General features: G+C 38.9%; 8 protein-coding genes across 13 annotated transcripts; 1 reads left to right on the forward strand and 7 right to left on the reverse strand.

Moving 5' to 3' along the window:
- Positions 1–63,799: 63,799 nt before the first annotated feature.
- On the reverse strand, positions 63,800–84,513 carry hoxd3a (homeobox D3a). 6 transcript variants are annotated; one of them, XM_084421100.1, is made up of 4 exons: positions 84,155–84,513; positions 68,361–68,423; positions 65,484–66,025; positions 63,800–65,333 (listed from the first exon to the last, which is right to left on the reverse strand). In XM_084421100.1, exons 3-4 carry the CDS (start codon positions 65,923–65,925, stop codon positions 64,591–64,593), a joined length of 1,185 nt encoding a protein of 394 aa, XP_084277226.1. In that variant the 5' UTR covers positions 65,926–66,025; positions 68,361–68,423; positions 84,155–84,513; the 3' UTR covers positions 63,800–64,590. The 6 variants fall into 6 exon arrangements, with proteins under 6 accessions (XP_084277226.1, XP_084277225.1, XP_084277229.1 ...); XM_084421099.1 differs by having other exon boundaries at positions 65,484–66,028; XM_084421103.1 differs by lacking the exon at positions 84,155–84,513 and adding an exon at positions 81,399–81,576.
- On the reverse strand, positions 75,843–77,287 carry hoxd4a (homeobox D4a). The gene is made up of 2 exons (XM_084420846.1): positions 76,879–77,287; positions 75,843–76,492 (listed from the first exon to the last, which is right to left on the reverse strand). Exons 1-2 carry the CDS (start codon positions 77,270–77,272, stop codon positions 76,191–76,193), a joined length of 696 nt encoding a protein of 231 aa, XP_084276972.1. The 5' UTR covers positions 77,273–77,287; the 3' UTR covers positions 75,843–76,190.
- Positions 84,514–88,913: 4,400 nt separating the features above from the next.
- Positions 88,914–90,152, reverse strand: hoxd9a (homeobox D9a). Its single transcript, XM_084420214.1, has 2 exons — positions 89,587–90,152; positions 88,914–89,252 (listed from the first exon to the last, which is right to left on the reverse strand). Exons 1-2 carry the CDS (start codon positions 90,122–90,124, stop codon positions 89,011–89,013), a joined length of 780 nt encoding a protein of 259 aa, XP_084276340.1. The 5' UTR covers positions 90,125–90,152; the 3' UTR covers positions 88,914–89,010.
- Positions 90,153–91,925: 1,773 nt separating this feature from the next.
- On the reverse strand, positions 91,926–94,397 carry hoxd10a (homeobox D10a). Its single transcript, XM_084420377.1, has 2 exons — positions 93,387–94,397; positions 91,926–92,699 (listed from the first exon to the last, which is right to left on the reverse strand). The coding sequence occupies exons 1-2, from the start codon at positions 94,279–94,281 to the stop codon at positions 92,425–92,427; spliced, it is 1,170 nt and encodes a 389-aa protein (XP_084276503.1). The 5' UTR covers positions 94,282–94,397; the 3' UTR covers positions 91,926–92,424.
- A 3,643-nt stretch (positions 94,398–98,040) lies between these two features.
- hoxd11a (homeobox D11a) lies at positions 98,041–100,218 on the reverse strand. The gene is made up of 2 exons (XM_084420383.1): positions 99,334–100,218; positions 98,041–98,636 (listed from the first exon to the last, which is right to left on the reverse strand). The coding sequence occupies exons 1-2, from the start codon at positions 99,926–99,928 to the stop codon at positions 98,404–98,406; spliced, it is 828 nt and encodes a 275-aa protein (XP_084276509.1). The 5' UTR covers positions 99,929–100,218; the 3' UTR covers positions 98,041–98,403.
- A 2,939-nt stretch (positions 100,219–103,157) lies between these two features.
- Positions 103,158–106,691, reverse strand: hoxd12a (homeobox D12a). Its single transcript, XM_084422464.1, has 3 exons — positions 106,678–106,691; positions 104,461–105,124; positions 103,158–103,865 (listed from the first exon to the last, which is right to left on the reverse strand). Exons 2-3 carry the CDS (start codon positions 104,978–104,980, stop codon positions 103,627–103,629), a joined length of 759 nt encoding a protein of 252 aa, XP_084278590.1. The 5' UTR covers positions 104,981–105,124; positions 106,678–106,691; the 3' UTR covers positions 103,158–103,626.
- Positions 106,692–108,796: 2,105 nt separating this feature from the next.
- Positions 108,797–109,719, reverse strand: hoxd13a (homeobox D13a; the record flags this gene model as incomplete). Its single annotated transcript, XM_084420354.1, has 2 exons — positions 109,473–109,719; positions 108,797–109,020 (listed from the first exon to the last, which is right to left on the reverse strand). Exons 1-2 carry the CDS (start codon positions 109,579–109,581, stop codon positions 108,797–108,799), a joined length of 333 nt encoding a protein of 110 aa, XP_084276480.1. The 5' UTR covers positions 109,582–109,719.
- A 30,251-nt stretch (positions 109,720–139,970) lies between these two features.
- evx2 (even-skipped homeobox 2) lies at positions 139,971–142,790 on the forward strand (the record flags this gene model as incomplete). The annotated part of the gene is made up of 3 exons (XM_084422396.1): positions 139,971–140,779; positions 141,462–141,697; positions 142,173–142,790. The coding sequence occupies exons 1-3, from the start codon at positions 140,383–140,385 to the stop codon at positions 142,788–142,790; spliced, it is 1,251 nt and encodes a 416-aa protein (XP_084278522.1). The 5' UTR covers positions 139,971–140,382.
- Between the last annotated feature and the right edge of the window lie 1,389 nt (positions 142,791–144,179).

Consider the following 144,179-nt stretch of genomic DNA (forward strand, 5'->3'; position numbering starts at 1 on the left):
AGAGAGAGAGAGAGAGAGAGAGAGAGCTTGTTTTAGGAAGAGAGGACTTTCTGACCCTGCCATGAACTTGCTCAGCAGAGCAGAGGTCATCTGACAGGTCAAAGTTCAGGAGTCATGCTGGCCTCAAACAGTGCACAGATTTTAGCGGAGTACAAAAGGAGAAGACAAATTCAGAGTCAAAATCAAACAAATGGAATCAAAGCATAGATAGTTACTACAGAATGCTGGATTGATTGATTGATAGACTTTATTAATCCCACACTGGGGAAATTTCTGTGTTACAGCAGCTCAAAAAAAAATAAAAAAAATAAATAAACACACACACACACACACACACACACACACACACACACACACACACACACACACACACACACACACACACACACACACACACACACACACACACACACACACACACACACACTTTTGTGCAGAATAGTGTCAATAAATAGTATATTATTTCCTAAAACTGCAATAGCATTTAATAACACACTTACATATACTATAACATATTACTGTTTAATAACACACTTACATATACTATAACATATTACTGTTTAATAACACACTTTAAAATCATAATTATTTATTAGTATTTAAGATAAGATATTTAAGACCCATAAATCTGAAATGTTTTTCTCACAGTAGATCACTCCCAGAAGGGATATGTTTTATAAAGATTACAACACAATATAAAATACAATACAATATGAAATAAAAAACATGGGAGTATATGTGAAATATGGAAGACAATGCAATTTAACATCACTATAGCTATAAATACAGCATACTTGGTCAAAATGAGAAATAATAAATCATAAATAGTCAAAATAGTCTCTCCAGAAGTGTTGCTCTGTCCAATAAACCCAACATTTAAAATGTAAGAAACTTTTTATCCCTTTTTAACAGATAATACTTTAACACTGGAGGCCTACATGAAAAGACATGACTTAAAGACACAAGAATCGTCAACTTAGATTTAATGGTGACTTTATGGAATATTGACGTATTTATTATAAATGATGTATCTGTACACATCATTATTGTTTTAAATTCATGTTCCATAATCTTGAATCAGAATAACTTCCCCTCCCTCTATCAGCTCATCTCATCTCTTCTCTTATGACGAGGGCGGGGCAATGACCTGTCACTCACATGAGATCCACCAATAGCAAACCACAACCATCCAAAGTCAAGCCCCGCCCAACATTTGTTCTTGTTTGTAAAGCCTATCACTCTTATATATGTCACAATAGGGAATAAAAGACTATTGCAACTTCCGTTTAATGCTGATTTTTAGGAAATAATAATAATGACATATGTATAAGACATGTTAGTCAGTCCAGCGTCTCTAAGAAACGTGCTTCAGCGTGTGTGTGTGTAGGAGTATAGTGACCCCATCTCATATAGCGTGAGTCCAGTGTTTGATCCCTGACATGAGAGAGAGATCTTCACTGCTGCTTATCTCTGCGAGCTCTGGATACGAGAGGGCAGAAGGGCAGGAGCTGTATCTCCAGCGTTGAAGGATCACAGGTGATGAAGGGAAGGATAGAGGGAACCTTGCACATTCACAAACCCTCTCCAGACGTCTGCGCCGAGGCCTGAAACACACTCAAGTACACCAGCACAAACACTTCTAGCAAATGCTGCTTTCCAAAAGTGTTTTCAGTGCTGCCGTCTTCTTCTATGTCCCCGTTATCTCTTTCGGGTCAACTATACTGTCGTTGTGGAGAATTGTCTGAAGAGAATCTGGTTGAAGTGATTGAAGTGATTAATGAGTTACTGAGGTTTGTTACCGTCCGCCGCTGTGGTCTCAACTTCAGACGTCACATTTCACAGACTCACATTCGAAGTCTGAAACTCAATGCACAAACTTTTTCTAGAAATATCAACAGATTCCAGCTTCTGTCTGCAAGTTGTTTTTACAAGCCGTTGGGATGAGAAAATGTGTAGTAAGTAAACAGGATGTCCATGAGTAGAACTGTAAATGTTGTTTCATGTTTTTCAGTGATGTGAAATAAAAATGCCAAAACAAACTGCGAAGTGGACCAGATTTATGCTGTTCCTCAAATAACAGAAGACCTCTACCACAGTAATGGACATTAAAGGCATAGTCCACCCAAAAATGAACATTCAGTCACACTTTATAGTTTAGGGTCCAATTCTCACTATTAACTAACTATTAACTATGACTTTTGCCTCAATAAACTCCTAATTACTGCTTATTAATAGTTATTAAGGTAGTTGTTAAGTTTAGGTATTGGGAATGATTAAGGGATGTAGAATAAGATATTAATATGTTCTTTATAAGTACTAATAAACAGCCAATATGCTAATAAGCAATAGTTAATAGTGAGAATTGGAGCCTGTTACCTAAAATTCTTTCTCATGTATGTTTCTTCTTTTATATGTGTTTTTTGTTCATACAATAGAAGTCTATGTTTACCAAAACTGTTTGGTTTCCAACATTCTTCAAAATATCTTCTTTTATGTGCCAAAGAGGAAAGTCCTACAGGTTTGTAACACTTACATTTGTTGGGTTCTTTAAGTTCTTGTATTGAAATGGTCAAGCATTTATGACTGTTTTGTGTACAGCATGTTTTTTTTTAAGCCGTTCCCTTTAAAAAAATGAACACTACATATAGAGCAATAGGAATGGACCCTTTTTACATTTCCGGGGTTCTCAGAAGCGAAGGAAGTCGTCATAGTTGAATAAACTTCTATAGCGATGAATGAGAAATGACAGCAAATTGTTGAATTCCCATTTACTCCAATAGCAAAAGAACAAATCAGTGACTGAGTTTCCACGACTTCCAAAAGAGGAGAACAATTTAGAGAGATTGATTACCTTGGTTAGAAGAGAGAGAAAAATGTCATAAAATATATCACATATAGCATAATAAATATGTATTACATTTTTTTTAAATTTGTAAAAAAAGAAGAAGAAATATTCCTGCTAAATTTGACTCTAATGTACTGTATCCTGCATGCTGTCTTTAACACAGACAAGGTTTGAGTGTCTGTAAAAAATGCAAAAAGCATTTACAGTAAATACACTTACGGTAAAAGTAACTTAAATTGTTCAGTAAAAACAAAATGTAAAGTTGTAAGGACCACCCGTCGGCCCAACGACGGAATCAAACAGTGTGTGCGAAGGTATAATGCGTGTATGTCTTTTCAGCGTTCTGTGAAGTTAACTTAATTCAATAGAATTTAGTTTAAATTTTACTTTAGCACCACGCTTAATCTGCCTCCAATTTCAAATTACAAATTTCAAATTCATAATTACAGTTTTTCTGAATTGCTAAAACACTAAACCCCATTCTCTGAACCAAATTCTCAATAGCCTAAACCAATTTGTTGAATAAATCACTCTTTCTGTAAAACATTAAACAATTTCAGGTATTTAAAACACTGATTGCAAATCTCATGTACTCTTTTTTCAAAACTCTAAACACTAAAATCATTAAAACACATTTCGCACTGAGATGCACTTATGTTTCAAAACACTAAACACAGGCAGGTGAAAGTTAAGCACAACTACAGCACAGTTGTCATCGTTTACACACAACGACTCAAAATTGTTCACACTTATTTCTAATGATGTGACCAACCCAACTGTACAAGTCAGTTCAGAGTCCCAAAATTGACTCAAAATGTTGCACTGAATGTTGAGACCAACAATGGATGTAAAAATATAAGAGGGAGAGGAGGAAGTGTGTAAAAGAGGTGGTGAACAAGGAGGAAGAGGAAAATGTGTATAGTGTTGTCAAGGCTGGATCTGCTTTGGGTTTTTCTCTTCTCCTGCAGAGATGACAGTGTCTGTGATGTGGACAAACTCCTCAGACTGACTCAACATGAAGACGTGATGCTGAAGCAGAATCAATCTCTCTCATTGACCTTGATTCTGCAGTTGCACAACTCCTCTGAATGTACTTTACAGTAACATGCTTTTCATTTAGAGTTTTTTACTGTAACCTTTTTGTCTTTTGCAGTTGGTTCACTGTATTTTCACAGTGTGCAAGAGCTGAATATACAGACATTCGATAGGCCTACTATACAATATTAAGTGCAATACTACACTTGCAGTGGATATTCACCTTACTACTGTAAGTTGTCATTACTATACTTTTTTACGCAATTGCAAAATTTGTTTACTTTGTTACAATATACTTTTTTTCTGTAACTGCATGCTTTGGATTCTGTGTTCTCCAATTTTTGATGTAGTGTAATGATCTGTAGTGTTTATAATACTGACTCTCTGTGTGTATGATCTGAGAGCATTGTTTGATTCTGAGCTCAGATAAAATGGGGCAATTGTTTGATTTTGCCAGAAGAGTCAGAGGTTCTGTGAATGTGGTTTGAAAATTTTGTTTTGTGTTTAAGGTTTTGAGAAAGTGAGTGATGGTTTCAAGGAATGTGTTTTAGCTATTCAGAAAAACTGTAATGTGGTTCAGATAACACAATGTTTTGAGTTTCTATTTATTAAACCAATCTCCTTTGTTGTATTAACTCAATTTTTTTTATTTCAGTTAACTAAAAAATTTAAGGCAACCAGGTAACTTATCTTTTTAAGTTAAACCAACAATTCTTTTTTTTTTTTTTTTACAGTGTGGTCATAATGATTTCAGGAGTGTCCAGACTAAATCAAATATATATATATTTTAAAAAAAAAATTGTCAGATAAAAATGTAGCATGCCAATTACACAAGTAAACAATTAGAAGACAATTCAGAAATAATAAATGCATAACATCAATTGCTCAAAGATGACTCTTAGAGTAAGAAATGCACCTGACAAAGACACACAGTGGTGTGTGTTACACTCGACAGAGACGCACAGTGGTGTGTGAGTTTTCTTACTGAAAGACTGGATTGGACTGGACTGGATATTTCTGGATACAGAATCCCAAATGGCTGCTCTGCCACCTTTCCTTAAATACCCAGACCTGAACAAAAGGGTTGTAAATATTTACTACACAAACACCTGGTTTTGGGGGTAAGGAGAGGATTCTTGGACATCTTGAAGAGACACCACCCAAAAAGGAGAACAGAATTCTCTTAAGTTTCCAATCTTTCTCATAATACCAATGACTGTAGTGAAATTGAGACCATTTTTGCACTGAGACATTTAAAATGATACTAAACATGAAAGGGGGAAAAACAACAGATTTACAAGATACATCATATGTGGTATTAGTATATAGACATTCTTAAAGAACTGTCCGTGACTTATATCGGGGAAAGGAAGGGAGTATAGAGAGCACAGATGCACAGATAAACAGGGAGATAAGTTTGGGCAAGACGGTTTCCTTCACTCTTTCTCTGAGATCTTCTCTCCAGATAAGTGCGTTTTATTGTTTTATTGCAGTGTTTGATCTCAGATTTTTTTCTTAGCAGGAAAACCAAGTCTTACAAAGTTGTCTAAATAGCTTTTTCACACTTAGTGCTGCATCAGCATTGTGGCAATGTGTCTATCATTTGTAACTCTGTCCACTAAGGGGGAAATCTGTGCTCAGATCAGTGTGTTTGTCCCATGTGTCCAGTCTGAAGGGCTTCTCTGGATGATGGAAAGCTCTCTTAATTGGCCAGTTTTCAAGGATATGTCATTATTGTAAATTGTGATTTTCAGTAATGTGTCCCCTGATCCATGACTGTACTGTTCTGCTGCTTAAACCCGACTGCAGGGAGAAACTTAACCTTTGCAACCTGCAGAACTTTGCATAATTTATAATCATTTTCAAACCAGGTTTAAGATGAAGTTCCTAGACCTAGACTGGTATAAAGGCCCAGGTTTAATCCCAGGTGTGGGTACCTGTGATTGAACCTCTACCCTTATATTAGGAAACAAGATCTGTGGTAGTTTAATGGAGCTAGGCTCTTTCACAACTTCTGCACCACACTTACAACAGTAACTGTTCCCTAAAACGCCCTTATTTTTAACCGCTGGCACTCATGTTGGTCAGTTTGGTCAGCCCTAACTGGGTTTATATGCTCCTTGTATTTGACATCTCAGGCTCTTAAGTATAAGGCTACATTGTCTATGCAATGTTGTGGAGAAACATGTGGTTAAAGGATTCTTCAACAGACAAGTTTGAAACAGCTGATTCTGTAATAAATGTGTTTATTTTACCCTGTCCTTTGTATCTCACCCTGTTTTGCCCAATCTAACGAGAGCGGCTGTTTTTCAGGCCACCTTAACCTCGTGCTGAACCCTGTAGTTAATACACTGTAGTTATGATTTTACCATCAATCAACAAGCAGGCACCTAACACACACACACATGCACAGCTCCCAGCTCTGCCCTACAATTTAATTGTGCCTGAACCCTCATCAGTTTCCAGAACAATCAATCCTACCCCGTCCCTCCGTCCCCAGCAGGGCTGTGCTCTTTTCATTACACAGTTCAGCCAGCTCTGCAGGTGGCCACGGTGCCTGGTCCAAATCCCCAACCCCAGACCCCCACCATTTGTCACCTATAGGAAAGACAAATCACAACTGAGATGTCGCAGTTGACAGCAAAGAGAGCAAATGGAGATTTTGCGTCTTCTGATTGTCTCACATGTGTCAAAAAAGATCTAAAGAATATCTCAAAGGCTCTGTTTACACCGGGTATTAAGATGCGTTTTGGTCGATCAGATCACAAGTAGACGAGGGAGACACATTCCCGTTCACACTTGGGGCCCTATTTAAACGATCTGAAACGCAAGTATCAAACGCGAAACGCAAGTAACTTTGTGGGCGGATTTTGGACTAAAATGGGTTGGTCTGAAGTAGCTTCATTATTCATAGGTGTGGTTTGGGCGTAACGTGAAATAAACCAATCAGAACATCATCTCACATTCCCTTTAAGAGCAGGCACGCTTGTTCCATGGCGGATTGCTATTATAACGGCGGATTTGCCAGGCACACGCCAGGAGCGGTTCACAGCCGAGGAGACTGTCGTTCTCGTCAGGGCCTTGTATGACAAGTGACATTGTATGGGGATGGGAGAAACCCACCCAAATTAGCTTCGGTTAAACAGGCGTATGCTAATTTGTGTAAATGTGTAAGCTAGATTTATGCCTATTTTTTCACATCTTCATGGACACAACAATGATTTCCCTCGTGTGTTAATATTTTTCCTTATAATAATGTAGCCTATGATTTGCAAAAATGAAAACTGATGCGTCTGTGTGTAGATGAGAGAATCAAAGTGTATGCACGTTGTGCACACGCTACATTATGGCCAAGCATGCGCCCTTAAAATAGCATCTGAATAGCATATGCGCAACGCGCCACTGACTTTAGACTAGGTTTTTCCTGGTCTGTGGCGGAATTGTTTTCTAAACCTGCAAAATAGCACCAGGGAACGTTTGCGCCGGAACACGCCTCCTCTTTGCGCTGAACCGCCCCCGGCAGGTTCTTTCCCTAATTTACAGACGTGCGTCTGTGGAGGGAAAAGTCCGCTGTGCGCTGGTGCAAAATAGGAATGATACATGCGTCGTTGTACAAAGTCAATTGCGCTGGGTGCAAGATAGGGCCCTTGGTGTTTTAATCCATCTCTTTACTTTCAACCACTTCTGTCTTGATTTCTTCGAGGGGAGGGTCTATGGCAGGGTAAATGTATGGGTTTTTTCAAATCTTTCGATCTAATGGACAAAATAACCTTGAGCAATTTACATATGAATGCGACTGAAGGCGGTGGAAAGCATCAGCTTTCATTTCTGCTCTGACAGATGTAAGATCACGCCGAACTCTGTGAGTGTGTGTTCGAAATTAGGAATGGTGAGAGAACATTTTGCTTGGTAGGTTTTTTGCCTTCAAACCAAACTTGGGTCTCCAGCCGACAGTTTAAACCCCGTCTGGCTAGAGCTCTTCCCATAATGTTACTCATGAGGTCAGTAGGCAGAGAGTAGACGGTCTTTTGTGGCTGTTTGAACACATTCAACCACATGAGCGTTTAGACTACAAAAACAATCCGTTTTAAACCGCATCAGGGAGTGGTTGAAAGTGGACAAGATCAAAAAGTTTTATGCACCTTTGACACCTGTATTTAGCGTTGTCTACTTGTGATCCAATCGACCAAAACGCATCTTAATACCAGGAGTAAACAGGGCCAGATTTATTGAATCTACAAGTCGCAGATGAACTCAAATATTTCTCATCAAATTCTTCCTGAGATGTTATCAACATACTCTTTATATTCTATTAGTGCTTCTGTCTAAAGTGAAATATAGCATAGATTTACACACCTCCCAGACTGCATTACTCAGATGAATAATATGAAGAAGACACAAAAAGAAGACTAAACTGCTCCATCAGAAAACTTCATTAACACAGTGACACAAAATAGTATTTGAAAAGTATGGATTTAGTTGCATTAGATAACAAAATATAAAACCAAGTGTTCAATATGAACACAAAAAAAGGTATTTGGATTCTTTCTGGCTGTCAAACATTTATGGATCATGTTATAGTTAATGTGATGATTAGATCTACACCTGTGGCATTTGCGATGAACTAACTGTTACATGTATGTTCAGTTTGCTTTTGTTTTCACTGTGTTCTGCCCCTGTTTTGCCTGTCTGTGCTCCCTAGTTAGTTGTTGATTAGTTCCATGCACATGTTTCTGTTCAGTTGATCACCCTCCCTGTGTATTTAAGTTCTCTGTTTCCTTTGTTTCATTGTCCGGTATCGTCTTTGCTTTATGTGGTTGCCCGTTAGTCTGCTCCTGTATGTAAATAAGTGTTTGTTTGGATTGTCCTGCATCAGGCATTTACTACAGCCACAGCGTGACAAAATACTGGACCTAAACTGAATAAAAATGGACTTCGCCGAGTATGTGGAATGAGTGCTGGTGAACTGTGGAGCTGTTGTCACCAGCCCCACTCCAGACTCAGCAAGCCAACTTCCCCACTCTGCTCGGAGCGAACACCAGAGCCCACCACTATTCCAAAGGCTGCCAGTCCGCAGGCCCTGCCTCCGCTGGTTCCCTTCAGCTCCTCGGCTCCTTCTTTGTTTACTCCACAATGCTGCATGGATGCACCTCAGATCACCAGCTCCGCCTTGGCAAGACAATTCCCTGGCTTTGCCTCTACATGCAGAGCCGATCACTCCACCTCGGCTCGTCGACCTGTCGGCTCAACCATGGCTCCTCCCTACCTTGGCTCCACCCGGGACCATCGTACTCAGACTCCACCGGGCTCCCTCATCCCTCCAGCTTCGCCTTGGTCATATGTCCCTCTGCCTGCGCCACAGACTTACGTGCCTTCAGCTGGCCTTCATCCCTGCACCCCTTCAGCTTCGTGGGATCCGCCTTCCTTCCGGTTTCGCCTTGGTCATCACTCACACCAGCTCCGCCTCAGTCCTCTGCCACCCTGGCTCCACCTCGGACGTTCCTAACCGCGGCTCCGCCTCGTTCTCCAGAGCCGTTGGTGTTGTGTCGTCCCATCATCTCTTCGTCTTCACCTGGGTCTCCACTTCCATTGGCTGTGTCTCCATCCATCGTCCCCCTGGTTTCGTCAGCCGTGTCCAACATTACTGCTCCCTCCCTCGACTTCGCCATGGGCCATCGTCCCGGCTGCGCTTTGGATCCCCTCATGGTTACTCCTGCTCCTGTCTCCTCCCACGGTCATCGCCACCTTGGTCTCTCCCGCCGTCATCTCCTCCAGATTCCTGCCATCCACCTGCTCCACGACCTCCTCCTCTGTTGGACTTGTTACGGCGAGGGGGCGCGCCTTCTGGGAGAGGAGTGTAATGTTAAGTGTTTCTTCAGTTTGGGTTTGTTTTCACTGTATTCTGTTCCTGTTTTGCCTGCTTGTTTTCCTGAGTTAGTTTCCCTGGTTGTTAATTAGTTCCACACACATGTTTCTGTTCAATTGATTAAAGGAGAACTCTGGTCAATTTTAACATTGAGCTCATTTTTTTGTACATTTGGAGTGCTGTCAGTACAGAGAACAACGACAAAAATCGGTGTTGCCTACACCGTGTTATCCTCGTTTTAAAATTTGCACCCTGTTGACTTCAATGGGGCAAGTTTTAAACCTGCTTTTAGCCTCTTAACATCCTTGATGTGTCATTACAAGTGCACAGGTCATGTGAGTGATTCAGTGATACACATGCTGAACCAGAAGTCCACAGTAGTCGATTGTCGAGTTCACGCGCGTGATCATAGGTACTAAACCTATGCGCGTGAACTCGACAATCGATTACTGTGGACTTCGACCGAAAACAGGATGTAAATACAGGTATGTGCGCTGGCTGAATAAACATAATTTTTATATATATTTCTTTCACATCTACTGCAGTCAGATTCACCCGCGTTCACTCCGAAGGAATCACTCACATGACCTGTGCACTTGTAATGACACATCAAGGATGTTAAGAGGCTAAAAGCAGGTTTAAAACTTGCCCCATTGAAGTCAACAGGGTGCAAATTTTAAAACGAGGATAACACGGTGTAGGCAACACCGATTTTTGTCGTTGTTCTCTGTACTGACAGCACTCCAAATGTACAAAAAAATGAGCTCAATGTTAAAATTGACCGGAGTTCTCCTTTAACCTCCATGTGTATTTAAGCCCTCCATTCCCTATATTTCATTGTCCGATATTGTCTATGCTTTATTTGTTTGTTTGTTAGTTTGCTCCTACAATCTCCTGTATGTTACTTTGTGAATTAATAAGGAAGTATTTGTTTGGATTCTCCTGCCTCATGCAATTACTTTTTCTTTTCTTTTTTTCTGCAACAACAAATTTTTTTCTGCAAATTTAATTCATACGATTTTGTACAATCTGCTCATGACCCACTGTGGGTTGAGTTTAAGGATCGAGTTCACTGTAAAAATGCTACGTAATTTCTATATTAATATTATTTCAGCTAATTAAATAAAAAAATGTTTTTACTGTAAATGTAATTAAGTAAAACTTAAAATGTTGCTACCATATTTTTTTCACGGTAAGGTTCTGGCAATTTTCTTACCGTAAATTTCACAGATTCTTTTTTTTTTTTTTTTTTTTTTTACAGTGTAGGGCTGTAGGTTCTTACAAAAATAGCTTTATAATTTAAATCTTACGTGACCGAATACCTTTTTTGGTGCCATTGGATTTTTCAGTAATTTTCCAGAGGTTAAATCCTTTGATTCACATTTGAATGTCTTACTCTAAACATTTATTTAGCGCACAGTGAAGCTCTCTTTATCTCTTCCTCCGTGTATGCATTCTGGTTCAGCATGTGTATCTGTTATTAAGACATATGGCTGCTTTATTGCTGCTAACAATACCAATCAATACTCATGAAGCATGCAGAACCGTCACCTACCACAAATCTCAGGACCTGAGCGGGAACTGACAGAGATCATCTCTCAAACACACTCTCACAAACATTTACTGTGCACGATAATTCTGCGCAAGTAGAGAGAGAAACACTACACACTACAGAAACTGAACAGCAAGATTCATTGTTGCTGGAACATTTTATACTTAATAAAGGAAATGGTACATGACTCAAGCTGTCTCCTTACAAAGAGAGTGTGAGTGTTTATGTGTGTGTGTGTGTTAAATCCATCATAATAGTGCAGCCCAGAACCGCCATTTTACCTTATGGGTCAGTTATTGTCCGTCAACTGTTGTGTGTGTGAGAGAGTAATGATGAAATCTCTCTGTAGTTCGAGATCAGAGGGTCAGAGTGATGATAGATGCTCACTTCCTGTTGCTCTCACTGCCAAAGGGCTGCACTTCCTTTTTCTCTTGGGCACGCATGCAATCATATTCACACACACATACTCATTCGCCTCTCACGCTCTCTACTCTCCCACACATCACACACCTCCTCTCAACCCCTTTGTTTATTTTGCCTTTGATGAAGAGCTTCATCTCTGGCACGTGTGTGTGAGTGAGTGTGTGTGTGTGTGTGTGTGTGTGTGTGTGTGTGTGTGTGTGTGTGTGTGTGTGTGTGTGTGTGTGTGTGTGTGTGTGTGTGTGTGTGTGTGTCTGACAAATGAATAAAAGCAAATGTAAATATGTGTCTGTGTGTGGTAGACAAATTATAAGACAAAAATACAACAGCTGTAACAAGTAATGTTCATATGTTCTAATTTAGGCTTCATTTTCAGGGTTCCCTTTTTCTCTCTGCATTATTAACTGAATAAAAACCGTTTTTAAAGAGAATAGAATAAACTATAAAATAATATAAAAGAACAAACAAATATAAAAGTAAAATAGTAAATTAGAAAATAATAAAATAAAATAATTGCCAATAATTTAAATAATCAACTAAAGTCACAAAGAAGAATAAATTACAAAAAAAAAAAAAAAAAGTATCAATTTTATTAAATGACAACACAATGTATTAAAAGACAAGCTGTAATTAAATATTGACTATAAATATTGAGAGACATACAGAGGCAAGCCTCTCTTTCTCTTATCTTTATTGCCATCAGAGTTGAGTTCTCTGGCTCTTCTGCTTTACATCATTGCCATTCCATTGTCCACATTCCTTCACTATCAGCTCACACACACATATATATATAATTGCTCTCACATACACAACATATAATTACACTTGCAGGAACACAATCTCAAAGACTGGCATGCTCTTGCCTTTACTTACATCAGAAGGTCAGTTTCTTAGATCTCTCTCTCTCTCTCTCTCTCTCTCTCTCTCTCTCTCTCTCTCTCTCTCTCTCTCTGTGTGTGTGTGTGTGTGTATGTATTTGTGTGTGCTGCAGTACCACTTGCGTCCAGTTGGGGGAGTCTGTCCTCATCTGTGAGTTCACTGTGACTGGGGTCCTGACGCATTTAAACGAAGCGATTCATTCGTTTAAATGAACCATTTCGTTTCAGCTATGTCGTGTGGCCTATACATTTTTTTGTCAATTACCGTTGTTTCACTTTTTATTGTCGATTGCACTATTTGTAGTGATGTTTATGGATTCAAGAGGTTAGATCACGTAGCCTAGGCCTATGCCTGAATGTAACACAGACTACTACAAAATACACATGTAATAGCTAATTCCCAAGCTCAACCTCGGATGATTTGTGTTCTGTAAAGTACGTTTGGCTCAAGGCAAATGACTGTCAAATATTTGCCTGGGAGAAAGTGAGTGTACATGTGCTGTAAAGCAGAATAATGATGAGGAAATGGTCTCTTAACCATCCCGTCTCTCTTCTACAAGACCAGGATATATGGAGTGCAGTATTCACAGTGAAGTTTGTGATTTCAGATTAAACGCTTCTCCTCAGTCAACACTCACTGGGAGACCAGAGGTTTTTACCTAATGTGTTTAATACGGTTCAGACTGTCTGCACTCGCCTCAGTAAACATCATGCAGTTTGAAGCGAGTCAAATGTTTGGATATAGTCAAATGGTAAAATGTAGCATGGCAGTACCATAGTTCAGTGTCTGTAATAGGCCTACCTATATATATAGGCCTAAATAAAATGAATTAAAAACTGCTAAAAAATAAAACATTAAGGGGCCCTTATTGATGAGCCTGACTTACTGCTTATGACATGTTGATAAGAAGTGTTTGGAAATGCTTGTGTATTGATGTACAGTAGATGGCTATTGAGCTGTAAGCAGAGACGAGCAGTGAGCGGCTGTTTTAGGAGTCCCTGTAGTGTACTTATCTGGCCTATTTGACAAAAGACAACAATAAGAGTCAGTTTGTTGTTTCAGTAAAGTCTATCCTGACCAATACAATATGACATTTCCTCACATCTCAACTCACTGCACAGTTCATAATTCCTGCTTAATCCTGCTGAGCCAAAATGTATGTCTCTAGTGTGTGTGTGTGTGTGTGTGTGCTTCTCTTGTCAGAGCAGACAAATTATGTGGAAGCAGAGTTTCTGTACACAGTGGCAGACACACTTTCCCAATCCAACACACACAGTCATGTCTGATTCACACTTTTCTCCTTTGATATGTACAGCTGTCTGCGCATCAAGTCTATCCCAAGCCATCATCATCATCATTACATATAGTCCTGCTCTTTTAAAAAGAAATGCTCCAAAAAGGGGTTTTCACAGTTAACGACGATTTTAGGTGAATATTTTGGTGAACAGGTTTTAAAAGAACCCTTTTCCCTCCTTAGTAAAATAGTTGAAAGACACTTTTTCAACTAAAACGAACCTTATCATGGAAATGTTACATGGATGTTTTCGTGAGAAAGAACCTTTATAAAGAACTGAACTGTACTGCATAAATTGTGACCATATTGTGGAACATCATAATGAACAGTGGAGATATTTGTCAGTTGATAAACTATAACTTATATGCTGCTCAACCAGTAGATGGTGCTAGCAATGCCAAGGTCATGGGTTTGATTCCCAGGGAATGTATGAACTAAACTAAATAAAATGTATACCTTGAATACAATGTTAGTCACTTTGGATATAAAAGCGCCTGCTAAATGTGTGAATGAATACGTTTGTCAGAGCTTGAATTTGCCACCAAACTGAAACTTTGTTCGCCTGAGGAGGAGAAACATGTTTTCTGTAAGGATCAGAATCAGGAACACATTAACAAAAGTATTATAAAATACACACTTGCACCGCGGTTCATCTCAAATCTGGCAATGCATAACGATCTATAATATGGTTTGTTGAAAATAACAGACTGAGTTTGGCTAATGTATGTTTCTGTCGATAGACACGTATTCTGGCTTCCCTTAAACTTTGCTCAATGCGAATGCTGTATGCTCTAATATGACCAGTTATATATGTACTCTGTCATCACCCAGGTGTTGATAGCGTGTGAGCACAGGTGAGACCTGATCAGCACAAGTGCTCTCTGTGTTTAAGATAAACTCATTTAGGCCTTAAACATTCAAGCGCAAGAAGACGCGACAGAGATCTCAAGAAGATTTGTGTGCGCACTCATCCGAAGCGCGCACGGAAATCCCAGCTCAGCTCAGATGTATTGAGTTCTCATTCAAGTCTTGCGTTAATTTACACAAAAATTAAGTCAACATGCCTGCGAGTATCTTAGCAAACATAGTAGGTTAGTCTTAAAGGCAGGGTAGGGAGGATTTTTCTAAAAAACTTTTTCCCAAATTTGTTTAAACTGTCTTTATATACCAATACATAATTAAAATGTAAGTACTCTGAAAAAGAGAGTATAAAAATCGAGTGTCTGTAGTCCTCTCAGGGTGCAATAAACACAGCTACTTATTCCATTCACTCCCACCCCCTCCCTTATGGGCTCCTTCCAAAGCCACGCCCCCAAAACACATGAACGCGCGATGCCGACCGACATCATGTCAGAATCACATGTAATAAAATACCTAACTTTATCATTATGAATATAAACAACTAACATGGCTGTTAGTACTCACTATCAAGCTAGCATATACTGGTAAAGTTTAAAATATATTGAGTTTGATTCGGTAACGAGCTAGTAACATAAGGCAAAGCTAAAAACAGGTTGCATTGATACACGTTTTCCCATTACCATCAGTTACACTGTGATGAAGGTGAATTTCGTGTAAGATTCATAACATATATGGTGTTTTGCATGTAAGAGCTTCCACGATGAAAGCACTGTTGGCTCTGATGAGGACTAACGTTACACTCCGCCCGGTGACAAGTAGCCTACCTTTCTACCTTACTAGTTCCTTTTTTTTGCCTTGTTTGCCTTCGCTGATTGTATATGCAGGTACTGGGAATTTTGACTGCTCTTTCTCTGCCATTATTGTGATTCTTCCTAGCTTCCGTGCCTCTCTCCGTGCCTCTTCCCCTCCTCGAGTCAAACGGGCGCGCGCATGTGGGCAGCTCCTGTAGCGGCAGGGGTGGTAGCCATGGTAGCGAGGGAGAGTGACAGTCGCCCAGCCAATCATTTCATTCGTTCCGAATGGAAATAAGTAGGTGTGTTTATTGCGCCCTGAGAGGACTACAGACACTCGATTTTTATAGTCTCTTTTTCAGAGTACTTACATTTTAATTATGTATTGGTATATAAAGAAAGTTTAAACCTGCCCTTAAGTGAACATAAACTGTTGAGTAAGACAACACGTGCCTCAGTGTACTGGATCCGTGCATTATGTCTTAAAGTGACAACAGCCTAATATTCCTGATTAATAATGATTCATCTTTATGTCATTTCTAAAGTGAAGATTGTATACAATTGTTTTACATTTAATTACTTTATTCAATTTCTGTATCTGAAATATCTCGGTTACGTATGTAACCCTCGTTCCCTGAAGGAGGTCGCGGAGACGTACGTCGAACGTGACCGACTGAAAGGGAACTACTGTTAGATATTTAAATAACCTTGAATAACCTTTATTTTATTTGTATCTTTTCTCCACTGTATTTATTTGAGCTTTTGCATGCAGTAATTACCGTGAGTTATTTGAACCGTTACACCCTTACTATGCAGTATGTGATTCTGGACGCAGTGATTTTCACTGATATATTATGTTGCATGTGGAGCAGACATGCTGTAACTGTTCTTGGGTTTCATGAGACAAAATATACCTATACAATTCCTATAAGTTACTCCTTTCTGAGTTACAATACACACGCAGACACACTCATGTGCATAGTCATTGTAACAAATGCATGCACACACAAAGACTGTAGAGGTAAATTATGTCATTTGTCTTCAAATGTCAAAATCTAGGTCAAATCACGCTCTACCCTGCACGATCATATACAGTCCGACACATTCGTCTGATCTCACCGCACTGTAATATGATACACTTCTCGCCCCACACCGATCCAAACACACATCCCCTGCAGGATGGGTATATTTAACCCTCGACGTCTCCTCGCATTACTGCAGCCATTATCTGTTAGTTAAAGTCTGGGATTGGTGTGTAGGGTTCTCTGCCTCCCTGACCAGCTGCTGAACTCTCACACACTCCTGGAAAACACGCAGCTCGTTTGTCACGCAGTTCACTGACAGTAAAAGGTCATCGCCGCCCATCGCTGCGAGCCAGAAACAGCGGCCTCCATATTACCCAGCACAACGCATTTGTTTAAGACTGGGACGACACACACACACGCATGCATGCACACACTCCGAGCTTTATCTAATCTAGGCCACCTGTCTGTGCTTCTGCCTCCCATGGTGGCGGAGGGACGTGAAGTGTAGATGACTCTGTGTAACAATGCTCAGGCTCTTACAGTCATCTGCACATAACACTGTCACTAAATGAGCACTGAGACCCTTATTCTGCTCGCCGGACACCTCAGAACGGACAGAGAGATGACACTTTCTCACTTTATGAATAGAGGCAGGTTCTATTCTCTCTCTCTGCAGTGGAAAAATCCAGGTTTTTTTGGACATTAACTAAGCAGAGTGAGGCCTGCTGGCACTGATCGCATCTCTCTAAATATGAATATGCACGCACGATTTCTAAACCGCAGAAAGCACGATTTTTCTTCCAGCCCCCTTAGTGTGCAATCTGAATGCAGTGCGCCTATATATAGCGTGAGAACAGAACAGAGCTGGTTTACCGTTATGACATGAGATTTTTTGGTTACACTTTATTTTAAGGTGACGTAGTTACACTGTAGCTCCTCAAATAAGTACTGAGAAATATTAAAGGTGCTCTAAGCGATGTCACACGTTCTTTGTCACATACAGCAAACATCTCCTCACTATCCGCTAGCCGCCTGTCCCCTGAACACACTGTAAAAAGACGCGGTGTCTGTAGACAGCCCAGGCTCCACAAACGGCAACAAAAACAAACTGGCCTAGGCCCAGCCTGGACCACGAAACATAACAAACAGTGTTCCAGCCAATAACCGACAACAATGATTTGGGGGTGGGGGGTTAGTGCGCGTGCATTAAGGGGGGTGTGGGGAGTGGAGGAGAGAGAAGCATGAAGAGGGAAGTTAGCTAGAGGAGAGATGTCCTAGACAACGACAAATGTTATAATTATATTCTCTTGAATTTTGATATGGCCGACACACGACCAAAGAGACGACGTTCTGATGAACAAATAGCAAAGAAGAGGGAAAGGGAAGGGTCGAGCTAGCCTCCGTTTTGTTTGACAATACTTCGAACGTCAACAAGAAGTGACGTCACCCAACATCGCTTAGAGCACCTTGACATGCACAGTTGTGAGTTACAGTTAGGGTTTGGGTTTGGTTTAGGGTTTGTTACTTGGAATTATGCATAATTTACTGTTAGTAGTATAGTAAGTACCTGTAGTAATGTGTAATGTTTGATGCTGCAAAAGAGACGAGAGGGTAATGGTTAAAGATATCTGTCTAGTGACACATTCTGCACCAGTTGAACAAAATTCGATAATACAGGCATTTGCGAACTGCACAACATATGAAAAGGGTTATATAAAGAATAACTGACTCACACCATCATGCATCATTTATGCAAAGATATGGCGCCCGGAAATATTGTCAATAAAGGCGCCTTCTAAAAAATATATTATACAGACAAATAAGGAAATATTGTATCAAAATTGTGATTAAAATCGAAATTGCATATTGATAAAAAAAAATGTGTCCATATTGCACAGCCTTAGTCTCACACATCATGCTTTCATTGTATGGAAAGGAACAGCAAAAACATTCTTCTAAATGTTCTTTTGGGTTTCATAATTTTCAAAAATGTCATTTTTTGGGACATTTTTCTCCGGGTTTACCAATTCTGAGGTGAGTGCAAACAACATGGACAAAACACATGGGCTATGTATGTATGTATGTATTTGTTTGTTTAGCTAGCTATCTGTTGCTTATGCTGGCTTGCAATGAATGCAGGTATTTCTGATTTTCTGTTTTGAAACAAAGACAGTAGCTAAAACAGTAACAAAAATGTTTCAAATATCTTGCTATATATAATAAAAATAGTCATGTAATTTCAGCTGAAGATTTAGCGTTGCATCGCATAAATTACATTTGAAAATATATTCAAATAGAAAACATATTTTTAAATCTGAATAATATTTCACAATACTTCTGTTTTCACTGTATTTTTGATCGAATAAAAGCAGGCTTGGTGAGCAGAAGAGACTTCTCTTAAGAGCATTTAAAGAATCTTTCCTCCCCGAACATGTGTGTGTTGTGGAGTTCATGTGTGTGTTTGCTGCACCAGAGGTGAAGTGAGTGTGTATCTGTCAGCCTGAAGGTGCATCTGACATCATCAGGTCATAACCTCTGACCTCTGACCTCTCTCTGGTCACACACACAAACACACGCCACCATGTCTGAACCCACTGGCTTCATCAACAATTGAACGATTCCCAGAGAACTGTTCAGTAACACCTTATTTTACAGTGTTTTTGTTACACGTTACGTACCATAACAGTAAATGATGCATAATTGCATGCAACTAATCTTAAACCAAACCCTAATCCTAACCATAAACCTATAGTTAGTACATGTTGTTAATTAAATTTACTCAGTACATAAATGTATAATTACATATAATTACGCTAATAAGGACACCTTAAAATAAAAAGTGTAACCAACTGATCACATAGAGACCTGGACGCTGATTTGATGGATTAATATCTGCTAACTCTTAATTTTAATGTAGACATTCTACTGACTATAAGTAACTTTACTTACTGTATCTATAAGAAGTCCATGCAGATACTGTATCTTGAGGAAATTAGGTAGTTTTTGGTGTGAGTATTGCATCCAAATAAAAGTTTTTGTATATATGTGTGTGTACTTTGTATAATTATTTTGTATATATAAATACACACACATGCATGTATATTTAAGAAAAATGTGTTATTTATATATAAAATATTTATAGTAAATAAATAAATAAATACATAAATATAGTATATACATGCAAATATTTCTTAAATATATTTATATATACAAAATAATTAAACACAATATACACAAACTTTTATTTTGGATGTGATTAATCGCAATTAATTGTTTCACAGCCCTAAAATGGTATATACAAATCTGCCATCAGGAAGGTGCTATACAATCTAAAACATGTTTAAGAGATCTTCTGTCCCTTTGTCAGTTGTTTTAGTGAATAAAAGTTGAAGTTTGGGATTGTATATGTGGATATGTGTTTATATGTGTAAGTTGTATTTAGTGGTTCAAACATGTGGGTGTCTACACAGACACAGACTGTTGAGTTTATCCTCTTCGGATATGCTGATGTGTAGTTTTGCAGATGTGTTAATGAGGTGAGTGCAGTTTTTGTGCAGTCAGCTCTCAGCTGACTGATGAATCTCTGGTGTTGATTGTAACATCATAAGAGCTGAACTGTAATGTTCGTGGTTATGGGTTGTGTGAGTCAAACCACTATATAACGCGGCTGGAGTGGCTTCAGTCAGACTAGTGCTGGATCAAGGTCACACACGCACACACACACACACACACACACACACACACACACACACACACACACACACACACACACACACACACACACACACACACACACACACACACACACACACACACACACACACACACACACACACACACACACACACACAGCATTGAGATGTGTGTATGATTCACTGCAGTTATGTGTGTGTTGACAGATGTTCTGTTATGACAGACTAATTGTAACTCAAGCCCAACCATTTAAGATGTTTTAGAAAGAAGAAAGAAAAACAATATTTTCTTGTAGAGAATTTATTGTAGAGTTTATAAATGGTATTAACATCTTAAACTAGTCATAACTTGTTTTTGTCTTTAAATATTTTCTTTTATTATTATCATTATAAAAGATGATACAGTACTTGTACTGCTGTTTGCAACATTTGCAGCAGATTTACAGTATGTGAGCATCTACACTAAAAATGTTTTACAGTTGTTTTCAATTACTTACACACTAAAATTATAACTTTCCCACAATTAGCAAAACCTTACACTCAAGGAGCAAAAGTGCGTGCAGAATTATTAGGCACATTGATTTTCTGATCATATTTTATTCCCAGGAACATTTTGCCAATTCCAAACCATATTAATCTTAATAACTACTATTAATTTTGTATTTAATCATTGATAAGTGATATATAATTGTTCATGAAGGCTGGAAATGAAAAACGCCTTTACGTAATTCAGGTGTGCAGAATTATTAGGCATGTTTTCTTTTACAGATAAAATAAGCCAAAAAAGAGATTTAACTAAGACTGAAAAGTCAAAAATTATTAAATGCCCATGAGAAGGATGCAATACTTATGCAATACTAGAGATCGCGGTTAAGGCATGACCATTAGAAAGTGAAATGCTCATTGGGTCAGAAGGGTCAGACAAATACAGGTGGAGAAGAAAAGAAACATTTTAACTGCAAAAGAATGAAGAATTAAGGTGAAGAATTAAGTGTGAAACCATCAGGAACCCTTTAGTCTCCAGCGCCACCATTTTCCAGAGCTGCAACCTACCTGGAGTCTCCAGAAGTGCAAGGTGTCAGGGTCTCACAATCACAAGCTGAAGTGTAGTAAAATACATGAAGACTGGTTTTTTGTAGGCTTTATAGACAGACAGATTGAGAGTGACTCTTGAAGGACCAGCACCACATCCTCTAAGTTTTGGGAGTTCATTTTTAGTCCATCTCTGCAAAACGAACTTCAGGGTAGGAGATGGACTAAAAATAAACTCCCAAAACTTATTAAAACATATTCTGGAAGATGAATTCTTCAAATAGTGGTGAGCACATTGTCAGCTTCACACTTTTTGCAAAACATTACACACAGTGATTTGCAAAACACTAAACACACCTGTATGCATTTGACACAGAAATTTATCATGATGTCATTTCCTTGCAATTTCAAAGCAAAGGCTTTCAAATGAACACACCCATGAACCAATTGGGAGAGGGAGAGGGAGAGGGAGAGGGAGAGGAAGAGGAAGAGGAAGAGGAAGAGGAAGAGGAAGAGGAAGAGGAAGAGGAAGAGGAAGAGGAAGAGGGAGAGGAAGAGGAAAAGGAAGTGGAAGAGGAAGAGGGAGAGGAAGAAGACGAGGGAGAGAAAGAGAACAAGGTGGAGGGAGAGGGAGAGGAAGAGGGAGACAACGAGGGAGAGGAAGAGGAAGAGGAAGAGGAAGAGGAAGAGGAAGAGGAAGAGGAAGAGGCCGAGGAAGAGGAAGAGGAAGAGGGAGAGGAAGAATAAGAGGGAGAGGGAGAGGGAGAGGGAGAGGGAGAGGGAGAGGGAGAGGAACAGGAAGAGGAAGAGGAAGAGGAAGAAGAAGAGGGAGAGGAAGAGAACAAGGTGGAGGAAGAGGAAGAGGAAGAGGAAGAGGAAGAGGGAGACAACGAGGGAGAGGGAGAGGAAGAGGGAGAGGAAGAGAACAATGTGGAGGAAGAGGGAGAGGAAGAGGAAGAGGGAGAGGGAGAATAAGGAGGGAGAGGGAGAGGGAGAAGAAGATGGAGATGGAGAGGGAGATAACAAGGTGGAGGGAGAGGGAGAGGGAGAGAACAAGGTGGAGGAGAGGGAGAGGGAGAGGGAGAGGAAAAGGGAGAGGAAGAGAACAATATGGAGGAAGAGGGAGAGGAAGAGGAAGAGGGAGAGGGAGAAGAAGAGGGAGATGGAGAGGGAGATAACAAGGTGGAGGGAGAGGGAGAGAACAATGTGGAGGAAGAGGGAGAGGAAGAGGAAGAGGAAGAGGAAGAGGGAGAAGACGAGGGATATGGCGAGGGAGATAACAAGGTGGAGGAAGATGGAGAGGAATAGGAAGAGGGAGAGGAAGAGTTAGAGGGAGATGAAGAAGGAGAGGGAGAGGGAGAGGAAGAGGAAGAGGAAGAGGAAGAGGAAGAGGAAGAGGAAGAGGAAGAGTGAGAGGAAGAGGGACAGGGAGAGGGAGAGGAAGAAGAAGAGTGAGAGAGAGAGAGGGAGAGGGAGAGGGAGAGGGAGAGGAAGAAGAAAAGTGAAAGGGAGAGGAAGAGGAAGAGGAAGAGGGAGAGGGTGAGGGAGAGGAAAAGTGAGAGGAAGAGGAAATGGAAGAGGGAGAGGGAGAGGGAGAGGAAATGGAAGAGGAAAAGTGAGAGGGAGAGGAAGAGGAAATGGAAGAGGGAGAGGAAGAGGAAAAGTGAGAAGGAGAGGAAGAGGAAATGGAAGCGGGAGAGGGAGAGGGAGAGGAAATGGAAGAGGGAGATGAAGAGGAAGAGGAAGAGGAAGAGGAAGAGGAAGAGGAAGAGGAAAAGGAAAAGGAAGAGGAAGATCTGGAGGAGGGGTAGGACATGCACAAAAAAGTAGACAACCAAATCTGTGTAACGAAATTCGTGGACCATGTAATAAACCACGGACTAACACTGAGGGAGGCTGGACTGAGAGAACCGCCTAACCTTAGTATCATTTTACAGTAAGCTACATGTATTTTGTTTGGCCAACATAGGATTGAACGTCGTGAACACCAAGGAGGGACGGGCCCCATATTCACACAGGAGCAAGAGAGAGATCATAAACATCGTTTTGGCCAATAATGCAATCAGACTTAGAGAAATTCAAGCCCATATTATCAATGATCACCCTATTTTCAATAATGTCCAACAGGTCTCTCTGTCAACAGTAGCCCGTATCCTTAAAAAACATCAAGTTCTGATGAAACAACTGTATAAAGTGCCATTTGAAAGAAATTCAGACAGGGCGAGAGTGAATATGTGGTTGCACGTTTCGTTCACTGACTGTAGTATTGTGTACTGCACACATAACTTTTTACTGTACATGTAATTTTACTGTATAGCAGACCTACAGTTTATTGATCTACACAATGTGATCTTTTGCTGTATTTCAGAGAGTTTTGCAAATGGATGCGGAGGAAGTCCTGCATGAGTTTATATACATTGATGAGGCTGGTGAGAAGAAGGGGAAGAAACATCATTGGCCACAGGGCTATTGTCAATGTACCAGGGCAACGTGAGGGTAACATCACCCTTTGTGTTGTCATTACACAGAACGGAGTCCTCCACCGACCATGCCAACTTGGGTCCTTACAACACTGACCTCATTCTTACATTTTTAGACAGATTACACAATATAATCACAGCACATGCAATACATTGTCGTCTGGGACAATGTAGCTTTCCATCGTTCTGCTCTGGCCCAAGTTTCATCAACACCCACAATTGACAGTTCAATACCTTCCACCATACTCCCCCTTCCTAAACCCCATCGAGGAGTTCTTCTCGGCATGGCGGTGGAAGGTTTATGATCTCCGGCCCTATGTCCAGATGCCCCTCATTCAAGCTATAGAGGAAGCATGTGATCAGATTGAAGCAGCATCCATACAAGTGTGGATTCATAACTCCAAAAGATTCTTCCCACGTTGCCTTGCAAATGAAAATACAGCCTGTGATGTTGACGAGGCCCTGTGGACAGATCCAGCTAGGCGGAGAGATGTTTATTTTTTTTTATTTTTATTTTATTCTGTACTGAACTGGATATGTAATTTATGTTACAGTATTACTGTAAGCTTACATCTTGCATACATAATACTGTATGAAAACTGGAAAATGTTTTGTTATGAGGGTTTTGTTGAAATGTTCAGTATTGACTGACTTAATAAATATTTTCATTAGTCTGCACAATTGGTGTCATGTGTTGTTGGTGAATTTATTTTTACACTTTCTCTGTGTAAATGCTAAAAGTGTTTTAGGTTGAGCACAGGAGTGTTTAACTGATTCAAACAGAATCAGATCATATGATGGTTGTGTTTATGTTATGACAACAAAATAAGGTTTTTATAAGACACTGTATAGTTTTGACAAAAGTGCTCCATTTTGAAAATGACCTGAGGTGTTGTGCTACTTTGGTGTAGTGTTGTGCTAATTGTGTGAATGGGTTTGAACCGGGCCCTGTTTACAAGATTGTGTTTAAGCGATTGAAAAAACCTGTAATGTTTTTGAAAGAAGTCTCTAATGCTCACCCAGGCTGATCAGAAATACAGTAAAAACAGTAATATTGTGAAATATTATTACCATTTAAAATAGCTGTTTTGTATGTGAATATATTTTAAAGTGTAATTTATTCCTGTGATCAAAGCTGAATGTTCAGCATCATTACTCCAGTCTTCAGTGTCACATGATCCTTCAGAAATCATTCTAATATGATGATTTGATCCTCAAGAAACATTTATGATTATTATCAGTTGAAAGCAGTTGTGCTGTTTCATATTTCTTTTTTTTTTTGAGGAAACTGGTATTTTATTTTTCAGGATTCTTTGATGAATAGAAAGTTCAAACAGAATCGTTTGTAACATTATAAATGTCACATCTGATCAATTTAACACATCCTCGCTAAATAAAAGTGTTACTGTAATTAAAAACCCTACACTTTTGATGTGTGTATGATATTTATCTAGCATGACTCACGTCATGTTCATTTTAAATGCTGCCCTGTGAGGTAAAAGTATATTGAATCTTTACAATAGGATGTTAGATCTGTGAGCATACTAAAATAAATATTCTATATTATTAAATAGACGTCCTATTAAGTAATCTGTTCCATTATGAAGCAACTATAGTCAGTGTTCGTGTTGTTCTGTTTAGGTTTTCTCTGAAATAGTGAGAGTTGTCCAGTGCAGAATAAGCACGAGGCGGGCAGTGAACGGGCTGTGGGCAGTGTGCGGGCGGACCATCTGAGGCCCAGATTACATTCAAGAGACACATATTTTTCAGAGCTCATGTTGCATGAACCTATTTTATGGTCCCTGCAGCCCCGCAAACAGAGCAACAACAGCGGGCACAATTACATTCATCCTGATAGAGGACAGGAGACACACACACACACACACACGGCCCAGTTACACACATCCCAGCCTGTGTGTGTTTGCTTGTATGAGTCCCTGGGGAGGACAGTTAGTCCAGAACTACTACACTGGCACATTTTCTCCAGCATGCATTATCCACACAGACAAACAAGAGCAGCTGAATGTGTGTGTGTGTGTGTGTGTGTGGATGGAGGGCGTGCTTTGCGGGCGGAGAGAGGGGCGAGAGGTGAGCTCTGGTGGTAATAAAAGCATATGCTGGCTGTTAACTGAATGAGAAATAAAGACATCGCAATGATCCATCTTCATTACTTCTCTTCCCCTCTCCTTCATCCGCACACAGAATCTGTTTCAGAACACGTGATGTTCAACTATCTCTCTCTGCAGCTGCCCGGCTCTCTGGTTAATGGAGGTGTCCTGATGTTATGGTCGGAGTTGGCATCTGCGTGAGGAGAGAGAGAGAGAGAGAGAGAGAGAGAGAGAGAGAGAGAGAGAGAGAGAGAGAGAGAGAGAGAGAGAGAGAGAGAGAGAGAGAGAGAGAGAGAGAGAGAGAGAGAGAGAGAGAGAGAGAGAGAGAAAGAGAGAGAGGTCCATGCCGAATGACTGCAGTTCAAGGACGTTATGGAGATGGTGCCGCTTTCCCTGAAAATGAACCATCACCACCTGACACATTCTAACAGAGACGTTTAGACCAGCGCTGAGAGGAACCACTGTTCACACACACACACACACACACACACACACACACACACACACACACACACGCACACACACACGCTCTATCAAGGCCAATACGGCTTTGTACAATCAGCTGCCCAGTAGAGTGCTCTTGTGTGTTCACATGCTCACAAACACACACATAAACACATTTTAAGGGAAGGTTATACTTGTAAAACAAAAGTCATTCTGGTTTTGTTTAAACCATTATTATTTTTATTATTTATTTTTTATAAATTACATTAGGAGGAATAAATACCACCATCATGTATGCTTACAATTGCACACACACATATATATATGTGTGTGTGTGTGTGTGTGTGTGTGTGTATTGTTGGATTATATCAACGGGAAAGGCTATATAAATAATCTGTATTCCTAATGTAAAATATATATTTTTAATGATCAACTTTTCATTTTAGAGGAAAATTTGACCCAAACATGTTTTTTTTCCCCATGTATCTGTGTATAGCTCTTTCTATCTGTCTGTCTGTCTGTCTGTCCGTTTCTATCTTTCTATTTTGTCTAATACCCAGTTTTATCATAGTAACAATAGCAAATATACGATTGTGGGTTTTCATGGAACATTTTCATAAGTGATTTGTGCTTTTTAGTGTACCCTAGGGCAAGAAAGCAAAAACACCCTCAGCTTGGAGAAAATATTTATGTGGTTTTCAGGGCAATTAGAGAGAATGTGTGTGTGTGTGTGTGTGTGTGTGTGTGTGTGTGTTTGCAAAGCCTCCATGTATAAACTCTCGGAGTTAAGTGCAAAGATGCAGCAGGGTTTTATCTGTCTGATCGCGAGTCTAAACGCCACACTGACACCATAATTACATGATTTATATCATTGTGCGATTCTAAGACAGGCACGGCACCTCTCTTCTGCTGATTCATGAGGAACGCACTCAAGTGGTTTTTGAGGGCACATCAAAGGAATTACCTTGATTCATACGCTTCATGTTTGTTTAAATAAATGCATGGTGATCAATCTTAAGGCCTTGCCTAAAGTTTGTTTGGCTCCAGACAGACTGAGGGACGGAGTCAGATCTCATCTCACAACAGAACTCGGTCCACTGGGTCTTCGGCTAAGAAAAGACCCAGAAACAGCTCGCTTTCACCTGAGTGTATGTGCAACTACTTTGTTTTCCGTTCTAAGAGCATACGACCTCAAACAGATCGCCAAACTCTGCCAGTTCCTCCAGGGGCCGGCAAAATAGGTGTGCGAACTAAAAATAAATGTGTTACCGTGCAGCGGCAGTCGGTTTAGTCACTGAGGAGGGTTTTTTTTATCCTCCAGCTGTACTCAGGCGGGTTTTGCCTCATGGTTTGGAGGCATACATTAATTATCACGCTCACAGGAACTGCCCTGCCTCACTGCTGACTTACTGCCCTTCACTGCCTCCACTCTGAGGGGGTTTTAAAGCTGTCATTTAATACAGTTCGGGCGGTTAGGCCTGGAGACGGGGCTGATGCTGCGTATGCAAATTGAAAGATACCTTCTGAGTGTCGAAATGAAAAGGAGGCGATTCATTAATCACTGAGGTGTGTGAAATCACAGTGTGTGAAAGTGATTTTTAGTATGAAGGAATTCTGGGATCGCGCCGGTCCCATGGTGGTGTGTGACTGCATGTGTGTGTGTGTGTGTGTGTGTGTGTTTGCTGGGGGCTGCTCGCTTCGATGACAGTATCTCTTAGTATCTGGACACAGCGCCACCATTGCCACCGATAATATTTGTTTATCTCAGGCGTTCTTGAGATGCTGCTTGGCTCTCCTGCGAGTGTTGACGCAGCAGTCATACACACTCACAGTTGTCCTCCATCTAACCCGTCTCACTCGCTTACAGGAGCTGACCCGCTCTTATACACCGCTCATGTTCACTTTGTGTCACTGAATTACAACACTATTGTCTTTACTTATAGCAGAATTGAACTCATTTCATAATTGATGAACTTTACACAGTTATTGAAGTGAACTGAATGAACACTGAACAATGACAAGCAGAATTTGAATTGGTCTCATATTTGATGAAGTTTGCATAATTGATCATTATTTTCCTGTTTATTTCTGTGAAGCTGCTTTGAAACAGTCTACAAAGTGCTATATTACTAAAGGTGACTTGACTTGGTCCTCTATAGAACCTTATTTATTAATTTGTCACCCCTCTATCGTCCAGCTCAGTTCAGTTCTCATATAATGGTGGCAATGCAGGCAGATCAATAATATTGTTGATTATTAAGTGTCCCCAACTAAGCAAGCCGAAAGGTCCACATCTGTGCAGGTCCACATCTGATCTGGATATGGCCCGGATCCGGCTGAATACATCATGCGTTGTGGTCGTGTCTAGGCGCAGGTCCACCATCTGATCTGGATACAGCCCGGATCCGGCTGACCACATCATGTGTTGTGGTCGTGTCTAGGCGCAGGTCCTCCATCTGATCTGGATACGGCCCGGATCCGGCTGACTACATCATGTGTTGTGGTCGTGTCTAGACGCAGGTCCTTCATCTGATCTGGATACGGCCTGGATCCGGCTGACTACATCATGTGTTGTGGTCGTGTCTAGACGCAGGTCCTTCATCTGATCTGGGTACGGCCTGGATCCGACGGACTACATCATGCGTTGTGGTCGTGTCTAGGCGCAGGTCCTCCATCTGATCTGGATACGGCCCGGATCCGGCTGACTACATCCTGTGTTGTGGTCGTGTCATAGTCATAAAAATAAAAATAAAACAGAAAACATGGGATAGCTTTAATGTTTTTTCGCCTGGGCATGCTTATCCACAAACCCATGTAATAATTGCAAACTCTAACAATATATGGAGCATAAATTCAATATCTGTCACTTGCTTGGTGGAGAAGAGGAGAACTGAACAATTACAATTCTAGAGAAAGAAAAAAAGGACATGATTGTTAGGAAAGCAGATACAATTTTGAAAGCTTGAAACCAAACTTACAATGTGAAGGTAAAAAATGTGTAGAAATATATCAAGTACCTGTTGAGAGTGTGTCAGTTGGAAGAGGAAGAAGAATGAGGCGACTTTGAAAGGTGTTTTTTTACACAAAGAATCATTTCAGCATTAAAGGACAATATGGTTCTAAATAGAACTATTACTATGTGTAAAGAACCTTTAAAGAGCCATAATTCTTTTAGAGCGGAAATGGAATGTTCGCTGAGTACATTAACTTTATCTCTTTACTCAAGGCCAATGGGACTTTGCAAATATTCATAACAAGCAATTGTTTGCAAACGTCCAGCAGTGTTTCACCCCTCCTCGTGCTGCGAAATCATCCAATCAGAAGGTACTCAGTGTATCATTTCACACTCTACTGCACAGCTCAAATGAGCATGGGCAGACGAGGAGACTGACTTCAGCCGGCCAAACGAAACTAAAACAAATCCTGCATATCAGACATGCTCCAGTGCATGTATGATTCATCTGGCTGGGTAAACTGTTTTTCTTTTTAGGTGTTTGCAGAATGCCTCCAAGTGCTCGCTGTTATTGTGTGTTGCTCCATGCACCCCGGCTCATGTGCCACTGAGATTGTTTCCAACTGGAAAATTATATCAAACCAAACAACAACACCTGAAACCATATGAAATGAAATTAATCGAGTTACTGATTTGGAAACTCGAGCCATATGTGGAAATGAACTAGCAGGATTTTCAGGTAGCACTTGAGAGTGTGTGAAGCAGAGAAGCATTTATCTTATTCTAATTACAGATTCAAATGAAACATTATTTAGTAACTGACTTTGTTCCTTTTAATTCGTATGTAGTTTCTTCTCATTTTGTTTTTGTATGAAAACTGTCACAAACAATAACTGTAACAGCAGTAAACAGTGGTCTTTAGTATAAGAAATGACATTCATGTCATTAGTATAAGTATATTATTCATTAGTATGAAAAATGACATGGGCCCGGTTCCCCAAAACGTTCTTATCGCTAAGTAGTTCTTAACCTATTCCTTAACCTCTCTCTTAACGTTATGGCACGATTCCCGACGCGTTCGTACGCTAAGTATATCTTCTGTAAGTCACACTTTCGTAAGGTTGGTCTGGACCACTCTTAGCTTTACCTTATCACTGTTGCAGGTCTATACGAATATAATTCTGAAGTTTTAATACACTCAGACAGTATTCAATTAGGCTAATTCAAGTGTTTTCATGCAAAGAATAAAATTGTCATAACACTGATTGTTCTTAGATTTTTAATTATATTATTATACAATATTATTAATTTAATTAAAAAGCGCTTTTAAAGGCCAGTGAAAGCATAGGCTACTGTCAGTTAAGTACTATTCGGACGCTAATATTGTTTCTCATGGGCTTGTATGGTATTTTAAACAGGGGTAAGTCGGTGATTTTAGTGCCGTCCGAATCCATAAAATCAGTGTTTTTCTCACCCAACCCGCGTAAAAATCCCTGGCCAAATTAGTACCTACTGTTTTTTGACAAACAGGTCGTGTGGTAATTTAATTGCTGTCTGAATCCACATCTCCGAGTTTACAAGATAAATCAGTTTAAATCCTTTTTGATCACTGCCGAGCACCGTACGTAAGATGTAAACTTTTATTACTGAAATGCTGGAAAGTATTTACTAGAACAATATTTCATCGCAGCTCCACCTCAGCGAACAAAAATGGGAAAGAGAAGAAAGCATGTAAAATTTTTGAAAAGGTTATTGTGGCAGCAATATATGTTACAATTTTAAAATATGTAGGCTAGGCTATTATAGTTTGGATTATTTTTTATAATATCCAATAGTCCTAATAAATGTAATTTCAACTATTTCTGAAGTGCTTCTTTAATAAAGAACACCGCTTTCTCACATAAACAGCCCCTGCAAGAGAGAATAATTGATTCTCGAGCCATCGATATCAACCAATTCAGCACCATCGCCACGGACAGCACCCGGTAACGTCGCACGTAAGAAGGTATATCTTAAAGGAGAACTCCGGTCAATTTTAACATTGAGCTCATTTTTTTGTAAATTTGGAGTGCTGTCAGTACAGAGAACAACGACAAAAATCGGTGTTGTCTACACCGTGTTATCCTCTTTTTAAAATTTGCACCCTGTTGACTTCAATGGGGCAAGTTTTAAACCTGCTTTTAGCTTCTTAACATCCTTGATGTGTCATTACAAGTGCACAGCTAATGTGAGTGATTCCTTCAGAGTGATCATGGGTGAATCTGACTACAGTAGATGTGAAAGATATTAATAAAAATGATGTTATTTCAGCCAGCGCACATACCTGTATTTACATCCTGTTTTCGGTCGAAGTCCATAGTAATCGATTGTCGAGTTCACACGCATAGGTTTAGTTACCTATGATCACGCGCGTGAACTCGACAATCGATTACTATGGACTTCGACCGAAAACAGGAAGAAAATACAGGTATGTGGGTGCAAATTTTAAAAAGAGGATAACACGGTGTAGGCAACACCGATTTTTGTCGTTGTTCTCTGTACTGACAGCACTCCAAATTTACAAAAAAATGAGCTCAATGTTAAAATTGACCGGAGTTCTCCTTTAAGCAGCTTTCTAAGGTATAGTTCGGGGAACACACTTAGGAACATAAACAACTTTGGTAAGATATATCTTTCGAGTCTTCTTAGCGCGCTAAGAGTGTGCGTTATCGGGGAACCGGGCCCAGGTCATTTTTGTCTGACAAGACCCCTGTTTCAAGGCTCCTTTAGCACTTTGTTGTTTTGCTCTTTCTTTTTAAAGAGCCATACAAAATCACCCAAACCTAAAAAAGTTATGAATTACCATGTGCAAGGGATTATCTGTGTCTGTATCTGTTTCTTGTGTTTGAGTTTGTTTCTATGGTTTCTCATTGATTTGATTATCATGTGCAACTGTTGTTCATTTCTTTGATTAGTTTGACTTGTGTATTTAAGCTGTGTTTCTTTCAGTTCAATGTCTTATTATTATTATTCCGCTCTGAAAGTATATGGCAGCCCATATAACTGCTTGTGGGAAAGATATGAAATTTGGCACAAAGATAGAGGACAGGCTGAACTGTCACCATATCAAATTTGGAGTCTCTATCTCAAACCCTCTAGCGCCACCTACTGTCCAAAGTTCCACTCACATTTATTCTAATAACTATTGAATTGTAAAGGGTAAGAAATAAAATTCGATTTTCATGAAAATTAAACCAGATCATCTTCAGATGTCGACAAAAGTTGTCGGCATGGTCAAAAGAGATAAACAATTAAATCGCATTACAAGTGATTGTATTTATGATTTTTTTGTCATTTTGCCTGAAATATTTTAATGTCTTTAATTGCTCATTGTTGCACTTTGTCTGATGCTCTCAGTCATGCTGGCATGGCTTATTGTGCCTTTTTTGTGCTTGGCCCCTTAATTGCTGTTTGCAGCTATATTTGTTTGCAGTTTTATTTGGTGCTTTAATTGACAATGTTTTCTGTTTGTTATGTTGATCAAAAATGTTTAAACTAAAATGCAATGGCATTACAATAATATTGTAAAATTTTGCCACATTGATTAGGGCAAATAAATTACAAAATTTTATCTGATGTCCATATTTTTATATTAGTGTTACAAATGCAGTCTCAGCCCTTTACTACATTACACAGTTTAGGGATAAAGTGTGCAAAGTTTAACTGGGTAAGTGATGGAGAAGTGAAGCCGATGGAGGGAGTGTGATGTTCTGGGTAATGTTCTACTAGGAAACCATGGGTCTTGCCATTCATGTGGATGACAATTTGGCACATGCCACCTAACCAAACATTGTTGCAGACCAGGTACATCCCTTCATGACACTGGTGTTCATTGGTGGAACTGTCTCTTATAGGATAATGCACACTGCCACACTGCACACATTGTTCAGGAATGGTTTGAGGAACTGGATGAAGAGTTCAAGGTGTTGTCCTGGCATCCAAACTCCCCAGATCTCAATCCAGTTGAGTCTTGGTACTAGAAACCACAGGACACCTTCAGGAGTCTTGTAGAGTCCTGTTTTGGCAGCATGCAGTGGACCAAAAGCATATTATGCAGGTGTTCATAATATTTTGGCTCATCTATGTGTACACATATATAAGCGCAATGGTGTGTATTGTGTTACAGAGCCTCTCTGCTACTATGCTTGAGTATAGAAGACTGACGGCAGGTTAATGAGTATTGTAAGTAATATGGTCTGATGTCAAGGCATCATAAAACAACACACACCATCCCCTCCTCTCCATTCCCTGACCACACCTCCTGCTCTGAGGATGATGGAGAGAAAGTAGCAGAAACAGAGAGAGTGAAGGAGCAGTGGGAGTTGATGTGTGTGAAAATGGCTCTCTCAGCTCTTTCTGTGTGAAGATGCACGACCATCTGCGGGAATACATGCGCACGTCTGGACGTCATTTGTCCAGTGTGGAGTGATATTAGGTGAGTGTGTGTGTGAGAATGCCAGCAGTAGTTCTGTCAGATGATGTATGTGTTTCTTCAGTGCTGTGATTAGTGCTGTGGTGTGGGGGAGCTAGACTCACCTCATCAGTTCCACTCACTGTCACACACACACACACACACACACACACACACACACACACACACACACACACACACACACACACACACACACACACACACCACAAACATCATCACACAGACAAATTTACCAATCTAAATGGGGACATGCCATCAATACAGGCCCACACTAACCCTGAGAAAATCCTCTGGGTTTTTTTAGATTAAAAAATATTTATTTTATATAACAATGCAGTTTTGTCACATTACTAACTAACTTTGGAGACAAATGATCCTCATAGGAGGACATTTTATGTTTAAAATGATTATTATTTCCTCCCTTTGACCTCACTTTTCTAAGAATCTGAGTGTCTACTGTCATTTTCCTCTGGCATCTTTCCCTGTTGATTCTCCCTCTTTGTATGTGTGTAACAGAGAGAGTGTGTAAGGATCACTGAAGCGACTGGAGGTAAGTGTTGTCCCTGCATTTGTCTTAATTAATCTTTAATGAAACGGCCTCATCTTACCTCCCGCTCTCTCTCTCTCTCTCTCTCTCTCTCTCTCTCTCTCATAAATGAAAGATGGAGCTAAGCAGAGCTGGTCTGAGTGTATTATTAAGGTTGAGCTGCTCATGAATCCAGCAGGTCTCCTGGCCCTCACGTTCACTGCATGATTTTCCTCTTCCCTCTAATATTAGACTAACTGCTTTCTCCACTCCAGGGGCTGGTTCAGGTTCCTTCTGATGTATGGAAGTTTCTTTTTAAAGATGTAGTAGCCTATGCAAGACTTTATTTGGTTACACTTTATTTTAAGATGGCGTAGTTACATTGTGCTTACTCAAATAAGTACTGAGTAGGGGAGAGCGGGGTAAGTTGTCACACGGGTAAGTTGTCACACTGTCCATAACTCCAACACTAGAGGCTCTATCTCAAAAATCAAATAGCCACTTTATGTGACTTCTTCTTCTATAGTCAACTTCCTGTTCACATGTGGTCAAGATCACTGTAATCTGAGGTTAGCACAATTTTCTTATTTTTCTGCTTAAAAAGTAAAAAAAAATCACTTTACATTTTATGCAATACAACTTTGTTAGGTATGAATGTTTAAAATTATTATTTTGCACAAAATAGAGGAGACAGTAACGTGTCTTTTGGTACTTTAGCTAAAGTGATATGTTGAGCTAAACTTGAGATTTAGCCAACATTAGCTCACATGTCAATATGGGGCAAGTTGTCTCAATGACTTTGGGGCAAGTCGTCACATGTGACAACTTGCCCCTGTACAAATAAACACAGCCCCAGCACCAACCCTGTCCTGCCTAGCACGCCCAGTTGCTTCTGCTATCACCAGCTCACCCTTACCCAGCAATGCTATTGCTGACAGTGGGCTACCAACTCCAGTGGACATCCGGCCATATCCAAAAGATGGCCCCCGAAAACCAGCCAGCAAAGGAAGAAAACGACGCAAATCAGCAATACTTACTGACACGCCAGTGAAGCAGCAACTAGAAATAGAAAAGAATAAGTCTCAATCTAGCAAAAAGCTGTTTCAAAAGAAAGGGAAGCAGAAATCTGGACCTATGAAAAACAAGGCAGCTACATTTACATTTAGTCATTTAGCAGACGCTTTTGTCCAAAGCGACTTACAAATTAGGACTAATTTAAGCGAGTCATTGTGAAGAGGCAAAAAAAAAAAAAAAACACAAGAAGTGTAGCATATGCGTAAAATGTGTCAAATGCAACAATTGGGCCCATGATGCTTGCACCTCAGGCCAGGCAATTTATGTGTGTCAGAATTGTGACTCTGGAGATGAGTCCGATTAGTCAGATACAGGGCATATGTTTTGTTCAGAGGTTAAGTTAAGCAGGTTATCTGCAGCATTCCATTCAGTTATCAGGATCTATGTGCAAGCCATAGAACGTTTGAGTTTATAGTTCAAAGTAAAGTGGTTTTGCCACTTAATTGAAATGTGCATTATTTGGATTGAAATAATTGTTTTTCCAGGTTCTCCAGGCACGGATGTTTATATTTCCAGGTCTGTTTTGAGTTTAAAAGTTAAAATCAATATTCACAATTAAGTAGTTGTGTTCTTATTTTTTAGATAATCTAGTGTGACAACTTACCCGCCGATGGGGCAAATTGTCACAAGTGCACACTCGCTATTCAACAGTCTACAACTCCGTAATGAGATAAGATATGAAGATGTTATGAACACAACATATGTGCCCAAGACTTCCTTCTTTCATTTGGTATGAGATTTATACCATTTTGATGTATGGTGCTCAGTAAATGTTAGACAGTGTGAAAAGTGTGACAACATACCCCGCTCTCCCCTAATATTAATTAAAGGTGCTCTAAGTGATGTCACGCGTTTTTTAGGCCAAAACATTTTTTTTGTCACATTCAGTAAACATCTCCTCACTATCCGCTAGCTGCCTGTCCCCTGAACACACTGTAAAAAAACACGGTCTCTCTAGACACCACAGGCTCCACAAACAGCAAGAAAAACAAACTGGGCTCACCCGCACCACGAAAACATAACAAACAGTGTTCCAGCCAATAACCGACAAGAAGTATTGGAGGGTGGGGTTTGGGGGGTTAGTGCGCGTGCACATGAAGGGGGTGTGGAGGAGAGAGAAGCATGAAGAGGGAAGTTTGAATTATGGCCGACACACGACCAAAGAGATGACGTTCCAATGAACAAATTGCAAAGAAGAGGGACAAGGATAAGGAACGCGCGAAGTACCGAATTTACATCGGAAAAACCTTCGAAAGGTGGCGAGAACTCCGCCGGCAGAAGGGCTTCCAATCCGACATTCAGTTGCTCTGTTTTTGCTGGACAGGTGGGTAAATGCGTTTTTCTTTCTAAATTGACGTTCATGTTCGCCAAACCAACACAAGGATGTAATTAGCTAGAACTATGCAGTCAGCGTTAACTTTGGTGAATACAACATATGTTTCTAGCAGCTAGCGATCAATCTCTATTGTAAATGATCAAGCAAATTCACAGTAGGGCGACGATTTGTGTGAATGATTGTTTTCAGCCACTGTTTGTTATGAATTTGAATGTTCATTTATAGGCTATTGACAACTTTGACTAAAATTGTTTACGACGCCGCCGTTGTATATGCTCACTGGGAAACGCGAAGCTAAGTTATCTTACTATTATTGCGTCCTTGTATGGGAGCTATAGTTATAACCTCAGGTGGCGAAGCGATTTTAAGATAATGTTTATCTTTTTCTGCATTCTGTTCTGCAATATATAAAAGCATTTATCTAACTTGGCGACATTACACATTGAATGAAGTATCAGTAAAACTTAACTTTGTTTGTCGTGACTACTTTGACTTTCCTTTATGCCGGAAGGGAGGGGAGGAGGGAGGGTCTAGCCTCCGTTTTGTTTGACAACATTTCGAACGTCAACAAGAAGTTACGACTCCCGGCATCGCTTAGAGCACCTTTAACTACATGTACTTACTATAGAGTTACAGTTAGGGTTTGGGTTTGGTTTAGGGTTATTTACTTGTAATTATGCATAATGTACAGTTTTTACTCTAGTAAGTACATGTAGAAATGTGTAACTATGTCACCTTAAATTAAAAATGGTCCGAGTACTGACCCCTTTGGAACACCGGTGGGTAACTGTGTGTAATTGAAGTAGATCTCTTCTGTAATATCTGGTAGGTTCTGTTCTGGAGGACTTGAACCCTGTGAGATCTCATGCAACCATACAAGATATGAACAATTCCTCTGGCTGATCCATGTGTTCTCCGCAGGGCTTGTTTTATAATTCAGAAAGTTATTCTTCACTCTTACATTTTCTCTCTCTCTCTCTCTCTCTCTCTCTCTCTCTCTCTCTCTCTCTCTCTCTCTCTCTCTCTCTCTCTCCTGTTCAGCGAGGCCTTTCAGGGTCTGTCCCTAGTTCGTCAAAACTCTGTCACACAGCCATTCTTGCATCACATCCGAACAAAAGCACTCTAAGATAAATCAATCGCCTGTTTTTCTTCAGAGCAAAATCTATCACTCAGAATTCTGTAACATACATTTATCACACACATTGCTGACTGTTTCAGAGCAAGCGGTAAGGAGAATCTCACCCAGCATTCTTTGCCTTGGAAACGAACTTCACTGACTTGAGAAGACTGAATTCATTTTATTACTAGAAATAGTCCGAATTAATTTTGGATGCATACAGAGAGATTCAGTGAAGCTGAGATGTGCGGTCACTTTAGCGAAAATTTCAGTTAAAATTTCCTTAGCAAAAAAAGGTATATTTTCTATCGTCAATAGTGTAGCGATGTATGAAGCACAGCTCACACAGAAGTCACTTGAACCCGTTGCGAAATCAGCATTGGAATTTTTTGCTCTCACACGAAATTTCTGATCGCGTGGATTTCTATTGAAATGACTCGATTTCATCTATGGAAATTCATCAAACAACAGTAAATGTGACTGCACCCTAAAATGGCAGCAGATTGTGAAATGGAAAATCAGGAGTGGAGTTGATTGCAGGATGCTTTGGGAATTAAATGAAATGCACTTGAGACAACGAGTAAAAGTCTTCCATATTACTAGAAACTTCCAGAACCTACAGTATCATTGAGGAAAATAGACATATCTTCACCATTTATGGCCATCAGGACTATTTTGTCCTTCAAAGACTGAACAGTCACAACGAGGCATGTGGTAAATAAATGACTCTTGACTTCTGCAGTGGAGAACAGCATGAGAGAAAATCACCTATTTTAAATCACAGCAGAACTGTGCACCTCACTACATTGGTGATGGAAATTTAAACTTGAGTTGTTTCATTACACGCAACTTCGGCTGCATTACAAATGATTCAGTGTCAGAAAAACACAACCTTTTCAACTGCTGATAAAACCTACAATCAACAGAATGGCTACAGGTAAAACATCTCTAAAATTATCACCATTAGCTCTTATGCACCTTGGGTTTTGCACAAATTAATTTATATGCCGGTCCAAGCTGGTTTAAACTGATTAGTTGGTTTAGTGCTGGTATAGCCAGTTAACCGGCACAACCATATTGGTACTAAACCAAAAATGCTGTCAACCAGAATGGTCTTTCTGAGGAAATTTTGATTTGCTGGTTAACCACACCAGCATCCGCAACATATGGTGGTCTTTTCAACAGACGAGTGTGTGGTTTAATCCTTTTCAAGTAACCAGGAGTATAATCTTTTGCAAATGATATTTTTTTAAAGTCCATTTGGGATATATTCAAGATCAATTTAAAAACCTTCATGACAGTTATAGGTAAAGCAGATGTGACAGTTGCCGGCAAAGAAGTAAAGTAACTCAGTTTGAGTGTGCCTCTCTACAGAAAACAAGAGAGACAAACACAAGTTCTACAAGAGAAGATGATGTTGTGCAGAAAATTCATAATAATAATTTTTTTTTAAATCTGGTGCAGTGGTTCATGGAAGCTGGAGGGAAGGTTCATTTCACCCCTGCACAAACACATACACACACACACACACACACACACACACACACACACCCAATGTGAGGAAATTCTAATTAATGTGTTAATGACAGTTGGACCTGTGGTTAGCTAGGGAGTGTATAATAAATTGTGATAATAAAAATGCATCACTGAACCCTTCTGAGGGTTTATTTAATGTAGTTACAAAAATGCCAGCAGCTGATGTGGACCAGAGAGCTTCCCCGTACACTTCATTTTCAACATCAGACCTCACACTGGGCGCAAACACACACACACACACACACACACACACACACACACACACACACACACACACACAGACAGATTCTCCGCACTCGGTTGCAGGTGTAAGGTGAGTTTGTAGTTTCCATTAATTATGCACATTTCAGGGCTGTTATCTAATTTCCATGAAATATTACTGTAGCATTTTATTCGGTATTAGAGTAGCACTGTTTTCCAGTAAAAACATCAGAACTTCTTTGACATTTTTTTTTAGCTAATAATTACATTTGTTGGTTTACCTCATTGGCAAATGAAGTTCATTGCTTTATGAGGGAGGAAAAAAAAGATGTTTAACATAATAATAAACTCATAAAATAAAAAACGCATACACATAAAATATTTCATGCATTTTTCTTCTCAAGTAAAAACCTTTCTTTGTTGTTTTAAGAGAAATCAAGACAAAAAAATAACATTTATTTTTGTTTCTTTCCAATTTAGCAATTCAGTTCACACAGCGGCCATGTTGGTTGCAACCTGGGCGGACCATGTGATGCCTTTTTCAGTAAAGGGACCAGCTTTTTAATTGAAAGACTTCCTTTCTGCAATGTATTTAGATTTCAAGGCTGGATGCTGATAAATTGCTGAGCGCAATGAAGGGCACTGGTGGGTTAAAGTTGCCAGAGTTTTGTACTCATTCAGTTTGAATATGAATCATTAGCAACAGTTCAACTAAAGCCGTACAGTACAGAGAGAAATGTCTGGAAACTTCCTCGTCTTTGATGTGGTACAAAGCCTCTTCTGTGGAGAGAAAACCCCTGAAACACACACACAAGGGCTATGTTCGGAATGCAATACCAGCATACAATAAATACCATATGTGAAACAGTATCCAATAATTCTAAAAAACTATTTTTTTCCAGTGGTACACTGGACATGTTATTGCATGTTTAGTGAATTACTAATCCAAGATGGTGTAAAAAAAAAAAAAAAAAAAAAGGTTAAAAACGGTTGAAAATAATGATTCAACATGTAAGAAATAAACTGTAATGGTTGATACTGCTTCTGGTAAATGTGTCACTGTAAGGTCAACTCAGGTGTACTGGATTATGGGATACAGTATCCCATATTTTGGCAATGGAATTCCATGCATACAGAAAATTCGCCAGTTTACAATTGAAATATTATATACACTTCTACATAAATAGTAAGAATAGAATGGTAGTATGATTTACAGATCTAGATCACTGTTCGCCCTTGGAGTCCCAGTAGACATACCGTACCATTGTTCTTACGTACTAGCACGTTTGCACAAAACTCTTCAAAAACAACGCTTTAAATCTCGACAAACTAAAAGACGTAAATGAGATTTGTATATATTCAAAATAAAAGATATAGATTGTACTGAATGTCAGTTCGCAAATTTTTCTATCGGGATTTATTAAGTCCACATGAAAGAAACCAAAAAAGTCCAAACAAGAAACTCTGCTTGTAACCACAGGTCGAGAGCTGTCGTTGCAACCACACAACTCTGCGATGCTGTTTGTGAATGTTCGTTAGAACTATAGTTTCGGGAAACAGCGACTCGTTGAACTATGCTGATAATGATGGAACTTGTGACCATAGTTGGCTAACGATGCTTTCGGGAAACACACCCCTGATTGGTTGTTCACTGGCAAGTCAAAAGATCCCACCCCAAAGTCAATTCTCTGTCTTACCCCTTCCCCTTACCCCTTCCCCTTAGATTTGCATGTTCACGTGAGAGTAAGGGCTATCCCAATTCTCATTTTGATCTAGGGGTAGGGCTAAGGGGAAGGGGTAGATACCCCTCAAAACCAAGAATTTTCGCAAGCTTACTTGAAACCAAGGGGTACCCAGAATGCACTGCGCAACCGGCAACAATGGCGGGCATACCATCAAGAGAGTCCCATAAGTAAGTATTTTCGGCTTAAATGATTGATTGAAAAATTATGACAGTCTTGTTTGGTGCTCTACACAGTCATGTACATATATATTTGCAACCATGTTGTTAATTTAAATGTTTTTAAACGTTTTTAAAAATCGCTAGTCTGCTACGCTAGGCTATGCTACCGATACATTGCTGCTTTGCACAATCAGTCTCGCATTTCTCTGACTAGCCTTGAATGGACTCCATGCATGTCTACAGTTTTAACTAAACTCCATAAGCAGTGAATTTCCTTTTTCCCGGCCAGTATTTCGAGATCGCCCAAAATGTCCGGGATTCGGCTTTTGCTTTCTACAGTCGCCATTCATTATGTGTACATTATTTGACACTGACACGTATGTGCCAGCTTTGCAGGTCATGCATTCAGCTTCAAACGGATCCCGACTGATACGAAAACACAGGAATTTAAGCAATGCTAAAACGCACATAAACCGATCACTTGTTTAGCGTTCATGTACGGGTGATCCCGAAATCCAGGCGACATGCCCGGGAAAAAGAGGACGTTGCATGGTCACCCTGGAGACATCGATACGTGCTTTACATATACTGTCCTGTATCACACAGGGAAGCAGGAGGAAACCCGGCAGCTGATCCACTTTCGGGATGAAAACGAGCTGAAGTTTCTAAGATCAAAATATGATCAGATTTTTTTGCCTGTTATGTTTACTTTATTGGCCAATAAAGACAGATTTTTGTTAACAAAGAAAGTGTTTCTGAACACCGTGACATTCAAAACAGTGATAACTGAAACAGATATACAAAACACCATGCAGTGTGTATAAAAATATTAGTAACGATGTACGATGACGTAACCAAGTGGTGTCTCATTTCCTAGGGGTATGTTTTCACCCCTAGCGCTTACCACTCGGTTTTGAGGGACAAGGGCTAGGGGTAAGACGAAGGAGTAGGGGTAGACGAAGGGGTAAGACATCATTTGAATCAGCCTTATTCACACTGGACATTGGATTTTCCCTGACTAAAGTAAAATTATAATATAAGTGTTACTTGATTGCTATGTAGCCTATTGTATTAGTTAAATTAAACAATGAAGTGGAAAGAGGAACTACGAGGTGGTGTAATATCAGTAAAGTGCGAGCCTCATGTTCACAGTTCTCTGCATCTAACATAGCCAGTATTGGGCTTGTTTGAGATGTTTTTGCTTGTTGACTGAGATGGTCAGTCACTATCTGGATATGCTCAGTCAAGTCAGGCACCATGTCGCCTGGTTCTCAGAGTAGCGGGTTCAAGCTTGGCCTACAGGCAGACTGAACATGCCCCGTGACACCACTTAACCCTCGAGCTCCATCCAGGTCGTCTTGCCACAACATTGCCCTCTATGTGACACTGGACAGCAGCACTGAGAGCACAAAGCCGGCCTGTAGCCCGCAGCTCTCACACACACAGTTCAATCAACAGTCCTTCATTTCAGCTAAGAAACTGTGAACTCATTAGGGCTTCAGTGACCACCGCCTCACCCTGCTGGGGTCACTATCTGGACCAGACACTGGGGTCAGAGCAAGGATTCGCTCTGGGATGGATGGCTTGGGTCATTGTGTGGGCCACAGATGAACAAAACCGACGAGAGAAGCTGAAGACAAGCGGAGATTATGATGGACGGAAATTAGATAAATTGTGTTTGTATAATAAATCACACAGGGATAACATGGCAACATGCAAACTCTCATCCACATCATCACTAAGGAGCTTATATTCTTAAACAGTGAATCTGATTGAGCACTTTATAGGAAGAACTAGTTGCTGGATTTGATTTCTGGCGTAATTGGGCAGTTTTTAGTCAGATTAAGCTATACGTACCCAGAGATGGGCACAAAAATACATGATAATGACAAAAACAGAGGAAAATTCAAATACTTTTTTTTAATCTTTTTTTTTATCTTGAAAATACACAAAATACATGTAAAATTGCCCATTCAATGAAGTAGGCTGAAATGGATCTATTCTGAAAGCAAATAACATTTTACAACTACTTAGACACTTTTGTTTTCATTTCACCTACCTTTTCCCTTCCCCTGCCTAGTAGGAAATAATATTTAAAAAAAATAATAATAATCTTACGGATAGCTAGTGAACAAGCTAATGATATCTGCTGGCTGCTGACTAGTTTTGCTTTCCTCACTGTTCATCTGTATTGTATTGACTGGCAAGGAGTATCCTAGCTGACCTTAATTAAAATGAAATAACAGTTGACAGCAATTATTATATTTTACTTACTTCCAAAATTTTTGGAATCGACTCAATTTCAGGTTTGATTCCTTTCTAATTGCAAAAACAGCTGTGTGTGTGTGTGTGTGTGTGTGCGCATGCGTGTGTGTGTGTCAGAGATAACATGTGATTATAGAGACTGTTTTGAGCAATGTTGACCAGCAGTGTCATTATTGACATTGACCTGACAATGAAAAGATGAATTGTGGAAATAGAATTTTTTTTGTCAAATATGATTCATTGTTCATAATTTCATTCTGTAGGCCTACAGCTAAATTTAGCACAAAAAGTTAAACCAATTTGATTGTATCAATTTTAAAATGAATCAACATAAAAAAGTATTTTGTATTTTAAATGTACCTGTCAGGGTAAACCAGACTCAAAGACAGATATAACCCATCCAAACACAATTCAGGTGATTAAATGGCATATACACAGTCTTTGAATGAATGCTGGTGGATAACTTGCATTTCTTTTCATTATAGGTTGAGAATGGTGATAATGACAGAAGAGCTGGATGAAGCGCACACTTCTTTACGAGCACGGTGGATCTCAATCTCATTCCACAGGTTTTAGGCATGAAGACGAAGGAGATCATTGGAGAGACGAAAGAAACACAAGGGAATCAATGCAGGAGATAAACAAGGCTTTCTAGCTGAACCACCAGGTAAGTAGAGCAGGTAAGAAGTCTGTTCAAGGGAGAGTACCAATAAGTACCAGATATCATATATTAAAGAAAAACTAGACAAAACATTGGAAATTGGTCAAAATCAACAGATTTTTTTTTTTAAGAGATGCAAAATTGTATATTGTAACATCAATTGTTCCTGGTCAATTTTGTCTTGAGTATCACCTGAGGCCTTACTTTACTCTTTTTGTACATTCACTCGTTATTTATTAGAAGTTACTGATCAGATAAAACATGGTTTTAGTTGGAAAAATTGTATGTTATGACTGCTTTATAAGCTTACCTTTAACTGGGTCAAAACTGACCCAGGAATGCAATAGGTGTCAGTAGATTTGGAATGAAATATGAAGGTTAAGCAATTATTCTGGTGCAGCTTGATTTTGACATGAGCTGTTTACTTATTTTTTGATTAGCCTTCCCATTCCCGAACGCAGAACACGCACGAAAACAAGAGGCGGGATTTATCGCATGAACCAATCATACCTAATCTTAGCGCGATGGAGGCATTGCCTCCTCTTACGTGACTTTTCCCCGTTCATTCTCAATTACCCCCCACAATACCTCGCTTTAGGGGGTCTATAAAAACTCAATGGACTCAGGGGAGGCAAGAGAGACGCGGCGTCCCGCTGTAGCTTTACTGTCTCTGTTGGACACCGTTACTAGAAAAACCAGTGACTTTCACACTTTTTAATGTCACATTTTGTTATATTTGCGTTGTTTTATTTTGGAAAATATGGATAATTTTAAATGCAATTTTTTTGAGGAGGCACTGCCTCCCTTGCCTCCCCTGTTCATCCCTGAAATAAAGCCAATGACTCGTTCACTAAAGCAAGGATATAAAGGTTCTACTCGCCCACACACAGTCAGTATAAGAATAGATTTGTTTCATAGGCCATAGCCTTCTTTATACTTGTAAGTTCATATAAGCAATAAAGAATGAGAATGTAGTGTAATTTTACATGAGAAAGAAGGGGAGTTGTTTTTTTCCCCTTCTCTATCTTAGTTCCCATGATACTGCAACAATTACTCCTTGCTGCTTGGCGGTTGTGTTATTTTAGTTGAGAATGTTTGTTATCCTCTCTCACTCTTTCTCTCCTTTTCTCTCTCTTTCTCTCTCTCTCTCTCTGTCTCTCTCTCTCTCTGGCGAACAGTATTAATCATAATAGAGAGTGTTATTTATCACCTGCCAGTCCAGAAATGATCGTTTTGGCACCGCTGGGCAGGACAACCAAACGCACCAAATTAAATAAAACATTTAACCACATACACACATGCACAAACAACATGAACACACCCAGTTTCAAACCACATTCACAACTAACAAACAGCTACACAGACACTCTCACACATATTCTTTCTGTGTTCATCCCGTCTCTTTTCTCTCATTCCACTGATTAATGGGTTTTAAAGCCATGTTGCACTGCACAGTTTTATATGTTTGGTAATATATTTTCCCCAAGCTGTATGTTGGGTAAAGTACACTGAAATTCATGGGAATTCTACATGAATATAAGTCAGAAACCAGTGAATTCACAGTGAGCTCGGACGTTTGGTCTCGGACAAGGACAATAAAGTCTTGGACATAGACTATATAACACTGGACATTTCCTTTATAATACACACAGGCCTGGTTTTACAGACAGAGCTTAGATTAAGCCAGAATTAGACTTAAATTCAATTAGGAAGTTTAAGCATTTTTAAAAAACTATTCCTGGTGTGCATCTTGAGACAAAACAATGGCAGTGACATTATAAGATCTATCAGTGCAAGTTGCTTTCAGTTAAAACAGCTCAAATGTGCATTTTAGGCTTAAACCTTTTCTGTGAAACCAGGGGAAAGTCCTTAGGCTTTAGACTGGAGAAAAGTCTGTCATTGCACATGTGTCCCTTCCAAACAGGAAAAAAGAGAAGGATGGAGGGAGAGCGAAAGAAAGAGAGGCAGTGGAGTGACCTTAATGTAAAACTCTACTTAATCACACTGCAGCCAGATCAATAGAGAGTCCTGGGTGGCCGTCCATGGGGCCGTTAGCAAACGCAGTCTTGCAAGGAAGGAGAACTTCTTTGATAACCTCTAGAACTGAAAATACACAACATTTATTCTTATAGATGAAACACCTCCAAACACTGACCTCTTACATTCTCTGAAGGCATTCCTTTGGACTGTATTTCAGACGTTTCCCGAAAACATTGTTAGCCAACTATGGCCGCATGTTCCTTTGTTATCAGCATAGTTCAACGAGTCTGTGTTTTCCGAAAACAAAGTTCAAACGAACATTCGCAAAAAGCATCACAAAGTTGTGGTTGGAACGACAGGTCTCGACCTGTGGTTAGAAGCAGAGTTTTTCTTGTTTGCATGACATTGTGTGCTCAATAAATCCTTATCTTGAGTAAAATAAGCAAGCTGACATTGAGTACAATCTATATCTTTTATTTAAAATACACACAAATATCCTTTACATCTTTTAGTTTGTCAAGAGATTCAAAGATTCAAAACATCTACCATTAATTCAATCTCAAACAGATTCAATTAAAGTAGTTATTATTCCACCACCTGCGTGACATTATTAACCAACGTGTTGAACGACCAATTTTTGACAATACGTTGCGGGAAACAGTCGTGTCTAGCTAGTTGATTTCTTCAACGATGCATCGTACTCTGGTAGTTGAGCATCGAGTTACGACCTTGTAAACGCACCCCAGAATAGCAGTTTTCTGAACTTTTTCATATTTGTGGGCACATAAGGAAATCATTTGTTTTGGTGGCTGAATCCACTGTTTTAGCAGATGGAGGTCAGCTGTTCTTGGACACAGATTGTGAGATTGATTTGTGGGACAGTGTGTCAGGGATTAATGAAGTGCTACAGCTCGGCACACAGATGCTTTCTTGAGATGCTCCTGCTACATCTCTCTCACTTCAGGACTATCCACTCAAAACAGGTCCTGGTTCATCTCTACACACTGCCTTATTCTGAGGTAGAAAGGAAACATGTTCACATAACCCCATCTACAGAGATGCCTCCTTTGGTGTATCTGAAATGTTGCTATTATGGTGTCTTGGAAGACAAACCATTTTCCTTAAACTGCCTATTCAAGAGCAGACTGACCACTCGCAATGGAGCTTTATGCAATAATGATGAGGCTCAGTATACTGTGGGAAGGGCATGCTACTCATATAACACAACACCATTAGGTTTAAGCCAGAATACATTTACATTAGTCTACACTACATCTTATGTAGTTCACTCGTTATTCTCTACATTGGTGCAAATTATTCTGAATGAAGGAACGTATGAATGAACAATTGCTTAATCAAAGTATTTCCAAAACATCAGTGATATTATAGCAGAATTGAAACCTGTTGCAAACCTTTCTTTGCTCTGGCATTATATCCCAATAGTGTACTCAGTTCGACACTACTCTAATGGCATTTCATTCCTATTTTTCATTTTGGCGAATTGGTGGTTAATTTGTATGAATTTGTGTTTTCATGCAATCTACTCACTCCCCAGTGATGGTAATGTTTAGGGGTGGAGTTAGGGGTGAACTTTCATGCTTACCTTTTTCCCCCTAAAAATCTTACAATTTCATACAAACCACATTGTTCAAATTCATGCACCTGGTAAAATAGTTACCTTTTCCTGTGAGATGGGGTTGACCCAGTCTTACGCCATCTTACAGTACAGTACTTCTGAAAGAGATCTAATTTTTGCATGTTAGACACCGATAAAGAGAGGATGAGAAAGAAAGAGGGAACGAATGAATGAATGATAGAGACAGAGAATGGTTGCAATTGCACCAAACAAAGCCACTCAGTTTGAGGCAGTAGCAAAATACTGAAAGAAATCCATTGTGTTAGCTCTGTTTCAGCTCTGACAGAAATTAAATTGTGTCCAGAGACTTTTTTATATAGCAGCACAAGGTCTGAGACAATATTGCCAGTGGCTCAGAGTCGGCTGTCTTCGCACAGATCTCTCTGTTTGCAAAAACAGATCACACCGCCTCATTCCTCGCTGACTCCAAAAAAACTGTACAACTCTCAATTTATCTTAACATAAAGTTCATAAAGTTCCCCAAAATGACTGAAATCTGGAAATGCTTATAACTTGATTTCATTTTCCAGCAATGGTTATGATGAGGGATTGTATACATATTAACGTAGGTTCAATCCAGTTGTTTGTTGTTTGAACTTTGAAGGTTTACATTTAATTAGTATTTAATTTATATTATGTTTGCTTTATGGTTTTGTTAGATTAGACTCTCTCTTTCATGGCAGGTTCTTTGTCAATGTGTGTGTCTCTTGCTGGAAAGTTTGAGTAGTGTCTTGTGTTTCATGAGGTCTAAACTCAATGAGATTATAATGTGCTTATATGTGTTCCTCCACACAGGAAATCATATACTGGTTTTTTATGTATTTAAAACATCTTTGATCTAAAACTGCAGGCCTTACTCATTATGAGGTTGTTGTTTTTTTTGCTATAAACATGATAACAGGGTTGTGCATGTGCATTGCACATGTACAGGTAGGTGTGAGGTCGTGCCTGATTCTCTTTTGTATTGAATGAATTGGAGCAGCAGTGCTGAAAAACTCACACAGCAGTGTAAACACACTAAGACACAGTGATGTAATCAGCACTGACAGCGGAGGCTCACAGATCAGAGACTGAAGCGAGAGAATGAGTGATGATAGTGGGAATGGAGTTTATAGCTTTATATTAAAATAGCACAGAGACATGGCGGAACAGACAGAGAGACCACAGAATAAGACTGATTATACTTAGAGAGATAGAGTGAGTGTGTGGCATGCATGCTGCATCAGAGTGAGACACGTAGGCTGTGTTGTGTTGTGAGCAGTGTGTTGTGCTGTTCATGTTACACATTTCTCTGTGATCTTGTGATGCGTTTTGTATGTTTTTGTCTTGTATCTCGAGGCCAGGAGAGTAAGCTTTACTTGCACAGCTCTTACTACCCTGCTGAAAAGCACAGTATTGCTGCTCAAAATCATAAGGTATGTTTTACATGCTTTGGATGCTGGTGGACCAGCATATGTTATCTTTTGGATGCTGGTATGATCCCAGAAAGAGCACAACAAAACTTGCACATGCATTAAATGTAATGTTTCTTAGTGTGTGTTCAAGGTTTTAAAAAAAAGACCAAGACAATTATCCAATTAATTTTAATAGATTATTTAAAAAAAGAAAAACACATGTTCAATGTATACACAGTCAAATCCCCAGTGTTAAATGAACACTGCTCAGTTTTCATATGGTCCCAATCTAGAGTAAAAGTAACGCTGAAACAATGTTGCAGATAGTGAAATAAACTAGATTCACTCTACAAGGGATGACTGAACATTAGACACCTGCAGTTAACAAGCAGAATCACTGAAGATAAGAGGAACAAGGAGAACAGAACAATGAGAAGAGACAAGCAGAAACACAACAACTACAACTGACTCTCAGCCACACAGCCTTAGATGAAATCAACTGCAATTAAAATCAATCTCACCAGAGGATGCTTAAACAACTCCAAAAACATCTTCAGCATGTTCACTTGTTATAAACCTGTTTCGCTTTATTTCTTTCATATGGTACATGTATAAAGGTTGTTGAAGTCTGTTTGAAGTCATCATTATGGTTATCAGTGTTCAATTTAGTTGGGCTCTTGGCCCTTGACTTTGATTACATTAATTCTCTTTTAGAAACTGTTGGACGTGCTTGCTATCACTATTGACTACAATGTTTTGTTGAGTCCAATGACAAACCCTTTACTATGTGCACATTTTGAAACTTTCAATTTTTAACTTTCATTAAAAATTGCTATAAGTTGCTATTCACTGTCCCAATGAACAAGCTCCTCTAATAACCCCTGTTATTGAACAAACTGCTTATGGTATGCTGTTATTTGGATTTTTTGTTGTTGTTTTCATATCTCTAAATGTTTTTGATTAGCACTGTACACAAGCTCTTTTAACGGGTTTTAACTGATTTGTGTAAAGATCCTTTTAAAGAGGAGACAAACCCTTTGTTCGTTTGAAACGTTTCACCAGTTTGAAATTTTACTTTATTATATAAAATGTCGGATAACACTGTTTAATAATATAATCATAACTAAATCAATGAAGATTTTCAGTTCTACTTTTAACAGAGGGAGTAAGAAATATATTTACTGTATATATTACAACAAATGACCTACCCCCTCACCCCGCCCCTAAACCAACTCATCACTGGGAATTCGTACGAGTGAGGTCATGAGATAGAGTTGGGAATTCATGCTGTATTTTTCAGCAGGATACAATCACCACCTTAAACTTCCCTCCCATCCAGGTCACAGCACCAATGTAGCCCCTCTGGTTCTATTCAAAACTCTGAGCGGGATTCGATCCGCCGTTTCCAACATGGGAGGTGGGCAAGCTAACAAGGATGCTAGGATGCCCTGTGCCGTGTGACCCTGTGTTGTGTTGTGATGTGATGTGAGTGTTTCCTTGTGTTGTTCTGTGATGTGTTGCCCTGTGATGAAATGTGTTATGTATTATACTATTCTGTGCTGTGATATATTGCTATAACAAAGTTAAAGGCTCAGGGAAAGAGGTGGGAACTGGCGAGTTCAATGTAAAACTACAAACACAAAATATACAAGCAACAAAACAAAAGTAAAGCGGCAGCCCCTCACGGACGACTGCCACAAATAAACATAATAAAAAACAACATGAATGTCCCAGGCTTGGTCCTCTCTCATCTTGCACTGTTGTCACTCCTCCTTTTATCCTTCTGGAGTTCCTCCATGGGACTGGAGACCAGTAAAACTCATTTTCACTTGCTCTCGTCCACGCCCTTCTTTCCTCAGTTGCCTTGTTTTGTGATACATTGTGCTGTATTGCCCTGTGCTGTTTTGTGCTGTTATGTGATGTCGCCCAATTATTGGATATGTTGTGCTGTATTGCCCTGTTGCTTCATGTTTCACAACATGAAAACACATTACATTATATTACATTATATAATGTCAAGTGTTTTCATGTTGCGTTGTGCTGTGTTGCCCTGTGATGTCCTGTGCTGTTATGCAATGTGTTGTCCTGTTATGTTATGTGCTGTGTTGCTCTGTGATGTATTGTGTTGTGTTGCCCTGTACTTTTTTTGTAAAGGTGGGCTTGATGTTTATTTAGTACTCTGCAGATGTGCATTAAAATAAACAGTGTGTGACATCACCAGTGTGTGTTCCCATGGCTGCGGTGATGTGTTAAATGGGCTGAATTGTGTAATTGTGTGTAGGTCCAGGGGCGTCTCCAACCGCGCTCTCGAGCTCTTTCTGTACACACCTCATTGCTTTACTGGTTCCCGGTCGACATGATTTGCCTCATATTCCTTTTATGAAATATCTAAAACCACATGTACCCCCACACTAAACCTGGAAGCTGTTAAAGATGCTCACTATATTTAAGCTTTAATGGTATTTAGCATAAAAACCATTCACTCGGATAAAACCAGCTACCACCATGCTGCCGACTAGTGCTAGCAAGGTGGAACCATGTTTATTTGACACTCGGGGGACCAAACAGATGGTGAGACGCACAAACACACACTCTACTGGACATTGGAGCCCTCACACAGGCAGACATATTGTTCTTCAATGCATACGAGAGGGACAATACTAAACAGAAGCGAATGTGTCAGTCGTGTACACGCGAAGCGCCCCTCCCCCCATCTGAAAACAATACAGATTGTTGGAGATGTTGATTAATGGCACAGATATAAAATGTAAATGTTTGCACTATTGTACGTGTCCTCTGCTGTTGTGTGGAAATGCGGGTCAGACACTTTAAAGGTAGCATGGTGCTGAGCAGGAGGGAACAGGATCAGCCAGGGGACAGCAAATGTATTCAGATTATACTGCCGCTCAAGACGCATCCCAAAATCTCCCTGTTTGATTTTAGCTCATTTATCATTATTCTCTTTGGCAAGCACAATGTCATCCTCTCCCAGAAGAATTATAGGATTGCACTGCAGAAGACAAACAATTTACTGGCACTTTGCCTCACTGAACAACACTGTCTGCCTGCCAGCTCCCATCCATTTCACTGTTCGCACCATACGTCACACAACACACAACACACACACACACACACCGTTTGAATGGGCACCAACTTATATGCACAATACACACTGAAACAAACAAAAATCTTGAACCACAGACACAAACATATGCGTACGCAGCACAGACCTGACTCAACCCAGCAAAGCATTTACAAACAGCATGTGTAATCACGTGTAGTGGTTCCTGCTAAAGGTCATGCCTTTCACTTTCCTCGGAAGATGAATACTCAGGTTGATTTTTCACATTGAAATGTTTGTGTGTGATTTTTTGTGATCCAGTTTAATCAACGCTATCTCATGACCAATTCGTACGATTTGTCTAAACCCCAGTGATGGGTAGGTTTAGGGGCGGGGTGAGGGGTAGGTCATTCGTACAAATTCATGCGAATTGGGACACTCGTAAAATATGTACGATTTAGCAAAAATCGTATGAATTCGTACAAGGGAGGTCGTATGAATTCGTACAAGGGAGGTCGTATGAATTCGTACGAATTAGCATTCATAGGTTGATTTTTCTGAGAAATTTAAACACAATTGGTTTTTGTCGCTATATCAAAGTCAGGGTCACCATGATTTTGCCAAGTAAGACACATTCTGTCAGGACCACTATTGTCAAATATGATTGACCATTAGCATATATTATGGATTGGCGGAATGGTTCTGTTTTGGGCGAGAACTCCCAGCACATCCATGCAGCTTAGCATGGATAAGAGCAGGGAGAGCAGCAATAACCCCCCTTGGGGTAAACAGAACAGAACCAACATGAATGAATTGCAGATATCATTAAATCAAGATTTTAAGTACAACATAATTTGAGAATTTATTCTGATTCAAAGGGCACTCAGAAGGCCAAATCCTGACTGCATGAGAGGTGGAGCTGGGAATGGAGGAGGGTAATTCGCTCCAGAGAAACGCGATAGCTGCTGATAATACTGGAGGAGCTGATATATGTATGATAGGCGTTGTATTCCTATAGGTAGACGTGGATCAGCTGAGAATCAGCTTATGCGAGCTTGACTAATGTGACCTGCCAGAACTAACGCAATGCTTAATTTCCTGGATCAACCCATTTTGTTGACCCTGGAACAACATTCCTGTCTGAAAATGTAGTCCTAACCCTATCCACACCTAACCCTAACCATAACATCCCTAAAATCAGAGGGAAATGATAGGTGAATGAGAATGCAGAAGCCCTCAACCCTTGGTGTAAGCCTAAACTTGACATAAACTGTAAACTTGTTCCTCAAATCGGATTGGTTGATTAGAATGTTGTTCCAGGATGAATAAAGATGTTGTACTTGCTGAAATCATGTTCAACGTCAGGAAAGTGCTCTGTAATTTCAGTTTGGTAACAGTAGTCATGTAGAAATACAGTTCACCTTTTAGGTATGTGAAAACGGAATTTCAAAGAAAATATAAAGTGTGTAAAATGTGCTGCAAGATAAGGAAAGAAACATGAACGGTGAGCTTGGCTGATTTTTGTACTGCAAACTCCCTGCTGGTTTCTGCCGCAAATGAGCTATGAGGATCTGCCGTGGGCCGAACGAGTGGAACGGTAGCAGGAACGGGATGGGGGGAGGGAGGGTTTGGTGACAGCCCAAGTCCTGCTCACCCCCCACCCCCAGTGTCCCGTGCTCGCTCTGTCCTCCTCAGACACTGCATTCTCCAGACATTTACATTATTCAAAGATAAATGCATTGTCAATTCGGTGTCTCCACACACTAGATATGTGCGCTGCTCTACTCCCAGCACTGCCAAGGGTCTCTCACCCCTGCTGCCCACAAGACATGCTACAAATGAAATCAAATGGATACTGCTAGAGTGTAGAATAATTTAACCTCACAAAGTGTGCGAGTGAGTGTGTGTGTGTGTGTGTGTGTGTGTGTGTGTGTGTGTGGTTGCACTATGATTAAAATACAACGTACCAAAGCTCTGTGAATTTATCACTACAATGTCACTTAGAGTTTTTGCCCTAGATTGTGTAAGAAATGGGCAGTGATTTCAGACTTGCGGTTCAATATATCTCCATGTCATTTCTTGTCATGTGTAAGCGAGGTTGTCCCTGTGAGAGAACATGATATTGATTAAGTGCATTACTATGTTCTTGCCACTAACAGATAATAACCTGTTCACCCTCCTTGTGCATACATTATGCATCGAATTTGTATGGTGACGTATGGTCTTTCGCACTACAGTCTGCACAAACACAATGCTCTCTCTCTCTTTTCCATGAAGATAAACACCCTGTTTTTCAGTATTATGACATATCCCCCTAATGCTCCATTATCATCAAGTTCTCTCTGTGTGTGTGTGTGTGTGTGTGTGTGTGACAGAGAGAGAGAGAGAGAGAATCCGCTGAGAATCAGATTTCCTAATGAAGGCAATCTCAGAACACTCCTGAGATCCCCTGCAAACGACATGGGCTTTTTTCAGCCATTTTGTGTGATCATAACATGAACCATAATGGACCCCGTCAGCCCACCACTAATTACATATCCGGCTAACCTACCCAAAGACCAGCAAAGAGTGAAAGCTGGAGATATATATATATATATATATATATATATATATATATATATATATATATATATATATATATATATATACTGTATATGCTTTTACATCACAGACATAGATGGTATTTTTGAAAGTATATTAAAATAGAAAACCATTATTTTAAATTGTAATAAATTTTTTCTGTATTTTTGATCAAATAAATGCAGGCTTGATGCGCATAAGAGACTTCTTTGAAAAAAAAATATTAAAAAAAAGTAATGTGTGTACAAATTTTTGACCAGTTGTACTGTACTTTTGTACTATTGCTGCAACATTATCAAAAATGTTAAAATAATAAAGTCACCATTTCGCGTTTTGTTGTCAGCCTACACTTCACATAATAGGCCTGGGCTTCATTTAACAAACTATGATAGTTTCATAAAATGGTAAACGGTGTATCAATATAGACTAAATACAAGTGACTTGAATACTAATACTTACCATTAATGCTACTTTTGGTGCTGGTTTTGTGCAGTGCTTTGTAGTCAATAAACATCCATTAGTTCAACGACGCCGATTCAGATCGTCTGTCCACGTAGTTTTCAAACGATTTATTTACAAATGACCGGAAAATTACCGCTCCATTTCACATTGTCCAATGAAATTTGAACCTGTTGTGCCAGAGGGCGATTGGTCGGCGAATTATACATGACAAACTGGCTTCAGTGAATTATATCATATTTTAAAATATGTGATATGTGGATTTTTAATTGAATAGACACACAACCTTTTATTATTGAAAAAAAAAAAAAGTAAAAAAAGTGTTTGGTTTATTTTTTGGCTCGAGAGCATCGGTTCCCGAGCAGACTGTGGAATACCTACGTTTACACTAGTGTATTTTCATTTTAAAACGCATAACTTTTGCTACTGTTATGCCTGCCGTCCACACACTACTCCGGATTTTTAGACCCTCGAAAACAAAGACTGACCCCGTCAGTCAAGACGAAACACGCAACTTGACGCAAGTGACGCAACGCGTTAGCAAGGGACATTCTAAAACGCTTAACCTCAGACTAACAAAAAACGTAAAAATATACGTGAAATTAGGCTACTTTAGTTTTGTACACATTGTCATGTTAATTAAAATCAAATGCATTTTGTTTTATTGACCACAATATTTGAAATAGGGCAGGGGCTCGAGCACCCAAAGCTTTTAGCAAAAGTTTAAAAAAAGTGAACATAAAAAAAAAAAAAGAATTTTACGTATTGTTATGAAAAATGCACAAACATATTAAATTTTTATATGAAATACATATTTTCAAAATCACGTTTTACTCTAAAACTGCAAGAAAATCAAAGCCATAAATCTAAACGAGTTGTGTTTGAGCTTGATATCTCCAAAAATTAGCTTTCAGTAAGATTTTGTTTGGCGCAGTACCAAAAGTTTTCACTAGATACAATTCGTCTCCCATTCATTTCCAATGCAGTCATTTTTGAGTGTGACTATTTTTTACAGGACCATTTAACCTTTTCCTTTTTTCACATACCAAGTGCCAAAACCTTTACCAAGTTTCAAACCGTTCCAAAAAAAAAAAAAAAAAAAAAAAGTTTTTATAATATGTGCAAAATAATTTCTCAAACCTCAACACACACTGAAATATTGTAACTTACAAAAATCTAAATTAACTGGTTTTATTCAAGCCAAAAATATTATTTATTGTATTTATTTAATCAATGAATCAACCTAACTACATTCATTTATGAATTTGCACAATGTGAATGGTACTAAAATGTACTGTTTTATTTTTTAGAAAACATGAAGGTTCACCCCTAAACATAACCATTACTTAGATACACTTAGATACTTAGAAAAGTAGAAAATGAGATACAAATCCATGAATTAGCCACCAATTTACCAAACCATAAAATAGTTCGAAATTGCCATGAGATTGAGTTTGTTACATTACAGACCGTCTTTGCTTTCCATCTCAGATACCTGATACTTCTGTTTGCTTGCCCTTTTCAAACATACATGTAACATAATATAAAATATCAACACATTTCCAAACCAGACATATGAAGTGGATCCACAACTGACAGATCTAACAATCACAGAACTAATCTCAGGTTTCATTTTCATAAAGAATCTGTGACTGGAGGGCTTATTATGGGTTATTGCAGCTTGTATCTGTCTACTAACATGCAACCTGATCGGCTCTCTTGCTCTGAAACAGATCATAAAAGCATCTAATGTAATGCAGCGGAGCAGAGCTGCGCACGGATAGAAGAACAGGTTCGTTCTGTCGTTACCTGTGGAAGTGAGGATGATAGAGATCTTCTCCGTGCTCAGGTTAGCACTCAGATTGGATCTCACATAGGTGTCTCCCGCTCTTGATAAGATGTTTAATTGCCCATTTTTAAACTTCCTTTTCAAAGAGAAAGACCGTGACGTTTAAAACCCAAACCAATGAACGAAGCTGTCCGCCAGCCATTTTTCATATTTAATAGTGGGAGGCCATTTTACAGAAATAACGTGTCTGGGATTACAAATGAAAAGCAGAGAGATTCATTCTTTATCAAGCAGACAGATTAAATTCCAAACCCTGTTACTGTAATAGGTGCACTTGTAACTCCACATAAATTATAGCATTAATTCAATCAGACTCTGTTTTAAACAAAATAACACATAGCTCAGAATCCAGCGGTGTAATTTATAGCAAAGCCAGGTTCATTTTCCAGAACGATCCATTTCTCGGCACGTCTGAGGGCTAATATGATGATGTTCTGTGGAATTCGGAGTGTCTGAATCTCTCATCGCGGAGCCAAATAAAAGACAAATGAAGATGTGTTTTATTCCTTCATAATTTCCCACTGAGAATGCCATAAAGGATGACATCCATATGGATTGAGGGTGGGGGTGGTGTTTGTATGCGGAGTGGTATAGTGCTTCTGTAATTTATGGCATCTTTCCTGTATGATCAGTTTGTCTGTCAGGTTGGTGGAGGAGAAAGGAAGGACCAGCCTCAGAAAGAGAGAGAGAAAGACATTGGCTGGGTTAAATATCCTAATGATAAGAATAAATCAAAATTATCAACTGCTGGTCAGTGAAATATACACTATGCTGAAAATCTTGCACATGTGGAAAAACATAGATGGCATATATATACGGATATATATATGGTAACACTTTACAATAAGGTTCATTAGTTAACATTAGTTAATATATTAACTAACATGAGCAATACATTTGTTACTGTATTTGTTAATCTTTGTTAACGTAGTTAATAGAAATCCAGCTGTTCATTGTTAGTTCGTGTTAGTTCACAGTGCATTAACTAATGTTAACAAGATTTTAATAAAGTATTAGTAAATGTTGAAATTATCATTAACAAAGATTAATAAATGCTGTATAAGTGTAGTTCATTATTAGTTCATGCTAACTAATGTAGTTAACTAATGTTAACTAATGAACCTTATTGTGAAGTGTTACTATATATATAGTCAATTTTTCTTTCGTGTTGCAATTTAAAAACAATTGTCATAACACTGTTATGAACACTATATAATGAATACTTATTATATATGGCTGTGTTTGTGTGTGCAAACTCATGGCTAGTAACTATTAGTCTTCATTATTTTCAGACAACTCTAGCATGATGCTGCGCCCCAAATGGAGGCCATAATGTAATGTGATGATGTATGGAGACCTGCTCACATTAGGCTTTTCACTCATTTTCATGGTCTTTTTCTCTCACGTTAAAAAGAGTCATTGGTGAAAGGGCATTGCTTTACAACTAAACATCACAAAATTGCTGTTTCAGCTATTTTACAGCAAATCCAGCAGACGTGTCTGACCTTTTGTGACGACTTTTAGGATGAGCAGGCCAAAAATACTCTTTTCTGGTAGAACCAACTATACACCAGTCAAGCTTTGCTATTTAATCATTAATACGGACTGCACTGTAACACTATAGACTCCTGTTATATCCAACTCAGGGCACATGGGGATAAAGAAGGACTTGGCAATGACAGTTCTTGAGTTATTTCTATAGAATGTTTTACTTCACACCAAACTACAATTTTATCTTCTCATTTATTTATTTTTTTTTATAATATTTTTTTTTGAAAGAAGATCAGGTTTGCCATTTGTTAACAAACCATTAATTCTGTCAAAATCTTTTAATCTCTTCATCTGATATCTGGAATGCAGAAGTGTCACAGTCCTGAATCCAGAATTCACGTCTGAACTGACACACAGAGATGTTCATATTCTGCACTTGGTTCATGTGTTCAAATTATTCTTTACAAGAACACTTGGGTTTGGAATACCATTTTTATCATTAGTTTATGACTTCAACATAAAGAATAAGAATAATAAGCACACAGTGATTCACTTTTTATAAAAGTTGAATAATTTGAGTCGGCAATAAAAACAAACTCCTGAGTTGAAAATGATCTAATCACATGTCAAATACAAACCAGTGTGGGAATTATAACTCTTTGGTTCCAATAATTTGCTCATCTAAAAGCAGTTAGCTAAGAAGTTGTGAAATGTAGCTCACTGTAAACATACAATAATTCAAAATCAAAGCTCCATCAAAATATATAAGTTTTAAAAAAAATGCATATTTTTATTATTACATTTCTTAATATTTTATATAATGAAAATTGCTTAACTTATTTTCATGAGTTAAAGCAATGTAAAAGCACATATTGTCATAACTTATTGATCTTATTTTTTACAGTGTGCAGATCAATAAGGGCATTCAGACAGTAAAATCCACACCATGAGACTCGGATGAACTGGTGGTTTGATTTAGTTCTAGGCACTTTTATCGTGACAGCGAGAGCAGTGTGATAGAGCAGGCCTTCCTTCTCTCTCTTCTTCTGCTTCATGGACCTGTTCTGGAACCAGATGAGTCTCTCTCAGGTGCACATAGAGAGGTATCGCAGTTCTTCTTGTGGAACTGAGACAGACTCCTTCTCCAGTTCAGAGAGTTGTTTGGTGAAATTAGTGCGGACAGCAGTGTTGGTCGACCAGTTTGCATGTATGTTACCTGCAAAAAAGATACGGACATCATTAATTATATTTGGCTATTTGCTACATTTTAAAACGGAAAACGTCATCCCAACAAAACGTACTGATTTTAAGATTTTTTTATTATTATTGAACGTGTTAACCAAGTCTCCTGCTTGCTCCCATCTCCTTGCCGCGACCCACCCGGGACTGAGAGAAACTTTGGGAACCGCCACTGCGCGGGCTAACATGCATACGTTGTTGTATCGCTTTGCCTTAACTAACATATTTCTGCAGAGATATTGTCGCAATGCTCGTTGAAAAAGGGTTTCCGTGCAGCATACAGCCTAAAGTACATCTTAAACCTAGTTCGGCACCCGTGTGAGCCAACTCACTAGCATTCCTATCATAACGCACTTGAAAAGAACCATGTCCGAGGTTAATCGGGTGTTGACATGATGATCCAGAATGCTTCTCGTCAGTCTATCTCGGGAGCCTCCGGGGTAAGACGGGCCGCAGTCTTCCTCTGATCCTGGCAGTGCTTGGCCGTGAAAGTCATAAAGTTCCCACCTGGGTAACAGTTGAAGAACGAGGTCATTATGTCTCTTAAAGCGCCACTTTAAACGGTGAATGATAGCTCTCGTCGCTTGTCTTCATTACTTACTGTACTTTCTGGCTCAACATGTAAATATTGCCTACAACAACGAGGGGAGGGGCCTCCCCTTCCTCTGACCAATCGAGAGCGACCCATGTGTCGAGCCTATACTGCTCAGTGTATATCGTTGGACTATTATGGATTTATATACCCTTGTATTCCCACCCCCAACATCTTTGCAAGAAATGATTTGCTTTGCTGGCAAACTGAAATTGTTTTGCAGGATTGTCAGGGGCCTCAGAATCAAAGTCACAGGCCATATTATTCAATTAAAATGCATGAATTAATATACCACGCTGACGCTGAAGTGTATTATAATCTAAATGAATCTAATGTTTGCTATTTTTGTCGTGCATTTCAATATTGTGTGCTTTTGTACGACAATCATAAAAAGTAAAAATAATAAATAAAATAAATGCTTCTCTCATCATTATATCGTGTGATGAATTGAGTGCTTGGTTCTGCGGTTTTTGTCTCTTTTGAGCTGAAGATAGACGCAGCGCATCTGGCTTCTCCCCTCGGAAGACTCGGAACTGCTGTCGAGGAAAATTGTGCACAATCAGTGATTGATGAGCTCAAGCTACCGAATACCCATGACAACTGCAGCACTCAAACTGCGACTTGCACTCTTTTTCTGTAACGTGTTATCGAGCGCCTATTTTAAACCGATACAGAGTGAAATAAAGCGTAATTGGTCACATTTGTTTAGAAATAGACGTGGGATCAGTTGCTTCTTTCAAAGCCCATAACTAATAAAATGAGTCACCGCGCGGTTCAGCTTTCTCAGAACTTGCATGTGAAATTCTAGAGGAAATTAAGGCAAAGCGTGGTTTTCTGAATCCACAAGACAAGCACGGGATTAAATCCCAAATTTAACATATAAGACCGCAAATGATGGCTGGTGGTTTAGACCTCGATAGACAATGAACTCCACTGCCTTCTAGTCAAATTTAATAGGCCTGTTTGTGGGTGTGTTTGTCATTGAGATATATGACAAAGCATTAACTAAAAATAAGAAGCATCTGGAGCTCTTTGATCTGACTTCCAGTTGATGGTCCAAATGAGCTGAAAATGATCTTGTCCCTATTTCTCTGTAAACAACGCGTAATATATGGCAAAACTATTTCTATTTATTTCATTTATATTTCTCAAGTTGTACATGTTATCCCTAAATGCAGAAGAGGAAATGTAAGGACTCACTTTTTTGTTATCACTTTTTTTTTTGAACATGTAGGCCTACCTATTTATTCCATGCACCTATTTATTAAAATTCTGCCTATTCACTATTCAAAATAAAGGTTCTTTATTGGCATCAATGGAACCATGAAGAACCTTTAACATCCATGGAATCTTTCCATTGCACACAAGTTTCTTTATAGTGGAAAACGATTCTTTATAGATTGTTAAAATCTTCTTCAAATTAAGAAGAAATTATTTTAAGAACTGATCACTGAAAGGTTCTTTGTGGAACCAAAAATGGTTATTCTATGGAATCACTGAGAAAAAACCCTTTTGGAACCTTTATGTTTGAGTGTATATGTAAATAAAAATTAAAAAAAAATTAAAAATTAAAAATTAAATAGCAATGCAATAAAAATGTCAAATCCTCAGATACCTGATAAGTAGGCAAAATAGAAATATAAATACATATAATATCTTTAAAAAAAAATCATGATCATCAAAGAAAAGACTTGCTGATGTCAGAAGGTATAATTTCACTTTGCGCAACCAACTATTCATTATAAAAGTGGAAGAAATTGCTTCCATTAGGATGAGCAAAATATCCACAGGAAACTAATCTAATATCACATTGTATAATAAGAGACCTTTATTTTCCATTTCAACACATTTTCTTCCTGTGCACCATTGGAAAACTTTGAATCTGTGTTCAGGATACATTTTGGTTCCCATGCGATGTTTTTTTTTTTTTTTTCCTAGTCGTGAGGATATTTTATTTAGAATCGATATATATATATATATATATATATGTGTCCTTACCCTCAGTGGTTGAGCCCTTTGCAGCTCAATCTTTCTTTCCAGCTTTGAGTTGTCTCTCATCCATACCAATACCATTGACGCCAGAGTGTGTTGTCACAGTCTCTCTCTCTCTCTCTCTCTCTCTCTCTCTCTCTCTCTCTCTCTCTCTCTCAGGACAAAGTTTGGCCTCTTGCAGTTTGAAATGTGTTTCCACAGTTGAGAAAGCAAAAAGCTTTGTTCATAAGGAGCTGGAATCAGTAGCGAGACTGAAAGCGACGAGTTTTTGATTAATGAGCTTTGAAATGCCTCGCTAGGGGAAGCCGGGAAAGAGCCTGTTCTGTTAGAGACGGCTTGCCAGTGCTTACAAAGGCAGTGCCGCTTTAGGCTATTCATTACCACATTATAAGGTGCATTTTAAAATACCTAGACCTATATGTATTAATGCATGCGCAGTGGTTTGGGTTAATGTTATATCAAACTGTTTATAAGACAAAACACTTGCTCTGTTTTAGAATTGCCATTGAGATCCCAATCTATTAAAAAACATGATTAGCAATACTTTAATCTTGAAAAATTGCTACAACAATAGTGCTCAAGAAAAAAATGCCTATATTTTAAATCTAGATTTGCACATCGCACCAGTTTAGCAAAGGATGGCATCATATTTAGATGTAGGTATTTAATAAGTATCCAGTGGGGAAATCTCCCAATTTCCCAAATCATAAAAAAAAAAAAGAAAACAATTGTTAATCTGTTTCAAATTATAATGGTGATGCTCTTTTCTTAATATTACCAAATTTTAAATAATTGCAATGCCTGGTGAGGTTTGCTATTGTGTTTTGTGGACAGCCGTGACACGGGTGCGCGCACATTCACGCGCATCTGGATGGGGGTGAGAGAGAGAGAGAGAGAAGGTGCCTCCTTTGTTTACTATCCTTATGTTTCCAAAATGGCGCCTCCGCCTTGTAAGTTGGGCGATATCCAAGTTGTAAATCTTTTCATATCCACACAATAATACAATAAAGATCTTAATTTCAATTGATCCTAAATCCTAAATATGAAAATACATGTATGAATATATTGATGTAGCATTAGAAATTGCATTTGTTTAGCTTAAGCACTTTATTTACAAAATGTTTAACACAATAAAATATAACATTTCCATATCGCTACCATTTCATCATTTTATGCATGGACAGTGCAACTTACAAAATAACATTTATAATGGACGTGAGGGTGTGTCGTTACGTGCTGGTGTTTGTTAACCATGGCAATAATGAAAGATTGCCAAATTCCCAATGTAGCCTATAATAACAATAATTACAATTTCGAGATTCTTGTTAATTCTTCAGTTTCACAATATTTTATTACTGAATGAAGAAAGAAATACACCAGTCCCACATTGTATCACCTTGTTTTGCACCAGTTCAACGGCTTCTGCTCAAAATAAATTCTACAACTGTTATATAAATAATATACATGAGAAGATAAATAATGTGCATTACAAACGACAAATAATAAATATAATACTCAGTCAATATAAACGCTGGAGGGAAATAATAAATAACGGTATTTGTAATGGAGAAAACAGGAAGAACCCGTGAGAAGAACAAAGACGCAATGGTTCTTTTCCTCTACAAATCCCATCTCTATAAAGACGGATGCTTATACTGTCAAATCTACAGAACTTACCTTCAAGTAACACGTTATGGAAATTGCCCTCATTTTGCCAATACGGTTCTTCCAAGAACCAAACAACAAACAACCGCGTGTATCGTCAACAGTCAAGAGAAATGGACCACAGCTATTTTAAAAAATAATTACAATCATAGCAGTAATAGTCATATCAATAATAATAATAATAATAATAATACAGGATAATACGGTATGTTTCTCTCAGAGTGTAGTTTTATAAATTAGTTTAACTAGTGAGGTAATAAAAGAGCGACTTTGCGCTTGGGATCCTTACAGATGCGTGAGTTTGGGCGCATCGGGCAGCCTTCCCTGAGACGCGTGGTGAGAGCTGAGGTCTGTGTATGTGGGGTGCGGGTCACACGGTCCGTGGTGGTGGTTACCCGGAATCTGAGCGGCACAGCTGTAGTCCACACTAGCGGATGAGGGATGGGGAAGATGACCGAGGTTGAACATGGGGCCCGAAGCTGGCATTGAGTCAACGAAGTTTCCCCCGACGTACACAGGGCTACTTTGTAAATTCGCATTGGCAAAGCTGCCGTTGCCCTGCATGCTGTGGTGCTCGTACTCTGTTCCCGGGTACCTTTTCTGTTGCGGTAAGCAGCCGCCCAATGGCGCCGTGTAGGCTGCCAACCCGTACATGTTCTGTTGCGGTTTGGCGAATGACGGCGGAGATGGCGCGTCGTAGCTTAGGCTGTTTGGAAGCTGACCAGAATATCCAATGTGATTCGAGCCACTTAACGGCGGGCTTCTGTCCGGAGAGTGTCCTAAGGGAGAATGCATTATGCCTTTAGATTTCTGATCTTTTTTGTACTTCATCCGCCTGTTTTGAAACCAGATCTTAATTTGGCGCTCGGTGAGATTGAGCAGATTGGCCATCTCCACTCTTCTGGGACGGCACAGGTAGCGATTGAAATGAAACTCCTTCTCCAGTTCAACTAGTTGGGCGCTGGTGTAGGCAGTGCGCACTCGCTTCGAGGCAGGACCTGGTGGACTCTTGTCATCGCAGGGTTCTCCTGAACACAGAGAGCAGAAATGTGCAATGGATTAATTGTGTTACATCACTTAAAGGCCAGAGAAAGACAAACAAAAAGAACTAGGTCATAATGATAATAGCTGTCTGCAAGTGTAGTTCTGGGTAGATTTCGGGTTGGCCACACACATACCTGTGGATGGGCAGTTGGTGCTTTTCTGCTTCGCGTTTTGGCGGGACTCTTTCATCCATGGGAAAATCTGCTTGGTGATGACTGGGGTGGCAGTGCTGGAACCAGTGGAGCTGGGAGATTTCTTTTTTTGTGTAGAGTTGGTGTTTGGACTGGGTGAGCTGGCTGCTAAAGGGGCGGCCTGCTGTTGCTCGCTGATACTCTCTGGCTGGCTGTTGCCCTGGCTGGCACTTGGTCGCATACAACTTCCATTGATGTCTCCATTTTTATGTGCTGGTGGCCGGACTGATGTGGTTTGAATGGGGCAGATTGGATTTTGATAGTCATTTTCTATGCTGGGGGATGAGAAGCCTTGGTGTGTAGAACCATATGAATAGGAGTCAGATTTAGGGTACGAATATCCTCCGAAAAGTCCAGCATTGTCATAATATGTGGCTTTCTGCATTGTGAAGGTTCAAACTAAGAGAGCCTGTGAACTCCTGTCCAGTTGCATGGACTTGTCACTCACGTGATTGGAGCTTCCCACAGATTGTCTGTCCTTTGACCTGCTGAGAAAGAAAATGAATCAATTTTAGCAAAAGATTTTGCGATTTTAACTTGAAACAATTGTTGGTGTGAGATTCCAAACACTTAAAAACATCCATATTTGCATTTACAGATTTACATTCCCTTTCAAGTCTAAACATCATGTAGGCAAACAAGACCCCACTGCAAATGGAAACAGCCGTACCATTTTCACTTTTTAAATAAATTTCTCCAAACTCTTCAATTTCTGGTGTCAGATGTCAAGCAATATTCCCTATTCCTCCTGACTTTGTAGATTTCATAAATGTGATAGTTTTTTCTTAATGCACTTAATGCAAAAGGCGGCAAGCCAAAGTTATGAGGGGATGTATTCATTCTATGTGGCTTCCTTAGCTGGAGTATTAAACTTAACATTAGTTTCTTATTGTCATCTTGTGAAAGTGCCTTTAGTAAAATCTTGTTGCTCTACAGAAAAATGGTCTCCGGCCTCTTTGCAAATCAGGTTGGAAAAAGGCCACATTGTACATAGTTTTGCACCATTATTATTTTTAATTTTTTTTGTTGAATGTTTTAGAATGTTTAAAACATGAACAAATCACCATTCACCACATCTAAACAGTAATAGATCTCATGTTGTGATCAGCCATTTTTCGCAAGGCCTCTCTCTCTCTCTTTCTCTCTCTCTCTCTCTCTCTCTGTTTTTTTTTTCTTCTTGACAAGCCAAACCCCTTCATCTTTTCACTTTCAGAACTCTAGGCAAGAATGACACAAGACGGTTAAAGTTTAACTTATGCTAAAAGTTCCCCATTGAGTGAAACGAGACGGCAGCAGAAGGAGAATCAGCATTTCTCTTCAAACAATATCCCATTCTTTCCCGACTCGTTGCTCAGAACTAGACATTTTGGGGGGTCGTTCAATAGAATAGAACATAAAACATTCTATATTAAATCTATTCGTATATTTTAAAGAAATATCTACTCGTAACATAACGGGGAGAAACGAGACGTTGTTTGTCCTGGAATTGTACATCTTTAACGTAGTTTTAAACCACTTATAGTTTGATCGGTTCACTTTAATAAAGTTAATCGATTGATTTTTGCTAAGTTTGATATAACTGGTCTGTTCCTTGCTCTTGTTTGTGAACATTATACGAAAATACAATCTTCATAAAGAAAATGCATAAAAATCCGAGATATAGATTATAAGAACGCAAATACGAAAGATCTAGTCTATTTAGTCATTTCTATAATATCGTAACTGATACATGTAAACAATGTATAATGTTTAGTTTATTATATTGGTTTATTGTAAAGATTTTGGAACACTCTGTAATACCGCTATTAAATTGCTACTTAATCTGTATCATGTCACGTAGCTTCGATGTTAGGCTTGTTTCCCACCGATTGTAACATCAGGGGCATTACGAAGAATGCGAATGTAGCAAATGTTGGTAGCAAAGTCCTTCCACAAACTGAGAACCCAATGTGCAATACACCACACCATTCAGACTTTCTTTCTTTCTTTCTTTCTTTCTTTCTTTCTTTCTTTCTTTCTTTCTTTCTTTTTTTCTTTCTTTCAAGATAGGTTTTCGCCCAAGTGACTGTAGCTCGTGCTCAATACAGTAGTTATTAGACGGCCTGAAGCTCCGCACGATACATATCAATGCACCTGTCATTGTAGAGCCCGACTAAATTTATGAGTGGTCATGCTAGAGCCGTAAATGCCTCACAGAGGGGCGAGAAGAAAAGCACTCCTCAAGAATTGGGACCATCAGAGGGGTAAAACTCTAAGCGTAGGAGGATGGCTGGGGGCAAGAATGTCCCGCTACAAGCAGAGCCCACAGCCCGCCAGTATAAATCCAGCTACTGCACTAATTCACACACTCTTGTCTTCAACCTTCTTTAACTACTTGTAATGGAACACACGTTTGACCAATTGCGCGGATAGCCGTGGATTTTAGTAAAGGATACTCTAAATTAAGAAGACAGTTCGGTTGGGAATATTTGTTTTGGGTTTTGCATGCATGCTTTTTTGTTTTGTTTATTTGATTTTTATTTATTTATTTATTTTCTATATCAACGAGATAGCATTGCTATTGCATGTTATACTTTGCTCTAGATGTAAGTGTAAACTTGAAATTGCATGGGACAATTGTTAAGTTTTATTGTTAATTTGTTGTCTAAGCTCAGAGCGACACGGGAATTTTAATTTAACTCGTATTCTGGCCCATAAGTTTTTATGGGCTGTGTTGCAAGCTATTAAATATAGAGTAACAAGACAGTGCACGGCAGGTTATGAGTAATATATACTATTGTTTCATTTCAGTGCAAACTTAAATATATAGACATCTCTTACCGCAGTCTGTGGTTTCCTCTCCCCTCCTTCTCCTCAAGCAATCTTCATAATTTATACGGCGACCTAAAGAATAAAAAAATATTTTAATTGTTGTTCTTTTTTTCCCCTTCCAACTCCCAGTTTAATAAATAAGGGCTGTTTTATATGCGTTATACTGCTGAGTATGTTACGTTTGCAAAATGACAGCTATGGTTGAGTCTTCCATTCTGAATGTGAATTCACGGCCATCAGCGATGATACCACAAATTTATAACATTTTTACATGATGTCCCATTTATTTAATGAACTAATTTATTTCCCCCCCAGAAGATTAGACTGGTTTTGAGAGAAGTCAAAGATGTAGCTGCATGAGAGAGAGAGAGAGAGAAGAAGAAGAAGAAGAAAAAAAAACCCGACATAAGCGATTTTACACAAAGAGATGCTGGCCAAAATATTTAGCACTCATAAGCCTTTTGGGTGACCTTTGGCTTCCTCTCCAATAACTCACTGATTAATGAACAACGGACGGAAGGGACTCAAGTCACAATGCAATCCACACCACACAACTTTTTCACCGGTGATTTTAAAACCAAGCGCGAGCCTGAAGACGAGATTTTAATCCTCATCCTACCAGACAGACGACCTGTTCTGTTTCACTCTGAAAATCCTTTCGAAAACATGAGACGAGGACAACACCTTTCGACTAGCCTGTGGGATTAATAATACTAGGCTATTACTATTATTCTTATTTGGCGATGGACCGCAACGTTGGCAAATGTAACTAAAACAAGAGAATGCATGTAGCCTGTATTTTAAACTGGTGTGTCACGTTCAAAGTCTTAATAGGATAAATGTAGCGAACAAGTCAGCCGAACAAGGTCTGCCTTTATCAGGCGAGCGTGTTTTCGCCCACGCACTCCCACGGTAAGTTTGGTACTCATAATAGAACAATAGGCGGTTAAAAATAATGGACTCTGGAAGTCGGTCTGTAAATATATACATGTATATATCTGCTACTAATTTGCATGCATCTCTTTGGTAGAAAAGTGTTTTATATGGCAACAATTTTAGGCCACGGTGAATTCTGTAATGGAAGTATAGTGTGCATTAATGCCAGCTTAGTGGGGGGAAAAATCCAGAATCATCTCACAAATCAAATAGAATAGAAAACATATACGTTTGTGATTGAGCCTCAACGTATTGGTAAGATATTGCAAAAAGAAGAAGAATGCAAGAATGTTTTGTGAAATGCATATGAAACAAAACCTATTTATAAATAGGCTAATCAAAAGCGCTTGTCTGAAAATCTGTTATTCATTTGTAATCACCATTCCGTAAATAGAGCAAACTTAAAAAAATAATCAACTTTACATCTTAATTCATTATTTCATATTCAATGATTTTTTGCTTTTATATTGCATGCGAAATATGGTTTCCATTCAAAATGCATGTAATGTTAGAGTGTTTGAATCCAAAGATTTTGGTATAAATTACAATCTAAATCAGAGAGAATGATTTAAATGTATGGAAACATGGATGTTTAAAAAAATACCCTAACCCACATATGTCATGTCTAAAATCGCATTGACTATAACACAAATTAAAGTGATTAACGATCTCACAATGTATGACACAGATGTTTTATGTGCATGGCTAACTCAGCTACCAGAATATGTAAAATGAAATAGCAACTAAAACTGTATGACTGAAATGACCTTACATGTAAAACCTCAAAAAAATAGACAAGGTTGCGCAAAGCTGAAAAACTAGTCTTGCAGTTTTACCTCTATGTCTTCAAATCGTACTTGCTTAGTTGGTAGGCGATGACATTAATAAAGATCAGCTGCTTTGAATGGAATAAATCATATTTTTACGCCGGCCTAATGTAAACCCACGCTTAAAGGTTACGTTTTGCCGTGCAATTGCTTACCTGTAATGCCAATTTATTATATAGCCGTGCTTCTTAGTCTCAATATCTCTCAGTACAGCTGCTCGGATATATCCTTCACCCTTTGTCTATAGACAGTACTGTCTTAAAACTGATCTCGCGCTTTTCCAGTCATTTCCATATACCAATGCAGACAGTATTCCCGAAAGAATGGGAGCCACTCACTCAGCTACCAATAAAAAGCCAAGAAGGTCTTCTTATTCCAAAACGAAATATTACTAGCAATCAACTTCCCATTGAAAAAAAAAAAAAAAAAAAAATTGAAGGTTTTACAGAGGCAGGCTCACCGAACGAGTCGACATTACTATATTTCGGAAACCTTATCATGACAAATAAAGGCGCTGCCTTAAAATACAAGCATATTTGTTCACGTGATCCGGATCGCAGATTGTCCTGATTGAGACTGCTACTCCAACCAGCTTCACCTCACAAATACATTTAAAAAAGCAAGAGCACTAACATTCCCTCCAGCCGCACATCATTGTACAATGATTTTGCACAAGATCTCAGCCACTGTATCGGAGTGTGTCATTGTAAGGCAAATGCTATCGCTGTTTATTATAGCCTTGCAACCCAGGCATAATAAAAAATAATAAAAACAAACGTTCAAATGAAGCACAAAATATTAGTTTTATCGTTACGTTGTCCTTATTTGAAAGACAAATTATTGGATAATCCGCGCAATCATTATATTATTCTTTTCACTCCATCGTGTCTTACTAAATATCTTAATTTTTCTTTATTTCTTTATTATTATTATTATTATTATTTAACGCAGTGTTATGGGCCTGTGGATCGGACAATCTTTGAAAGCAGCAACATTATGATTTTTTTTTCTTTTCTTTAAGATTATTAAATATGTAGTTGTTACTTTTTGCTCGCTGTTTTGAAAAGAAACCCGGCTTTAAGAAACCTCTGAAATATTGTTTGACTACTATGGTTTAGGCAATGACAGCTATGTATGACCTCGTCAGCCAGAGAGATTCATCAAAATCATCCCAAATTCTATATTGTTCTTCTCAAAAAGCAAGAGTGTCTATTGATCCCCATATGTGAGTATGACGTGTAAAACTAGGTATTTTCAATGTCTAGGTTTTTACTACACTCTTAGAAAATAAAGGTTCCAAATGGGTGTTTTAGCATCAATGTCATAGAAGAACCATTTTCGGTTCCCCAAATAACCTTTTAGTGATCGGTTCTTAAAATAAAATAAAACTTTTTTCCCCTTAGTGTGAAGAACATTCTAAAAATCTGAAGAACCCCTTTCCACTATTAAGAACCTTGAATGTTCCATGAATGTTATGGAGCCGTCGATACCAATAAAGAACCTTTATTTTTAAGAGTGTATAATTAATAATAATCCCGTCTAATTGTGCATTAAAATACATTTTTGTTTCATTGTGTTTTCTAATCGCCTCTAAAATACATTAAAACTCTCTCACCCTTTACTTTTTTTTCTTTTTTAACATAACATAATTTAAGCGGTTAAATGCAAGTCGGTTAGGTTATGTGTCGTCTGAGTCCGAATGCTTGCTTTATGGCTGTGCTGTGTGGATATGTACTGGATGAAAAGATGGAGATGAAACGATTGGGAAGGCGGCCGAGCGCAGGATTGTCCTGAGGAGAGGATGCGAGTCTTCTCCCCTTGCAGCATATGTTCACGGGCTAATAAAAGTGAAAGATTTACAGTCCACGCCCGGCCCCCAACAGCCTCTCACCCTTTCAGGAATTACTGAGCATGATTTACAACGATGCAGATCACCGTCATCCCTCTCCAACAGCTCCAAACACTTTGTGGATAGATCTACGATCACAATGCACCATTACTAAAAACGAGAGGAGTTTTGTCACCAATGAAATTGCAATTGGATGCATGCCTTTTTTTTAAAAAATAAAAAATTATTTGCTGTTTTGTTAATGTTTGTCAGGATGCAAAATCCACTTATTCAGGCAATTCTTCACGCCAATAACTATGTGATGATTTCCCAGATAGACTTCTACAATGAATTCAAGCTTGTGTCCTTTTTTATCAAACCACGTCTCCACACATGCTCACCACTAAATCGGTAAAGAACAGCATCTATGACGGATTATAAATCACTAAAAGGCCTTCGTTAAAGCCCTAAGCTAAACACTCTGGCACTGGACTTCACATTTTCATCGCTACACAGATGCATCAATATAACATTACTTAAGAAAATATTTACTAGCCTGCATTTAATGCTTCAAAAGTAAAAGTGTTGTTACTGAAGAGTTTTTATTTTTTGACACTGATTGTGCTCCATGCTGAAGCTATTTATAAAATTGTTTAAAAAAATCACAATGAGCCTGAAGTTGTTTCAGTCAGTCCGCGAGGAAGACTGAATCAAAGGACACCATTTATCAAAATTCTGACAGATATGTTTATTCGATGTCTTACAGCAAATATTAATCTTAAATGTTTACCTACCGATCTTCCATTGGCTGAAAAGCTGTGCGAATGTGCAGGTTGCGGTGGTGTGAGATACAGGACCGTTTGGATATTATTTTCTTGGATCTCTTCAGTTTTCAAGTCTGATAGAGTCCTCGCGATTAATGACGACGCCGTGTTTCTAGGGGACGTGCTGCATTAATTATTTAGACAATCACGTGGTCAAACAAAAAAGATACAGAACGGAACCATACACCGAATTCTATCTTGGGATGTCGACAGCGCAGGTTGATTTATCTTAACGGTTTGTCTCGATGGGCGAAGACATTTTCACCGAACAGCTGGAAATCAAAAATGGCCGTTTGAGTTCGCATTGTGCGAGCGGCGGTATAGTCGGTGCAGAGTCATTGCAAATGGACCCGCGTATGGCTCCCATTTATTCTGTTCAGACATCCAGGTCAATACTCAGAATGCCTTGCGTACTGAAAGACAATGGAGAGATCCCCTGAGTTTTCACAAGGGTTCAAAGGCTTTTTAAACAAATTATATATATATATATATATATATATATATATATATATATATATAGCCTATATATATATATATATATATAGCCTATATATATGTATGACACATCTAATATGATTGTTTGTTAATGTTTTGGCTATTCAAGCTGCAATAAACTTTACATTTTGTCCTAGATGAGTGTTGGTGGTATTATAATCTCTCTGTCTCTCTCTCTCTCTCTCTCTCTCTCTCTCTCTCTCTCTCTCTCTCTCTCTCTCTCTGATTCAAGTGTCTTTTCATTGACAATGCATTGGTAATTTATAAATTACATTGCACACACACACACACACACACACACACACACCTTTACTCACATTAAAAAAAAAATAATAATAAAAAAAAAACGTTTATAAAATAATAGCAAATATTCTCTCTTGCGAGCGCAACCTCTCTGCACCACACACACACACACACACTCACAAACAAACGTTTCCATGTTTTATAGGGGTCATTTCCATACAAACCGTATATTCTGTACCTAACCCTACCCCTAAACCTACCCATCACACAAAACTTTCTGCATTTTTTTCATTTTCACACAGTATGATTTATAATCTGGTTCCTTATGGGGAGCAAAATTTTCCCCACAAGGTCAAAAATGAATGGTATTACTATCTTTGTGGGACATTTGGTACCCACAACGTAGGGTATACCAGGCCACACACACACACACTAAAAGATCAAAATGGGAACATTGCATAGACTTATTTTATTTTTTACATACAACTAAGTTTTAAAGCCTAATCATAACCCACGAACTTCATTTACTTTACTATTTTACTGTTTCAAATGAGGACATCCCCAAAAGGAGGCTTTGGGAGATTTTGTCAGGTTTAGCTCACTTCTGGCTACAAATGTATCCTCAAATATATAGATACACGACAGTATAGCTAAACGCACGCACACACCAAGCACACACAATTTCGGTGCTGATGGACAACGCTGAGAACAAAAAAGAAATTTGATTAATATTTAAAAGATATAACTTTTAACTGCTGTTATGTAAAAACAACCATAGTATTGCTTGCTCATAATTCTCTCTTTAAAGAGCAGAGGAACCTCTATGCCTACATGAACGGTTTATCAATAAAGCTTTGACATGATATATTTCGCTTAATGAAGCAAAACATATGGTGGTTTATTTATGATTTGTAGTTTTACCTTGATCGCAATCAATGTAACATACCACGTTGTTAGGTGCAGCATAGCCCTTTTTTAATGTGTAGGTTTATGCAGAATCTGATAACAAATTCGAAAAAGTTATACGCGGTGTGGCAAATAATCACCGTTTAAAAAGCAAATGTTACTACAGAACACACACAATTTTTTTGTTTTTTTGGTTTTTGGTGCATCTGTGTGCAAAAAGCGTCTGAGAGAAGCGGCTGAAGGTCCATCAGGTCACGGGTGTAGAGGTCAGTGCTCGCGGCTCAAAAGCGTCTAATGCAACAGAAACTCTGTCCTCTGGATGAACCTGCCCGCAAGGCTTTTGTTGAACTTCTGTAAAAATACCTTTTCATGCTCACAACGTGAAGGCTTCAGTGTGAAGACTCCTTCGAAATGCATGTATGGCTCGTGTTTTTGTTTAAGGAGACAAAGACACCACAAAGATAGCAGAGCGTCTGAGTTTAATCACTGTTGGAAAGCCATTTCCAGATTCGACACCAATCCCTTTTAAAAAAATAAAAATAACAGTGTGTATGAAAGTGCTTGATAAAACGTGTTGGTCCTATCTCATGAGTTTCTAGATTCAACACAATACGACGCAGTTTGAGTGAAACCTCTCTGCATAATATTTATTTAATTACTGCAAAATATGCCTGTAGAAAATATGCACAATATACAGAAATATATACACATATATAAGAACTTAAAAACTGAATTCGATAGCTAATTATGGAACGGATAAGTACGTTCTCATAGAACATAAAGCTTTTAACATTATATTTAATAAATAGAAAGTTCAAACATCTTGAGGGCTAAACGTGTCTAAAATGGAAAATAAAAAGCGGCTTTTCAAGACTTTCAGGTAATATTCGGAAGACAGATAGGCTATACTGTTCTTTAATGTTGTTTACAAAGATGTCGGGCGGGATTTATAGTGAAGTAAGGCATGGGATATTCGTTTTTTTCTTGATTAAATATGTCATTTTTAAAAGCTGCAATAAACAATTGTAAAACACCTATAACGAAATTCTTAAAAATCACGAACAAGTTAAAAATTACTTGACTGAAATAGTCTTTTAGAAAGTAAACCTTTAAAAAGGCGCGCACAGTTCACGCGAGGTTCAGAATGAAATTTCTTCAGTTTTTCAGTCTACAAATAAATAATTTCTCAGGCAACGATTTTTTTCGTATTATTAACTAATTTTATTTAGTTTTTATTACTTGCACCCAGTTGACTCAAGTACAAAAAAAAAAAATTTATAAATTATTATTCGCTGGACATTTCCTTGCTTGAGTTCTCTTTAATGATTAAGTTAAGATAAATTGACGCACCATAGGCGTAAACTTGCCACAATGAGTTTAAAAAGAGGAAAGGGGTGATTAAAATACAGAGTTTTTTTTTTTTTTTTTTTTTAATTGTGAATAGTGTCACTAAAAAGATCCATGCTCTTCGAAAAATTTGGCAAGTTTGTGTAAAATAGCGTGAGCTTTCTGACGTTTTACTGTACCTCGTTGTGGCATGTGAACCTCATATCCTCATATCCTCTTTGCTTCAGTTACAAACGGTTACAATACTGGAAATTGAAATATTTAACGCATAGCAGTTTTCACGCTGCATTTAGTCGTAGTGTGTGCTTCTTCTCAGTTTTTGGCACTTGTACCCAACATGTCATGATTTGCTACCATGCAATGTCAAATAAAGCATTGTCTATTACATACAGTTCATCTGTACATCTGGAGGGAGGGAGAAAGAGATATCCACTTATAAAGTTGTGATCTCTGTCTGGTTGTCCTTCTGAGCGTGTTGTGCATGCTGATTCCCAACTGACGCCGATCTTCCTTTCGTGTTAGGGAGTTTGTGGTCCTTTTTCCATTTCATTCTTCTGTTCTGAAACCAGATTTTAATCTGTCGTTCAGAGAGACAGAGGGTGTGCGCGATCTCTATGCGACGCCGTCTTGTTAGATACCTGTTAAAATGAAACTCCTTCTCTAGTTCGAGAACTTGCTGTCTTGTGTAGGCTGTCCGAGAACGTTTGGGTTCAGGTCCTGTGTAATCCGGGTTGACTGAGAAAGACAAAAACACACTTCTGTTAGAAAAAAAAGAACCCAACTATCAACAAAAAAATTTGAACACTCATTTGAACTTTTGCAAAATAAAAACAATGCCCGCTCGTTTGAATTTGATCGAACAAATACTCAGAACTCGTCTAATTTTAGTTTAGGTGAATTAATCAAAGTTTATCATTACTAAATGATTCAGTTCAAAGCTTTGGGCCAAGTGGACTGCAGTAGTGGCCAACACAGCTAGCGGCCTATTTCCTAAGCAATAAAAATTTATGGCTGGTGTAATTGGCGGCCCCTTCAGAGGAACCCATAAATATTTCACTGAATGGTTTTAACTGTGGCTAAAACAGCAGAACAGGACTGGCCTACAAGAGAGTGAATCTTACCCGTAGTAACGTGTACTTTCTTCATCCATGGGTAAACTACAGCAGGCTGCTTGGCTGGTATCCCGTTCTGGCTCTTTGTGTTTTGCGGATGTCCGGATATTTGGACCGCGGGACACTGTTCAGTCTGTGCGGGGAAAGGGCTGTGTTGGCCGGCTTGATCCTGCGCTTGACCCCGCGGCTGAACCGATGAGCCCTGGACAGTGTTGCAACTGTAAGGCTGCTCAGAGTAGTTTGACCGTGAATAGAGTCCGGGATGCTGGAAACCAGTGTCCTGCGACGGACTGTAGTAGCCCGGGCTCTCTTCAGGTATATAGCTGGTCTGAGAATATTCCTCACAAGGAGGAAATTTTGGATCCACATACTTGGAGTTCACCATGTACGAACTCATGGCCATTAATTTCTGAAGGTAGGAAATACTAATTTTTCTCGAGTTGTCTTTTTTTCCTCCCTCCATAAAGCCCTCCTACTTGCTGTCAACTGAATAAAGTTAGGCTACCATGTGACCAGCTTGGCCAATCGAGGTGGAGGGACTTCATCAACAGAGAAGAAGCTGTGCACACCTAGTAGTGAATTTCACAAACTTCACATTATCTCTCAATTAGGATGGTGATAATATAATATAAAATTTAGTTGATGAAATACCCGGTCTGTGTAAGAAGAGGAAAAAAAATCTGTTTTGAGACCATGTGGGCATGTACATCATCACATGGGAGGATCCCACACTCTTACAAATAAAGGTTCTTTATTGACATCGATGGTTCCATGAAGAACCTTCAGCATCCATAGAATCTTCACATTCAACAAACGGTTCTTTATAGTGGAAAAAGATTCTTTACACTATTAGAATGATCTTCACACTAAGAAAAAAAAAAATTATTTTAAGAACTGTTCACTGAAAGGTTCTTCTATAAGTGCAAAAAAAAAAAAAAGTATATAAATATAAAGCATGTATTTGCATCGCATTTATGTGCATGAAGCCCAATTGGTAAATTAATATTCAACTAAGCTAAATCAAACTCGACCCAAGTGGTAAAAAACAAAACAAGACAAAAGATAAAAAACGGTCCAAGGCACAAAAAGAGTCACATAAAGCCAGCAGACAATTGCTGGAGAGCGTCTTTGTCATGTAGAGGTCACTCAGAAGTTACTGGAGTCTCATCATTCCAGCGCTTCTCATCCTTTCAGCTCGCTGTATAGCGCACCCTGGTTCGCCATCAATGCGCGTGCCAATCAATAATCAAACACCACAGAACAGACAATAACCGCTTGCCAGTTCTTAAGGTAAGACCAGGGGCATAGTACATGGATGTGCAAAGTTTGTTAACATCCATACAAAATATTGCTAATATTATTTAGTGCTCTCTGTCTTATAAGAGGGGCGATTTTATTGCACAAAATTTCAATAAAAGTATTCGTCAACACTATTTTACAGTGTTCCTGTTACACATTTTGCATGTAGTAACTATAGTAATTACAGTCAATTAGTTATGTGCAACTAACCCTAAATCAAATCTTAAACCTAACCCTAATTGTATATTAAGTACACGTTAATCACTATTACTTAGTACTTCACTGTATAATTACTGTATAAAACACTGTAATAAGGACGCCTTAAAATAAAGTGTAACCAAATATTCTATTATATTCATATGCACACATTTAGTAAGATTCAAGCGCTGTATAAATTGTTAAAGAGACTTGTTTCAGGTAGAAGTGCAGCATGATCAAAGCTTTCACGAGTTCAACCACATAATCATATTATGTAATTATATGCGTCTCATTTGATGTTCTTCGTTGTACGAAAGTGGTTCTTCGCTGCCAGCTGCCATTTTCCAAAGCACACTGCATAGGCTATATTGCCCCGTACATTAGATGGCAAAAGCATTCAGTGGTCGAACACTCAAATAAGACCAAGTTTTATTCGAAGTTCTTGCATCGACCATATACTCCCCTAGAACCGAATCTGTGACTGTCATTCTTTCACACAAATTCGGTTCTACAGGGTATATATAGACAACGACATGTATTCGCTCAACAAATAAAATGTCTTAGAAAAAATATTCTAACTCAAACATCAAGTGTTGCGAGTGTTTCTTCAAGATTTGCCTTGATTAAAAAAAAGAAAAAAAAGAAAGAAAGTTCCGTACCTTTTCAATTCTCTTTTATTAATGTTTAACAGGGAGCAAAAATGTTAAGATAGAGGCCCGCAGCTCCATTTCCAGACCTCGTGTAGCCTAATGCGTTCATATTTTTAAAGTTAACTAATCTAATTCAATTACTAATTATTTAATTCTGTATCTCTAACAACACCCTATACAATTGAACGGAATATTCCTCCAGATCCAGGTACGGGATTGAGGGCTTTAGTGCCAGATGCTGTCATTGATCAGGTATAGCCTTAAAACTGTGTGCTGCACGTGAAGAAGCATATAAAGGAAGGCTAAAGGTCGAGAGGTCAAGCAGAATCATTTACAACACACATCAAAAAGTTTCATTATTTTTGGTAAGACGACAGCGGTAGCGGAAAAAGAAGAAAAGTTCATGGATAATAGCCTACATGACCTTCTCAGATAAGCAGCTCCTGTGGTCATTCCCACCCGGTCACCAGAGCCAACATATAATAAACCTGGGATTCGTTTAAAAATTAAGAATCAAGAACGCTCAACATTTTCCCGCTTATGAATTGAATAATTATCTATTTTTATTCTTACTTCTAAATTTAACAGCGACGTTAACTTCGAGGTTTTTTTTCATATAGGAATTTACCATCATTTCCTTAAAACAAGCAGATTAAAAGTCTTATGAATTTGCATTGATTTATTTGATTAGCTGTCTGTTCATTTTGATATAATATTATGGATTGTGATTTTAGAACTTACAGATGATTATAGCATTTTAGAACAAAATAATAGTCTAGTGCTTTAAAAGAGATGAAATTCTTTCTACTTTTTAGCAGGCAATTCATGCGTGATATTAGCTATTTAATATATGAATTAATTTTTGTATGTATTTATATTTACCAAGCATAAAGTCAATGTGCGTTTTAATACGTGTTTTTAATTTATGTTTGTTAGACAGTGTGACCCGTGTTTCACCTTGCTTTGCGACTCGTTCAGGCGGGTCAAAGCCGAGTTACTGATGAACAACTGAGTCACATCTGATTTTAAATGAAAATATCTCCATTTGTATATATATATATATATATATATATATATATATAATTCGCATGCATTCACATAGGGGTTTCCATGATATAAACCGTTTAAAATAATTACTTCCCCCATGCGACTTTAACCAAGTTGAAGATTTATTTTTGTAAGCAGATGTGTGGATTGAGACGGTCTTTCTCTATTAAAAGACATTTTTGCAATGAGTGAAAATATGAAAAAAATAATAATAATAATTTCAACTCACACGGGAATTAGCCACAGTTTCGCTATCAACGAATGAAATATGTCATTTCAAACCTTTTAATACAAAATATCTTGATTATTGGTCATAGAATACATATAGGCTTATATTTTGAACTTCATATGCTATTAGACTGAAGTTTCATTTAAAATGATTTAATATCATTTCGTTGTTTCACTGACATTGTATGGTTGGAAAGCAGTGACGAAATTATGTATTTTATATTTTCTAACATTCACATTAAATTGCGCTTCTCTGCACTTCTGAATTCAGATAATTTAATTGAACAGGACTTTCGATCTTTTTTTTCTGACCAGCCACTGTATCAGAGACGAAAATTAATGTAAAGTATAAATGGTAGGGTCAAAATGAGAGTTTCTTTGCTTGGGGGCGCTAGAGAGCTTGTCAATAAAACCCAGAAACCCTGCTTATTATAGAGTTCACTTACAAGTCACGAAAGCGCGTGCATCGAATAACTGATCTCTATTAAAATGAATGGTACACTATCTAATAACAACAGACCGAGATACATAACAGGTGCAAATAAGTAAAAAATGAATTGCCAATTCAAAGCAAATAAATAAATAAATAATAATAATAATAATAATAATTTCGACATAAATATGTAGTAATCAAAAGACAACTCTCAATTTAGACCAATGTATATTTCACACATTTAATAAGCAGTTTATTTTACTTTCTCCTTATTAACAAATAATGAAAAAGAAAAGCAATTCATAAAAAAAAATGCTGATGCCCTCGTATAAAAAATGTAAATAAATAACAATAGTAATAGTAGTAGTAGTAGTAGTAGTAGTAGTAATAATTTAATTCATACAAGCTAAGCCCTGAAAAGTAATCTTTTATAACGTGGCGCCACATTTGCACCAAAGCCGGACTACTGCATAACATTTACGTCACCTTCATCACAGCCTATTTTTTCTCTAGTTATCCAACCAACCCAAAACTGTGCACAACAACACAAGAGGGGTTCACAGAAACAGATCAGAGCAGGTTTGGTGGATATGAGACTACAGTAGGCTAAACATCATGGCACAATCCAACACGCGCAAGTTCAGCGACGCGTACACTGAAGAACACAAGCTTACCTCGAGAAGAAGGCGCGTCGCGTAAAGCGCATATATCCATGATCAGAACTCGCGTGGAGACTCTTTCCTCTGCAGCGACACTGGGATCTTTTCCAAACCGTCTGAGCGACCTTTCTAATATACAATGTGAATTATATTTTGGCTTGTCAACTCCCTGGCCATAAAACAAAGTTTAATGGCATCACGTGCTTCCCCACAGCCATTCATGACAGCGCGCGGGTGCCATAAATAATCCTGAAAGTTGCACTTATTCAATAATGGCGATTACTCTGATCTCAGGAGGAAATAAAGACACGGGGTTCAATTCACATTCACTGCACTCACACACAGAGTTTATTTCTTGTAGTAGGCTATAGTAGACTAATGTCTGCTGTATGTTCTTTTGTAGTATTTAAAGAATAATAGAGTTATTTGGTGTAGCGCATTCTTGTGTTACTTCAGTTTGCTCGTTATTTTGCCAGAGTTCAGGACAAATGAGGTGTTTGTGAAATCTCTGACGTGTGAACTAATGGAAATATTTTTCTGACTGTACATTTTTGAGAGGAAATAAAATAGCGCCATATGGCGGGTTGTCGATTTCTGTGAAGTCACAAATGGCCATTGGGAAAGTTTCAGCAAATAATATTATAACATTTACTGAGAAATGTTCTCACCTCTGTTTTTTTTTTTTTTTTTTACGGGATTAAACATTCAATTCGATATTCACCTAAATACATTACATTTTAGTCAATTAACAGTTAAATATATTTAATATGTTATTTAAGTGCATGAAATGTACAGGCATTCACTGTGAGTGTTTCGGGACTTCAAACTCTAAGTCTACGATCACCGATATTTTTTATATTTTTGATCATCATATGATCTATTAAAACGTAAAACAACTTCATGTCAACACTGAAATGCGTGCATGTGAAAATGATTACAATTATAATCAATAATTGAATACAATATTTATAATATAAATATAATAATTCCAACTGTAGCCTACTCACACAGTTTCTTTTTATTTCGTTCTAAAAACAACAACATTTCTATCAGTTAATAAAGGAACTGTGTGACTTGTGTCACATGACTGCGACAACCAATCACAGTCACAGGAAATGAGCTCAAGGACAAAGATGCAGATAGCGGACAAGCAAGTGCCCGAGTGTTAGACAACAGCGCCGCCTGCCGACCGAAGCAGACACTGCATAGGTGATCGGGCTTTCTTTTTTCTTTCTTTTTGCACAACTGCTCATACAGAAATAGAGAACAACTGAACAACTATTAGAAGTTTTTATTTTATTTTATTTTTATTTTATTTTATTTTTTAGATATAGACTACACTTTAACACATCAGTGTTCAAATAATGCATGAATAAATAATAAAAATGTATTACTGCCATATTTTACAGAGCATATTTATTATTTAATATTTAGACAATAGGCATGTTTAATATAATGTGATTTGGGTTTTAATCCTAACTCTAACACTTTAAATGCTAAATTAGCGAAAATATCCTAGTTTAAGTGCAATGCAGATCTCGTGGTTATACATTCATGGAGAATTCTAGACTATATAAATTGCATTTTTGTCTGCATTTCAAGTTTGTATTGCAGTATATAGATATATTGTTCAGAAGTAAGTGAACTGAATGTGAAGCTCGTTGCATGAACTCGTTCAGGCTCCTCTAACGCTATCTGTTTTGCCGCATTGCAGTGAGGTTGTAAATACCTCTGCCTGTCAGCTGACTGTGAAATACTGTCTTTGTCCCGCACAGCCTGTCTCTCCCTTCCCAAAAAACTGCGCCATTCTCACCATTAAGGGAGGCATACATTAAAACGCACAACTCCACCGTCCGCCACAGGTTTCCAAACTTTCTAAATCATTATTTTATATTGTGGATCTTTATTTCCATGCACAGATTAATTTTATATAAAATAATGACGCATGAATATATAATAATCATTATTTGTATGCTCAAATTAATTGTAGGTAAAATAATAACGTCTGAATATGTATTAAGAATGGCTGTGAAACATTATTTTTATGCACAGATTAAAGATTTCTATATAGATAGGCTATCTTTAATCTGTGCATTAAAATAATGTTTCACAGCCATTCAACTCAGACTTCATTATTTTATATATAATTAATATGTGGATAAATGTGACACTGGCGAAATAGCCTAAGTTAATAGCCTTAATTTAAATTAAAAAATCACGAAAAGGGTCTGTCATAAAATGTATGTTAACTAGGCTACTTGTAAATCCACGAATCTGCTTGCAATAATCACACAAGTAACTGCTGAACAGTCATCATTTGAAGGTTTGCATTACTTTTTTATTTCCGTAAAATATTATTATTATTTTATTTTTTTAAGATTTGCTGCTGGTTTATTTGAACGACAACAATACTTCAACTATTGCTGATAATAATGCTAATAATATCAGTTATTGGGAAGTATTTATTCGTAAAGATACATGTTTTTCACATTCAGATCAAATCAAACATGAGTAAAATCACATTTTAAGATCTAATAAAGAAAGGTCATCAGCATTTAAAGAACACAATAAATACAGCACTCTTCTAGCTTTTAGTGCAATCCAAAATTAACTAATTGAGTTATCTGCAAAGAAATACTGCAAAAACAGTAAGATTGTTTTTAATAAGATAGCTAATGCTGCCGTCACAATCTGAAATTATAATAGCAAATCAGAAACCTGTATCTTCTGACTGACACGATAGCATGTTCAATCTTGAAATATAAACTTACCCAACAAAGCCCTATAATCCATGTTTTCGTCCTGCGTTGCTGCTGAATATTGCGAAGCTGGTTTGAGATCAGTCGTCCAGTAGCCTACTGTATTGTTGCACTGTTTAGAAATGCAACTCTTGTAGCAGCCGTCTAGCTTCTGATCTGACAACAGCCTACGCAATCGGCCTCGAGTTTGTCTTCTCGATCTCTAACACAGATAGACATGCACGAAAAAAAAAAAAAAAAAAAAAAAGAGAGAGAGAGAAATTATATGATAACACTCTGTATTTTGGATTTGTAGCGTTTAAGCCACAGAATGCAGTGGGAAAATCGCTTGGGAAATCATGAAAAGGGGTCACGAAGACGTTTGCGTCCTGCACATGACCAGTGGCATCCAATGACCGTCGAAACAGGCTCATAAAAAGATCTATTGCAAAGCTGTAAATTGTCTTCTAACAAAAAGGAATCTGGCCTGCCGCAAAGCCTATAGTTTTTTGCACATAATGACTGAGCCAGCTGCACTTCCTCAGCAAAGAAAATACAGTCACAGACTGTGTGTGTGTGTGTGTGTGTGTGTGTGTGTGTGTGTGTGTGTGTTGTGAGTGAGTGAGTGAGAGAGAGAGAGAGAGAGAGACAGAGAGAAAGAGAGAGACAGAGAGAGAGAAACAGAGAAATTACAAAAACACTAAAACATTCTTAATATGCTGTTTCGAATAAGTAAAATAATTCAAAATTAATTTTAATTTAATTTAAGCCTAGCTAAAACCTGAAACTGACCTAATTAGCTACAAAAACATGTTTCCCTAGTAAAACAAGAACCGTCGAACAATAAAAATGTATGACAATTATACGTGCTAGTCTAACTCAAGTCTAAGTTAATGCTCACAATAGATTTTATTAGATGTGAATACGTAATGCATTTCGAATCGATAGGAAACAAAATAGCCTATATATGAAATTCATTATTATATGTATATATATATAATAGAAATAGAATAGCCTAGAAATTGTTCATTAACCTATACATTTTATAAACAGCAATAATGCACAGTTCTGAATATGATTCTCACAATCTGCTTTGAGCAAAACGATCTACGAACAAATGAACACAGAATAGATTCAGAAATCTGGATAATTTGTCGGCGTTTAAAATTTAAACACATTTGCCACTTTTTGCTTGTGGGTCAAAACGACTGATAGCCCACTCTTAGCAATTCAGTGGACGGAGTTTTACAATAGACAACAGATTACCTAGCGATTTTATATGTTATGACTAGGCTAGCTATGCACCTTTTTTTTATTATTATTTTTACCGCAAATAGGCTATAGGCCTAATGAAAAATATTAATAAATCACTTTACTCGTGGCTGATAATGCGAAATCAAATAACACTCTCAAAAGTAAGTAGGCTAGGTTATACATTAATTATTGGCTGGTATTTTTCTTATTGACCTTATTTGTACACATCAGTTAAAAGCTGCAATTTTTTAACGCGTGAGATGCCATTTGTCACTGCAGGCAATTTAATGCAAAAATAGCATGCCTGCATAAATAGGCTACATGCTTCTGCACATGCTTTCTACATGGACAGATATATCTATTTCATAAATGTATCATTTTAATTCAAGTTTGCATAGAATGGCTATAATGGGAGGTATGGAGAGGTGGTGGTGGGGGTCTTAACAGGGAACGCCTTTATAATGAAAGTAATCTGAAAACAGATTTTACGGCAGACAACCTTGAAGTTTCATCCAAGGGAACATCTGAGAGACGGGGGCGAGCGCTGATTTAGGTATACTGGTTCCGAGCCAGTATCACAACTGCACGATTTACAGGCTCGGTATTGTAGCGACCCGGTCGGCCTCGCAGTGTCGTAAAGACCCGCTGTCTGTGAAAGTTATCGTGTGCGTAAAATAAAGAGACGTCGCAGTGACACGTAATTCCAGCAGGATTCGCCTGATAACTGGCGCTCTGTGTCTGGACAGATTTCTCAAACAGATGAAATTATTGCATCAGTGCAAATACGCCATCGCATGCCTACCGTTCAGCATCTTGTGGAAATGTTGATCCGCAGGAGAAAATACATCGCCCACTGTTCTGTGAGGGGTCGACAAAGTGAGAACTGATGGTGTCAGATCGTTACTTATTAATGCCAGTGGAATCATATATGATTGAGGGCTGCTGTTATTGAATAGTCTGTTTGGTGAACAGGCCCAGAGCCAAATCCATCGGTCAGGGTTTCTCCTGCATGACCCTAAACACGCTTGCTTTAGCTCAGATGAGAGACAGGGAGGGAGAGGAAGGAGAGGGAAATTAGATTAACTGTAGCCTGTGTTTTTCTCTTTTTCCGTTTGGGGTTTGCGAAAGTCTTGCTCGGCGTATGTGTTTACATTTGCATTTATTAATTTATAGGCTACTACTGCTACTACTGCTACTACTACTACTAATAATAATAATAATGATAATGATAATAATAATGATAATAATGAATAAGAAGGTTGCACTATTTTGTTGAAACATGAAGTACCGACAGGCTTTTATATAGAAAACAATCTCCCAATAATTCAACATGTAGGCCTAGCTAATATTTCAGATATAACAATCAACACATATTTAAAACTACATTAAGTTTTTTGTTGTTTTGCAACAGATGCATGAATAGCCTATATATAGGCCTATTATACGCTATAACAACAACAAAGTATATTTACTGTAAATATATGTAGGAGTGTTAATGTTTGTCGTGCGTGCGTGCTTAAAACAAATAAAACGGCTTTGTTATAATAAGTTGCTGTATGTTGTGTTGAGTAAAGCTTCCATTTTTACTTTTCATGTCTAAATGGCCTGGACTGTTCTGATTATCCTCCTGATGATTCAATTTGTATTGGATACCTTCATTCGAAAGGAAAGAAACATTATGTCAAAGAGAGAAATAAGCTAGAAAACTCGCTTCACATTTAAACTCTTTTAGCTCAATCGTTATGGGTCATTAATAAACTAGGCCTATTCATAAGTTTTATCCGTTTAGCCAAAACTGAGCTGAAATATATTTGCCCACACAGTGCTCCATGCTGGGATACATGGCTGTCCAAATTTCTTTGTTCCTGTCCTTTTCTCAACCCTACATCTATTCAGAACAGACCCTGCAACGTGCTATAGATGCACCTTTAATCATGCATAAACTGGGAGAACTGAGCGCATATGTGTTGTCCCGAAATATTAACTTTCCGGAAGCAAATTAATTTAGATACTTGAATTATCGTGTTTTAATTCTGATTAAGCCCCTGTTAGTAAGTGTGCACGGGCACATACAGTCCTTTATTTTCACAGAACAACTATGCCCTCTAGTGGCAATAATGTGCACCCCTGATTAATTTAGCATTCTTTGAAATAGCGGGATGCATTCATGTTTCCTTTTTGCATTCGCATTTCAAGGCATGTCTATACACTTTGAAGCCTATCTGTTAATAATCTAAAATGAATGTATGACTGAAATGAATTACGTTGATAATCCCTGCTGCATTTTGTTGTAACATCAAAAACTATTATCAGCTTTAAGGTTTGTGGAAACATTAGGAGTGGAAATGCATTTCGAGAATAAACGTGACTTTCAGTGTAGGCCTACTGGGGGGTCGATGCCGCTTTAGTCTCACAATCAATACATCGACCAGACGCCCCGCAAAAAGTGTCTGCGTTTTTGTGTGCAAGTACAGATACAAAGAAACAGTGAGGCTAGTTTCAAAGAGAAGAGCAACAACAGTCCTATACCATAAACTCATTTAGACCAGACGTCTAGCTCTTCTATGGCTTTATTGGACCCAATTTCTCCCTGCTCTAAAGCAATTCTTGGTACAGGTTTGACGATAAATTGGGGTTCCTTGCAACACCTTTTCCTAATCATAAACTTATTTTTTTCTGCAATATTCTCTTACAATGAATCTCTAATTTGTGTTCAGCATGAAAGAAACTGAGGCTGATCGCATATCACTGAAATGTAAAATATCAGTACATAAGCAGTACGCATGTCGAACTTGAAATTTATTTGTAAAATTGGTCTAAAAGGGAAACATATTATCACAGTAAGTGCACAAGTTGAGTATTCAACAAAGCTTGTCTACACCCAAATTCACTATACAGCACTGAAGACAATTGAGCTTCACTTTGACCAAAATAAAAGACATAAAATAGACCAAAAAGGAGTTCGTTTTACTTAGATAATTTAGACCTTTTGATGCATCTAACACGCCAACAAAAGCTTCAACGAGAAATACAATATTTTAGTAAGGAGAAATTCGAAATAAGGGATTGAATACACGATGTCCAATTTAAAAAGAAAGAAATGAAAGGCACAGTAAATTATTCATGTGGCTGCATGAGGGTGAAGAGGTTTTGCATGCATTATGGACAAAGATGTAAAGAGCAGCAGATTAAGAACTACCAGATCACGGACCATATCCTAACATTATTATGATGAGTAATGATAAGAAACCACTGACGCTGAATTTTACTGTGCAAAAGAAAAAACTGAATTCTCAGATCTTCAAAGAAATACTCCACCATGGTTCTGGGAAATCGATTTTAGGCCGTTTTAAGCCAAATGTAACTATTTTAGAAATCTTTGTGAAATACCCATTAATTTCAAGTCACTCAAATAATTATTTTGACTCAGAATATATACATATATATATATATATATATATATATATATATATATATATATATATATATATATATATATATATAGAATATATGCCAATTCAATGTTGGGTTACTCAACAAACAAATAATAATTACAAAATCACAAAAGTTGTATCCTAATCCAAGCATATGTTAAAGGGACGCACATTAGCTGCTGAGTTGAAGCACGCTTTCCACTAAGGATCTTTACCGCTCCTCTCTCGGTTCATCTTCTTCATTTTCATTCTTCTGTTCTGAAACCAGATTTTAACCTGCCGCTCTGTTAAACTCAGGATTCGTGCGACTTCATAGCGACGATCCCTCGTTAAATACATGTTATAAAGGAACTCCTTTTCCAATTCCAGAGTCTGATATTTTGTATACGGACAACGTTTCTTTCTTGTTGATCTCGCATGGATCCAGTTTGCAGCAGGGTTGCCTGAAAAGAAAGAAACAAGCTAAAGAAAGCATAATAATAATAATAATAATAACAATGTGAAATGAAAACCATGCACATAAGCTTAACTTCCACAAGAAAGGTCATGACCATATCAGAAACGGAGATACGTTCATATTTAACCATTAAAAGATTGTGTAATTGGTGTTAAACATTTGTGTGAATGCAATTATTTCCAAAGTTTCTTTTTTTTTTTAATGGCCACTACACCGATGAAGGCCAGTGGTAAGAGCCCGGACACTTTTATAGGTTTGTAAAACTTCCAGTTTAGGGCAGTTCGACAGTTGTAAATCACAGGGCAATTCATTTTACTTACTTGGGTCAAGTTGTTGTTGTTGCTGTTTTTCGTCTTTAGGTTCGCCGTGGCTCGAAGTATCATTTTCAACTCTTTCTTCAGTAGTTTTGTCTACGGATACAGTGCTGCAGCGAAACTCGGGAACCACCGGCGTCTCTGCTTCAAACGCCGCGCTTTCAGTCCTTTTCGAGGGTAAACTTTCAGTCTTTGTACCGCTGATCCGAGTGTTGGAGTGGAACCCCGATAAAGAGATATGGTTCGCGACTGGCTCTATCCAGGAGCGGACGTATCTGTTGTCAGAAAGATGGGTCTGGTGGACGTATGGATGGTAAATCCCGGACACTGCAGCAGGAGAGGGCTGATGAACCGAGGACCAGGACGCTGGGAACACGGCCGACTTGGGAGCGAAGCTGCACGAGGAAAAGTCCGCATTTTCGCCCACACCTGACGGCCTCGCGGTGTGTGAACCCTGGACATAACGCGCTCCGTACACATCCTCCGTCTCGTGCCCCATAATAGAGTCCACATAATAGCTACTGAGAGCTGAACTAGTCGACATTTCTGGATCCCTTCGAACTCATATAAAACGTTACTCTGTTTCCGAAACCTTGCCTCTGAACAATCATAGTATTTTTGCTGCCTTCATCTTCAGTGATTGGTTGCATGAATCACGTGATCATATTTACTAATACAGAGAGTAAATCAGTCCTCTGATAACGGTATGTTTGATTTTGTGCTCTTAAAAAAGACAAGTTATTTTTATCTGAACTAGTAGTGATATTTTGCATTCATCTTTCTTTAAACTACGTCTGTTTCTTTTTTTATAACAAGGTCAGATTCATGCACCCATTTATTTGCACTCACTATTACCTTAACAAACGATTCCAGCCGTGTAAAATCTTGCAAAAATTTCGTCATAAGGTATGTCATAGTCTAGCCTTGTAAAGTATTTTATAGAGTACCGAGTTGCAAGTCATCGTAAAATAAATGTAATAACATGCTGTAAAACAACGAACCACCACAGCCTCACAGATTCTCATATTTTATAAACTACTTTAGTTTTAAGATCTGTTATGCGGTCTTTGTAAGTTTGATGCTGACTGTAAGGTGCTGTAAGATTGACACAGGAAGAAACATTTGTATATTTTTGGTACTTATTCAAAAGAGAGTCATAGTATTTTATGTGTATCAATAAAAATTTTATGAGGTGCATTTGATTATGTATTAATGTTCTCTTAATAAAACAGACTCTTGGTATTTCAAAGTGTCTTGACCTACGTGTTTATCATTAATAACAATAATAATACAGCAATATTGGGATCTTTTTAGATAACAATGTAGCCTACGTCGAGATTGAATTACTGGTGGTAAAAATGTTAATCTACCAAAATAATATAAGTTTATATATAGATAAAATAGAATAGATCATTTGTGTAAAAAGGGATTAAGTCAAGGGAAATGTAAACACAAGGAAATACAAAATATAGATACATATATATATATATATATATACATATATATATATACATATATATATACTTACATATTTCATCTTAATTTGAGAAAATAATTTGTGTGAAGAAAACAACGTGGTTTAGCCTATTTGTCGACAAGTTGTCACTGAGAGCTCAGCCGTTACAATTTCGGTCAAAATTCGGTCAAAATTATCTGTGTTTCCATCTGTGACCACACACTTGAACACATCTTAGAATGTGCCTACAGGGGTGTATGGCATTGTGTTTGTGTGCGCACATTATAGAGAGTGAGTGGGCGATGCTAGAAATATACTTTTTTTAGACGCGTGGAAGGATCGGTATTAAAAGACGAAAATAATTACATCTTCATGACAACTTTTAAACAAAATGTTGTTTATGAATGTATGGAATTATGGACCAAATCATTTTCACCTATAGTTTAGCAAACCTCTATGTGCTTCTGGTTTGCCTGATTTGGATTATTAATTAATTTATTTATTTTTTGGCGTATCATAATTTGAAATTTTGGATATTGACGTTGAAGTGTGAAGGTTATAGGGTTACATTTTCGTATTTTGAATTAAGTTAAGGTTCTATTTAGGAAAAAACGTACACGTTCTTTTTTTTTCTTTTTTTTTTAGAACACAACAGTCCATTTTTGGTAATCAGAACATACAGTGTGATTCATTTTTCAAATAAACGTCAATTGACATGTACCCCTATTTGTATATTAGTTTGTATTTGCTAATTTATCTTTGAAGAAGAAAAAAATATTTACCTTTGTAATTTATCTTTAGGGGTGTGTGTGTTTGTAAGGGGGAGGGGCGAGACATGATCTTTATTAAGCTGTGGTTTAGAAACACTACACCAAATATTACACCAAAACACTATGACATTATCAATTTATTAGTCCACTGACCACATGCCACAAACATGCACGTATACAGACATATTTAAACATCTATTATACAGATATCTTTAAACGTAATTATTTCAGATAAATGTACGTTTTCATTGGAGAAAGAATGGGAGATCTTCACTTTCGAATGTGCTTTCATGTCCAAAGTCATGGCTTTTTGGCGCCACATTTTTGCTCTGTTCCCGCTAAAAATGAAACCGCTTGGAACAGCCTGTTCTTCTTTTATAAATTAAGACCTTACACCACTTTTATACCCTGTGAAACATATGAAATTACACCAGGCTTCACATTTCAAATGCAATCAAAGATGTAGCAACAAATGACAAGTATTCAGCAACGATCACAACATTGGAACGTGAAAGTAGCCAAAACAATGCACACTGCCCTCATGTCATCATTATACAGGAGAACATAGACTGACCGAAATGAGGGTGATAAGTTTTTGATCTGCACTTGTTTGGATGCTCACGAAAAAGTAAGATTGGACGTCAGTTCACGGATACGATTTTCTCTACTCGTCTTCTTAAGTTTCATCCTGCGGTTTTGGAACCAGATTTTCACTTGTCTGTCAGTAAGGTTGACGCTTTTGCTTATCTCTAGACGGCGCTCCCGAGTCAGGTACATGTTGAATAAAAATTCTTTTTCTAATTCCAAGGTCTGGTGTTTTGTGTATGGACATCTTTTTTTCCTTCCGCTCTTCGCGGTCAACCAGTTGCTCGTCGGTGTGTCGTTTTTGGATTCTGCAAAAACAAAAGGACAGAATGTCAGAAGACAGAATCAGCCAAACAAACAGGGAAAATAGGACACGTTTTATTTCTACATAAAAACATAGACGGCATACGTTTGTTAAAACGGCTGTCATAATTAAACCTACACTTACAGATCATTAGAAGTAACGTACTGAGTCAAAATGTATTTAATTGTAAATGTGGCCCACAAGTTACCAGTATTCAAGTGTTGGTTAATCTCTACAGCGTAATTTTATTTAATGAATTTTAATGTTTTGTTTTTGTTGTTTGCGTTTGGTTAACACAAGATCTTGTCTTTACCTCATGTTATAACCAATGCACTTTTATATATGCGGTTTTCAGATACTGCACCAGAAATAGGACTTTATAAATAGCAATGAATGATTTCTACATCAAAAGAGCATTCATTCTCGTGCTGAATGGATTAAGTCGCAAATACATTTCACCAATGCTGTTCTTATATTGACCAAAGAAGAATGTCAAGTCACTTGCAACAAAAGGTATTTGATGTTAACGCGCCCTCGCAGCGCCGTTTCCTGTTAGAGCTTTTACTGCAACCTGAGAAAGACTCCCATTAAACATTACGACTTTCGGGCTGTTTGTGTTTTATATTGGGTTTTATGATGCTAGAGCGTTCGCGTTACACCAAGACGCGATTAATCCGTTTATTGTACTCACCTTTGGTTTCTCTGTGTGGCAATTCAGGGCTGGAGACAGACGCCTCAGTTGAGCAATGCTTCTCCTCCAGCGAGCTGAGTTTGGGATCTGGACTCTGCGCCGGGGAAGAGCTCCTTGTGTCCCGATCGAGCGCAAGCTTCTTTTCCACCTCGACAAAGGGCGTTGACTGCGACTTTGGAGTCACCCTGTTCAGCTGCATTAACGTAGTGTTTGGGCTCATCGTCTCGTTGTCATAGTCCGGGTTTTTCGCCGTCGCGTAAGTTTGACTTAGTCTAAAATATCCAGGGACCGGGATCTCGGGACTCTCAACGGAACATGATTCGGGGATCAGGTTGGAGTACGCGGGTATCTCAGGCGAACTGACCTTTGCTCTCTTGTCGGAGTACATACAACAGTTAGTCTCTTCTTTAATGCTTTGTGAAAATGTGCAGGTGGACATCTGGTTGAGCGGTTGCTCTAATCGGCAGGACCTGCTTGGATCTGCCCAGGTATCAGTTTGAGGTATGTACGAGTGGACGTTCATGCCCATGTTTTGGTGGTTTACTTCCCCCCGTTTGCCAAGAGACGGCAGGAGTCCACAGGTTTGCATTCCATAGGTTCCCATTTCTGCAGTGGCTGGCATGTACATGTTACTGCTGGAATAAAAATCTGTTCTGCACGCCCCAATCAAGGAATCTACCAAAAACGTGTTTGCAGCAGGAGAGCTGTTGGGAAAGGACATTTTGGAGAGTTTCTTTTTTTTTAAGAAGCAGAGAAGTGTCCTCTGTAAGCTGACATATCTAGCAAAACAATCCCCGTATAACCAGCGAGTCTCTCTGCAACCACATGACACTCTCACCAATGAAATTTGAAAATGGCCTTGAGACGCAGGCTCTTCCCCGTCACGTGGGAGCATTGACACATGATTTGAAGTTTCAGACGTGGTCAACAGCGACACCTAGAACAAGGACTTGAAATTGGTTTCAAGACTGCCGAAATAACGTTGTTAAATCCATTTCAGGAAAACATATCAAATGAAAACTTGGACTCATATATTGGCCTGCTGTTAAACAAAGAGCAAGAACAAGGAAAATAAATTATTACATTTAGCACAGTCTATTTTGTATAGCTACCTTTAAATTCCAATTCAAGGTCAAGATAGGAAATGTCTGAAGAGTTCTCGTAGTTCACGAGGCAAAATACAGAGGACTATGCAGAACAAAATGAGCCGGTGGACGCGGGCCCAAACACCGCTGACTCGATTAAGAGTGAAAAACAAAATTGTGATTAATCCTTTCTATGTTTGTTTTTATCATGAATTATGTTTTAATAGACACATCTGATTTTGCATGTTTTCCACATTGACCTTTTTGTCGGACGCAAATGAAATTCAAATGTTATTACTTCTTAATAATTCATGTAATAGCCTACCTTGATTGTTGGTTGCTGCTATTTTCAAAATTAAATAAAAGAAACCTTGAAGAAACCCGGCTTCTTAAATCATAGCCAGTCAGTGTATTTTACCACGTTATCAGTCACATTATCATTATAAGGATGTAAGGTATTCGTTTCTGTATTTTCAAAATATAGGCTATAGCGCAAGTCCAAAGGTTTAAACGGCTTTTCTGTTTTGTGTAATTAATGCAGTTCTTTCATATGTGCAGAGTGGAGTTTATCAATTAGTATGCCATTTGGCCGATATACTACTGTAAACGCATTTTCACATTGACTTTAGAAATACGTGCATTTTCACTCAGCGAAAACATGTTATAGGCCTATGCATTGTTATAAAATTATTGTGGGAAAAACATGTAGAGTAGCCTATATTATTCGCAATAACTAAATACGCAAATACGTTTGCAGAATTTAACAGCATTTATAAAGCATATCATATTATCTCTGCTTAAGAACTGGATACATTGAAAATGCGCAAGGATAATTAAATGATATTGCTATCTTTATATGCCGCTGAATTTATCATTTGCAACGTGCTTGTTACAAGTGTGTAATCTATTATCACAAACCAATAATATCGTCGTTATGTACACAAAATTCTAAAATATCAAATTAGCTATAATGAGCCATTGACTATTTTATAGAAATCTTGATTTTAGGTAAACTTAACGGCGCACGGTTTCTTTACATAATTTTGAATAAAGCATAAGGACAAAAAAGAACGCATGTACGCGCTAAATCAGTGGGTTTCCTACTAAAAATAGCAAGCTGACAAATCTTCCAGATAAATAACAAATAAATAAATAAGAATCACTGCAGAGGACTGACATCTGAAAACACACGTAAACACCAAGCATGTTAGTAGTGTTCAAGATTAAACATGTCAAATGATTAAACTATTATGCTAAATGCATCAATCATCTGGGTTATTAAATTATAGGCAAATATTCTAAAAAGCCTATAATTACATCTTCTAAAGAGTTTTTTTTTAATTTGTTGGTTCACCTTTCTGTGTAATAATAAGTAAAAAAAAATAGACCTACGATAAGAGGATGTAGATGTGTGTACGGTTTAATACATTTCCTAAATAAGTAGTGGACTATAGCTACTGTTATGATCCATGTATCATTTGAGATATTAGGAATATTTCATTGTACTTTTTTATTGTACACACAAGTCTGCAGTCTTCCAGCGAACTGTTTAGGCTATATAATAAAGCTAAAAGATGGACAAAACCTTACACAATCTGTCTGCCATAATCGGTCCTAATACCATAGCTAAATTAAGGATAACAACAAAAACGACAAATAATAATAATAATAATAATAATAATAATGGTGATGGTTCTGTTATGGTTTCTTTATCGAAGGGGACGTTTCCAAAAGAGGGGACTGTAAAGAGGCACGCTAACCTCTGAGACTATGAAGAAAATGTTTACTGAAATTGTCTCCTCAACTATGCAGATGAAGATACCCTCCGTACGTGACTAAAATATATTTTCCCAGTTTTCAGGTTATTCTGAGATATGATGCAACAGGGTAAATCTAATTGAGAATAAGAGTGAATCTCAATAATAACATACCGCCAGTAAACGGGCGAAAAAAAAACATTAGATTAGATCACATAACTCCGCTCAAGATCATAGTCATTGTTTAAGAGGAAAACTGCACTTGGATTACACACAGCACCAGGTCCGATCATTGCTGTGAGTTCGCCCTCTCGTGGCTTCAAGCAGCATCAACAAAATATACATAAATAAAGGGGTTGTCAATGATAAGATTCCTTATTATTACTGGCGGAGTAGCCTATTATAAAACTCACAACAATACAGTGTTAATTTGTAATTATAAACGGAATTTCCTGTACATATGGCTGAGAGATTTAGGTAACACATTTCTAGGAAACAAAAGCTTGTAGGATTCTCCGTTTGCCTCCACTGCAATGTCGGGTTTGCATTTCCAGCATATTCTGACTCCACAGAGGTAGCCGCTTCTTTACAGTAGGCCTATATGTCCGCTGATAAGATGGCAATTCATTTCTGCACCAACAGTCTTTTGGGAGCTTTTTGGTTCTTATAGCATAATCTTAAGAAAACACCACTGAGGCGCTAAACGTAAACAGTGTAGACTTTTACTGCATTGTTACCCTTGCCCAAATCCCATTTGTAGGAGAAAAACATTATGGAGGATTTGATATGGTTGTATTATATGGTTTTATTTTACACAGCATTTCACCAGGCTTAACGGCAGCTATGTGCAGTATTTAACCTATAGTATAGGAAGTATCAGTGTGAAGGCCTTTGAAGGCAGATCAGTGGGATTGAGGGGATGCGGCGGCCATATTGGACGTGCTGCACTGCGGCGGCTCTGAGAGGGCGTAGTTTTTCAAAGAGAACCGCAAAAAAAAAGGCGCCTTTACTTATTCGATAAGGTTAAGGGTGACGACCTTGACGTAACAGAAGTTCAAATACAATATTTCATTTGACGTTCGAAGTTGTTGACGAAATCGAACTTTGTAAACCACTGTGTTCAAGACGGTTAGTGTTCACGTGCTACATTTGATGTAAACAGAAATAAGCTTGTCGAAATGGGGTGATGTCTAACGCATAGGCCTAGTAGTTCAATTCGAAGACTAGTCCTCTTTTGTAAGATAACACGTAGCCTATTAGTAGATTTTCACTCTTATCTGTTCACATAGTACTCAGTTCTCCTCTTTCTAGACAGAAAAAAGAAAACATCTGCACCCTTTGTGTTTCAGGGCAAAGTCACAGTTGAAGTGGATAGAGGGTCCAATAGCCCCAATTTAATTTACTGCCCAGAGTTTATTGTACTGTCTAGACTGTTCAAGGTTTAGTAAATAGCCTTAGTGTAAAACAACATACAAGGATAGAAATTTGTCAAAGATCTATAAAAGTTACCATTGGAAATTGTTCTCTCTCCATCTCACTTTCCTTCTTCATCTGTAATAATCAAAACTAACATTCATCTGGAAAATGAGTAGGCCTAACATTTTGAAACGCAACTCTGTAAAATAAATGTATTTAATGAAAATAAATAACTGTTAAATAACGCATTCGGTTGCGCGCACTAACATAGGCCCTACACACAAAGACACGTCACAACAATTAATAAAAAATCTGCAAATAACTTGCTGTATTTTTATTTAATACATAGATACATTACATGCTTCAAACGAATAAATGCATACACAGCTCTAACTCAATGTAATTATTGATTGGATGTAACCAAAGGTTGCCTACAATGTGAGAATGCAAAAATACAATAAATAAATACAAATACAAAGCTACTGAATTTCAATGGCATTATCACAGAGTATGAAGAGATTGTCGAGGTACCTGTTCCTGATAACTGATAATTTCCCTCACTGCGGATACATTGTTGTAGATAATTTGTGCAGAATTTTAATTCCGGATAAAATTCATTTTAGATAGCAAGTATTTTGCATAGTAAAATACAGCGTTGACGTGAAAATAAGTCATGTGTCCGACGAATGGATGATGTCCCACAATCATGACACAACAGGATAGCCATCGTCTCCCGAAGCGGCAAGTATATCATGACTTTCAGAACAATGGATTTCCAGTGAAATACTGGAGACGATCTCGGTTCATCTTTTTCTCTTTCATCCTTCGGTTCTGGAACCAAATCTTCACTTGTCGGTCTGTAAGACTGAGCATTCTTGACAACTGCAGACGCTTCTCTTTGTTTATGTACACATTGAAAAAGAATTCTCGTTCAAGTTCTCGGATCTGGTATTTCGTATATGGGCACCTCTTTTTTCTGGACTTTGTTGCACCTACAAAAAGAAACGCAACTTGATTACATTGCAATGAATTTGAACTCTACAACGGCAGATGTTTCTGCAGATGGCTTTGAAAGTTCGAGTCTATCCGACACTTCGGATACTAATGCCTAATTTGTTTTCATATAAAACTTAAGTTTAATCCGAACTACACATACACAGACAAAACACTCGGAAAACGAAAGTATGTTTACAGAGGCAATACAACGAGACAAACACTGCTACATGAAATATACACAAGCACGCAAACGGCCCACAATCGCATGCACACACACACACACACACACACACACACACACTTTACGTCCAAACGCACGCTCACATGAGTAGCCCGTCGGTGTATTTTCGATTTGATTAAAAGTCTTTCGCTTTTAAGTTAAAATATTTGGTGATAATGTTGCATAACACTGAAACAAGCGACAGGCTGGAGGTTTCTAAAATAGAACAGGCTTTCTAAGAAAGTGCGGTCTTTCTCGATTTCAATCGCGACTATAATTTCAGTCTTTACAACAGTTCATAAACGAAATGTTTTGAGTAGCCTACATGATCCGACGAATGCGCCTTCCCCATATTAAACATTTTTACGACTGCAAAGAGAATCTTACAAGCTATATAAAAACTTTTGCATGCTTATAAAGTGCCACATAAAAGCTTTAGGGTAGACTGAACCGCGTTAGACGCGTGAACCTACTTGAGCCGTTGTTCTTTTCTTCATCGCAGGTTGATATCGAGGATTCCTCCTCCAGGGTTTCTGTAGGGTCTTGTTTGGTCTGCTCCGCGCTATCTGTAGACACATTGCATGCAACATCTCCGGGGACACTTGTATCTGGCTTTTGTTCGGACTGTTCAGGGTTGGGCTTCTCCGAGTTCGCAGTCTCAAAGAACTGATCAAATTCTTGTGGAAGTACCCCGTTTCGGCCGACGTTGGTGAAGAAATTGCACGAGGAGCTATTACCACCGTGATGGTGGCTATACACGGAATCGTTTTTGAAAATAATTTCCGCTCTGTTTGTTGACTGTAGGAGATCTCGGTGCATTATCTCCTCCGTTGAATAGTACGAAGCGTAATTGCCCCTGTAATGCCATTTGCTCGGATGATCCAGTCCATAGTCCCTGAAAGTCACTTCACGAACAGGTTGGACTTGCGCTATGTTCGAGGAATAGGGGAAATTTACTTGACACGACGTTGTTTGTGGTAAAAACGATGAGACCGACGAGAAATCATGAACATAGTACGGTAAATACATATTAGATGCACAGTTGCCGCGATCATCGTAGTCGGTCATTGCTCGCTTTAGCCTTAGAGAGGAAAAATCGTCAGCTTGACTGTTAAACTTTGCCCATCTATTGCACCATATGCGTGTGGATAGGACTCGCGAGGAAGAAAAAATCGGAAACGTACGCTGACGTGCAATTCATCTTGATCGATTCTTGAGGTAATTGTGTCATGTGATCCGGTAAAAAAAAATTACCATATATCAATATCAGTCATTAAGTGAGCGACTCATATGTAACCGCATGAGGCAGGTCATTGGTTGCCTACATTTTTGAAACTCCCATGTTAATTCCCCCATGTGTTGCAAGGCATTAGTAAACAATCACAGAAATACCACGTCAAATATGTTGTTTAAAATAATGCAATAGGTAATTAAATAAAAGACCTTCATCGCAACGTTAAACAATGTTTCTTTTTTTTCTTTTTTTTTAAATGTACGACATCAAGTTGCATTATTTAATTGCTTTATTTTTATATTTTTCTAGGTTTTCCAACCACTTAACCTCACGGCCGAAAGAAAACTTTGACTATGAAGCAAAATTGCTTTTTTTTTTTTAGTCTCTCACCTTATAGCCTACCCGGAAATTGAAATTTGCAAGCTGTTATTATAAGAATTGCTGCATCTCTTTTCTAAACCTGTAATATGGTATTTTACTGAAATTCTGGGGAAATTTAAAGTCCATATCCTGTTATACCTTAGGCTACATACGAGACACGTCATAGGAAATAATGAAAAAGAGAAAGGGAAAAAGGAAAATAAGATTTGAGAGGTGACAGAGAACGAGAGAAACGTAGCCTAATGCAGTTCACCAAATATAGTTATTTGTTGCGAGGCAGCGAAAACAGATTTTCTGTTTATTCTACACAGTCTACAGAAAGTCCAAATTTAGTCACGATGTAAACATTGTACAAGAATGCTTTTCCAAAAAACGACAAAGGTCAATGTAAAGTGTAATAACATTTAGAACTGTACCTTTCTGTTTTAGCTTGAAGTAAAATCTGCATTTAGTCCGATTTAGTATTCCAGTAGTAAAGCTTGTAGCGAACACAGTGATCAAAAGGAAGAGATACACTGATTCACACTGCCAAGTACAAAAAAACTGTTCTGGCTTTGAACGTCTGTGGTCTGAGACAATGCGCAGCCGGCAATCACCAATAACCGTCAGCCAAATCATTTTATTGCACAGACAAAAGGATGTGCTATGGTGTACTGTCCTGGGTGGAGGTAAACACTGACTGGTACATTCCTACCGAGAGACTGTGAAAACTGCATATTTACCGTTATTCATTTTTTTTCCCTCCAGATATCTACGTGTCTCATATACTATAACACACAAAACTGGCGTTGTTAAGCTTATAAAACAAATAAATAACCAAAGTTATTATATTATTTTGTACAGCCTGGTGTGTGTGTTTTTTTTTGTGTGGTTTTTTTTTTTTCCATAAAATAAAAATCTGGTTTATTTAAAAAAATATATATAATAATAATAATAATCTGGTAACATGCAAATAGTAGCCTAACCATAATGTTATCTTTAGTTAATTTAAGAATTCGAAATGAGAACTTAAATTTTTGCGGTAACACTCAAGAAACACCTTAAATAATTTTCACAGTTTTACAATTTCATTTTTATTTTAAATAGAAGCTGTATCGCGCTTTCTTAACGAAGAACGCGTGGCCTATCTTGTATCTTGCGATCCATACTTAAGACTTTTTCATGTGCTGCTTCTTTGTTCTGTGTAGAACCCAAAAGTTTTAGAGCCCAACAAAAATGAATCCGTTTACCAGAAGATGTCCAAAGATTTTTTTTTAAAAAACAGAAAAAAAAAGAAAGAAAAAAAAAGAAAAAAAGATTTATTTATTTTTCGCAATAATATGAAGCTAACTTTGTTAATAGTAGGCTATTAAATGGTAGCGCATCAAAACAAGTTATGTCACGCAGTTTGGCCATATGTGAGAGCTCAAAATTGCTTCTTGCAAACTTTTTTTTTAAATGCTCAAAGTATTCTTAGTAGAAAGAAAATCAGTGCAAGAAAGCCACTAACTTGACCTTAACTTTGTATTGGCGCCCCCAGTTTCTACAGCGGTCGCAGGACGTCTGGCAGAGCCATCAATGTATTTACTCTCCGCTTGCTTTTAACTTTTAAAGGAATTATCAAGACAAATAACTTGGACCAAACTTACCTTTGCATTATTGAATAGTTGATTCATTCATTCACTCATTCATTGATAGGTAGAAAATATTTATTTTAAATTAAAATAATGATAATAGGCTACCTGATATGAAAATACTTCAACACATTTGGTGAAAGTGTACAGTGCAGGCATGCCTATAATCGTGAGTTTAGTCTGCAGAGAGTAAAGATTTTGTTAGGTAAATATATAGGCCTATAGGCAATAATAAAAATAATTATTTATTTATCTGGTTTTATTTAGGCTACTCATTAGGCTACTATTAGGCTACCTTTTGTCAAACTACTCTTAAATTATTAATCAGAATCTTCATTTCACACATAATATACTATAAGTGTACCACATTGTTTACCAAAATACCTTGCAAATAAACAGAAAGTGAAGTATATAGAAAACACAGAATATGTGCATTAAAAATGTGGAATTACAAAGTATATAATACATGTTACATGTTTATCCTGCTGGTATTAAAAAATATAGGCAAGTTCTCGTATTTGGTATACGCGAGTTTTGTCTTTGCGTCACGCATAGCCTACATGCAACTACGATAATACCTCTTTACCTGTTCCGTATACTCTCTTTTCAAATTATTCCAATGAATAATCAGCAAGTTCATTTGTAGAAATAAGAACATTTGACCGCAGTTTGAAATTATTTCTTAAAGCAAATATAAAAAGAGCTACATTAATAACACATTTTTACATTGTGTACGCTACATTTCTACAAATGTAAATATACTGTTAAAATGATGTTTAGTCGTACATTTTCCCTTTACATATACACCCTTAATGCATAACCAGTTACAGGACTTGGTTTTCTATTTAAATTAGTAGTTTAATTCGATAAGAAAATATAAAATAATATAGATTCACAGAAGAAAGATCGAACTTGAGCTTGGACTTTATTAGCGCATTTTAGAATCACCCACTTAAATAAAACAGACAAATATCACACAAGAATACAGAAGTTTAATATAATGCAGAATTTACAATAACACTTAATAAATATTACACATCAGTTTTGATTAAAAACGCAACAAAAGTAAAATGTACGTTTTCAGATCGCAAGATACAAATTAGGTTTTATCAAAATGTATTCAAAATGTAATGACTCCCAGTTATATGTTAGCAGCCCAGAGTAGTTTTAAATGATGTCATCAATTAAATATACACGTCTCTATTCTAAATTTGCTGCTGTTCTAAACTACAAAGCATTCTTTCTTTTTCTTTTTTTTTTTTTTTTTCTTTTTTTTTTTGGCTATATAAAGCAAGCTAACATTACAACTTTGGAATTCTCGTTTTTCCACCAAAAACATACAGCAGACACATAAATGCAGCGATATGCCAAATAAATATCAATTTCAATATATTCAACTTGAACATTAAATTACATTACATTTCATGGGTGTTCGGGAGAAAATCGTTTCCAGATTTGGTGGACTAGCAAGAAAAGTCTCTTGTATGAATGATGTCACCACCTAAAAAACAAATCCTACAATTGTTGAAAAGTAATAATTAGTATATGGTGAAGGTATGATCGCGCATCATAAGTCTTTTTTTCTTCATCCTGCGATTCTGGAACCAGATTTTCACTTGCTGATCACTCAGTTCCAATCTGTCCGAAAGCTCCTTTCGTTTCTGTCGGTTTATGAACTCATTAATCATAAATTCGTTCTCCAGTTCGGCTAACTGTGGCTTCGTGTAAGGTTTTCTCTTCTTTCTTGATCTCACCTGTGAGGGACACCATGGTAGTCCTGAGGAGGAGGGAAGAAAAGAAAATACACTCATCATCATTCATGTTACTGAATCAGTAGGCCTATCTTCATCTTAAAACGTTAACTCTTAAAGACAACCACAACTCTGTTGACCCCGGTACATTTAAAATGCTATATCGTGGAGCATAAGGAATCAGACAGTAGGCTATAGTGTGAAAACAAAAGTTCTGAAAAATTAAGAGTGGCTGAAATAGTTTGTCTATAAACCCCGGTACATTTAAAATGCTATATCGTGGAGCATAAGGAATCAGACAGTAGGCTATTGTGTGAAAACAAAAGTTCTGAAAAATTAAGAGTGGCTGAAATAGTTTGTCTATAACTGAACAAAGCAAGCATGAAAGTGCGTATCTCTAGCACGAATTGTATGTATCGTGTAATTTATACGCAAAAAAATTTTTTTCACGAACAAACTGTTTTTTGCGTATAATTGCATACAATTCGTGCTATAAATACGCATTTTCATGAGATCGTGTTGCCATTACACACAATAAACACAAGTCTACATAGTAAAATACGCTGAAATCAAGGTTAGAGAATGACATCTATAGGCAGGGTCAAGGTAGAAGTTGCGTACCATCAGAGAAGGCTGACCTAGTCTGGCTGCTTAGTGATGGTTGGACTGGAGCCTTTGAAGCATCGGTCACTGGCTGGTCGATGGAAGTCAGTTCAATCGGCTCAACCCTGTTCTGCTGTCGCCTTTCCAAGTTTGAAACTTCGTTGCAGCCAGAGCTCTGCTCTCCTGCGTAAGCTGCATTAGGTCGACTTGGCTCCTCTGATTTGTGGCTGACATCTTGGAAGTAGTACCTCCCGGATTCCTCCAGTGAGCCCTTTTTGAGGCTAGCGCTCACAGCGGCTGAATTGCTGAAAAACGGCTGAGCGAAGCCACTGTAGGCGCGGCTCTGGGCCGGAGGAGTGCACGCATTTGGAGAAGTCCACGGGAGCGAGCACACCTCACTTCTACTGTAGGACATCTGTGGAAGGCCAGATAGATGGACTCCATTGCCTCGCAGGTTTTGGAGGTACAGGGAGTCGGGAGAGTGAAAATTCAAAAGGGGAGCAACATAGCCAGAGCTAAGGAGATTGTGCTCGCACATTTCTCACGAGCTCGCCCGAACGCGTCTTAAAACAGTTTTTAGTTACCCCTAAAGAATACGAGCAAGGTAATTGTTGATTTGTTAATGCACCATCACGTGATATGCAAAGTAAAATGTTTAGCCACGCCCACGTGACTAGTAGTGCTGCAAAGTCAGAAAGAAACGCATATATTTAGTTTCCTTGAACATTTTCTCTTGATGCAACTGTAACGTCTGCCATTATTTATCATAAGATCAATAACAATCCCCAATAATATGCCTTTGTCCTTAATTGTCCTTATTTATTTAAAATGCATTTTGCTGTAATGTAAAATGTAGTCAGAAAACCCTGACAGCTCTTTAAAATATATCTCACATAAGCATACAGATATATTGTATTAACATTCAAGGATACAGAGTGAGATTCGTGCCACATAAGCCTTACGGGAATACATAACGTTCTGTTATACAACATCCTGCAAAGCTGCTTCTAAACAATTTGTATTGTGAAAAGCGATATAGCCTACAAATAAATGTTTAATTGTTAACCGACCTGTGCTATAATTTATACACACACACAATACATTTGTAATAAAAAAAACATTACAATGCTGCATTTCTGAGGAAATGGCTACATGGACTTTCCAAAGAGCCGCGTTTGTGTTATCGTAAACACAACTGCCAAATGTTCTATATATTGTAGCCTGTATTATTATGATCATAACTGCCAAATTTTCTATATATTGAAGCCTAATTATTATAATCACAACTGCCAAATTTTCTATATATTGTAGCCTAATTATTATAATCACAACTGCCAAATTTTCTATATATTGTAGCCTAATTATTATGATCACAACTTGTCATAACTGCTTTAATGAGATCATTGCTTCTGTCTAAATTAATACAGCTAAAATAAAACAGCTAACTGCATGATTTGTACAGTGTAAAATGTAATCAGTTGACTTAAGAGTGAGGAAACCCGTCGCCTTAAAATTAAGTAAATAAATGTCATGCGTAATTGAAAAAAATAAATAATAAGTTAAGTGGAATTGTCAAGTTCACAATACGCATTAAGTTTATAATCAGGTAAGTCACCTGATTACTTTTTCTTTCTTTTTTTCCCTTTCTTTTTTACAGTGTTTTATCTCAGAACTGGACATTTCTGACATATGGACATTTCTTTGACACAGTCACCTCTGATAACAGATTACTCTGAATTGTAATGTAGAAACATGCATTTTCCGTAAAGCTGATTTGAAACAATATGTAGGCCTATTGTGAAAAGCGCTACACAAATAAATGTGAAATAAACACGGGGATAAAGCCAAATAGAGCTTATAATGCATTTAAAGCCTACGTTTTTTAAGCCTACGTTTGAAAGGCCATCTGTAAACGTTAAGCTCACAAACGCATGTTTACACATTTTTGGTGTAAACGAAAAAGGTTTTGATATTTTATAACTTTGATACAGTATTATACAATTTTAAATAGCTACCAATTCAATTATTTTTTAAGATTTCGTCATTGGTTGGCTGATATTTAAATTCGGTTTAAAAAAAATACTTTGAAGGAAAACTTTTAAGTCGATTGTTGGTCTTGAGGTGCCGAGCTATCGGTGCAAGAAATTAAACATTTAGAGGTCGTCGGATAGTCTTTGTTGTCGGTTTCTAAAATTTTAGAGTAGGTCAGGGTATGAAAGTAATTTTTTATCTTACCTAAAGGGTTGTCCAGATGAACACGTTTTAAAGAAAGTGCACATATGAAGGAGCAGACAAAATGACTATTGTAAACAGGCAATTTCCGGAAAGAGTGGAGACAGTAGGCTACAACCTCCCACTTTTTACGAGTCCGGTAATGCATGAAAACCTTTAAAATGCTTGCTTTAGAGTGTTTCACGTTCTATTGCGTATTGAAAACACAGAGCTCTCATCCGTTCAACCTTAAAAAATATGTAGCCTACATGGAAAGGATATGCTAGTAGCCTACATCAGTATAGTTCAAGGTCAAAGTCCAGACGCAGATTTACCAAAAACAAGTCCAAGTGCATTTAATTAGACAGAAAAACAGTAGAAAGAAAATCCGTTTGACAGGCTAAATCTTTTAAAATTCATATAAAAATGCAGATACTTTGATGAAACAGCGTCGTTTTTAACAGCTGAAATCAGCATGACAGAGAACTATAAACATGTTCTTTAAAAGTTTAAGTGCCGTCGTTGTTAAACCTTTTGTACGAATTCACCAACCAATTCGCCAAAACATAAAACAGCTAGGAATTGTTATTATTGTGTTGAGATTTCTCAGCCCTCCGATGGAATTCTTTTCTGATGGATTGCACGTTTTTCCCAATTGTGACAGATTACCTTTATATTATATATTTTTTTCAAAACTCACAGCGCCATATTCTCTTTTAGCAGTTGAAAAAAATCTCAAAATGCTTAACATTTTTTAATACAAACAGTATTTCTTGGATAAATGATCTTAATGCAAGGCACATGCTGACCTATAGATGGCGACGCAGCTTCATGAATTTGTGGCAAGTATTATTCATGAGACCTATTGAAGTCAAGGTTTAGTCTGACAATGTGTCTCAAGGTCACCGAGAACACCCAGTTTCAAAAGAAGATGATTCATATATATATATATATATATATATATATATATATATATATATATTATTATTATTATTATTATTAAAAGGCAACACAAATTGTGCATTTAGTATTTATTTAATTATTTATTTATTTATTTTATTTTTGCTAACGGTGTCTTTTTTGCTTTTCGAAAAAAAGACAATAATTGATTATCAATCAAAAAAAGATCAAATAACCAACTTAATTTGGCTGCTCAATCAAAATAACTGTGAGTCTGAATATCGTGTTTAGGTATGCCTATTGACCAATATTGACTCTTCACATTAACTAATTTGGACACCATTGTGATACACACCAAAATACACACCATTGCAAGTCTCAATTGTGAAATCCATGCTATTAAGAATATCAATCCTCTACTGAATTCATTCGTTATAATCTAAATAGGCCAACATAAAATTATAGGTCGACTGTCAAATACTAAATTCAAGCCAGTCACATGGAAATGGGGATGGGAAGCGCTTTTTTGGCAAATGCTTCATTGTTGAATGTAGGCCTATAGTGAAGCTGCAATGACAATAAACAAAATAAAATTCATGCATATCTCTCTGAATAATGCAAATGCAAGCGGAAATAAATTAATTATCACAATTATTTCGTGCTATTTACTTGGTGTTACGGGAAAACCATTCACGGTCGTACTGTTTAAATTACCTACATCTGTCCACGATATTATGATTCTATTTGCAGTACAGAACAACGTCATTATACTTGTATGGGTAAAGAGAACACCGACAAACAAATGTTTTTCCCTCTAGTTGAACATGTGAAATATGTCATGAAACATTTTTATTATTATTATGTTTATTTACGTCAGTGTTTGCATTCTGGATTTTCCTCATAAAACTCTGGTAATGTAGCCTAAACAAATATGGTACACAATCTGCACATTTTGAAAGCATGGAAAGAACAGTGGTCTGGGATATAGCGCAGAAAACAGGCTATATAATAAAAAAAAATGGTTTAACAATATTTATATTATTTTGAAAAATAAGATTTGTTTTTATCTGCTACTACTGAAATACAATGACAATCTCAATACTCAAAGCTGGACATTTGAACTGCGACTTTTGAGTACATATTTGAAAAATATAATAATAGTCATTACTAAAGAGAACTCTTCCCTATACGTATATAGCCTATAAGCAATTGTATGAATTCATCTTAATTAATAGGATTAAAATTATTTTAGGTCTTTGTTATGTCTCTTCTTATCCTTGACTCGACGGTTTTGAAACCATATAGTTACTTGTCTTTCTGACAGGTTGGTAGAAGCAGAGATCCCCAGTCTCTTCTCTTTAGTAATGAACTTAGTGTTGGTGAATTCCCGCTCGAGCTCTTTCAGCTGCAGTTTTGTGTAAGGAACCCGTTTCTTTCTCCCGCGCTGACAGAACGAAACTCTTTCCTCTGGGGAAATACAAGTCATTTCAATCAAGCAATCTTCTGTTACAAGACCTGTCCATTGTAATAATGATGTATCATTTAGGAAATCGCAATTGACCTTAACGTCTTTTTTATATATATTTTTTTAAATAAACTCTAATTTCAGGTTAGCGTACTAAATCTGTGCTTCTGGTTTCAAGGATTCATTTGTTTAATCTTGATACTGACATGATTTTGACAATTAGGCGCTGCCAAACTAAGCGTGTACAGTAAAAGAAAAAAAAAAGAAAAAAACATTTTAAATTGATGATATCCTCCGTCAATGAACACAAGATGAGAAAATCTCTTGATCCTTCGATCAAAGAATTTGTGCATGATTTGCGCCTCTTTAATGTGTCCAAAAAAAGTTGTGACTTTATACCTAACTAATGAAGAGAGGCGAGGAGTGATTCACAGAGCAGAACTCAAGTCTTTACCTGCCAATGATGGTTTCCAGATATGCGGGCTCTGCGTCTGGTGTTTGGAGTAATAAAGTTGACTGCTGCTGCAATTGTTTGACCAGTCCCGTGGCTGGTGGTCTTCCATTGTCCAACAAGTATCATGTGTGTGATGATCTCCTGCTCTATGAACTATAGGTAAATCAATACAGGCAGGGATTCTTGGGTAGTAATAACCTTGGCAGAGAGCGAACTCCTTAAACCATCTGGAGGCATCACCATTATCCACGGGTTCAGACTGTCCATTCGCACTTTGTTTCAAAAAACTAGGCGGAAACAAAGCGTTCTGTGGTACTTTGCAGCAATAACAACTGTTTCCGAAATTACATCCATAAGTTACTGAGGAATTTGGGGCAATATGGACTGGAAACGAAACGTAAGGAGTAAGAGACTCGGAGTTTATAGAAGTAGGTCGTTCCGCTGAAGAGAACAGCGGAGTTCCTGACGCAGACCGGCTGGAGAGCGGGTAAAAACTTCTAAACTCCTCATCCAATCCCACTAGTACTTCCATATTTAGTTGCACACAGTGTATATGAGTTGTAATTTAACTCATCGTCTTATATGGACTCTCAAACCCAATAAATATGTTAGCGGAGAACAGTCTCTGTTGACAGTTAAGATTTTATGTTTATTTTCCGGACTAAATACATAGGTCAGATAACCTACTACCCGATTGGATAGTTATCACCATGTGACATGCAAATTGTTAAGCTGAATTTGGACTACACCACAGTGTAGTTTTCAGTTGTCCTGGTAAGCCTGGTTTAAGTCTGAAGCATTTCAACTAGTTTAAATATTTTTTTCTATGTTTATTTTATATATTTAGCCTAATATATATATGTATAGTTATTTATTTAAAGCCTATTAAAATACAATCAAAAACTTACTTGTGCAGCACAGCAGTGGAAATGTCTCATATTAGACCTGCATAAGCAAACATTATAGTCTATCCATATTAGGCATGTGCTTGATGCTCTGTCAGACAAATTACATTTTTCGTGTGATTTTACTGTGTGCATACATAAATATAAGGCTGCATTTATTTAATCAAATACAGTAAAACAGTGATATTGATATCATTACAGTTTAAAATAACCTTTCTATATCGTGATATATTTCTGTGATCAAAGCTGAATTTTCAGCATCATTACTCCAGTCTTCAGTGTCACATGATCCTTCAGAAATCATTCTAATGTGCTGATTTGATGCTCAAGAAACATTTATTTTTATCATCAATGTTAAAAACATGTTGTGCGGCTTTAAATATTTTTTGGAAACAATGAGACATTTTTCTTCAGGATTCTTTGATAAATAGAAAGTTCAAAAGTACACCATTTATTTGAAGTAGAAATTAAACGTCTTCACTTGATCAATGTAATGTGTCTATGCTGAATAAAACTATTAATTTATTTATTAAAAAAGCGCTGAACTAGTGACGTGCGTGATAGGCCATAATTTGATAAATGTCAGAAATGGCTGCTGTAATATATTTCAATCACTAGGTGGCTCTGTAATATAGTGTAAAGAAAAGTTGTGCCACTTTTATCTTTTACTGGTCCTTTCTTAGGAGTAAACTGTCATGTCAAAGTCATTGGAATACACGTCAACCACTTATATTTCAAATAAAAAAGAAACAAATGAAAAAAAAAATGTGTTAGCATTTTCATACGGTTTAGTGTTAACTTTGTGGCATGCCATTGAGTGTAAGTGAGGAAGACAATAAAGTCGTGAAAGAGGAGAAAAAAAATGCATTTTACCATTCAATTGATCATTCGCAGGGAGTTTGATTGACAGGCGATCTGACCAATCATAATCCGCCATTTTTGTCCGACAAAGCAGAGAGTTAGTAGAGAATCGTTGGAGGATTTGAACTTGAAAAACTGTGTGTACTGACGTCTTTCCGCGGTTAAAACAACATTCCTTCTTATGTTCATTCATGTTTATTCGATGCTATTAACTAGAAGGAAGATGATCGGTTCACGAGCAGCCAACTGATCTCTACAGCGATCTGTCAGACACATTAAAGAGCCACAAAACGGTATTTATTGTTTAAATTTATTTTAAAAATTACCACATTTGAAAGGTGAGACACTGTCAGCGCGTTGTCAGTGTCCTCTCTGCTCCGAGATGTATTTTTCACTGCGTGAGAACATGGTGTGGTCTGAGAGAGCGGGGTGGCTTGTCGGACATAGCAACAGTAACTAAAGGGGGCGGGTCTTTGCGAACGGTCAATTCCTTTAGAACACTCATAGATCTATTATCGCTTCTACGATTTAGCCTACTTGAGTTCACCATTGCTTTGGGGATTTTGGGCCCCATTGCGAAACACCTGTGAGCCGCTCAAAAGCACACAGTTAGAGCTGAAAGGGAAACCAGACAACCTGCATTTATTCTTCTGTAGTGCCTTTACAAGAAGCCTGTATTGTTGACATAGCACAACAGTAAAGCTAGCTGTAAAATAAAGAATGATGGAACATACCTTTCAAAATGCTAATAGTTATTAAAGGGATGGGGTGTTTGGCTCGAGGTCATGGTGCAAAGGACCCTGGGTTGAGATTACTCCGAACCATCCCTTTAAGCGATTGCGGCATTCCATTCAAATCAGATGTGGGATATTCATCAAATCTCCCACTATAAATACTGCCTGACGCTTGAAAATGACTTTTTCATATAAAAACAATCTAAAATCCTGGTGTAGGCCATTAAACCTTATATAGCACCAGAGAAACAAGCACGTAGCCATCTTTAGTATTTTGTCTTTGAACTTCTGTTTTTGCAGTAGCTCTGTAGGCTATATTTCTATGGCATTGTTGTTGAAGAGTAATTAGCTGGTGAAGTGGATTTACTTATTGTAGAGTTAACGAAAGTTATCTTGAGTTAATCTTAATCTATCGCGAATGCAGTGGTGTAGTCTAGTTTTTTGTAGTGAGTATACTCTAATATATTCTGTTATAATTTCTTCAAGTTATACAGAACTTTTATTTTGACAGGTTGTCGTAAAGACATAACAGTTTCTGTGTGTATATGAAACGAATGAATGACGATAGTTTTATCAAATGAAATGGTGAAATTCTCATCAGGTGACTCTCATAGCAGCTCTGCGATGAAATGCACATGTGTAGCTTACATCATGTCTCAATACAGTGAAACGCTGCAACCCCACGAGCGTGAGTCACGCGTGCTTCTCTGTGTGTGTGTGTGTGTGTGTGTGTGTGTGTAGTGGAGGAGCACACACTGAGCGCTCATTCCCAGAGACGCGTAGAACAATTGCAGTCTCTTTTAGCTTTTCATAGACACTAGTCCATATCGAGATTTCATTCATTGTACAGCAGCTACTTTTGATTTATTCATTCAAAAATAGCAAATTCCGTGACGTTCTGCTTTATATAGCAAGTTCCATTTGTGACTGGATTCCGCGATTCGATCCGTCGCTTCGCAAACACAGACGGGGTGAATTTATGAATGAAAGTGTGAAAGTTCTGACACAAAACGAAGTTGATACGTATCCTCACGCTTTTTTAAGTGGGTATACGCAAATCCTTGGCATTTTCTAGTGGGTATACGGCGTATACCTGCGTATCACGTAGACTACACCACTGCGCGAATGTCATAACAAATGTCAGTAGACCAGGAAGATTTTAAAACGAGCGGTTATAAAAGATGAAGTGCTTTGCACTGGCTAACTCCATGACAAATGCTAGACATATACATGCGTAGGTGGGCTTAACAGAGAAGTTGTAATCAGGCTTTAGACATAAGTTATACATTTCGATGAACACCTTTACTGATCTTTGAAACAATAATGTTTTACTGAAGCCTGGCGACTGACAGACCCACAGTAGGAACAGGAACTCTGAGGCATGAACAAAGGCGCTGGTTAAATAAAAACTTCTGTGAGCTAAATGAACAAACTGCTAACACCAAACGCGTTTGTAGCCTACTTTTAAAAATGCAAATACAATGGAAAGGAGCGTTGGGTCTCGAGATGTGTTTTTTTATTTTTTATTATTATTGCTGAATTTGATTTTTTTTTAATGTCACCATTTTAGTACATTAAGGCACTTTATTTAAATTTAAGTGTTTTTCACATTAAGCATTTTAGAATGTCCCACTGTTTTTTGTAATTGAAATACATCAGGTGCTGTATATGGAGGATTAGCACCCAAAACCTGCATTCTGGTCACATATTTTAGTTTTTCACATGACTGAAAACTATGAATCACGACCAGCCAGGACCTGATATGAGATCCACCAATCAGAGAGGTTCCAGAATCTCTCTCTCTCTCTCTCTCTCTCTCTCTCTCTGTATATATATATATATATATATATATATATATATATATATATATATATATATATATATATATATATATATATATTTATTTATTTATTTATTTTTATTTTTTTTGTGAAAAAAATGAATGGAGATGATTTTCTCATGATTTTCTGTGGTTGCCATTTCAGTTGGTGCTTGGGAGCACTTATGGTCAAGGGAGAACCAACTGGGAGTGTTATGTGCCTGGAGAGAGAAAGCCTGGTCTAGGCGTGACAGTGAGAGGTGATGAGGCTTCAAAAGTGATACATGAAACATGGGTGTGAAGTGGTAGTGTGGTGGAAGTCTGAGCCAGTATGTGACTGTATTGTTCAATGATAGCACAGGGACCAATATTCACAGTACGGATGCAATCCAATGCTGTACTTTTTTCAGTGCCAATGTTAACATTATTAGCTTAGAAGCATAGCATTCACCTTGAATTCATCCTGTCCATTGGACTTGGGCTTGGAATAGTGAGAGAAGCATAAAGATGTGAGAGGACAATTGGACCTGGTAGGTAAGTAACAGTGAAATCAAATTGCGTGGGGAAAAGAGCCCCCCGGGCCTAGTGAGGGTTCAGCCATCTGGCTTCCCATTGGTACTCAGGTGGTGGTGATCAGAAGTGGATGATGGGAACCCTCAAACTAGTGACACCACTCTTTCAGCACCAGCTGATGGCTAGCTGCTCCCAGTTGCCGATATCATAGTTCTGCTTTGCTGGGAAGAATTTACAAGAAAAGAAAGCGCATGGATGGAACTCCTAGAGGATGTATTGACCTCCACACGAAGGCGATGTTCAGATTAGGGTGAACCAGGACAGGAGCACTAGTAAAGGTAAACAACAGATGTAGCCTCAAGTCAAGAACAGAGTTTCACAGGGCTACACAATTTTAATGTACACAACTAAAATGTGCTATGTGTAGTTGTAAACAACTACACATAGCAAACTGGGCTGGTTTCTATTTAAGTTACCGTGGCAGGATTCTCTTCAAGTGCAATGGTTCTCAGCATTCTTGCAGGAGAGACTATTCCTCTTCTCATCAAGAATATAAGATGCTCTACTGAATCATTTCTCACTCTCTGTGCTGGTACTTGAGGCAGATAAATATCTGCATGCAATTTGTGCAAGCAATGGAAAGCGATCTTTGTTCATGCACATGTAGTCAAGTGGATTGTCGCTTCTAGTGATGGATAGTTCAGCTAGATAAATCTCCAGTTGTTGTGTAGCTACACTTTTTGTAGTGCTGGTGGGGATCAGGGGCTTTTCTGTATCTCATTAAACATGTCAGAAGGTGAAGGAGTGTGTGCCTCATCACTTGTATGTGACCGTTTCTCTGGCACACTTTGCTGCTTTTTCTCTGCTTCAAAGTAATGTTCTTTAAGTCATGGATCTAGTATGTTTGCAATGCAGCTAATGGCTCATTTCCACTGAGTGGTACGGTACGGTACAGTATAGTACCGTACGGTTCGGGTCGGTAAACCATGAATCGGCTAGCGTTTCCACTGCCAACAGTACACTTACTTGATAGGCGTGGTGTATGCCGGAAAGTAGTGATAACGTCACTTGATAGGCGTGGTGTATGCCGGAAAGTAGTGATAACGTCACTTGATAGGCGTGGTGTATGACGGAAAGTAGCTTGATGTCATTCTCACGCGAAGAAGAAAGCTAAAACCGCAAACAACAATGGAGGACATAGAGCAGATCTTGTTCTTGCTTCTCCGCATGTGGCTGTTTGTCATGAGGAGGAGACAAGCTTTGTTTGAGCAAAGGCTACAGGCTGCAAGGAAAAACAGCCGAAAAATATACAGGGAAATTCGGGAAATTTTAAGGAGCTGGGACGAGACAGACAACCGCGCAAGTCAAGACAAGGCAAGACAAAAACGACGCTGCAGGAGGGTAAGCTTGAGCTAAGCTAACTTTTTAATGTCGTGTATTACAATGTATTTGTACTGTCATGTGCTAACTAAGCAATATTCTTATAAATTAAATAACCCTACAGTAAGAATAAATAAATAAGTAAGTACAATAAGCCCTGCCTGTGAAACCAGGCCTATATCTGTTAAAATCATTTGGACTTTCAGCCACTCAAATGACTGGTGGGATGTGATCGTTCCAGGATTCACACACACACAGTGGGTGCACAACTTCAGGATGTCTGAAGAGACATTTCTGTCCCTTTGTGCCATGCTGCATCCAGCAATGGAAAAGCAGGACACAAACTTCAGAGTGTGTGTTCCCCTTAAGAAAAGAGTTGCCATTGCACTATGGAATCTGGCAACCAACAGCGACTACAGAAGTATTGGCCATCTTTTTGGAGTCAGCAGAACAACAGTGTGTCGGTTTGTCCAGGAATTCTGCAAGGCCGCTTGCACGTTGTTAGTTCCAGAACAGATATGTTTTCCTGACCAGCAGAAGCTTAAAGAGATGGCAGCCTACTTTGAGAACCGATGGGGGCTTCCGCAGTGTGTTGGTGCCATTGATGGGTCACACATACCCATAATAGCCCCAAAGGAGTACCACTGCGATTTCTTCAATAGAAAAGGCTGGCATTCCATCATCCTGCAAGGAGTAGTCGACGGAAAATGACTATTTTGGAGTGTATATGCAGGAATGGCTGGAAGTTTGCATGATGCTCGGGTTCTGAGACTGTCCACATTTTGGGAATTAGTTGAGCGTGGAAGCCTTTACCCAGCTTGCACCAGGAACATCAGTAGGGTGAATGCTGGCTATTATGTGCTAGGAGACTCTGCCTATCCTTTGCAGAATTGGCTCCTAAAACCATTCCCTGACAATGGCCGGCCAACAGCAGAACAACTGACCTACAACAAGAAAGTGTGCAGGGCTCGGGTGGTGGTAGAAAATGCTTTTGGGAGACTCAAAGGGAGGTGGCGGTGCCTTATGAAGAGGAATGACAGAGACATTGAACTGGTGAAATCCATGGTGTTGACTTGTTGTGCTCTGCACTATCTTTGTGAAAGACATGGAGAGGATTACCAGCACGAATGGGATACACCTGTTGCTGCAGAGCCTGTGGCACAGGCACTGGCACAGGGTGCAGAAGAGGAGGGCAGGGATGTACGTGAGGGTCTGATGCGGTATTTGAACATTTGATCTGTTGTAGTTATCAAAGGCACACCTGTGTAAATGCTAGGTTATGTTTTGTTTACCTATGTTTTGATTGATATTGTTATGGACACAAATAAATCATTTTTAATTTTACCCTTCCTCTTCATATTTTGTAAAAGAGAGGACTTATTACTCTCTGCAATACCCATGTAAAAATAAATTAATTCAGATTTTGTTTGCAATAGGTTACTTTGTACTCAAATATGATTTTTAGATTAAAATCTTTGAAGATTAGCTATTGTAAATGTAAAGTAACACATTACCAACTATTTTGTATGTTCAAGGTAAGCATAATCTCCCAAATGGCCATTATCAAGGTAGCAATCAAAAGGTGTCGTTGACACCAGATGGCAGGAACGTAAAAAAAAAATGACATCAATTTATAGAATGGGTAAGGGAGGAAGCCTGTGAGATGGCCATTGAAGGCATAACAAGACACATGAGGTAATGAAAAAGTACTTTCATTTGAAAAGTCAAACAAATGCTTCAGTACAACGTGCTGTGCAACAACAAAAAAGATGTGCAAACAAGAAGTAAACGAGTGCAAACAAAAAGTAAACAAGTGCAAAAAAAAAGTAAACAAGTGTAAAGGGCTGTGTGCAAAAGCACTAGTGGCTGGATCATGGCACAGGGTCACGGCGACTGCTCAACGCCTGCACCAGCTGACTGAGTGTGCCGAGGAAGGCCTGATTGAAGCTTGCAGACTGCTTGTGTTGCCGAGTTATTTCAGCCTCATGCCGCCTTGCCTCACGGGCATCTTCCAGCATCATTTCGAAGCGCCGGTCACGACGGTCCTCCATCTTCTCCAGCCACTCCTGCTGCCTCTCATCAGCTGCCTGCATCTCAACCAGGGCCGCAACAACATCCTGTTGCCCCCTTTTCCTCTTGCCTGGAATGCAAAACAGACAGGAATGTTGGTTGTTTAGTGAAGCATTTTTATCCTTGTGATGAGTCAACGAATATAAGGGGGACACAGCTACAGTACTACAATTCAATGTCCAGATTATACTGTATATAATCTGTAAAATACTGCAATAATAATAATATTAATATTAATAATATATATGTTCAGTGTGTGACTTTTCACTCTGGTGTTCATATCTTACTGATGGTTAATACGGCGGGGTTCACTAGAAGTTGATGGAGCAGATTCTGGTGGTGGTGTCGATATCCTGGCAGGCGAACTTGAGCTTTCAAGGGTGCACATCTCGTCAAGTCCCTCTATTTCCTCCTGACAGCTAGGATCCTCAACTGAAAAGTTACAGAAGTCACGTTAATTACACATACTGCAACAATAAAGTTTGAGATAACAAATACAGAACATACAAGGTTGTAAGTGGGTAGCCAATTACAGCGGAAGTCAGAAACAAAGCATTTTTAATTTATTACTGTACATACATTTTTCAAGTATCTATATTTTATCGGAGTGCTTTTATTTTGAGAAACTTTTACTGCACTACACTCCAAAGCATAATATTGTACTTTTTACCCCGCAACATTGCTGTACTGTTTAAGCCCATTGAATGTGGACATATTTCACATCTCTCTCTGATATTTCATAATAATTTTCATAATGAGCTCTTACCTTAAGTTCTATCATTAGACCCATCTCTCTTTAATAGCTATTTAGTAGAATATGTTTAGTAGTAATAGTAAATAGTAGTAGAATAGTTGTATTTTATTAGGGTATCTCTACAAGTGACGTTACTGGATATGCTGGATATGCTGGATATGTTACTGGACGTCTTGCTAGCTTGCAAATTATTGGTTGATACCTCTTCTGACTGGCAAACAACCAACAAACAACAGGCTTGCTCCAAAGTTGTGCATTGAAAGTAAGCTTTCCCGTGATCGTTGAATACTTTATTTCACAACTAAGTTATAAGAACTTACCTGCAGGCCTATAAGAACATCGACTCCAGCAACGAGGTAGCCGTATTGATGCCTCCTTCTCTTCCCAAACTCGCCGGTCTGTGTCCATAGATGGCGTCCATCATATCTAACCACTTCCAATTTTTTCTGTGAACACCACTCCGTCTGTTGTGGTGTTTCACCTTACGATAGTCACTCCGCAGTTTCTTGCTTTAATGCGGCACTGCTCGGACGTCCGCTGGAAACCCTTGGCAGCCATCCTCTCAGAAACATGCTGAAAAACCTTTTCGTTTCTCACCATGTCATCGAGTTCCCTTTGCACCCTTTCTTCACCGATGATACTCAGGAAGGTCTGCACCTCCTGGGTCGACCATGGTAACGTTATGCTGCACGGCGGCATTGTTTTGCAACAGTGTTGTGTTTTTAAAAATGGCGCCTCTTGTGTTGCGTTGTCGTTCTCCTTGTAGCACGCGCAAGAGACGATTCTCTGTCAACCAATCAACGTTCTGCAGTGAGTCTACCTCCACCCTTTAGTACCGTACCACTGTGCTAGGTACCCCAATGGAAGGGTACCCCAAAAGTGGTACGGTACGATTCGGCATTTTGGTACGATTCACAACTTTTGATAGTGGAAACGCAAATAATTGCGTACCGTACTGTACCGTACCGTACCGCTCAGAGGAAACGAGCCATAAGAGGGTTGGTGTCTTGAGTTTTTATTTAGCTGTTTTACACCATGGTGTGTTTGCACCATTTTTTCCTAACAGATGTTCCATGCTGCAATCAAGGGAATAACTTCAACAACAGATAAATTAGCTGAGCTTATTTCCTTATTTCCACTCTTTGAATGGAATCTGATCAGTCATGTATGCAGCTTAGACTCACTTTCTAACCTACAGTAAATGTTGTTCCAACAAGTGGCTACATCTTACCGCAGTCATTTGGGTGGCATTCCTAACTGTATTTGCAAAGTTTGTAATCGGGAATAAGTTAACAGAAAATGCTTGAAATGACCCACAATTTTTTGTCCCTGCATGTTGCTTTTATTTCTGATATGCTGTGCTGACTCAACACTCCCTCATTCACAGCCAATTTCAGCATGTGTCATGCAAGGTATGCTCTCGTGTCTACTGTCCTCCATGGCCTTTGCAATGTTCCATCGTCCACCTAGAAAGACCTGAGGCTCCGGACTCTGCTTGCCTCGTTTGACCACAAGCAAGTGTCTACTGTACCTTGGATCATTTCCTCACTCTTAACCTCAACCTGGCTCTTGACACAACACACACTCCTCCACAGGTCAGCTTTTGGCATAACCTTTGCTCACTCTCACCCTCCCACGTATCCTCTATGGATTCATTCTCACTTCCTCTCCCTATCTCCCCAATCATTTCTCATCACTTGATACTACCAGTGCTACTAACACTCTTTGCTCCACTCTAACATCTTGTTTAAACAACTTTTGCCCCCCTCTCATCCAGGCCAGCCCACGCCACCCACGCCAGAAACTCATCCAAACTCATCCTTTCCAATCACATACTACCTGTCTGCTTTCAAGCCATTTCTTCTTCAGTTGTACCTGCACTCACTCACATTATCCACGCATCACTTCACACTGGTACCTCTCCCACAGTATTTAAGCAGGCTTAGATAACCCCACTGCTTAAGAAACCCACTCTAAATCCAGCACTTTTTTCCATCACTACAAACCGGAATCCCTTTTTTCATACATTGCAAAAACGAGTGAGCTGTGTTCAATCAAGTCTCTGCCTTTCTCACACAGAACAAAATCATGGACAGCAACCAGTCTGGCTTCAAAAGTGGCCACTCAACTGAGACTGGCAAGAGCAGTTTCCAAATCATCAATACTCATCCTGCTGGATCTGTCTGCTGCTGTTGACACAGTTAACCACCAGATCCTCCAATCAACCCTCATGACAAAGGGCATCTTAGGAACCACACTCCAGTGGTTTAAGTCTTACCTCTCAGGTAGGTCCTTCAGGGTGTTTTGGAGGGTTTGCAACATCTAGCTACTGGGGTGCCTCAGGGCTCAGTGCTTGGACCACTATACCGAAATTCTCTTTGCAGGTCTTCCAGCATGTACTGTTTTTACTGAGTAAAGAGAGCAAGAGTGGTCTGTAATGAGCTGAAGAGAGCACATGTCACATCAAGCTGCTCACATCAAATTTGGGGCACTGAAGTTTGCCTCAGAACGACCGCTGGCTCTGCACCCCTATACCTAAATGCACTACTTCAGACTTATGTGCCCTCCAGAAGCTTGTGTTCTGCAAGTGAACGGCGTCTTATGGTTCCATCCCAAAAGGCACAACATTACTTTTATGGACCTTTACCTTGACTGTTCCCTGCTGGTGGAATGACCTGCCTAACTCAACCCGATCAGTCTTTTTCATCAACACATTAATACTAACACTTTCTATTCTATTTATTTTTTCTATTTTGTCACAGAACTTATATATTGTTGCTCTTTTGTTTGTTTAATTGCTTCTATTATCCTCTGTTCTCCTCCTCAACAGAGAATGGCTGGGGTACTTTTGAGTGTTGTTGTTGTTTTGCTGTACTCCGCACACTGAATTAGATGTTGTGTTTTCAGGTTATGGTACTGGGTATCAAACATGTAATGGAAAAGTGTCTCAGTACCTTTCCACGTATACATAGTATTTCTTAGTATACATTTCAAATGATGAAAAATGCTGATTTGGTTCATTCTTTTGTTTTATTTCCAATTTATGTTCATTTAATATCACAAGTAGCTAGGATGCACACTTTCTAGTTGAAGGTTTGGCATGGTCTGGTAGGATCTTGCTCCTGCCTCGTCCAAGCTGTGAATTAGTTGGAGGGGATGATTGTTTGTGTTTTGTGGTTATTTTGTTTAATAATATTACTTGCTTTGATAATAGGACTGACATAATCACCCTTTGCAGGGTAGTGTCATGATAACTGTTTGAACTAGAGTAAAGTGTGAGTGCTGAGCACTAAGAGGAAGGTGAGTGCAACATATATTTTTGGCTCATATTTTAGACCTTTTTTTCCTTTCGGACAAAAACCATTAATGCCATTTTCGGCTCCAAACCAAAATTTCAGTTCACCCTAGGTGTAGGCATTGCGCAAATCCAGCTTTGTGAACATTGTGGCACCACACAGAAGTTACAGGGTGACAGGGAACTGGGGAAGGGGATAACGGTATTTGTTTATGATCATATTAGGTGCTCAGTGGTCAGTGCAGATCCTCAAGCCTCCCTCCTTTTTGGCTACAAAGAAGAAGTTTGAAGTAGCACAGAATGTGGGGGGAATATATATCCTTAGTTCAATGCTTTCTCTTCTCTTTATGGCCTTCTGTTCAGTGGGAGATAACTGTTCGATGGCACATTCACCATGGGGTCTAATGTGAGGTTTTCTTGCTGTGGGCAGAAGACATGCAGAAACTAATGATATTCAGAGACTTTTACTCTGTGCTCATTTTGAGGACTTTTCAGATATGTGGCGCAGAGAGAGACAGGATGGATCAGCACAGCCAGGACTTTGCTGGTGTACCAGGAGAGTCTGAGTGAATGGTGAAGCAACCATGTTCATCCCAGAATGATATCCCCATGGATCCCTCCAGAACAAAAACAGAAACGTTTTCCTAGTGAGCGATCAGATATAGAGGGTAATCAGTTCAGTATGATAAGTGATGTGATTGCTGCCAACATACAAAAATTATGTATGTGATATGATGTAATTGGAGATGGAGCATTTAATTTGTTGTACCATAACTTTTCATTTACAGTGATGTTATCTGCCCACTGCAGTGCTCATCCAGAGTGATTTAGGCGATCCCAGCTCTATCCGTAAGAAAGCAGTGGGGCTGCATCTCTAGGGCGAAAGAGCATTGCAACACCAAACCACTGCAATCCTCCGCCAGTCCAGAGTAGGGAGTTGGATTGACCATGGCAGAACTGTAAGTCGAAGAAACGAGATTCGGCATGCTGGGTGTAGGAGGTAATTCCATCGGGTTGAGCTTTGGAACTGGAGGGTGAAGAGAGTGCTTGTACCAGTTCTGGGAAGGGTTCTGTGGTGGATGCGTCCATGGTGTGGTCTGGTCTGACCACACAGACACGGGGATATCAGCAAACCCACTTGCATTGAGTTTTATTGCAGGACATAGAAAACACAGGTAAGTAACAGTTCAGTCAAAGTTTGTAGACTTAACTGAAGAGTGATTGAGATGTTGGAGACAAGATGGTGGAAAACAGTCCAACACCCAGAGAGGAATCAATGCTGGAGTTGAGGTAAGTACTCTACAGATAACAGAGCATTCTGTGTAGTCCAGGTAAGTCAAGACGATACCAGACTCAGACTGAGATTCAGACTGAGTGAGTTCATATGCTGTGACAGATGTTAATTTGCTATGACAGAAAACAGAGAAAAGGGGCCGTTGTCTACCCTTTTGTCAAATAGGTAGGAAATCTTCAACACACATAATTCACTGGACATGTCACTACCATCCAAGGCCTGAAAGAAACTGCAATTCCGTCAGTTAATTTGGAAGAAGAGGAATGGGGAGCACCTTTTAGCCAACCCCCAAAGAAAAACACAGTCATGTACAGATAAGAAGGCTGTTGTATTGTTTCATTTTTACCATAATGCCATTTAAAGAGTAACAAAGCACAATACAATTTAGTTCAGGCAGAAGTTACAGGAAGGGAGGCCAGTTCAGGGCGGGAATGTGGGCACTGAGCTGGTGTGAGCTTCCCCAAAGTGCACCTGCGGTTGCCACTTCTTCCTTCATGGCTCTGTAACAGCAATGGTGGAATCTCTCAGCAGAACCTGTTCAGCAAGATCTGAGTTCAGCAGAGAGTCCTGACATTCATCACTTTGCAGTGAGGGCAGATGGACCCATCAAAATTCTGCTTCAGTGATAGCTTGGCCCAGGCAGAGAAAAACAGAGGTTGTGTCCATTCAGGAGCTTAACGGGTCCCACTCAGGAGAGGCATTCACGCAATGCCATGGTATAATGCTTCATTTCTTCCTCAGCGGAACGCTGTAGGGGGGAGCGAACAGTTGAGTGTCATCAGCTGAAAGAGCGTATCTCAACAGTGAGCAATATATTGCTTCTTAAAGACAGAGACAACTCCCTTATGTCATTACGATGGAACTTTTTGTTTTGAAGACACAGGAAGAAAAACAGTCTAACAGATTTATCACTTAAGCAGAGAAGCAATTGTACCGCACATATCAGAAGATTATTACTGAGGTAACTGACATTGATGGAGGAATTTGCAGGAAATTGCCTTTTTTTTTCTTTTTTTTTACATGCATTTGTCAAATATGTACTTAACATAAGTGTGATGTTTGTGAAGCTTTAGTGTGATATCTAATAATAGTCAACCCAATTTACTAAATACATATGATTTTGTGTGGATCAATCTATTACTTATAGCCTACACATTGCTTTGTTTGTCTGATTGCAGTTTTCAATGTTTCATTTTCTAATTCACCTGTGGATTAAGACACAAGCTTCCAGGATCAGTGGAGACATGGAGATTAGATTGCCCTGTGACTGATCCTGGCAATACAAGGACACAGAGTAGTGAGGTTCACAGTGTTGCCAGTTTTAGCCATGGAGTTTGCATTAAAGATGTGGACCCATCAAGCAGTGGTCTGCTCTTTACTCCCCCAAAGGAATTGCATCCATGCTGAGCATGGGTCTCAGAGGACAAAATATGTGTTGTTGAGAAGTAAGGAAAGGTACAAGAGAAGGAAGATGTAATGGGAAGATGTTTTGGTGAGTCAAGAAATGTGGAATATATGGACAGTTTTCATGTATGGCGGCAAGTCATTGATGTTTCCCCCTAGTTTTTATCAGCCTGCAAAGCCATTGGAACATTGCCCCCTCAAATAACATCTCCAATCACTCTGAATTATGTGTAAAGTTGTTTTCAACAATCATGTTACAATTTTGTTTGTGCCAGACCACATCCACACAAATCAATGTATTTCACATTATTTTATTAAGTGTACTTATGAATTTACCTATAACAGTCATACCTGTATTATGTTGAGTAATTTTGGAGTTGTCCCGCAGGTGTCTGCACGTAACTGTGTCCTAATGATATGCTTAAGCGTCCTCTAGGATTACCTAAAGAGCACTCATGGGTCTAGTTCCTGGAGGGCCATAGCTCTGCAGAGTTTAGCTTCAACCCTAATTAAAAGCACCTGATCCAGCTAATCAAGTCCTTCAGGCTTATTTGAAAACTACAGGTACGTGTGTTGGAATAGAGAAAAGAGAGAGAGGGAGAGCTCTGGCTACTTTGACACCGATGCCTGTTGGAGGGGGTTAGTTAGTTGTCACAATGAGCGAGAAAGTACATGGAGCAGCTAAATCTCGATCTTCCGGGAAATTACCCATTTAAATAAAATGGAAAAGGGCCACACAGAGGAGAGTCTGCTGGCAAAAAGAGAACGAGACAGAGCTCTAAATAAAACGAGAATCAACATTGGCTTGGCTTTTTGGAGATGGTGAAACCTGAGGGATTTGAAATGTTGTAAAAGCACCATCTCCAAAAAAAATTCATTTTTATTACTCAACAGGTGAGTAAGGTATTTTATTGAACAGATTACATTTTTGTTCCTGAAACCTTCTGCTGGGATCAGTATAATCTAGATTATTTGGATCAAAGGCGTCCAAATCTTACTAAAAAGTTTTGACCAACACAAACTGATGTGTTCTTTAATGCAGATCAAAAACACGATTGGATTTTGTGATCCAACCTGATTTCAGAATCATTTTTTTTTTTCTTTTGGACAACCCAATTTCAAGATTTAATCCAATCCGATTGCCGAAATCCGATCAGATTACTTTTGAACAACTGGCCCCTTGTGTACCTTGGATTACTGATTTTGCTTTCCCTGGTGGAGTTTAACCTGTGGCCGAGGTGCTGCTGACTCGAGTCTTTCTGGGACTGCAGTGAAAATGGATTCTGTGAGAATGGTTTTAAAGTACACCCCTTCCCAACTCTTGGGTTTACAACAGACTTACTATTTGTCGAAAGACACGTATCATCTCTGCCGTAATACTGGGTTGTTGCAACCGATGAGATGTATTCATCGGAGTTCTGGTCATGGTAATAGTTTTGCATCCTCGTCTTCTATTTCGGTTGTCAAGACGGGGCGGAAGGCCAAAACACTGTCTTTTACTGGGGCTAATCTAATAAATTTGTCATCATTCTCTCATTTGGATTTTAATACACCCACGATCTGTGAATAATAAGGCATCTCACATGCCTGATATTATTATGGACAACAACCTGGACATATTGTTCTTAACAGAAACTTGGATAAACAACATTATGGACTCTGTTTTAACACCATTACTCCCCCTGGGTACGGACTGTTTGATTCTCGTCGACTTTTGGGTAGAGGCAGGGATATTATTGTGCTATCTAACTTGACACTTAATTTCAGCACTGTCTGTACCAATGTTTACGTCCTTTGAATGTCTTGTTTTGAGTGTTTCTGCCTCACAATCTACTGTCATTGTGACAGTTTACCGACCTCCATACACTAAGGATATTTTATCAAGGCTGATGATGGTAGTATGTTGGCAGCCTCACATGAGCTGTGTCAAAAGTTTGAATATTTTACTACCAAAATTGCTAATGCTCGTAACCAGATTTCTGGGTAATACTTTATTTTGATGGTCCCTTTTGAACATTCTGTTGACTATAAGTAACTTTGCAACTACATGTCAACTAACACCCATATTAGAGTATTAGTAGACTCTCTGCTAACTCTTTATTTTGATGATTTCCCAACAGACATTCTAATGACTACAAGTAACTTTGCAACTACATGTCAACTTAATCTAACCCTAACCCTACCAGTCTACTAATACTCTACTGACACTCTAATGAGAGTAAGTTGACATGTAGGTGCAACGTTACTTATAGTCAACAGAATGTGTTAAAGGAACCATCGAAATAAAGTGAAACTGATTTCTGTGCTTTCCTCTCCTGATAGTTCCCATGCTAGTGTGACAAGTTTTTCAGGTGCCCTGATTTCAAATTTTGTGCAACCTGATTTTGCCTCACTTGTTACAGTTGTTTCAGGTATGAAAGCTAATACTTATGTAGCGGGTAGGACGTTTGCAGTGGGAATTGTGCCTTGATTGAATCAGGTGGTGGTCATTTGGCTCTGCACCTTTAAATCCAGCAAGCTGGCGGTCTCTCTCTCATTAGCGTTTTGCTACAGACTCTTGGTTCCGTGGACTCTTGGTTGGTTGTACGAGTTGATCGTGATTTGGTGTTTGTGCGGTTATTCAGTGCCGTGGTTACCTCCAGCTTCTTGTCTTCACGAGCCCTCACTGGCTAGTGATTTGGTGTTTGTGCGGTTATTCAGTGCCGTGGTTACCTCCAGCTTCCTGTCTTCACGAGCCCTCACTGGCTATGAATTGTGTCTGCGCGTTTAAACGGAAATTTATGGGTTTAGAGTGTGACCACTACAAAGTTTGCTGAGTGCTGTTTGTTGTGCTGAGAATTTTGGCCTGGGAATGTACGAGTAAAAACCAGACGGAATAAAGCGATCGCTACAATATTACAACTAAACAAGCTCTTGTATATAACTCAACAATTGTATTGTGTGTTCACTTGTTTGCTGAGTGTAAACTATTTTTGTTTTTTGTTTTTTTGTGCATGTGATTTGTGATGTGCCCTAATTATTCTGTGTTTGAGTCTTGTTGAATTTTTATTGAGTGCTATTTATTCAAACACCTTGATTTTGCACTTTGTTGTCCCCGTTCCTGAATTTGTTGCCCAGAGGCCTGGGGTCTGTTTTTCATGTGTGTGTCTAACTTGAGAAAAATAAAATAAATTGTTTATATTTTTATAATACTCCAGTCCCTCTCTCTCCTTTCATTTCCCTTCATTGGGATAGCCTGCTTGTAAACATCTAAAAATTAGATTGTTGGTTATCCACTGGTGATTGATTTAAAAAGGCCCCCTAGGGGTCACACTTAGATACTTGATCCCCTTCCTACTGGTTTGTTTACATCTTTGAGCATTTGTGCCCAGCAGTGCTTAACACAATCAACAAATCCTTAAGTACTGGTGTTATCCCAGCTGCATTAAAAATTGCTGCTGTTACTCTTCCATTTTAGCAACTTCAATCTGATTTTCAAAAATTTCATAGCACTGAAACGGCCCTGGTTAAAGTTCCTAACTAACTACTTTTGGCCTCTGATGCTGGATCTCCTACTATTCATATTCTCTTGGACATTAGTGCTGCTTTTGACACCAAAGATCATACTCTTTTACTTAATTGCCTTGAACCCGGTACCGTCTTAAACTGGTTTAGATCCTATTTGACCGGACCCAGACAGTTTGCTTTAGGGTAACACAGTTCTGATATTGTTACTGGCATCCCCCAAGGCTCAATTTTAGGAACCTTACATTTTAGTCTTTATTTATTCCCACTTGGTCAACTCTTACTAATTTTAGGCATGAAGTATCACTTTTATGCTGATGACACACAAATCTATATTCACTGTAAACATGCAGAGTGAGGCTGACTCATTGCTCATCTCTGAGATAAAATCATGGATGGCAAAAAAAATTCTGTTTCAACGGTGATAAGACTGAAGTCGTGCTTATTGGTTCTCCTCATCAACTCAGTAGTCCTCTTGAGATTGATGGTTCTGCACTTGAGTTTCAGAAAAAGAATCTAGGAGTGCTCTTTGATTCATCACTGACATCTGACCCTCATGTACAGAACGTTGTTGAGACTTTTTTTTTATTGCACACCATGCCATCTTTTCAGCTGCAGAAAAGTGAATTAACATATGTGTTTTCTCTCGCATTGATTATTGTAATGCGCTTCTTACTGGGGTTTCTAAGCATGTTTTAAATAAGTTACAGTACGTAAAAAATTCTGAAGCCAGAATTTTAACTAGGACCAAAACTCAAGATCATATTACTCCTGTTTTGAAGTCACTACACTGGCTACCAGTTAAGTACAGTGTACAGAGCTCTCCACAGTCGACCCCAGAGTATTTATCTCAACTTTTAACTCCTTATTTTCCAAACCGAAGTCTTCGCTCTTCTCAGCAGGGTTTGTTGGTTGTCCATCAGACACGATTACGTTCCATGGGTGACAGAGCTTTTTCTACAGCTGCTCCCAGGTAGTGGAACCAAATTCCAGTTGCAATTCAGGAGGCAGTCTCTTGGAATTTTTTTAAAATATATTTTTTAATTAGCTTATTGTTGATTGTGGTAATTATTGCTGGTTTCTTAACCCACATTTGCTTTTTTGTGTGATTTATTTTGTATTTTTATTTATTCTTTACTTGTATTTTCTTCTATTGTAAAGTGCGGACTTACTAAATCCTTGTCTTTAACAAAATAAGCAATCTGATATTCAGTACAATGTATATATTTTATTTTGAATACATACAAATTTCATTCACGTCTTTTAAATTGTCAAGAGATTTAAAGTGTCGTTTCTGAAGAGTGTGCATGTGCGTACGTGCTCTAGTACGTAAGAACGAGCCTATGATTGAATCTGGAAATAAAGCAAAATAACTGAGAAAAATTATATTTAGACTCCAGATGCCATGTCCGTAATTTATAGAAAAACATCTAGCATTAATTTAATCTCAAACGGATTCATTAAAAGAAGTTATTACTCCACCACCTGCATGACATCGTTAACCAATGTGGTCGAAAGACAAATTTGTGACAATGCGGTTTCGGGGAAAAGTCATGGCTAGCTATGCATCGTACTATGGTAGTTAAGCAGTGAGTTGTACGGGAAACGGACCCCTGGTTATATCTCTTAAGCCTAGTAGTAAATGTTTTATGATCAGTAGGATAATCATATTCATCCGCACAGTCACACAGAGCTGAAGAACAACCCAAACAATGTTCTTACCCCCAATAGGGCAAAAAGTTAGGCTACCTTTAAATTAACTGATAATTGATAACTTTTTGAAACATTAGTACTGCAATATTTTAATGTAAATCTGCTTTGAAACAATGCCCGTTTTGAGAAGCCCTATATAAATAAAATAAAATTGACTAGACGTGACTTAGAAAGGAAAAATAACCCTTCACAAATTGCTGCAACTAAACTGAAAGCACACAGTTGTCTAAAATGCATGTACTCACCCTCATGTCATTCCAAACCGTGGGTGTTTTTCTCAAAAGTATCATTAGCTAACTATGGTCACAAGTTCCATTGTTACCAATATAGCTGAACGTATAGGACTTGATAGTACAATCCCGGCTTAGAATAATCTGCACTTTCTTCACATATTGAGTGGGGGGGTAGGGGTAATCACTTCATTGGGGTCATCAGGTGGGCAGCCTCCTTCCTTGGTGTTTCGTTGATAGGCACACGACACCTCTAAAGGGCTCAACAGCGACACCTGGTGTCCCAGGTGCGCTCCCATCTGCTTTTACCCTTCTTAGTCATTTTGCAGCCCATTTGGGATCCTTCTGTTTTAGCCACAGCCAGTTTCTGCTTTGCTCAGAAGTCTCTGACAGTGACCTGACAGCTTGTCGGAAGGTCTGTCCTCTGACTCCCAACCCCTTCAGTAGCCTGGTTGTTGCTGTGGCTACAAAACCTCTGCAACCACCCTCTACTGGGAGCAACTGGGTTCGCCAGCCCCGTTTCATTGCTTCGGCTGCTTGGTCTGAGTACTTCAGCCTTTTACGTTCATTCACTTCAGCAATTGTAGCCTCCCATGGCATAGTTAATTCCACAATGAACAGGGACTTTTGTGAGGTTGACCATAGGATCAGGTACGGCCTGAGGTTAGTTGTGATTATCTCAGGCGGAAAACTGAGCTTCCGGTCTAGATCAACTAGACCGGAAGTTCTCTGTGGTTTTGAGAATCCATGCTTTGGAGGAGGAAGGGCATTGGTGGTGGTTCTCCTTCCTTCCAGGATAATCGCCAGTTGTGTCAGGACCTGATTGTGCCTCCAGGTGTAACGGCCTTGGGAAAGACTAGTTTTGCAGCTGACGAAGATGTGCCTTAGTATTGCTGCGGTTTGACAGAGGACATAATGGATCTTCTCCAGTCCACTGGTTTAGGTTCTTGGGTGTGGGAAGTACATTATAGGTGGCTTTGATGATGAAGCTCTGTCTGCTTCCTTCCATCTCCCAAAGATCCTTCCAGGTGAGCTTACGTTTCTCCACTGTCCCTGTTTGGACTGCGAGACTGCCTTTGTGTAACTTCCTCTCCACTTCCTCTCAGTTGCCAGCCTGGGTGCAGCCGCTTGTATTATAGCATCTTGAGAATCGGTCAGGGTCATGTCCAGTCTCACTTTGTTGCATTTATACTCTTCAGTGAGGCTAGAGACAGGCAGTTCCAGTACACTTTTCCCATATAGGCTGATATTACTGAGGCAATGCAGGAGTCCAAGCAACTTCTTGATATAACTGACTGTTCTCTCCAGTTTCTCGATTTTGTTAATGGGGAACTCATAGACTGTTAGAGGCCACATCAGGCGGGGGAGCAATCCGAATTGCTGGCACCACAGTTTCAGCTTGCCAGGAAGCAAGGTATTGTTTATTGTTGCATTGTACCATCGCCCTAAGCTCTTGACTGGCATTTCCAACACTGTCGGGATGGGTGTTTCATCAATGTGGAATCTCTGGTCTACAAGTTTCCCTCTGACTATGGATATGCTTCTGGATTTGCTGGGTTTTAACTTTATCCATGCACATGTTTGGTACATGCAATGGTTGAGGTCAATGGTCATGTCATCCATGTAGGCACGAATTGGAGGTAGCCACTGTCCAGACTGCAGACGTTCTCCTCCTACAACCATTTGGAAGCTCAAATGATCAATTCCATTGCCATGGTAAAGGCTAGGGGGGAGATGGTACACCCAGCCATTATTCCCACTTCCAATGATTGCCATGATGTTGTGTATTCTGTTGTTGTAAGGCAGAATTGCAAATCTTTGAAGTAATTTCTGACCAGGTGTGTAATGGTCGTTGGCCCATGGAAGAACTCAAAGGCTGGTCCAAGAATAAGATATGCAGATCTCTTCCTTTCCTTTTTTGCAGTCTGGATTTGATGCCATATCATGCTTGTGTGTTCTAAGCATTCCGAGAAGCCTGGTATACCAGCTTTCTGTATCAACGCATCAATCAAGTTGTTCTGTTTCAGGTATGTTGTCATCCTTTGAGCAACAATGCTAAAGAAGATCTTTCCTTCTACATTCAAGAGATTGATTTGTCAGAATTGGTTGATGTTCGAGGCATCCTTCTGGAGGACCAGCCTGCAGCATTACAAACTTCTTGAAGGGAGACCCCAGAAATTAAGGCCTTAGAGGCTGCCATACTCCTAGTGGAATGAGCTCTAATGGCCAAAAGGTGATGGCTGGCCAGAAGCTTCATAGGCAAGAGAGATAGCCTCAACTATCCACTTGTTAACAGTCTATTCAGATGCAGGGAGCCCTTTCCTAGGTGACCCAAAACAGACAAACAGGTGATCAGACTTCCTCCACAGGTGGACATCAGTATCCAATGCTCTGACTGGACAAACAAGGTTCAGCTTTCCTGGTCTTGACTCTTAAAAAAGGAGGAGGACAGAATGCCTGCAGAATGGTAGGCTGTAGTACGTTGGTCAGGACTTTCAGAATGTAGCCCGGCTTAGGGTAAAGGAAAGCTTTGACCATCAGTGGTGTTAATTCAAGGCACGAGGGGGATACCGAAAGGGCCTGAAGATCTCCTACTCTCTTTAGTGAAGAAATGGCCAGAAGGAACACTGTTTTTAGGGTCAGAAACTTCTCTGAGACCAAGTCAAGAGACTTGAAGGGAGCCGTAGATAAACCTTCTAAGAGCAGCGCCAAGTCCCAAGCTGGAACTCAGGTGCGAACTGCCTCAAAGTGCCATAAAGGAAACGTGTTATCAAAGGGTCTCTCCCAACAGATAATACCTCCAAGGGGACATGGTAATCTGCTATGGCTGCTACATACACCTTTAATGTGGACGAAAATAACCCTGCAGAAAAACGATCTTGAAGGAACTCTAGTATTGAACCCACGGGGCAAATAACTGGATCCCAATGTCGTTGTGGCGAGCAGGACAAGGGCTGTGGGAGAACGGCGCGAGGCCGGTGGCATGATTGATAATGAGCATCACCTGCGTGACGCACCATTCTCGTATCTCTCACAGAGGAGTGGAAGCATAAAAGGAGGAGCGACGAAGGTGAAGGATGAGAGAGGCCAATCCTGGATTTTATTTGATGTTTTGTTTCTGTTTTATGTGGCATCAGTCGTCCGTGAGGAACTTTACTTTATTTGCCTTTCATTTTGTATTTGTTTATTTTACGTTTATTAAAGTCTTTGAATGTTCGCCGGTTCCCGCCTCATCCTTCCCATAACATCTAAGCTTGATACAGTCATATAGTACACCAAGAAGTAAAAACATTCCACTTCAGGGCATATAGTTTCCTAGTGGATGGAGCTCTGGAGTGAAATATGGTCTCTACAACCTCGGTCGAGAAATCAGAGTCAATGAATTGGGCACCCTCAGAGGCCAAACCCACAGGTTCCAAAATTCTGGTTGAGGATGGAGGATCACTCCTCCCTTCTGAGATAGAAGGCCCCTCCTGACCGGAATCTCCAGGGGAGAGTCGTCGAGGAGGGATACTATGTCCAAGAACCAAACCCGGCTCGGCCAGTATGGTGCTACTAGCAGTAAACTGATTCCGTCCCGGCGGACCTTCTCCAGAACTGGGAGCAGAGCAATGTACAAATGCAAAAAAAAGTGGAAAAGCAATGGAAAAGTGTACAAATGCAGCCTCAGCCATGTCTGTACCATTGCGTCCACTCCCAGAGGGGCTGGATATGTGAGAGAGAATCACAGTGGACAGTGCATCGTGTTCTGAGAGGCAAACAGATCCACTTCTGCTTGGCCATAAACCTCCCATATATGCTCCACCACCTCGGGGGGAAATCTCCATTCTAATGTCCCGGAATATAAACTGCTCTCAGGGAGAGCATCTTCCCTAGGGACCACAAGAGAATCTGGTGCGGCAGTTTGCATAGTGGACCCTAGTAGTTATTTATGTACTAGACCACCGATGTGTTGTCTGTAAGGACAAGCACATGGTGGCCTTTCAGGTCCGGGAGGAAGTGCCTCTGGGAAAACTCCTTGATCTTGAGCCACCACTGCAGGGGCCTCATATACAGCAGGCCGAAAGGTATGGACGCAGCTGCCATCAGACCCAACAGTCTCTGAAACTGTTTTACAGTGACTGACTGGCCTAGCTTAAAATCCTTTACGACTGAGAGGATCGTGGTTACATGAGCAGGCGAAAGCACGACCCGCATCGTCACTGAATCCCATATAACACCAAGAAAGGTGATCATCTGTACTGGGGAAAGCACACTTTTCTTGGCATTCAGTCTCAACCCTAGCTTTTTCATATGAGCGAGAACGACATCTCGAAGTCAAATTGCCAACTGTTCCGATTCTGCTAGGATAAGTCATCTATATAGTTCAGAATGTGTATGCCCAGGGGTCTGAGAGGCACCAGAGCTGCATCTACGCATTTCATGAACGTGCGGAGTGAAAGAGCTAGACCGGACGGAAGAACCCAATATTGGTATGCTTTGCCCCCCGAAAGGAAACCTTAGGAAGTTCCTGTCTTTTGGAAGGGTGGAGACATGGACGTATGCATCCTTTAAATGTATCGTAACAAAACAATCCTCGGATCTGAATTGAGTCACGATCTGCTTCAACGTTAAGATCTTGAACTTGAGTTTCTTGACAGAACAATTTAGAAGACGAAGGTCTAATAAAGGACGCAACCCTCCATCCTTTTTGGGAACAATGACATACCGGCTGTAAAACCCAGAGTCTCTGTCGGCTGGAGGAACCGGTTCTATAGCTTCCTTTGCTAAAAGAGATTTCACTTATTGTTCCATCACCAGAGCCTGTTCTGGATGTACTACTGTGAGTAACACCCTGTTGTATTGTGGTGGACGAGAAACAAACTGGATTCTGTAACCTTTTTCTAAAATCTGCAGGACCCATTGAGAAATGTTTGGCAGAGTCCTCCATTCTGCCAGATAATCTACCAAGGGAAGAAGCCTCTCGAGGCTGGCCTCTGATGCAGTTAGAGTAGCCACTTCGGTGACCTGAAGCATACTGGCAGGAAGCAACCGATTTGACTGATTTTCAACTGTCCTCAGAGCATGCGAGCCTGATGCAGCATCGTGGTAACATTGAATCACAAGCTCACTGGAAACCGCTGCGCCCCGAGGCACCAAGGGTGGTGGGGTTGGCAGAACGGCCTCCTTAGGGCATCGAAGTGGCGCGGGCACCGTGTAATGAGGTGTACACCGCTCCACCCCTGAGAGGGTTGCCCTCAGAAGTCTGACGCCATTGATTCGCGAGAAGAACGTTCCTCAGATCGGTCTTCTGCTTAGAAGGCTTGGGCTGAGAGTGTTGCCCCAGACCCTATGATTTTTGAGGGGGGGCACGAGATGAGACACTCTCCTTCTGTTGCACTCGATATGAAAAGTTAGACAGCTGGGGCTGCTCATGCCCAGCAGCCCCAGGGGCCTGGGGACGGCGAGAGAGGTAGTGCTTGAACGCCTCCAATTGTCTTTTAGCCTACTGAAACCTCTTCACTACAGAGTTTACAGCTTCGCCGAAGAGGCCAGGAGGCAATATCGGGAATACCAGGAGTCTTTTTCTTTCAACCAGAAATGTCTTTCCGTGGCCATAGACCGCCCGATGGCGCGAGCGGTCTCTTTGGTGGCCTGAAGAGGCAAATCTGTGGCCCAACGCAGTTTTCGAACTGCGTCAGGCCCCACCCCCTCACTATCATCCAGGTCCCTCAGCAGGTCGGCTCGGTATGCTTGTAAAATTGACATGGTGTGGAGACATGCACCAGTCTGACCTGCTGCCGTATATGCTTTTCCCATTAATGTAGATGATGTTTTTAGGGGCTTAGTGGGAAGCGCAGAGACCTTCAGGGACGATGCCAAGCTAGGGGACAGATAGCTCGCAAGCGTCTGTTCCACCTTCGGCATCGCCCCATAACCACACTCTTTTGCCCTCTATTGTCAGAATTTACGCAAACCTGAGAACTAAATACTTGTGAAGAGTATGGTTTATTCCACAACCTCTATCTCTCTTAGGAGGTCGGGACAAAATGGAAGGCCCTGTGGTGGAGTTACTGTGTTTGGTATCAGAAAGCGCTCATCCAGTTTGCTTTTAGGACGAGCTTCTCGGCTGGCCATTCGATATTTAACTTTAACACAGCACAAGAAACTACCTCCACCAGCTCCTCATATGCAGGGGAAAGGGATGGCGAATCCTCTTTCCCCGTTTCGATGCTTAGCACATCCACTTCCTCAGAACTAGATGGCTGAAGCACCTGGCCCTTCTCCAGGGCGGAAAAAGCCAAAGCACGGGCTTCAGATCCCGGAGTGAGAGCACTGGATCTCACGGGTAAAGGTTGAAAAAGGGCAAGACCCGTCTCAAACCCTCTGTGAGATCCATTTGCGAACCCCACGATCTGAGGGCCTGAACCGCAGGGAACGCTAACCTGAACACTCTCCTCAAAGAGTGACAGGCGAGAGCGGAGCGTGCGAAGTGGCTGCCTCTCACAATGCTCGCAGTCAGCCCCCTCGAAGGCTGATAGAGCGCGCTCCGCTCCCAAACACATCACACACAGCTTGTGTGTATCCCCACCCGTAAGGAAATGAGAGCAGGGAGAAGCACACAGTCTGAATGTTTGTTCTTAGTTCGCCATGATTTCTGTATTGGAGCTGTACTATTTTGGGACCGACAACAATAAATAAGACAGAAGCTGAGGCACAGAAGCTAATGCCAGTTATTCCGGATGTGCTTTTATCCTTTCCTGGTCGTGACGTCACCCGTCCGTGACTTTCACTCTCGCCATTGGACTAGTTGACACGTGCTTCAGACGCAATCACGCAGGGGTAGAGCGTTCCCAAAGCTGCCAAATGGCTCCATACAAACAACATAAACGTTTTCGCAGTCTGAGGTCTCAAAATCCTCACCATTGGCTTTCAATCTTTTCTTTGCAACTGATCTGACTGACCTGTCCTTCTTTAAAACTCCATCAGTTCTTTTTTTTTTTAACCTTTTTGTAAACACTGGCCAGGACACATATCTGTCTTTCTTTTCCACTATCTAGGTATTATGTAAAATTATTTAAAAAAATAAATAAAAAAAAATAACCGTTCTTAGTTGTATGTAAGAGGATTGGGTAGTAAGATAATATGTGAATAAAAAAATAAAAAAATAAAAACACTCTCTGCTTAAGGCAATCACTTTTGTATCTTTATTATAAATCAATTTATATTTAATTCATACAGTGAAGAGTGTTTTTAAAAAAAAAAATTTTTTTTTAAAGTATTTTTAAATTTGAATTTAAATTTAAATTTCTTAAGAGGTGTTACTGTACCTGAAAAACTTAAATTATTTAATTAGTATATTTTTTTCTATTGTATGTGTCCTATTGTTTATTTATTTATTTGAAGTTTTAATTTTTGTATTAAAGAACTTATTTTATGTACCACGTAGTTTTTTTTTGTCTCAGGGCTGCCTTGCTTCATTACAGACGACTGCCAGTAAACTGCAGTCAGCTTAAATGACATTTGTAATATTGGGTTGACTATGGGAAGAAAAGTAAATAAATAAATTTCAAGGTTGACAATTAATTCAGAGAGATTTTTGTCTTCTAGACCTACTAAATTGTCTATGGCAGGCAAGTCGCGAGAATCTTGATCTTGATCTTAGGCTAATAATCGAATCGTGAAGTAGCCTATACCAAAAAATCCCCACCCCTAATAAGTTATATGGTTTTATTTGCAAAAGTTTAAGTTCTAAATATAATACAGTTTTGGTACATACATACATACATACATACATAAATAAATAAACCATATACAGTAGGATAAAGGATCTGGGAGGAATTGGATAAACACTGAAATGATCATGGGACTCCAAGTTTATCCCTGATTGGTGGAGATGGTGATGTTACAACTCTCCCCATGTTACAATCACACCCAGTCTCCCACGGTTTAAGTTATGTTACGTAAATTCGAAGACTGTGAGTATAGTTTTAATAAAGATATTTTAGTCTCTAATATAATAGTTTTGAAATAGCAATTAACAAATTACATAAAAAATGTATTATTTGTCTCCTTAAAGGGATAGTTCACCCAAAAATCTAAATTATATGTCATCATTTACTCTACCCTCAACTTGTAAACCAAACCTGTATGAGTTTCCTCCTTCTGCCAAACACAAAAGAAGACATTTTGAAGAATGTTGGTAACCAGACAGTTGATGGGCCCCATTGACTTGGTGCCCCAACTTTTTGGTTACAAACATTCCTCGAAATATCTTCTTTTGTGTTCAGCAGAAGAAAGAAGCTCATACAGGCTTGGAACAACCCGAGAGTGATGAATTTATTTATTTTATTTTTTGGGGTGAATTTACCCTCAAACAGCGAGAGCAAGCAAGATGCTAAGCGATTTTGTTTCTATCAAATACTTTTTGCCGATTGAGGCCTAAACGGTTTACAATAGTAAGACATTATAGTTATTTTGCGTCTAGCAGAGATTATACGATATACGTATTAGCGATCTTATCATGTGGTATTAAAGGCATTATTTTTCACAAATATTTTTAACAATGATCTGAACATGTCATTAGATTCTACCGATGTCACAATTGATAAATTATTAATAGGTTACAATAAATGAACAAACTGGTTAGAGCTCAGCTGTGGTTAAATAATTAATTGAACAAAATGGGAAAATGGGTTGATGATGGCTCACTGAATTCAAGCTGTTGTATTATCTGATGAAAAACTGGCGAGGGCGCCAGAGGACGCGCAAACGGTTTAGTGCGCGTCCCGGTCACGCGCGCTCTCTCAGCTTGAAGTGGATAACTTAACCTCGCCTTACAGAGCCGCTCACGCCCACACCTTAACACTTGATTTGAGAGCACGCTATAGTTCCAGGATCACATATTAAAACGGATTAATACTTTCATATTTTACAGCGTTTTAGAGATATTGTGAGAAATATGTAGATACAGTGAAATAGCCTACCCTTTTGGATATCAGATTTATTTTTTACACTGTAATTATACATTTAAGTACTGCGTAACATTAGTTAACTACATGTATTTACTATATAGGGTTTTGATTAGGGCTCGGTTTGGTTTAGGGTTAGTTGCATGTAATTTTGCATAATTTCTAGTAATTACATGTAACATAGCCTATGTCACAATGACATTGTAAAATAAAGTGTTACCCAGATTTATTTTGTGTATAGGCATGACCAACGAGATTGGAAATCTAGATTGGCATTGATCATAATTATAATCTCTATACAGTTTTAAGATCTGCATAGTATAAATATGTAGCAATAAACAGTAGCCTAAAGGTTCCATTACCCAATATATACAAAATAAATAAAAGGGTTTTCCCCCGTCTTATTACATACTTTTGATTCAGTCTTTCATACCGTGAATTTTAAACATGGGTTTAATAAACGAAAACATGTGTTAGTTTTACAGGTTTTGTGTTAAATTAGAATCAATCACTTGACATTTGAAAATAGCCTATCTCGTGATTTCAGCATAGATACATAAAACGTAAAACGAGAACGTCTACTATAAAAAAAAAAAATTCATTCTACAAATAAACGATTCAGAAATTGTATGTAATAATATAGATGAGATTTGCAAACGTTTGGGTCATCTATCTCCAACAAATATAGGCTATAAGAAATCCGCAGCGTTTAAATAATGCCACAAAATTGAATGTCTCCATATCGTTATTTTGTAACGAACAACAATATTCGCAACGGGATCTTCTAATTGGATGCAAAAAAATCTTTAACTAATGCCTCTCATTCGAAAACGTCTGTTGTGAAATAATCGACAGAGAAAGAAAAAAGAAACAGAGCTCAGAGAGAGAGAGAGAGAGGGAGAGGGAGTGGGAGAGCCAGAACAGAAGGAAGGAACAATAGAGAATCAAAGCATAATGATATTCCTAAATGAAGAGGGAAATGTTGCCGCGCTCATTTTATTAATCAGACTGTCAATTTCACCCCAGAGGCCAACCCCAGGAGCCATCTAAAACAGAGTCCGATCAGAAGCTGCTCTCCTCACTTCTCCTCTCTCTCTCCACCTGGATATACGCGTCTGGCCGATCAAGGGCCGACTCTATCAACCGATGACAGTCTCTCTCCTATTTATTTGCTTATAAACCTGTTACAATAAATGATCATTCGAACCGCGTCACGCGCACCTTTAACGACGAAGGCGCAAACCACTTTTTGATGAATGACTTTCTGGACCAGAGAGGATGCGCGGGTCATTTTGAGCAGTCATTCGTTGCCCGCACTGGCATTCCTCTGTTTTTTTGCTTCCAGCTCATAAAGGTGTTATATTATTTAGAGGCGGCAGCTGAGCTGAATGCGGATTAGATCCGCCACCAGTCATCGGAGCACCAGCCCTGGGACTTTGGATTTCTTTCTTTTTTTTTTTTTTTTTTTTATCTGCACGACTTCATGATGGAGAGGATAAGAAAAGAGATGATTCTGATGGAAAGGGGACTACACAGTCCAGTGGCGGGAAAGAGGCTCTCCAACCTCACTGACTCTGCCGGGAACGCGGTGCTTGAGGCCCTGGAAAACTCTCCGCACGCCGGTCGCCTCAGCCCGAGAATACACGGCGGGCTCGGGGATATTCCCACCAAAGGCAAGTTCGAGATAGACAGCTTGTTTGGAAACCACCACAACGACAATACCTCCTCCACTGAAGTGTCGTCCTCCGAAAGCAGGAAGAAAATAAACCTGTATCCTGAAGTTTCTCCTGACTCCGATATGAACAGTGATGTGGAAGTGGGATGCCCGTCTCACCGCTCGCCGGGCAGCATCAGCCAACACAAGGAAAACCACAGCAAAGGTAAACAATCCGCATGGAAACTTTCAGCTTGTGCTTTATTCATTCGTTCAAATTCTAATTTGAGTGGATATTACAAAGTTTGGAAGGTGTAGCTCTAATTGAAATTCCATTTGATGTGTGTGTGTTTATATTTTATTTCTTACAATCTTAAAAATAAAGGCTCCAAAAAGGTGCCATAGAAGAACCATTTCGGTTCCACCAAAGAACATTTATTAAAATAGCCATTTTTTTCTTAGTGTGAAGAACGTTTTAATAATCCAAAGAACATTTTTCCACCATCCTTTTGTAGAATGGAAATATTCCAATATTCTTTATGGAACCATTGATGCCAATTTAGAGTGTATAGCATTTTTCTAAAGCCTGTCTGCGTTGCCTTTTTATTACCTGAATTAAATGATCTGCGATTGCACTGTATACATTTTGCAATGTTAAAATTGTTTGATACGTTTGTCTTTAATTGTGCATTCTCTATTTTTGGTTTAAAATAATTGCGCGCTACATCTATGTGACAAATACATTTAAATGTAATCCCAACAAGTCCCCGTTGAACTGAATAGCTACATTTTATAAATAAAAATCACAGGTCATATTTGTATATTTTATTTGAACGTGCAAATGAGTGTGATAAAAGAAAAAATAAATGTATACCTTTCTCTTTTATTTCTTTCATTGTCCGTTTTAGGTTTTTCGGACAGTAATTCAGGGGCCTCCAATTCAAGTTCGTCTCTCTCGAATATGAACGGTAATTCCATGGGAAACTCCAGCTCGAGCTCGGACCAAGTGAGGAGGTATCGGACTGCGTTTACCCGGGAACAGATTGGGAGATTGGAGAAAGAATTTTACAGGGAAAACTACGTGTCAAGACCCAGAAGATGTGAACTGGCCGCAGCATTAAATCTACCCGAAACAACGATAAAGGTATATGGTCATCATGATTTGGTTCACCTCTTCCAGAGCAGATCGAATATGTTCCTGCTAATTCATAATGCTTTTAAAATGTTCAGCTATAATTTACAGCACAGAGGTTCAGGAGTAGATTAATACACAAACAAAAAAATGTCTGCGTTTTAATGCTAATTCTGGTAAATACTGTTTACAAAAAAAAAAAAATATGTGGGATGTACTGTTAAACACACATTAGACCATATGTAATGAGATATTTTTATTTTGTCTGATGCAGAAACATGCCTCTTTTCAGCTTATCCAAAGTGGTTGCATTTACAGAATTGCGTAATTGATTGCGTAAATTCTTCTGTGATGAAAAAGCTTTAACCAATATTATTTCAGATGCTTATGTCCTGAGGTTATTTGCCAGTTAAACTGCACTAGTGTTTAATTGTTTAGTTCTCTTGTTCTGCTCATCCCTAATTGTTACCTGTGTGTTTCTGTGTAGGTGTGGTTTCAGAATCGACGAATGAAGGACAAGCGGCAGCGGCTCGCCATGTCCTGGCCACATCCCGCGGATCCCAGTTTCTACACCTATATGATGACGCACGCGGCCGCCACCGGAAGTCTGCCTTACCCTTTCCATTCCCACATGCCACTACACTATTACCCCCATGTCGGTGTCACGGCAGCAGCTGCTGCGGCGGCCGCGTCAGGAGCCGCGTCTTCACCTTTCGCTACCTCTATTCGCCCCCTCGATACTTTCCGTGCGCTTTCTCACCCATACTCGCGCCCGGAGCTGCTGTGTAGTTTCCGTCACCCAGGACTGTACCAGTCTCCCGCGGGTCTGAACAGCTCCGCGGCGGCGTCAGCGGCAGCAGCGGCTGCGGCGGCTGCGGCTGCGGCGGTCGGTGCGCCTTCAGCGGCGGGGCCGTGCTCGTGTCTCAGCTGCCACAGCAGTCAGGCTGCCAGCGCGCTCGGCTCCAGGAGCTCCAGCTCCGACTTCACCTGCACTGCGAGCGGTCAGAGGTCCGAGAGCGGATTCCTGCCATACTCGGCCGCGGTTCTCAGCAAAACTTCGGTGCCCTCACCGGACCAGAGAGAGGAGAGCGCGCTCAATAGATAGCTTAGTACTGGCATACACTCTTTTATTTGAAGGACATGTAATTATTTGTATTATTATTATTTTTAAATGTACACTCTAAAAACTGCTGGGTTGTTTCAACACAACTTTGGGTCAAATATGGACAAACCCAGCCGTGGGGTTACATTTTTAAATTAAAGTTTTTAACCCAACGTTTGGGTATTTATATACACATTTGACTCAAAATTGGGTTAAAACAACCCAGCATTTTTAGACATTTCCATTCCAATAAGGCATATAACGCTCAGAAGAATTATAAAGATATATTTAAAATAAGGCCTTCAGAACACACTGTATTACAACATAAGCAAATTTTCACTAACACTTAATTTTAACACTCGTTTTCAATTATTATTATTATTATTATTAAAACTGCACACTCTTAAAAATAAAGGTTCCAAATGGGTGTTTTAGCATCAGTGTCATAGGAGAAACATTTTCGGTTCCCCGAGGAACCTTTCAGTCAACAGTTCTTAAAATAACCTTTTTTTTTTTTCCTTAGTGTGAAGAAAAATCGTTCTAAAAATCTGAAAATAAACAACCTTTCGTGGAATCGATTCCAATAAAGCATCGATTCCAATAAAGAACCTTTCTTTTTTTTAAGAGTGTATGCAAATATTATTTTGTTTTAGATCGTGCAGTAAAGAGAATATATACACTGGTTGTGCCACTTTAGCATCGGTTAGGGGACCAGGCGCGAGATAATGATGCTACTCTGAAAGTGTTGCTGCTCGAGGGACTCTCTCCCTGATAGGAGTGTGTCGCATAAAATCTGCACTACTGCTACAATGTCAATTCTGCTGTTAATAATGTGAAGATAATGACGAAAATTGCCAATCATGTACCTTGATGGACCTCCTTTGAATGTGGAAATGTAAGAAAGTTCCCGTTCTGAGACTCGCTGTCAGAGCATAACAACCCGCTGTGGGAAGTCATTAGACAAGATAGATAAAAGACCTTGAGCATTACGCATTGTTCTCGGTGTGTAGATTGTACAGTATTAAACGTGGTATTCGTTACCTGAGATTTTTTTTTATTAAAAAAAAAAAAAAAAGGAAAAAAAAAAAAGAAAGAAAAAAAGAAAAGATCCCCTTTCCACCGAGTCCTATTTCCAATCTTCTTATTGGAAGGTTGTCCGGCCTGGGCAGGCTTTTCTCTCAGAGATGTTCCGCTGATGCGAGCAGTCTCATTAAATCCAAACCGAAATTTCCATAATACTCCCAGTAGAGACTCTTCACTCACAATATAATGGGATTATCCACACAACCCCAAACTTCAGACAAATTGCTCATGCATTTCTGTCTGCATACATATTTTTTTTTGTCACTGTGCGCAATTCTGCCTCATATAAAACCACGTTTTAAAAATAAC

Source organism: Rutilus rutilus (genome assembly GCF_951802725.1).
Source record: "Rutilus rutilus genome assembly, chromosome: 10".
In the NCBI taxonomy this organism is placed as follows: Eukaryota; Metazoa; Chordata; class Actinopteri; order Cypriniformes; family Leuciscidae; genus Rutilus; species Rutilus rutilus.

Bases quoted from the DNA above. Each gene is read 5' to 3' on its own strand.
- hoxd11a (XM_084420383.1), bottom strand. From the start codon at position 99,928: ATGACCGACTACGATGATCGCGGCAACTGTGCATCTAATATGTATTTA. The intron at 98,637-99,333 runs GTAGGTTCACGC...TTCTTTTTGTAG, and splicing joins AGAAAAGAACAACGGCTCAA to GTGCAACAAAGTCCAGAAAA.
- hoxd9a (XM_084420214.1), bottom strand. From the start codon at position 90,124: ATGTCGACTAGTTCAGCTCTCAGTAGCTATTATGTGGACTCTATTATG. The intron at 89,253-89,586 runs GTAAGTAAAATG...CTTTCTTTTCAG, and splicing joins ACAACAACAACTTGACCCAA to GCAACCCTGCTGCAAACTGG.
- hoxd10a (XM_084420377.1), bottom strand. From the start codon at position 94,281: ATGCTCCCACGTGACGGGGAAGAGCCTGCGTCTCAAGGCCATTTTCAA. The intron at 92,700-93,386 runs GTGAGTACAATA...TTGTTTTTGCAG, and splicing joins GCCACACAGAGAAACCAAAG to AATCCAAAAACGACACACCG.
- hoxd3a (XM_084421100.1), bottom strand. From the start codon at position 65,925: ATGCAGAAAGCCACATATTATGACAATGCTGGACTTTTCGGAGGATAT. The intron at 65,334-65,483 runs GTATGTGTGTGG...CTCTGTGTTCAG, and splicing joins CACCAACTGCCCATCCACAG to GAGAACCCTGCGATGACAAG.
- hoxd4a (XM_084420846.1), bottom strand. From the start codon at position 77,272: ATGGCCATGAGTTCGTACATGGTGAACTCCAAGTATGTGGATCCAAAA. The intron at 76,493-76,878 runs GTAAGATTCACT...TGTCTTTCTCAG, and splicing joins GAAAGTACACGTTACTACGG to TCAACCCGGATTACACAGGA.
- hoxd12a (XM_084422464.1), bottom strand. From the start codon at position 104,980: ATGTGCGAGCACAATCTCCTTAGCTCTGGCTATGTTGCTCCCCTTTTG. The intron at 103,866-104,460 runs GTACGCAACTTC...CCTCCTCCTCAG, and splicing joins TAGGTCAGCCTTCTCTGATG to GACTACCATGGTGTCCCTCA.